The 144,179-nt window shown below is 41.7% G+C and overlaps 1 protein-coding gene and 1 long non-coding RNA gene across 14 annotated transcripts; one reads left to right on the top strand and one right to left on the bottom strand.

Annotated features, from left to right (window-relative positions):
• Nucleotides 1–56,553: 56,553 nt before the first annotated feature.
• Nucleotides 56,554–74,128, top strand: LOC112546100 (uncharacterized). The gene is made up of 2 exons (XR_003089731.3): nucleotides 56,554–56,679; nucleotides 73,995–74,128. It is a non-coding gene; the product is annotated as an uncharacterized LOC112546100 (long non-coding RNA).
• An 8,264-nt stretch (nucleotides 74,129–82,392) lies between these two features.
• On the bottom strand, nucleotides 82,393–134,206 carry POSTN (periostin). Of its 13 annotated transcripts, none has more exons than XM_006124927.5 (25): nucleotides 134,028–134,206; nucleotides 132,501–132,599; nucleotides 124,081–124,145; nucleotides 122,818–122,975; nucleotides 121,943–122,107; nucleotides 120,699–120,845; nucleotides 116,713–116,854; nucleotides 111,371–111,583; nucleotides 110,988–111,122; nucleotides 110,332–110,480; nucleotides 109,592–109,728; nucleotides 107,017–107,147; nucleotides 102,978–103,108; nucleotides 102,687–102,789; nucleotides 101,446–101,513; nucleotides 99,719–99,764; nucleotides 97,964–98,014; nucleotides 96,082–96,126; nucleotides 93,378–93,434; nucleotides 91,866–91,955; nucleotides 90,912–90,992; nucleotides 90,208–90,288; nucleotides 87,951–88,037; nucleotides 84,541–84,582; nucleotides 82,393–83,634 (listed from the first exon to the last, which is right to left on the bottom strand). In XM_006124927.5, exons 1-25 carry the CDS (start codon nucleotides 134,147–134,149, stop codon nucleotides 83,597–83,599), a joined length of 2,583 nt encoding a protein of 860 aa, XP_006124989.3. In that variant the 5' UTR covers nucleotides 134,150–134,206; the 3' UTR covers nucleotides 82,393–83,596. The 13 variants fall into 13 exon arrangements, with proteins under 13 accessions (XP_006124989.3, XP_006124988.3, XP_075775243.2 ...); XM_006124926.5 differs by having other exon boundaries at nucleotides 96,082–96,129; nucleotides 134,028–134,205; XM_075919128.2 differs by lacking the exon at nucleotides 91,866–91,955 and having other exon boundaries at nucleotides 96,082–96,129.
• Nucleotides 134,207–144,179: the final 9,973 nt, after the last annotated feature.

Genomic DNA, 144,179 nt, shown 5'->3' with positions numbered 1-144,179 from the left:
ATAAGCTGATGCTTTTCAGCTAACCATTTACATGGTGACACGTTTACACCCCTAGCTCAGACAGTACAAGAGTAAGAGCTAGGCAAAACAAAACTTCTGAATACAGTCTCCCTTGACTGGTTTCTCCCCTGTTGTGTGTCTCCGGACTTGGGTTAAGGGAGACCAGTTCCCTGCTGCTTCCATTCTTTCTGCTGAGCCTTCCCATCCTGACAATGATGTGGCTCCTCTTGATTAAAGAGCATATCATTTTTAGAAACAGTGACAATGTTTAGAAACGTTCCCTTTGGTTTACATAAGGACATAAGCATGGCCATACTGGGTCAGACCAAAGGTCCATCCAGCCCAGTATCCTGCCTGCTGACAGTGGCCAATACCAGTTGTCCCAGAGGGAGTCAACACAACAGGTAATCCTCACGTGATACCTCCCCTGTCATCCATTTCCAGACAAACCGAGGCTAGGGACACCATTCCTACCCATCCTGGCTAATAGCCACTGATGGACCTAACCTCCATGAATCTATCTAGCTCTTTTTTGAACCCTGTTGAAGTCCTAGTCTTCACCACAACTTCTGACAAGGAGTTCCAGAGGTTGACTGCGTGCTGAGTGAAGAGAAACTTCCTTTTGTTTGTTTTAAACCTGCTACCGATTATGTTTCTATGAAATATTTTTTTGGTCCTGTCCTTCTGCTGGGATTGTCCATTCTGTGGCCCTGTATGGGCTTGCCAGCAAAGAGTTATTAGAAGTCAAGATATCTGCCTGTAACTCCAAGGTAGAATTATTTAATGTTGATGACTTATTGACAGCCATGGTTCACTTTCCAGGCATAGTCTGTTTTCTGCTCAAAAAATGAAAGTTAAATCTATGCTGAAGGATATAAGTAAAATCTAGAAAACAGAAGAATTCATATTTGGACACAGACATGTTCTCCAAACTGTCACATTGCATGATCTTTGTGCTGCATTAAAATACTGCTTTTTAGTATTTATTTATGAGTATTCAGAATGTTTCATACTATACTAATCAACTGAAGTATGTACCAATACAAAAGCTATTAACAACATGTTGTAGGATCTACACTGGCGGGTTCTTGCGCAAAAACATCTTGCGCAAGAACATGTCCACACTGCCATGTGCTTTTGCACAAGAGTGTCCTTGGCAGTATGGACGCTCTCTTGCGCAAGAAAGTTGTGATGGCCATTTTAGCCATGGGGCTTTCTTGAGCAAGAAACCCCTGCCACGCATCCCTCTTGCACAAGAGCTCTTGCACAAGAGAGATTACAGTTGTTAGAAAAGAGCGTAGCTCTTGCGCAAGAAGCCCCCTCTCACCACGTTTTACTGTAAATCTTCTTGCGCAAGAGCAGGCAGGCAGTGTGGACACTGCAGAAGAACGGCAGTCTTGCACAAGTACCCGCCAGTGTAGACAACCTGTGTGTTTTGTACTGCTGGAGATACTTACAAGAAAAAGATGAAACCCCAACCAAGACAAAGTACAGCTCTCCAAGCTTGACTGGCTGCATGGTGTTGTGGGGGAGTCTGGGGGGAAGGTGGGCAACTTCTCAACTCAGAGTTAGGGAAGGGATCTGGGGGATGGGGCAGAGCAGAGGTGGGAAAAGTTGGAGTAGGAGGGTCTGGAGGGTGGAGTGGAGGCTGGTCCTCAGGGCAAAAGGGGGGCCAGGATAAGGTGTCTGCAAGCAAACCCAAAAGTCAGCACCTATGTTTTCAGTTAATATTAGGAACAATACTGATCCTAGTGCTGCATAAACAGTTTCTTCTCTGAGAATCAACACTCCCCCCCCCAAAAAAATTATCTGTTTTAGATTATGTAACTGAAAAATTAATGCTAATGATGTAGCTGAAAGTTCATGGATATTTATACAAATAGTTTATTCCCATCAGGACCTGTGGTTTAATTGCAAGAGTTCATAACATAATTTATTAGAATATTTTGCATTTTAAAGCTTTCCCTTTGTTGCCAAAGGCTGTTGAATAGTTCCCAGTGTAATCTCAGTGATCCATTCAGAGCAGCAAATATGGTGCAGGCATAAAATGACACACAGCTGGGAGATGTTGATATATTTAGGGTTGTCTTAGAAAAGCTCTAATCATGATAAGCAGGCATGCATGTGTAGGGTTGAGGAAATGATGCCCTGCCTCTCACTACTATAGTTGGTGCAGAGTTGCTTTGTGATTGTTACTGCTAGGAAGAAAAGATAACTTGCTAGCCCTGTATTTGCAGTTTTGAATGAGAAGCTGAACTTTACTATTGAGCTAGTTGGACATTTTCCAGTAAATGATTTTCTGTTTGAAAATGCTGATGCACTGAAAAAGAAATGTTTGCGGAAACAAGTTGATGTCAATGGGTTTCCATGAAGGACAAAACTGAAACACAAAGATTTTAATGATGCTGAAATATTCTGATTAAAAAGTGTCAAAATGGAAACATTCTTTTTTTTTTGCTTTGAAACAACTTCTTGTTTTGGAATTTATTATTACGTATTATAATTTTTGAATGCCAAAATAGGAATGAAACGTTCTGATTAACCTGAAATCATAATCATAATATTTTGTTTTAGTAGGAAAAAAGTATGAGAAATTTGATAATTTTTAAAAACTTGTGGAATGTCACACAAAATGAAAAATCCACTATGAATCTCCTTATTTAACCTCTTGATTTCAGCATAAAGGAGTCTTGCCTATGCCTGGTTGGTTGTTAGTTCCCTAACACTGTCAGCTGTTGAATCACATAAGTACTCTCTTCTGGGCAATACCACCCTAGTTTTTGCCTTGCAGGTTAACAGTAGGTGCACCCAGTTCCTGAGTGCTTTTCGATCATTTCTGAGGGATACCCACCTGCCAACACTGGATACTCACAGAAATCCCAAATCCTTTGTCCCCAAAGGAGCAAAGTGCTCTGAGGAGATTGGGGTCAGCTGGGGACTGCCCAGCTGATCCTGGGCTCTGCGCCGCAGCAGAACCTGGGGTCAGTTGGGGGCTCCCAGCTTATCCTGGGCTTCCCGCAGCAGCAGAGGCAGCGTTTTAAAGGGGCAGCCATAGAGCCCAGGGTCAGGTGGGGATTCCCAGCTGATCCCTGGGCTCCCCATGGCAGCAGAACCCAGAGTCAGTTGGGCACTCCAGCTGATCTCAGGCTCCTAATGTGCTGCCCCTTGGAGGCGTTGGACAGCATTTCCAAGGGGCCATGCAACATGGAGCCCAGGATCAGCTGGGCACTGCAGCTCATCGTGGGCTCTGTGTTGTGCTGCTGCTTTGATGCGCCACCGTAGCACTTCAGAGACTCCAGCTGACTCCAGGCTCCGCCTTGCGCTGCCCCTTGGAAAAGCTGCCCCGGTGCTTCAAAGGGGCAGTGCTGCATGGAGCCCAGGGTCAGCTGGGGACTCTGGCTGATCCCAGGCTCCATGCAGTGCTGCCCTGTTGAAACACCATGGTGGTGTTTCAAAGGGGAAGTGCACGCGATTAATCACGATTAAATTTTTTAATCGCTTGACAACCCTAGTTCCTAAATGGCTGAGTAACCAGTGCTAACTAATCCAAATGTGAAACAAGTGCAAATTAATTTAGGATTCCCTGATACATGTTACTTAATTCTTTTTCACCCATTTTGGTACTGGAAGTGAAAGTAAAACATTTGTCTTTAGAACAAACAAAAAAGAGGTTTCTGTAGTCTGCAATTCCATCCAGACTAACAATGCCTCTGTCATACTCTACTTCTGAATTGGTTGTTTTTTAATCTTTGCCAAATATATGCCATCTCAGATGTCAGAAAGCACAGTAATTCTACACTTCCTTCACATACATAGACATATATGTCCAGACACTGTTTATATAGTGTTTGTTCTCAGGGAAATAACCAGTAAGTAGAAAAGACCAGATGGGACATTATAACACCACCAGCATTTTTGTGGTTTCTTCGTAAGTGCCAACCACCTTCAAAATAAAAAATGGTAATGCTGCCACATGGGTGACCTGGACTCCATCTTTTCATTCCATGCTAACATGTTTAGTCTTCAGGGGTTCGGAACTTTTTGCATCACTCATGAGTGAACCATTGGCATAAGTTTATGCATTTCTATTGGGCCAGCATAATGCCTCAGCATATGGAAAATGTTTAGCAGTAGCTCTATTACCTCTGTAGAAAAGGCATTTCTCAGGCTCCAGTCACCTGCTTTTCTAAGCACATAGCATGTGCTTTCCTAAGTGCTGTTCCACTAGTAGTAAATGATAGGTAAGGGAAACAGGGCCCTACTACACCCGCTTATCTGTCCAAACATCCCCCTTTGAGATATCTATCAGCCCCACTTCTACTTTGCATTCAGAGAGCTGCCTCATGCACAATGGCATTAGGGAGAGCTCTGTACCCGTTCACTCTTTCAGCACACACAAATAGTTATAGTCATCATCAACCTTCAGCCATTTTAGAAAGATGCACCCTATTTAGCGTGAGTATGCACAATGCTTTCTTGCATTCAAGCAACCATCATGCTAAAACCCAAAGAGCACGATTTGGAAAGGAAAATGTTTTGATTAGATATGGGGTGGTCTTCAGAGCATGTTTATAAAGCTGAGACATATTTCAACATCACAAAGCCAGCTGAGAAAATCTGACACAATATCCCTGCCACTTACTGGCAGAGCCAGGGAAGTAGTAATGAGTCTGTTGTGGCTAACTGATAGCTCATCTGTCTAGTAAAAGATCAAGATGGATAACTGCTTATGTGATTGAGTTAAAAATCTGCTGATTTGGAATTTTTGGATGCTACGTTAAGTATAGTTGATATCACAACATTTACAGTCAAAACATGTGAAGGACTACAGCTATTTCCTGGATCATAAACACATAAACAAATAAAATGATCTATGGTAGACATGTGCATGAAATTCCTACTCAAAGCCTAATGACTAGCATTTGTTTTTTCAGTGTTCCAAACTGCTAGAGTCAAATCTTGCAGCAGTCGTTTCTTACTGTGGCAAAATTTCCGCTCAGGTGTATTGGTTTTCAAAGCATTGCTGCAATCAGAAAAATGTCTTCAAAATAATGTTGCCATTTCCTGAAGGCTTGTCTTCGCTGCCACGGCGATCAATGCCGCAATGGTCAATTTTATGGTGTTCAATTTAGTATGTTTAGTAAAGACCCACTAAATTAAATGTTGATGGTACCCCCGGTGACTTAAGTACTTCTAGCAGTCACAAGAAGTAAGGGCAAGAAGTAAGTGTTTCTCCTGCTGTGGGGCTGCCAAAGAAAATCAACATAAGGTATTCTGACTCAAGCTATGTAATTGTCATAGCTGGAATTGGGTATCTTACATTGATTTTCTCTGCTAGTGTAACCCTGGTCCTAGTAGATTCTGGTAGTGTAACCGCCACCAGGTGGATTTGAACCTGGCACTTCTGGAGCTTAGTATAGGAGCCTTTACACTCTGAGCTAAAAACCAGCTGCTTCTCAGCCCATGCTATAAACATCTCTTGTTCATAGCTGTTGCTGTGGTCTCTGTCCAGAAAAAATGAGGAAGAACGGCTCTTGCACAAAAAGGGGGTTTTGTGCAAAAAGGAGCTGTCTCCACAGCGCTTTTTTTTGCAAAAACCTCTTGTGCAAAAGAGATCCGAAGAAGAAATGCGATTGCAACATAAACAAATGAGCACTCCATTTTGCATTTCCTCTTGTGGAAAAGCCTTGCAGTATAGACATAGGGTAGGCGTGTGGGTTACAGTAGGTTCTGGCAATATTTTAAAATGTTATCTATAGCCAAAGGATACACACTCTAGACCTCTGTGGTTGACCTTTTAGCAGAAACATCATCATCGATGCAAAGCGCATCAGGGCATTCCATGACAGCAGAAGCCAACAATCCAGACAGAGCTGATCTTGCTGAGATAAAGATAGCATTATGGTCTATTTGGAGATCCACAACTGAAACATTGTTAAAATATATTTTTAAATGGATTCTTTCCATGGTATTAATGTACATACTTTTAAAATATAGGGCTTTCTGGTGAAGTTAGTACCGGTAGGGCAGTAAGGAAGAATTAACATTAATCATATTAATAATGAAACCTGAATTAAACCATCAAATCATTCATTCAGTGATGAGGCAGAAATAAGGGTTGATCTCTCATAACCTCTTAGTGTACCTGGAGCCAAATCCTCAATCTCCCACCCAAATCTGCAGGCAAATAAAGCCTAGCTGAAGGACAGTGTTCCATTTCTATTGTACAGGGAACTCTAGAAGTGAACTGCCAGTACCAAAGGACTCTGTATTTCTTCCGAGGCTATGAAGCAAAATTTCTCCATGTAACAGCCCAGAGGAAGAAATGGTAGGAGGGGTAATGGGACACAAGTGAGTATGGATAGAGTAGAGCTGGATGGATGCTGACTATAAATATAGCAGCTTCTAGGTGAAGGGTCCCCTCTTCTTTGCAAATAAATATGCATTCACTTTTTTTGATTGTATCACTTTGGTATATATGGTCGTGACAATTTTCTTCCACAAAGTAATCTGAGGAAGTGGGTCTGGCCCATGGAAGCTCATCACCTAATAAACCATCTTGTTAGTCTTTAAAGTGCTACATAGTCCTGTCTTTTGTCCTCAGCAAATAGTATCACTGGGGGGCAAGAAGGCCAGGTGGAAAGCATAAATGTGAACAATGTTGAACAAGCGGCTTCCCGGAACGACTTGTAGGTGCTGACAATATGTCAGACAAATGTCATTAAAGAATCTACAGGCTGATGATAGCCCCTCTGTCTGAATATTTGTATGCCTTCCCAGAAGGGAGATTAATCTCATCTCTGTTTGCATTCTTTGGTTTTTGCTCTTCTATGCACAATTTGTTTGGATGCTTTTAAGAATGGCCTGGGAAACTATGTGTTTCATTATGGTGTCATAGAAAACTTGGGTTTCAAAAAGGTGTCCTAGCCCAACAAATCCCTCCTGCATTTGACCTAGCCCTATGAAATACAGTTTCAAGGGGATATGGGCAGAGGGTTCCATGTGTGGGTGATAAGCTGCAGTGGTTCTTAAGAAACCAACAGAAAGAAACCAACAGAACACCACTGGCCATCACCTACAGTCCCCAGCGAAAACCTCTCCAACGCATCATTAGTGATCTACAACCCATCCTGGACAATGATCCCTCACTTTCACAGGCCTTGGGAGGTAGGATGGTCCTTGCCCATAGACAACCCGCCAACCTGAAGCATATTCTCACCAGCAACTACACACCGCACCATAATAACTTGAACTCAGGAACCAATTCTTGAAACAAACCTCGGTGCCAACTCTGCCCACATATATACACCAGCAACACCATCACAGGACCTAACCAGATCAGCCATACTGTCACTGGTACATTCTCCTGCACATCTATCAATGTAATATATGCCATCATGTGCCACCAATGTCCCTCTGCTGTATACATCGGCCAAACTGGACAGTCCCTACGTAAAAGAATCAATGGACACAAATCAGATATTAGGAATGGCAACATACAAAAACCTGTAGGGGAACACTTCAGTCTCCCTGGACACACAATTGCAGATCTAAAGGTAGCCATCCTGCAGCAAAAAAACTTCAGGACCAGACTTCAAAGAGAAACTGCTGAGCTACGGTTCATCTTCATCTCTGGACTGAAGTGGAGATGAACGTAGGAGATAGCTGTGTAGAGAGACTCTGGGTTAAGCTAAAAGGGGTAAAAAACGAAGGTGATATCATGCTAGGAGTCTACTACAGGCCACCTAGCCAGGTGGAAGAGGTGGATGAGGCCTTTTTTAAACAATTAACAAAACTATCCAAAGCCCAAGATTTGGTGGTGATGGGAGACTTCAACTATCCAGACATATGTTGGGAAACTAACACAGCGAGGCACAGGCTATCCAATAAGTTTCTGGACTGCATTGGAGACAACTTTCTGTTTCAGAAGGTTGAAAAAGCTACCAGAGGAGAAGCTGTTCTGGATTTGGTTTTAACAAATAGGGAGGAACTAGTTGAGAACTTGAAAGTGGAAGACAGTATAGGGGACAGTCATCACGAAATAATAGAGTTCATGATCTTAAGGAAAGGTAGAAGGGAGACCAGCACAATTGAGGTTATGGATTTCAGGAAGGCAGATTTTGATAAGCTCAGAGAACTTGTAGGTAAGGTCCCATGGGAAGCAAGACTGAAGGGAAAAACAACTGAGGAGAGTTGGAAGTATTTCAAAGGGACGTTGTTAAGGGCCCAAAAGCAAACAATTCCACTGTGTAGGAAAGATAGAAAATATGGCAAAAGACCAGCTTGGCTTAACAAGGAGATCTTGCACGATCTCAAAATAAAAAAGGAGTCCTATAAAAAATGGAAACTAGGACAAATAACAAAGGATGAATATAGGTAAGCAACACGGGAATGCAGGGGCAAGATTAGAAAGGCAAAGGCACAAAATGAGATCAAACTAGCTACAGGCATAAAGGGAAACAAGAAGACCTTTTATAAATACATTAAAAGCAAGAGGAAGACCAAGGACAGGGTAGGCCCACTGCTTAGCGAGGAGGGAGAAGCAGTAACAGGGAACTTGGAAATGGCAGAGATGCTCAATGACTTCTTTGTTTCGGTCTTCACCGAGAAGTCTGGAGGTGTGCCTAACGTAGTGAATACAAGCAGAGAGAGGGTAAGTTTAGAAGATAGGATACACAAAGAACAAGTTAAAAATCACTTAGGAAAGTTAGATGTCAGCAAGTCACCAGGTCCTGATGAAATGCATCCCAGGATACTCAAGGAGCTGATAGAGGAGGTATCTGAGCCTTTAGCTATGATCTTTGAAAAATCATGGCAGACAGGGGAGATTCCAGAAGACTGGAAAAGGGCAAATATTGTGCCCATCTATAAAAAGGGGAATAAGAACAACCCAGGAAATTATAGACCGGTCAGTTTAACGTCTGTCCCAGGGAAGATAATGGAGCAGGTAATTAAGGAAATCGTATGCAAACACTTGGAAAGTAATAAAGTGATAGGGAATAGCCAGCATGGGTTTGTGAAGAACAAGTCATGCCAAACTAATCTGATAGCTTTCTTTGATAAGATAACGAGCCTTGTGGATAAGGGAGAAGCGGTGGATGTCATATACCTAGACTTTAGTAAGGCATTTGATACGGTCTCGCATGATATTCTTATTGATAAACTAGGCAAATATAACTTAGATAGAGCCACGATAAGGTGGGTGCATAATTGGCTGGATAACCGTAGTCAGAGAGTTGTTGTTAACGGTTCTAAATCCTGCTGGAAAGGGATAACAAGTGGAGTTCCTCAAGGGTCTGTTTTGGGACCCGTACTATTCAATATCTTCATCAATGATGTAGATATTGGGATAGAGAGTACTCTTATTAAGTTTGCAGATGATACCAAACTGGGTGGGGTTGCGACTTCTTTGGAGGATAGGGACATAATTCAAAATGATCTTAGCAAGTTAGAGAAGTGGTCAGAGGTAAACAGGATGAGGTTTAATAAAGAGAAATGCAAAGTGCTCCACTTAGGAAGGAACAATCAGTTCCATACATACAAGATGGGAAGCGACTGTCTAGGAAGGAGCATGGCGGAAAGGGATCTAGGGGTCATAGTGGACCACAAGTTGAATATGAGCCAACAGTGTGATGCTGTTGCAAAAAAAGCAAATATGATTCTAGGTTGTATCAACAGGTGTGTTGTAAGCAAAACTCGTGAAGTCATTCTGCCGCTCTACTCTGCACTAGTTAGGCCTCAGCTGGAGTACTGTGTCCAGTTCTGGGCGCCACATTTCAAGAAAGATGTGGAGAAATTGGAAAGGGTACAGAGAAGAGCGACAAGAATGATTAAAGGTCTAGAGAACATGACCTATGAAGCCAGGCTTCATGAACTGGGCTTGTTTAGTTTGGAAAAAAGAAGATTAAGGGGGGACATGATAGCGGTTTTCAAATATCTAAAAGGGTGTCACAAGGAGGAAGGAGAAAATTTGTTCCTCTTGGTTTCTGAGGACAGGACAAGGAGTAATGGGCTTAAAGTGCAGCAGGGGAGGTTTAGATTGGACATTAGGAAAAAATTCCTAACTGTCAGGGTGGTCAAATATTGGAATAAATTGCCAAGGGAGGTGGTGGAATCTCCGTCTCTGGAGATATTTAAGAACAGGTTAGATAGACATCTGTCAGGGATGGTGTAGACGGAGCTTGATCCTGCCTTGAGGGCGGGGGGCCGGACTCGATGACCTCTCGAGGTCCCTTCCAGTCCTATTATTCTATGATTCTATGATTCAAGTTTGACACAATGAACTCTGGATTAAACAAAGACAGTGAATGGCTTGCTAACTACAAAAGCACCTTCTGCTCTATTGGAATTTACACCTCCAGATCAGCTACTAGAAGTGGGTCTCATCCTCCTTGATTGGATCCACCTCATCATCTCCAGCCTGAACTTGAAAGTGGAAGACAGTATGGAGGACAGTGATCATGAAATAATAGAGTTCATGATTTTAAGGAAAGATAGAAGGGAGACCAGCACAATTGAGGTAATGGATTTCAGGACGGCAGATTTTGATAAGCTCAGAGAACTTGTAGGTAAGGTCCCATGGGAAGCAAGACTGAAGGGAAAAACAACTGAGGAGAGTTGGAAGTATTTCAAAGGGACGTTGTTAAGGGCCCAAAAGCAAACAATTCCGCTGTGTAGGAAAGATAGAAAATATGGCAAAAGACCAGCTTGGCTTAACAAGGAGATCTTGCACGATCTCAAAATAAAAAAGGAGTCCTATAAAAAATGGAAACTAGGACAAATAACAAAGGATGAATATAGGTAAGCAACACGGGAATGCAGGGGCAAGATTAGAAAGGCAAAGGCACAAAATGAGATCAAACTAGCTACAGGCATAAAGGGAAACAAGAAGACCTTTTATAAATACATTAGAAGCAAGAGGAAGACCAAGGACAGGGTAGGCCCACTGCTAAGTGAGGAGGTAGAAGCAGTAACAGGAAACTTGGAAATGGCGGAGATGCTCAATGACTTCTTTGTTTCGGTCTTCACCGAGAAGTCTGGAGGTGTGCCTAACGTAGTGAATACAAGCAGAGAGAGGGTAAGTTTAGAAGATAGGATACACAAAGAACAAGTTAAAAATCACTTAGGAAAGTTAGATGTCAGCAAGTCACCAGGTCCTGATGAAATGCATCCCAGGATACTCAAGGAGCTGATAGAGGAGGTATCTGAGCCTTTAGTTATGATCTTTGAAAAATCATGGAAGACAGGGGAGATACCAGAAGACTGGAAAAGGGCAAATATTGTGCCCATCTATAAAAAGGGGAATAAGAACAACCCAGGAAACTACAGACCGGTCAGTTTAACGTCTGTCCCAGGGAAGATAATGGAGCAGGTAATTAAGGAAATCATATGCAAACACTTGGAAGGTAATAAAGTGATAGGGAATAGCCAGCATGGGTTTCTGAAGAACAAGTCATGCCAAACTAATCTGATAGCTTTCTTTGATAGGATAACGAGCCTTGTGGATAAGGGAGAAGTGGTGGATGTCATATACCTAGACTTTAGTAAGGCATTTGATTCGGTCTCGCATGATATTCTTATTGATAAACTAGGCAAATATAACTTAGATAGAGCCACGATAAGCTGGGTGCATAATTGGCTGGATAACCGTAGTCAGAGAGTTGTTGTTAACGGTGCTAAATCCTGCTGGAAAGGGATAGCAAATGGAGTTCCGCAAGGGTCTGTTTTGGGACCCATACTGTTCAATATCTTCATCAATGATGTAGATATTGGGATAGAGAGTACGCTTATTAAGTTTGCAGTTGATACCAAACTGGGTGGGGTTGCAACTTCTTTGGCGGATAGGGACATAATTCAAAATGATCTTAGCAAGTTAGAAAAATGGTCAGAGGTAAACAAGATGAAGTTTAATAAAGAGAAATGCAAAGTGCTCCACTTAGGAAGGAACAATCAGTTCCATACATACAAGATGGGAAGCGACTGTCTAGGAAGGAGCATGGCGGAAAGGGATCTAGGGGTCATAGTGGACCACAAGTTGAATATGAGTCAACAGTGTGATGCTGTTGCAAAAAAAGCAAATATGATTCTAGGTTGTATCAACAGGTGTGTTGTAAGCAAAACTCGTGAAGTCATTCTGCCGCTCTACTCTGCACTAGTTAGGCCTCAGCTGGAGTACTGTGTCCAGTTCTGGGCACCACATTTCAAGAAAGATGTGGAAAAATTGGAAAGGGTACAGAGAAGAGTGACAAGAATGATTAAAGGTTTAGAGAACATGACCTATGAAGCCAGGCTTCATGAACTGGGCTTGTTTAGTTTGGAAAAAAGAAGATTAAGGGGGGACATGATAGCGGTTTTCAAATATCTAAAAGGGTGTCACAAGGAGGAAGGAGAAAATTTGTTCCTCTTGGTTTCTGAGGACAGGACAAGGAGTAATGGGCTTAAAGTGCAGCAGGGGAGGTTTAGATTGGACATTAGGAAAAAATTCCTAACTGTCAGGGTGGTCAAATATTGGAATAAATTGCCAAGGGAGGTGGTGGAATCTCCGTCTCTGGAGATATTTAAGAACAGGTTAGATAGACATCTGTCAGGGATGGTGTAGACGGAGCTTGGTCCTGCCTTGAGGGCGGGGGGCTGGACTTGATGACCTCTCGAGGTCCCTTCCAGTCCTATGATTCTATGATTCTATGATCCTGGCCTGCATATTTATACCTGCCTCTGGATATTTCCACTACATGCATCTGACGAAGTGGGTCTTTGCCCACGAAAGCTTATGCTCCTACACTGCAGTTAGTCTATAAGGTGCCACAGGACTCCTCGCCGCTTTTGCAGATTCAGACTAACACGGCTACCCCTCTGATACTTGACACCTACTGTAATAGAAACCATTGCCCCTTGTTCTGCCATCCGTCACTGGTGCGAACAGTCTCTTCCATCCTTTTGGAACCTCCCTTCATGAAGTTGAAGGCTGCTATAAAATCCCCCCTCACTCTTCTCTTCTGCAGACTAAATAATCCCAAATCCCTCAGTCTCTCCTCATAGGTCATGTGCTGCAGTCCCCTAATCATTTTGGTTGCTCTTCTCTGGACCCTCTCCAATGCGTCCACAGCCTTTCTGTAGTGTAGGGCCCTGAACTGGATGCAATACTCCAGATATGGCCTCATCAGTGCCAAATAAAGGGGTATAATCACTTCCTTAGATCTCCTGGCAATGCTGCTCCTAATGCAAGCTAATATACTATTAGCCTTCTTGGCTACAAAGGCACACTATTGACTCATATCCAGCTTCTCATCCACTGTAATCCCCAGGTCCTTTTCTGCTGAACTGCTACTTAGCCAGTTGGTCCCCCACCTGAACAGTGTTTAGGATTGTTTCATCTCAAGTGCAGAGTCCTGCACTTGTCCTTGTTGAACCTCACCAGATTTCTTTCAGCCTAATCCTCCAATTTGTCTAGGTCTCTCTAGGCCCTATTCCCTACCCTCCAATGTATCTCCCTCTCCCCCTATTTAACATTCTGAACATTTAAGCAAATTAGTTCCCCGGAAGCCAAAGGAACTGGTCATATGCCAAAAGTTGAGTTTCTCTTTGCTGTGCTTAATGAATGAATGTTCACTCATCAGGATGAGTTCTTTCTGTTGTTATGGGTATTTCACATCGCTTCACCTTTCTTTCTCCAGCATCCCATCAGTAAAGTGGGGTAATGATACTTATCTTCATTTGTAAAGTGCTTTGAGGCTATGGTGGTTCTTGGGATACCATGTTATCCTTCTGCATCAAGTATAAAGGATGTTGTATGGATTTTGATTTCAAAGACTTAGAGTTAAAGGAGTTGATAAACTCTTTTCACTGTCCAACATTAAACAGTGCTATGTAGGTTCAGAGTTATTTTGAACAGAGGCCTTTCTGTGGTGGATATAGTATTCCAGATGTGGCCTCACCAGTGCCAAATAAAGGGGAATAATAACTTCCCTAGATCTGCTGGCACTATTCCTACTAATGCACCCCAATATGCCATTAGCCTTCTTGGCAATAAGGGCACACTGTGTACTCATATCCAGCTTCTTATCTACTATAATTTCCAGATCCTTTGATGCAGAACTACCACTTAGTCAGTCACTTCCTAGTTTTAGCATTTAATTCAGTTCCTTTAAATTAACAGTTTATTGATAAAACACAAGAAAAAATAAGAAACCAGAACAAGCATGTATACTGGAAGAAGTGGGCGAATGATTGTGCAAAACAAACACAGTCAAAACCTTTAGAGCTTTTCTCCTTTTGGAGGCAAAATATCTGTATACGTAATTTCAGAATAATCTTTATCAAAAACAGTAACATTTACTATGTCTTGGTGAGTTCTCCTGTTTTAATGACCAGGGAAACATAAGGTGAAAGAAAAGCAAGAGAGACAAGATAAGTAACGTAAGACTTTTGTTAATGTTTTTGCACCACCTCTTGGAGCTCCCTGATTTGCACTTATTAGTATATCTCATTAGAGGGGTAATAATGACAGGTATAGGCCCCTGCCTCCTCTCTACCTCACTGTATCCCACCTGGGATGCTATATAACTGGAAGGGTATGTTTATACTGCAGGGAAAAGTCGAATTAAGCTACACAACTTCAGCTACGTCAATAGCTTAATTTGGCTTTTGGTGCTGTCTACACAGCAAGAAGTTGAAGGAAGAACACTCTCCCTTTGACTTTCTTTACTCCATGTGCAATTAGGGTTATAGAAGTTGGAGTAAGAAGTCCACCATCTTGAAATTATTTCAAAATAATGGCTTGCTGTGTAAACAGACAGTGTTATTTCAAAATAACACTGTAGTGTAGACATACTCTAAGAAAGCAGGAATGGAGCAATCCCTCTTTCACTCAGTACAAGGACAAGAATTCTCTCAGGCGCCCTTCCCCTTCACTATGTACTCATATAAGGGTCAGTCAGAATCTAGCCCTTAAGGGAGTAAGTAGATCCCACAAGGCTTTCCACCCATCCTTGTTTGCTCATGTTGGCTGGTTAATCTGGCAGACCTGCTCTCTGCACATAGTGCATGTTTGTGATAAATATCTTCATATCACTACAGAACAGACTTTGATATAGCACCTCCCTGAGGATAGTTTGGGGAACTGTATCTTTAAATATAAATAATAACAAAAACAGCTGTAACTTTGTTACAATTTTGAGTGAATGAAATAGCTGATGTCTCCTGTAACACCACTCATGCAGCTTCAGGAGGTAGCTGAGTTAGTCTGCACAGGTGAACTGAAAAAACAACAAATAACATGGTAGCACTTTATAGACTAACAAAACATGTGGATGGTATCATGAGCTTTCGTGGGCACAGCCCACTTCATCAGATGACCTGAGTGTTGGATTTCTAGGACCAAAATAAATAGGGAAGATGGGGGAGGGGAGAGGTGGAAGAAGGGAAAATTGGGAGGGGGGGCAATAAAAGGCAGTGGGTAAAAAATATATCAAGGGAAAGCCGAGTCTATAAGCACCTAAACACTAGGTAGTCAAAGGGGGGCAGATAAGAGCCATTAATTAGCAAACAACAAAGAGTCAGGAAACATTTAAAGACTGATGAAACATTTAGATGGCATCATGAGATTCTTCAAAGACAAAGAACCATTGTCGCCCTCATTGTCTGATAGGTAGGTAATGACCTAACCATCCAGTATCTTTGTTTAATCCAGAGGTGTAAGAATTGAATTTGGGAATGAGCTGAAGCTCCAGTCCTTCCCCGTGTATTTGGCTTCTGTAATTGGTTTGTAACAAAACAGCCACCTGAAGATCTGTTAATGTATGCCCAAGGAGATTAAAGTGTGCTCCCACAGGTTTTTGTATATTCCCTTTTCGGATATCTGATTTATGTACATTAATTCTTTCACGTAGGGACTGTCCAATCTGTCCAATATACATTGCAGTAGGACATTGCTGGCATTTGATGGCATAGATTAAATTACTGGATGTTCAATTGACTGAGCCTCTGATTTGCTATTTACAACCCACTTATGCAAAACTTCTAAGTGGACTGTAAATAGCTATCTTAAATTGTTTTGGAAAACTTTGGATTTGTGTTGTGTAGCATCTGTTAACATGGCGCAAGTCCCTTTATTTTCCAGTAAGAAGAATGATAGTAGAACATTTATTATGCTCTTATCATGGACTGTTTGGGGGAGGTCCTGTTTTGCCATTGCATAATTCCATGATGATGGGATGGTGCTTCATCGATACCTAAAAGCATTGAGTTTCATCTTCATCTTATGACTGACCATATAGAGGCTATGTATCTTCAGGGGACAGTGCAATATGGGAGCAGAGAGACAGGCCCGAAGCAGGAAATTCTCTGAAGTGACTGCCAGTGTCCTCGGAGGAGGGGCAATGGGAACCTGCTGAGAGATGTGGTGAGACAGAGGCAGCTAAAGACAAACAGGGGACGGTCAGGAGATAAGAGGTGCCTGCAACTGTATATTTGGGACTTTTCAGAAGGCTGAAGGCAGAAGAGCAACAAATGTGCTGGCTGGTATCTCTGAGCCAGGGCCAGAGCGCTGAAGACCAGAAAGCAGCAGAGGGAGTTGTCTGCTGGCTCTCTGATGGAGAGCTAAAGAAGATAAAGTGCACTATTGGATGTTCCTCCAGTAACTCTGCTCCCAGCAGAAAGGCTGGGTGTGTGTGGAGAGAGAGGGTCCTGTTGGGAAGATCAGGGTTGCGCTCCAGCAGGGAGGGCTGGGATGGCTTTCCTGCTCAAGGAATAGAGTGGGACTGATAGGCTGTGTCTACACTGGCATGAATTTCCGGAAATGTTTAAAACAGAATAGTTTTTGTTATAAGTATTTCCGGAAAAAGATCGTCTACATTGGCAGGCTGCTTTTCCGGAAAAGCCCTTTTTCCGGAAAAGCATCTGTGGCCAATGTAGACGCGCTTTTCCGGAAAAGAGCCCCGATCGTCATTTTCGCGATCTAGCTGTGGGAAAGATAATTGCATTAAGAAGCTCTGAATCATGTGCTGTGATGGATGATCCCATTCTGCAGCACTATTGTGCTTGGACATAAGGTTACCTTAAGCTGCCTAGCACCATAGCCTCACAGTTGCTTAATGAGCCCCGCCCAGCTAGGGGTTCAAGACTCGTGCATGGAGCTGCCTAGCTGGGAGAGGGGCACTTTTCCCTCAGCTACAGCAGCAGCTCCCCACTGAGGATGGAGCAGCGAGTCTCTGCCAGAACCCTTCCATTAAAAAAAATCCTTCTACACTTATCTCTGGTAACACCGTGCACAGTAAAACTCCTTCAGAACTACTGACCCCCACACTACGGAAGTCTGAGGAAGTGTATGTGATTACTTACATACCAAGGAGTTACTTAACATGAGGAAGGTGATGGATTAAGCTTGCTAGGACACAATCTGCTAAGGAGTATGTCCTTTAATTCTATTGTCGAGGTGGCTCCTCCAACAGTGGGAATTTTTAAATCAAGTTTGGACATGTTTTGGAAAGATCTGCTCTGACCCAGAGAGGAATTAATGAATTCAGGAGCTCTGCTGGCCTGTGTTAGACAGGAGAAAAGGCTCTGTTATCATTGCAGTCCCGTTTAATCTATGAATACATGAAGGTTAGGGTTGCCAACTCTGACTGAAGCTATTCCGGCAGATTGTTTTTCCCCAGCATGGCATAACGCCATTTTCTTAAACTATCCTAGGACAATCTCCAGGATGGCTTTCAATAGTCATCTGGAGATGGATGCTAATTCTGAAAGATTCCAGGACAATCCTGGAGGGTTGAAAACCCTAATGAAGGTATATGACTTACTATAGTGAGCCCAAGTCCAAAGGCTTTGTAGGGATAACATATTAATGTATTGAAAATGATTCCTCCAAATGGAAGTGACTCCCCATAATTTGTTCCCCACAACTTAAAGTGTTTAGATTTATTATTAATTCTTCTTATTATTATTATTATTTGTTAAGATTGTTAAATGTTTAGATTTATTATTATTATTGCCCCTTTAGAATATAATGTATTAGGTCATGTAACTTAGAACTGTTAAGAATATAATCCTATGTAGTCAGAAACAGCCCCCCCTCTGCCCCAGGGCATGCTCAAGCTTGTGCAAGGGGGCTGCTTGAAATTGACATTGCAGAGATACATTGTAACAATGCATTGTCAAGGCACTAACTCTGCTATGGGAGCCAAGCCCTGTAATTGACAAAGGGCATTGTTACATAATTGACGCCTGTTCTCTTTAAAACATTGTAACTTGACTTAGCATTCAGAGAATGTTTTAAGCAATACCACCCAGAAACGTTTGTAACTACAACTTTTATTATTATACAAAATACTGTATGAATGTATGAGAGAGTGCTTGGACGATGAATGAATGGTTCTGAGAGGTGCCAGCCTGAGAATACAGCAACAAAGGGCTGAAGAAGGCATCAGGTGCCAGTGCAACCAAAAGGTGTCAAGAGGAGAAAACCAAGTACTGGAGGTTCACCCGATGAAATCACTGACGAGCACCTGGCAGCCACCCTGGAGACATCAGCATGATGCAGCAATTTCCATAGACTGGCATAGGAAAAAATTCCTATAAGAACTGGACTAAAAAACTATGGAATCAGAGTCCAAGGTTCTGCTGCCAGCCTACCAGGAGCTTCAGATGCGCATCTGATCAGGACTTCGCTCCCCACTACCATCACTTGTGTACAGAATACCTGGCCAGTATTCTGTCACAAGCAACTTCCAGGCTGGTAACTATAACAAATACACAGAACCTGAATGAATGGATGAATGAATGTTTATATGTATAAGGGTTAAGTAGTTAAACAACCTTGTTTGCTTCTATCTTTTCTTTATTTTTTTTATTATTATCTTTACAATAAATGTGGCTTTTTGCCTTATCCCCCTCATAAGATCCTGCTTGCTTCTATTTAGTACAACAGCTTCAGCTCTGGGTAGAAGGCCTAAGAGGGTGTGTCTACGCACCCTTACCTTGAAATAAGCTACACAATTTGGGCTATGCAAATTGCGTAGCTTATTTCAATGTTATTTCAAAATATTTGTCTATACAGTGCCAAATTTTGAAATAAGGTGCTATTCCGAAACATCCCTTCTCCCTAGTGCAATGAGGTTTATAGGGATGTTAGAATAGTGAGCCTGTTATATTTCGATATAGTGGGCTTGCCCTTAACGCATGGAATAGCTTTTTGGGATACCTCTGAAATAAGTCCACTATTTAGACATAGCCAGGGTACAGGCACCCTTGGGCTGAAACCACTAGGCTTTGGCTTTGCCCCCTTCACCCTAGCCTGGGGCAGTGGGGTTTTTCTCCCCCACACACTCACACAAGGAGGTGGGGCTTGGACAGGCTCAGGGTTTGGTCCCCTCCTCCTGGGGTCCTGTAGTAATTAATGTTGTCAGACAGGGGTAGCAGTGCAATGGAGTTTGAGATCCCCTGATCTAGTTGTATCATGCTCAATATGGAGTAATAGACCAAGTGATGTTGAGGTCCCTTCCGGTCCCATATATTGATCCAAAACTTTCCTCTTTACATGTATATGTGAAAAACAAAGGGGGGAGAAGAGAAGGAGGAGGAGGGAAAATATGAATAGAAAAGATGAAAGTATGGTAATTAGAAAGTAGCAATTTGAACTTTGCAATTTGAATTTGAGATTTGCATGTTCTAATATGGTGTAAAACTGCCGTACCCTGGTCATCAGTGGGAGGGATTGAACCCACGACCTTAGGAGCTAAAGTCATGTGCCTCAACCACATGATCGAAAAGCCAACAAGTAAGATAAAGGAGAATGAGGGTAATAAAAGCTCATTAATGGGATAAAGCTTATCGTATCTAGTGAATATGGAAAGATTAGCAAAGTTGACTATACATGATGAAAAGTTTTTACCTTTTTGTACAAGGTCTATTTCTCTTACTGTATTTGTTAAATGTATATTCTTACATGCTTTTGAAGAGTAACATTAGTTCGAACCAAGGGGTTTGGTTTGAACTAACGCGTCCAGGAGCGCACTTCCTGGTTCGAATCAGCTGTTGAGCAGAGTAACACGCCGGCGAGATCATGCTAATGAAGTGCGGGATATTTAAATCCTTGCTTCATTAGCAATTTCGGTCAGCTATATTTGCATCCCTAGCTCGAACTAGGGGGCAAGTGTAGACGTACCCTAAGTCATTAGCATTAGCTAGTTAGCATAAGGCTGACACCCATGAACTTTGAACAGATAAATGGCCCAGTGGAAAATCCCAAGTATTTGGGAGTTGAAAATAGAGTGTTTAAGGGGAATTTCTGACCATAGGAACAACTGACCACAGTGTGTCCAAAAGTTCAACCATAGCAGAGTCATAGCTATTAATTGATGAACATATCAGATACATGAGCTACAGCCGTAGATACCTCACCAAAAGAGGGCCATGGTCCTGCCTTGGGCAAGGGGCTGGACTTGATGACCTCCTGAGGTCTCTTCCAGCTCTATGATTCTATGAGTCTAACAAACTGGTGTATATGATAATAAGTTGAAATAACTGATATACTAACCCATAGAAGAAGGGCCCTCTAATGTTAGTAAGGATATACAAATAGGAGAAAGGTAATATACTGCCAGTGAATATGCATCAAACATACTGGCACCAGGATATCTTATTATAAAAGTTGCAGCCCAGCCTGGAGCCAGTAGGAGGAGATGTAGTCCTTGGGAGGTGCCAGAATCCCTTTCAATTAGGAACAAGGGATCTTCCGGAAAAGGGCTTATTTTCCGCAAGATCCCGTCTAGACTGGCGCTTTTCTCCGGCAAAACCCCGATCCGGAAAAAAGCGGCAGCCATGTTCATGAAAATGCCGCGGGGGATATTTAAATCCCCCGCAGCATTTGCAATTCCGACTGGTCTCATTAGCATCCCTTTTCCGGAAAGGGGTGCCAATGTAGACACAGCGAAGCAGTTTATTTTCTGACAGCTATCAGCTGTGCCCTTTAACTAAAAGAACAACATGATAGGAAAAGCAACATTTTCAAGTAAGAATAAGGGATCTTCCGGAAAAGGACTTATTTTCCGCAAGATCCCGTCTAGACTGGTGCTTTTCTCCGGCAAAACCCCGAGCCGGAAAAAAGTGGCAGCCATGTTCATGCAAATGCTGTGGGGGATATTTAAACCCCCCACGGCATTTGCAATTCCGACTGGTCTCATTAGCATCCCTTTTCCAGAAAGGGGTGCCAATGTAGACACAGCCAAGCAGTTTATTTCCTGACAGCTATCAGCTGTGCCCTTTATCTAAAAGAACAACATGATAGGAAAAGCAACATTTCTTACATCCGCCGGGAACCCCATTTCAGCTTCAGATGAAGTGGGAGACTATCTCAGCTTCCGAGGCACCGGTACCCAAAGCCCATTGGTGTGGTCCAAATTGCTGTGCTCTGGTGCAGCTTTAAATACTGTGTCTCTACCTTGTTTCTGGCAGTTTGGAAATTTCTGGGGGTTACTCATTGCTTGGTACAGTATGCCTCAGCTGTACTGCTTGTCCTTTGACTTTGTTTGTAAAATCAGTACATTTAGGTAAACAAGATTATGTTCCTGCCCTTATCTACAATTTGTTCTTGCTACAATAGCGTATGTTTCTAGAGGCTTGCTTATGGCTCATCAGTAGTAAGGAAAAGGGGTGGGGGAATGGGAAAGGGGGGAGAATTTAGGCCTTGCCACCCCTATACTTCACACTTAGAGGCTACGTCTACACTGGCCCCTTTTCCGAAAGGGGCATGCTAATTTTACAGGTTGTAATAGGGCAATCCGCGGGGGATTTAAATATCCCCCGCGGCATTTAAATAAAAATGTCCGCCGCTTTTTTCTGGCTTTTAGAAAAGCCAGAAAAGAGCGTCTACACTGGCCCCGATCCTCCGGAAAAAAGCCCTTTTCCGGAGGATCTCTTATTCCTACTTCAAAGAAATCCTCCGGAAAAGGGCTTTTTTTCCGGAGGATCGGGGCCAGTGTAAACGCTCTTTTCCGGCTTTTCTAAAAGCCGGAAAAAAAGCGGCGGACATTTTTATTTAAATGCCGCGGGGGATATTTAAATCCCCCGCGGATTTTCCTATTACGACCTGTAAAATTAGCATGCCCCTTTTGGAAAAGGGGACAGTGTAGACGTAGCCAGAGAGTTCTTCTGCAATTGACCCCTACAACACTGTATGGCCATGTCTACACTGCAGCTTCTTATGCAAGAAGCCTTTTGCACAAGAGAGCATTCAGACTGCATGGACGCTCTCTCGCAAGAAAGCTCTGATTGCCATTAACAGAATGGCTACCAGGGCACCTGTGCTTGTTTCAATAGGCTGTTTTTGTGCCAAAAAAAAACCCTCTACTGCCTGTCCACTCACGCCTTTTTGCTCAGGAGCTCTTGTGCAAAAAGGAGTTAATCCTCGTAGAAAGAGGAATACCTATACCGCAAAAACTCCTCTGTTCTGCCAATTCACTGTAAATGTTCTTGTGCAAAAACACATTTGAGGTGTGGATGCTCCATGAGTTTTTGCGCAAAAACTCTGCAGTGTAAACATAGCCTATGGCTTCTTCTTGCTGCTGCTCTAATGTCTTATAGTGTTTTAGCTCAATCACATTTCCTCTCCTAAATGATCTGCTCTCTATGCCATATTTTGATCTCACTCATATTGGTTTCACACCAGTGTAACTTCTTGACTCTGTGAAACTACACCTGACTTATACTAGTTTAAAGGAGAGGAGAATTATTTTACAAACAGTTAAACTAATAGATGGCAAATATGACAGCATCAAGTAACTTATGGGGAGCTTCTTTATTTCACTTAGCCTTGTTATTATTGTGTTTTTTTCTTCAAGAACATCTGGTTTTATTTAACTATGGTAAACCAGTAATTTCAAGTGAAGGAAATACCTTCATAATGGAACACAGTTACACATTCCCCAGCATGGAGCAGACTAATGCTGACTGCATCCTAGCACTGTAGTGAAGTCTTTGTTCAGTTAACGTGCTTCCGCGAGTGGAGACTATAGGATTTCCAGTATCCACTCGTGGAAGCAAGTTAACAGAACAAAGACTTCTCTAGAGTGCTAGGACGCAGCCAGCATTAGCAGCATTATGCACCGCTCTGGGCATAACCAAAATGCAGATAAGAATTAAGAAATAATTACTATGGGGTGTACAAAGACAGTAATGGAGATGGAAGGGTAGCACTATTTATCAAGCTGCAGACGATAACTAAGAAAAGGTCAAACTTCAAAGTGCATGGAGTGAATGTTAGAATTGCCACAAGCTGTTCACCCTAACAACAAAAGAGGGCAAACTACTTGGCTACGTCTAGACTGGCATGATTTTGCGGAAATAGTTTTAACGGAAAAGTTTTTCCGTTAAAAGTATTTCCGCAAAAGAGCGTCTAGATTGGCACGGATGCTTTTGCACAAAAAGTGCTTTTGTGCAAAAGCATCCATGCCCAATCTAGATGCGCTTTTGCGCAAGAAAGTTCCGATGGCTATTTTAGCCATCTGGCTTTCTTGCACAAAAAAATAAGGTGCCTGTCTACACTGGCCCTCCTGCGCAAATATTCTTGTGCAAGAGGGCTTATCTCTGAGTGGGAGCGTCAAAGTATTTGCGCAAGAAGCACTGAATTCTTACATTAGAACATCAGTGCACTTGCGCAAATTCTCGCAGCCAGTGTAGACAGGCGGCAAGTTTTTGCGCAAAAGCAACTGCTTTTGCACAAAATCTTGCCAGTCTAGATGCATCCCTTATGTTTAGCTTCTCTGATCTTCCCCTACTACTATCCTTCCTGTCATAGCTGGCATGTCACCCATCTCTGCTTCTAATTTCTCATTGGTTTCAGCAGCCTCTGGTTTTTGCCTTCATTCTCACCTCTCTTGGCAACAGACACGGTCTCTATGAGCTGAGCAGCACAAATGAGGAGTTCTAGGAAGTGTTCCAGCCCTTTGAGATACTATGCTTCCTCAGCTCTTCTTTCCTTTCTCTGGGGCAGTGAAGCTCTGTACCGCCCAACAGAACAGGCTATGGATAGATATCACAATCAAGTCCTATATGAACTTGTTTTGTTTTGCTACAAGCAGAACTGGCAGTTACCTTACACCCGTGTTTTCCATTGCATATAACCATTCTAAACTTTAACTGTTGCAGGTGAAATTTTCCATACTGGTGTTTGTCTGAAGTTGAATGATAATTATTTATTATTACTCTGTTTCAGCTAAAACGCTTCAGCTGATTCAGAGTGAAGTTAAGGGAAAAGGCACCACAAACCTTCACTGCAGCATTTCCTAGTGTGAGTGCTTGACTCTGCAATCTCAATCTTTTAATTCAGTTTTTCTATGGTAGCTATAGCTATACATCCACTATTTTTAAAAGTAAAAATCCTCATGTATTCTGATTTGATCTTCTTTATAGAGTAGAGAGAGTCTTCTGCATATAACATATTTGAAGTCCAGACTCCTGGCTTTCCAGCTCTCTACAAACATTCAATATGACCTTAAATAGGGTGCTGAGAGCCTGTCACTTCGGGGAAAACTGGATTGGGACCTGTATTTCTGTCTGTTTTATGTTCAGTTTTCCCATCTCACAGGTGTATTGTAAATTGAATATATGAAAAGCACTTCAAGTTCCACAGATACAAGGTGCTACAGAAGTGTATGGTATATCTCTACATAAGATATGACACCTTTATCAATCTTGCCTTTATAGGTTGAACCTCTCTAGTCCGGCACCCTCAGGAGCTGACCAATTCCAAACCAGAGAATTTTCCAGACCATGCAGCATTACCAGCCATTTGTCTGCTTAGTGGGCTGTTAGAGGACATTTAGGGGCAAATTAGAGCTAAATAACAGCACAGAACACTGAGAGCTAGGACTGGTGGCTGTAAACAAACTTTATGAGACTGCGAGAAACTTGGCCACACCCATGAAAAGAGGACTAAAATCATTCCAGATCATGGAGTTTTTCGGACCAGGGAATTCTGAACTAGAGAGGTTCAGCTTGTAATATTATTGTTCCGCTTTCCATATGCTCAGTAGTAATAAAGAAAAAAAACACACACTACAAATAAATATACATTGTTTTTATAGCAATTGGTGGGAGGGAGAATTCCTTTGAAATGTTTTGAGTCTCTGCCACACATGTTTTGCAATACAATAAGCAACTAGAGTTGTCAAGGAAAACAACATTTCTGTTTAACAAAATAATTAATGTTTCAGTTTTTCTGTCAATGTGGAACAAAACTCAAATTTCTCTTTGTTTTTGTGTGGGGGGAAGAAGAGGGAGTAGCAGTCACCATGCCAGATGAACCAGTACTCTAGCGAGTTGGGCACTCCTGTGGGAGGCTCCGGTTCAATTCCTGCCCACCACTAGATACAACAGGGAAATCCTGACAACGTTAGGAAATGTGAAATATTGAAGACATTTATTTGATAGTCAGTCAATATTGGACACTAGAAAAGTCACAGAGCTGGATGGGGAATTTTCCTTAGATTGGTTTCTCATCAGAAAATGCTGATTTGTTGAAACTGAATTTTTTCTTTTGCAGAAATTTTCTGGTTTAAACCAACTTCTGGTGAAACACAGGGTTCTAACAGAAACATGTCTGGCTCCCCTGCCATCTTACCTGTCAGGCTACTGGAGAGCCGGGTTTTCCAGGATCCATGTCTCTATGGCAACCAAGCTGGAACCCTTGGTTCCAGCAGGGATTCTCAGGGTATGTCTATACTGCAGCATTTTCCAGGAAAAATGGCTATTTTTCCAGAAAAAAACTATACTTTCATCCACACTGCTATTGCATTCTTTCAACGGAGTCAAAAGAATGGAGGGGTTTTTCCGATGGCAGTAAACCTCTTTCTACGAGGAAGAAGCCTTTTTCCAAAAGAGCTCTTTTGGGAAAAGGGGTGTGTGGACAGGGAAGAGGGTGTTTTTTCGAAAGAAGAAGCCTCCAGGAAATAACAGAGATGCCCTGGAGTCCACTCCGTCCAAAGTAATCAGAACTTTGTACTTCCTGTCTCCTGCCAGCTCTTAAAGCTGCAGGCACCCAGGACAAGATTTGTGGCAGGAAGCTGGCCCTGGGAACTTCACCTGACTGCGCAGCTCTCCCTGCCACACAAATTCTGAGCTAGGGCTCAGCCCAAAGCCCCCTGTCAGTCACAGAGAGCACCACCAAGGCTCCCAGGACCCAGCCAGGGGCACAGAAAGATGAGTGCCCTCCTGGTCCAGGCAGAGATCCTGTCCCTCTTCTAACTGTGGGGGGAGGTGGAGACCCTGCAAGATCTCTGCTCCTGAAGAAATGTGGACATATATGGCCAGGTGGCCAAGGCTCTGGCTGAGAGTGGATACTCACCTCCCTCCCCACAACATCGGAACAGGTCCAGAGCAAGGTAAAGGAGCTCTACCAGGGCTATGCCAGGGCCAGGAGGCACCTGAACCTCACCTTCAGGCACCCGAAGATGCATTCCACCTAGGTGTGGGCCCAGATGAGGTAGGCATTGAATTGGTCCCTGCTGGGGTCCAGGTTGCCAGTGTACAGTTTCATCAGCCATGACATGAGGGGGTAGGCCACACCCCCCAGGATGTACAGTGGCATCTGCACATCCCCAACCCCAACATCACTCCGGGGGAAGAATGTGCCAGCCTCCAGCTTCTGGTAGAGGCTGAAGTTTCTCAATATGCAGGCATCATGCACCCTGCCCAACCACCCGATGAAAATGTCCGTAAACTGTCCAGGGTGATCAACCAGGGCTTGCAGCACCATTGAGAAATAGCCCTTGCGGTTGATGTCTTGGGTGGCTCAGTGATGTGGTGTGAGGGTTGGGATGTGGGTTCCATCAATTGCCCCCCTGCAGTTGGGGAACCCTGGGGTGGATGACCGTGCGCAGCAGGATGGAGTTGATGGCCCTCACCATCTGCAGAAGGAGACAAAGAAACACACAAAACAGAGAATGACAGAGAGTGCCTGAGCCCTTGGGAGGTGCCCGCTTCTCCCCCTCCCCCCACACCAAACACCCCAGGAGCCATCCCTATGAGGCTGCCCTGCCAGCAGCAGGGCTGTGTGAGGGCGAGACAGCACAATCCCTCGGGGATGAGGCTTCCCCTCCACTCCATCCCACCCCTACACCCTCCCACTCTAGGGTTCCCCTTTCCAGGACTCTTCCTCCCTCCCCCAACACCTCCCCCCCAGTAGGGACTGCAGCCCGAGAGTGCCTTACCTCCAAGAGGAGGGCACCGATGATGAACTTCCCCACGCTGAACTGGTTGCCTACCAATCGGTAGCCATCTGGGGTGGTGAGCTTCCAGATGGTGATGGCAACCCACTTCTCTGGGAGTGGGTGGGATGCAGGTGGGTGTCCTATCATTGAAGGGCAGGGGCAAGTCAGGCATACAGCTCCCTAAAGGGAGCCTTCTGCATGCAGAAGTTTTGGAGCCACTGTTGGTCATCCCACCACTCCATGACCAGCCAGTCCCACCAGTCAGAACTGGTGTCCAGTCTCCAAAAGCGTCTCTCCACAGTGGGGTGCAGTTGCAAGGGCCTTGTTTCCGCACACAGGAAGAGGGTGTCCATGATGAGCATGGTGTCGAGCTCGTGCAGGGCCATGAAAGCAGCTGGCACAAGAGTTGCAGAAACTGCAGCGAGGCAGTGTGGGGCCATCACATACCCAGGGGCAGCTCCAGCTCTATGGCAAGAAGTATGCTGTGGTGTCCAAAAGCTGGGCAACCAGAGCACGCACTGCTAAAACTTTGCTGTCCCTCGAAGAGGTAGGAAGCATGCAGCTGAAGCAGAGAAACGGCTGTCCTGCGTGATCCCTTTAAGCACGTGTCTCAGCTAACCTTAGGCAACAGCACTCAGAAGCAACTGCTGACCTAATGCCCTGTCTGAACTCGTTCCGGGTGGCCTTATATGTGAGATATCATCCAATAAATGTGGATGCTGTCTTTTGAAAAAGCAGATCACTGTTTTGCTGCACTTTTGCTGTGTAGACGCTCTCTTTCAAAATAAGTTTTTCTGGAAGATCTCTTCTGGAAAAGATTCTTCCGAAAGAAGCTTGCAGTCTGGCCGTAGCCTCAGGGGTTAGGTGTCCAGCTCTCAGGGGTGAGGCATCCAGGTCTTCTGCAGATGTGGGGGGCCCCAGTTTGAGATGGGCTCCCCATTAGTTGGTGGTCATGGCACTCCCCGGACTGCTCTGGTGCCCTGGGAGCAATCCAGGGCACTACAGAAGATGGCTTCTCTGTTTTATTTTGGAAAAACCAAATGGAACCATTTTCATTTTCTGAAAAGAAAATTTTTCAGCACTTCCTTTCCATGGGAAATCTTGGAATTTCAAATGTTTGTTCCTATTTGGATTGAGAACAGGTCAGAATTTCCGTGAATGGAGTTGCTAAGTTTAGACCAAGTTTATACCAAGCCTATTAGTAGTCTGTGTACACTCATTCCAATATATTGTGGTATGTATCACTACATAGTTATATTGAGTGAATGAAGAACTAGTAGAAGTTTTCATATACATCATTTTAGTGTTAATATTAACCCCCTGTTCTCTATTCCCTTCAACAGCTTTGAAAGATTGTCGATATTTTTATTTTTATCCTGGACTGGGAAAAAACAGGTTCTTTTGAAATAGATACTGGTTGTTTCAATTCTGATTATTGTCCCTTGCTATCTTTAAACTTATTTCTCAGCTTTCTACTCTGTTTTCACACTTCCCAAACAAAAACATAAATGTAAAAACCAATTGCTCAGAAACTTAAATATAAGTTACCTGCTGCTTGGAATCCAATTGTCTGAGTGTTCCAGACAGCTAAGCATTTACTAATTTACATGTCAAAATATACCCTTCTCCCTTTCATCTAGCAATCAGTTAAGTGCTAGTTGAAAACTATTTTTCCCAAATGTGTATAGATAATGTAGCTTGATTGCATTGCTTTGCAAAACTTAATATCTAGAGAGGCCAGTTGCTCTCTAATCTCAAATCTATACACATCTTTCTAAGAATAACCTTGAAGCCAACTGTTCCCAAATCTATACACTTATCTCCAAGGATAACCTTGAGTTTTGCAAATCAGCGCTTGTACAATTTTTTTTAAACATGATCTGATCATGTGCAGCTTTCTGAGATGCATTTCTTATAAACCTTTGTGATAATGCCCCACAAATAATTTGAAAAAGTTATTTTTCTGTACTGCAGAGGATAGGACGTACTCTTCAATTTACCCTACTAAATATATACAATGTGTGTTTGTGTTAAGTTTGGTTACCCTTTAAATCTAGGAATGTATGTTTGGCAAAGCTGCGAAAAGCAGCAATATCCATCAAAAGTTCTCAGAACAGCCCTTCTGTCTTGGTTAAAGCAGTTGTCTACTGCTGACAAAGCAATTTTTGGAGGTACAATGTACACTGAAAGTCCCCCTCTCCCCCATAATTAGACCTAAATAAATAGGAAAGAGTTCCAAGAGGTTTTTTGGTTGCCACTTTGTGTGAGTTTTCCCTTAAGGGCGTATTATAATTAAGTCCAGTGATTTTTTTTCTCAAGAAACAAATTAGCAAAAGAAACAGATCCAAAGGTTTGGTCTTTATTTTTAAATCCATAAGAACTTAAATCAATAACAAGAACTTCATAGCCAAATGATTTATCTTTCTTATCACCTTAGTTAGGAATAAGTGTTTTTCATGCTCTGTTTTGTGCTTTGTGCTTTATTCATTTAGGTTTAAACCTTATCATGTCATATCCCACAATTTCTGTTTTTTTAAAAACTGGTTACAACTTTGCACTTGTAAATTCAGTGCTTATACTGCGTTGCAGACTACCATGCTGAGGGTTCAACGTTTATTTACTCATTTGCCTTATAGGGCTTATAATTCCATGTTTAAGAAAGAACAAAAAGAAAGTTAAATCTTTGCCTTTGTATCCTATTAGCCTTTTACCTATCTCCCCTCCCCCCCCAGAACAGATGATAGCCATATGCTGTTGTGTGTAATAGACCATGTGGGATAAGGAAGAATTTAGCAAGATAATCAAAAGTGGCTGAAAAGCTCCTATGCTAGAAAAAAAAAACGGAATGCGGTGTATGATTGGGGTTTTGGCCTTTCTTGTTCCAAACCCCAAAACACAGAATGGTGAAACATTCCCATTGCTTGAGTAGAGGTTTGAGGAACTAGTTGAAGCAATCTTGGGCTATGTCTAGACTGCAAGCCTCTTTTGAAAGAGAGCGTCTAGACTGCACGCGGAACTTTCGAAAAAGCAAGCCGCTTTTTCGAAAGAAAGCAGCAAGTGAGTCTGGATGCTCTCTTTCTAAAAAGCCCTGTTTGCTTTCAAGAACGCCTTTTTTCGAAAGAGCACTTTCGAAAAAAGGCATTCTTCCTCGTGAAATGAGGTTTACTGCCGTTGAAAGAAAAGCCGCGTTCTTTCGATTTAATTTCGAAAGAACGCAGCTGCAGTCTAGACACAGGTGAAGCTTTTTCGAAAAAAGGCTACTTTGAAAAAAACCCTGAGTCTGGACACAGCCTTCGATCCATTAGCAACTATCTTTGAGAGCTCATGAAGAATGGAAGAGGTCTCAGAAGGCTGGAGAAGGGTGAAAATGGTTCCTATATGTAAAAAAGTGAGCAAAGAGGACACAAAGAATTACAGACCAGTTTAATTTTGATATGCAAACAGATTCTTAAACAACTTCTTAAACAATCAATTGATAAGTTCCTAGGCTGTGTCTAGACTGGCAAGTTTTTCCGCAAAATCATCTGATTTTGCTGAAAAACTTGCCAGCTGTCTACACTGGCCGTTTGAATTTCCGCAAGAACACTGACGATCTCATGTAAGATCATCAGTGTTTTTGTGGAAATACTGTGCTGCTCCCGTTCGGGCAAAAGCCCTCTTGCACAAATCATTTGCGCAAGAGGGCCAGTGTAAACAGCACAGAACTGTTTTCCACAAAAAAGCCCCGATCGCAAAAATGGCGATCGGGGCTTTTTTGCGAAAAACTGCGTCTAGATTGGCCACGGACGCTTTTCTGCAAAAAGTGCTTTTGCAGAAAAGCATCCTGCCAATCTAGACGTGCTTTTCCGAAAATGCTTTTAACGAAAATGCTTTTAATCATGCCAGTGTAGATGTAGCCCTAGAGAAGAATGGGGTTATAAGTACAGTAATAGCCAATATGGACTTGTCAAGAATAAATCATGCCTAACCAACCTGATTTCCTTCTTTGACAGGCTTGGTGAATGAAATAAACAGTAGATGTAATATATCTTGGTGGGCGTTTTAGTCAGTTTTTTGACCCCATGATGTTCTCATAAGCTGTCTTGGGAAATATGGTCTATATGAAATTACTAAAAGGTAGGTGAACAACTGGTTGAAAGGCTGTACTCAAACAATTTTCAATGGCTTGTTATCAAACATGAGAGACATATTTATGGGATCTCACAGAAGTGAGTCTTGAATCAGGCATTAGTTAATATTTTCATTTTGGCTTGCATAATGGAATGATATATGCTTATAAAATGTGCAGAAGATGCCAAGGTGAGTGGGATTGCAAGCACTTTATAGGAGAGGATTGGAATGACCTTGACAAATTGAAGAATTGTTCTAATTTCAAGAATATGAAATTTAATAAAGAAAAGTGCAAAACACCATATTTAGGGAGCAAACAAAAATAAAATGCATAACTGGTCAGGTTGTAGTACTACTGAAAAGATCTGGTGATTGTAATGGATCACAAATTGAATGAGTCAATAAGGTGCAGCTGCAAAAAAAAGGCTAGTATTCTAGAGTATGTTAACAGGAATGACGTATGCAAGACATATGGGGGAATTGTCATGTTTTATTCAGCAGTGGTGAGATGTGGACAAATGGGAGAGAGTCCAGAGGAAAGCAACAAAAATGATACATTTAGAAAATGTGACCTATGAGGAAAGCTGCTTTTTTAAAAAACTGTATGTGTTTCGTCTTGAGAAAAGATAAGTGAGGGGGATCTGATACGTCTCCTGATGGTAGGGCAACAAGTAGTGAGCTTAATCTGCAACAAAGAAGCTTTAGGAGAGATATTAGCAAAATCTTTCTAATGCTAAGGGCAGTTAAGCTCTGGAATAGGCTTCCAAGGAAAGTAGTGGAATCCCCATCACTGGCATTTTAAAGCTGAACATAGGATGTCCTGAATTTACTTGGCCCTGCCACTGAATAGACTTGAAGGTTTATTAGGGTCCCTTCCAAACTTGCATATCAATGCTTTTCAATGGGCTTTGAATCAGACCCTAAAGATTTGATACTGTAGCTGCTGAAGATAATGACAGAGTTCTCAATGACTTCAGTGATGCAGGATCTGGTCCTACATGGGCATAGATGAAGGTATTTTGAAGCCATTTGTGGTGGGATACAGAATGGAGACTTTGGCAATAAGCTGCCATGTTTAGATATCTAGATTCAATAATTAACTCTTATTAGATTTCCTAACCTGTAAAGATGTCAGAAACAGGTCAGGTATTTTTGCTGACATAGTAGTTAAGGAACAATCTTAACCAGCCCCTTGTAGAAAGAAGGGATTTTGGTTTGTGAAAATGCTAAGAGTATAAGAAATCATCCTTGTACATTAAGGGTGTGTCTAGACTACAGAGTTTTGTTGACAAAAGCGGTCTTTTGTTGACAAAACTATACCTGCGTCTACACAGCCGCTGAGTTCTGTCGACATAACATCATAACGTTGACAGAACTCAGCAGTTTTGTTGATGGCTGTAAACCTCTTTCTACGAGGAATAACGCTTTTTGTAGACAGAGTTCTGTAGACAGAAGGCGTTATTGTATCTACACTGTTCTTTGCATCTACACTGTCATGTTGACAAAGCAGCTTGCTTTGTCGACAGAACTGGATGTAGTCTAGACACTCTTTGTTAACAGAAGCTTTGTTGACAGTATCTGTTGACAAAACTTCTGTCGACAAAAGCCTGTAGTCTAGATGTACCCTTAGTGTGCAGTGTTTTGTGTTTTGTTTTGGCATCTCATAAATTACTGTTTGTAGCCTGGTTGCCAGAAGCTGGGAATTGGCACCATGGGAGGATCACTTGATGATTACCTATTCTTTTCACTCCCTCTGGCTATGTCTACACTCACAGCTTCTTGCACCAGAAATATGCAAATGAGGCTAAGAGTGGCATATCGCAGAGCCTCTTTTGCATACCTAATGAGCCGCCATTTTTGAAGAAGAGGTTCTTGCACCAGAAGGAGCTGTCTACACTGCTCCTTCTTGCGCAAGAAAACCCCTCTTGCATAATGCTGTTATTCCTGAAAATAATTGGCATAACAGCATTGCACAAGAGGGGGCAGTGTAGACAGCTCCTTCTGATGAAAGAGTCTCTTCTTCAAAAATGGTGGCTTATTAAGTATGCAAATGAGGCTCGGCGATATTCCATGCTTAGCCTCATTTGCATATTTCTAGCTCAAGAAGCTGCGAGTGTAGACATAGCCTCTGGGACCCATGGCATTGTCCACTATTGGAAGACAGGATACTGGGCTAGATGGACCTATGGTCTGAGATAGTATGGCCATTCTTATGCTCTTATTGTACTGTAAACTGGTTTATAATGCTATCTATTTTGTTGGGTTGTATTGATGCAAAATTCTAAAGGATATGCAAAAAGATATACATGCATGACAGTTATAGTTAAGCTTTGTAGAATTTTTTAATGGATTTTTTAAGCATTGTTTCATTCCTATTGATATTAAGTTTTCGTTGGTTTTTGGGGGGGGGGAGGTCAGACAATAATTATTCAATGACATTGCTGTGATTCAAGAAAGCTATATAAACATTAACTAATTGTGTGCATTCCATGTTGAAAACCCTTTAATAAAAATATAAGGCTATGTCTACATTATGAAACTATTTTGAAATAACTAAATTTGACATAATGACTCTCGATTTTACAAAATGACGAAGCTTCAAAATTAGTCTGAGGCAGGCTCTGTTAATGTGGATGTGCTGCCTCGACTTAAAGACCCAGTAATTAGTTTGAATTACTCTGGGGAGTAGTAGTTTAGAAATAGTGGCACCGGAATGTCCACATTAACGGTATTTCAAAATAACTATTTAGAAATTAGCATTCTTCCTTGAGGAAAGCAGAAGTACAGATTTTTAAATAAGTGGCCCCTTATTTTGAAATAATGAGCTTGGGAATGTGGTTGTTCCACTTATAAATTCAACCTATAGTGGGTTATTTCTAAATAAATCTCTAGTGTAGATCAGGGCTTAGTTCACATGCAGCATTTGCATATCTGTAAATTTCAGTTGTCATGAACACCTTTTCATCACTTTGTGTGATATTTACCAATCAAAACTGTGCAAGCCTAGTTATAATGCACAATATAGGATATATATGCAAAGAGTCTGGTAATTGCTACACTGAAGCCAGCATAATAAGACAGTTATTCTCCCAGTTTTACAATGGAATTGAAGCCCAGTAATTGCTAGTGAACAGCTGTTAGGAAACTGAAGTATTTCTAAGCTAACTTAAGTTCTGTTTTTTTAAATTAACAATGTAGTAGTCATTTTCTTTTCATCTGACTTTTTTGGCAATGGGCTGGCCACATCATAATTTCGCTCCCTCCCCCTCCAAAAAGCTGTAGGTCACAGAGAGTGTTAGTAGCTCAGGTCACCTTCAGAAGACAGTCAATGTGTGTGTGGAGATAGGTTGTATTTATTTATATTTATGTCACAGAAAACAGCACCTAATCTGGTCTTTGAGTGTCCTTAAGAGTTTAAAATAACCTAAAACCAGCAACTGCCACAGACAACCAAGTACGCTATCATAGCTAATCTACAGCAATGCCTCGGTAGATGGTGTCTTCATCCAATTGCCTAGTGTAAAGAATGCAAGAAAAAGCACTCATTCAGCATATATCAGCTTGAACTATATGACCAAATTGAAAGCCATTCTCATTGCGCTACAAGAAATAAAAAGTGGACATAGAGATGAATGTTTGACTTGCAGATGGCTACCCTCACTGCCTTTTGTAGAAACTAGAATGCCATGTTAAGCTTTTTAGACATGGCATCTTGTATCAAGCAGTTACAAAGCAACCTGTAAAAGTCACTAAATGATACTTCGTAATAGAGATGTAGCCATGTTAGTCTGGTCTTGCTGAAACAAAAGACAGGACTATGCAGCACTTTAAAGACTAACAAGATGGTTTATTAGGTGATGAGCTTTTGTGGGCCAGACCCACTTCCTCAGATCAGATCAGATACTTGAACTTAATGGATGATTATTGTAGGATATGAGGAAAGAAACAAAATCTCAACAGGCTGGTGCACAGGGAACAGAATCAGCCTCACTGTGTAGGAGCTGGCTTTAGTAAAGTTATGCTGATTTCCATCAGTTGACAATCTGACCATAATTTGTAGTACAGTAAACTGTTCTAAAAATCAGGGCAGGATCATATGCACATAGATTAGAGTTGCTAAATGAGAAGTGTCCTGCGGCTGTAGTTTTGTAGTATAGCAATGGATGGATAAAAACCAGAGAGGGAGAAGAGTTATTTAAGTTACACACCAAGAACATAAGAACAATTGGTATAAACTGGCCATCAACAAGTTTAGGCTTGAAATTAGATGAACATTTCTAATGATCAGAGGAGTGAAATTCTGGAACAGCTTTCTGAAGGGAGCAGTGAGGGTTCAGGTTGGGCATTAGGAAAAGCTATGATTCTTACATGTCTTTGGTGGTTGAAGTACTGAAGACCCCGCCTCCAGCAGAAGAGAGTCCTGCCTGTGTCTACCAGGCTGTCAACTGACTAATATCACCAGCCTTTCAACCACTCAACCATTTACCTTTGGACTATGCCAATCCTGTCTTTGCTTGGCACATTAACAATAGGAGCTCTCTGCTTAGAATCCATTTGTATATTTCTTCTGTGATATCCAGCCTCTCTCACTGGCTACTCACACAAATCCCCAATCCTTTGCCCCAAAAAAGCAGACTGTCTATTTTACTTTAAACCACCAGTCATGTAAAATTCATAGCATTTGTGAGCCTTTATAGGCCAAATTAGATTGTATTAATAAGGAATTGTGAGAACAAGGAAGAAAGGAGTGATGGAGCCATGTGTGTGTGTGTGGGGGGGGGGGAGGACTCACAGATTTGCTGGGTCCCTGGGCAAGGTGAGTGGGAAGCTTGGTTCCATGCTTCTGGAAGTAGTGGGGCCTTGGGTGGATGCACCACTAGGAGCATGCCATACTGCTCACCCCCTGGCACCCCTGAGAGCTGCCTGGAGCATGCCATGTGGTGCTTCAGTGGCAATTTAAAGGTCCTGGAGCCTTGGAGAGGTGGCAGGAAAAGAGGGAGTGTGGGCAAGGCCTCTGGTAGGGGACAGGGCATTGGGGAGAGTAGAGCACCCCCAGAAGAGAGGGTGGAGCACCCCTTGGCAAAAATACAAGTCAGCACCTCTGCTGCTGCACATTATGGAGTCAGGATTTCAGGAGCTCAACTCTGACACAAAGCTATAATAACTGCAAATCAAAGATTTGGAAGAAGGACTCAACTGGTGGCTCTACTGGCTGGTACAGGCTGTGGAGGTGGTCTTTATTCCATGACCTACCCTATGTCTAGACTATGAGGTTTTTCCGGGATACCTCTACCTTAGACTCCTCTTTTCTAACCTGAAAAGTCTAAGTCTTTTTAATCTCTCTTCATATAGGACCCATTCCAAATCCCTGGTAATTTTTGTTGCCCTTTTCTGAATCTTTTCCAATGCCAATATATCTTTTCTGAGGTGAGGGAATCACATCTGTACATAGTATTCAAGATGTGGGTGTATCACAATTTTATAGAGAGGCAATAAGATATTCTCTGTCTTTTTCTCTAACTCTTTCTAAATGATTCCTAACATTCTATTTGCTTTTTTGACTGCTGCTGCACACTGAGTGGATGTTTTCAGAGAACTGTCCACAATGACTCCAAGATCTCTGTCTTGAGTAGTGATAGAAATGTAGCCGTGTTAGTCTGGTGTAATACAGGACTATGTAATACAAAATACAGGACTATGTAGCACTTTAAAGACTAACAAGATGGTTTATTAGATGATGAGCTTTCGTGGGCCAGACCCACTTCCTCAGATCAAATAGTGGAAGAAAATAGTCACAACCATATATACCAAAGGATACAGTTAAAAAAAATGAACACATATGAAAAGGACAAATCACATTTCAGAACAGAAGGGGGATGCGGGGGGGGGGGGGGGGGAAGGAAGGTAAATGCCTGTGAGTTAATAATATTAGAGGTGGGGAAGAGGAGATGTCTTTGAGTTAATGATATTAGAGGTGATAATTGGGGAAGCTATCTTTGTAATGGGTAAGGTAGTTGGGGTCTTTGTTCAGCCCCCTGCGGAGAGTGTTGAATTTTAGCATGAATGCCAGTTCAGAGGATTCCCTTTCAAGTGCAGATTTGAAAGTCTTCTGAAGTAGGATGCATGTGATTAGGTCATTGAGACAGTGTCCTTTCTGGTTGAAATGGCAGTTGTAGCTAAATTAGTCCTCATTATATTGTTTGTATAATTGGGATTATTTTTCCAATATGCATTACTTTACATTTATCAACATTAAATTTCATTTGCCATTTTGTTGCCCAATCACTTAGTTTGGTGGGATCTTCTTGAAGCTCTTCACAGTCTGCTTTGGTCTTAATTATCTTGAGCAGTTTGGTATCATCTGCAAATTTTGCCACCTCACTACTTATCTCTTTCTTCAGATCATTTATAAATAGGCTAAATAGGATGGGTCCTAGGATAGACCCTTTGGGGGACCCCACTAGTTACTTCTCTCCACTCGGAAAACTTATAATCTATTCCTACCCTTTGTTTCCTGTCTTTTAACCAGTTATTAATTCATGAAAGGACCTTCCCTCTTATCCCATGACAACTTACTTTACTTAAAAGCCTTTGGTGAGGGACCTTGTCAAAGGCCTTCTGTAAATCTAAGTATACAATATCCACTGGATCCTCCCACATGTTTGTTGACCCCCTCAAAGAACTCTAGTAGATTAGTAAGTCATGATTTCCCTCTACAGAAACCATGTTGACTTTCCCTCAACAAATTATCTTTATCTGTGTGTCTGACAATTTCATTCTTTACTATAGTTTCAACTAATTTGACCGGTACTGACATTAGACTTACTGGTCTGTAATTACCAGGATCACTTTTAAAACCCTTTTTTAAATATTGGCATCACTTTAGCTATCTTCCAGTCGTTAGGTACAGAAATGTCCCTTTCTAGCAGTGACTTGAATTGAGCCCATAAGTTTTTGAAATATTCAGGCAAGATTTTTGTTTCACTTCTGGATTTCTGTGTTTGCCCAAACAGGAAGTGCCATGTACTATGAGAGAGACTTTATTTGGAGTTTTCCTCAGCTATAGTCAGTAGCAAAAGTGCCCAAAATCCTGTGGATAATCTTATCTGGTAAAATTTTCAGCCCATTTACGTACACTCAAAACATTTGGATACATATAACTAGAGATTTAGCCAAATGTTACGAATGTTGGGCCTTGTAGAGATAGAAGCAAGTGGTGCCTGGGAGTGTTTCTTTTCACAATGGTATAAAGTTGCTATTTCTAACCCTACAGGATCATAATAGAGAAAAAAGATGATTTTCATATATACAAAACGGTGACTGCAGGTCCAAATCTTTGCTGTCATGCTGCTTAGCAAATTATCTCTTGTAGAGGAAATCTCACATTTATGTGGAGAAGAATGAAACATTTTTCAGGCTGACTGGAAAAAACAAAAATTGGCAGTAGTTTGAAGATCCTCAAAAGTGGAGTATTAAAATAAGTCCCAGGGGTTGTGGATTAAAGTCTGATCTAAAGCCCATAGAAATCAGCAGGAATTTTTCAATGGGCTTTGAATTAGGCCCATAGTAGCAATCTGTATTATGATCAGTGGAATTGGGAGTCAGAGAGCTCATGTAGTCTGTAGGGACGGGCAATGGCAGGATACCAGAAAAATAAGGTTGTGGGAGTCAGGCTAGAAGCAACTCAACAATATGGTCAGAGCAGTGAATAGGGTTAAATCAAGTTCCACTTCAACTTTTTCTGCATTTATTCTCACTCTTTGTAAATGAAACCCACAATACTCCATTTGCAGTAATGGGTGTCAGGATTGAGACTGAAATGGAAGGCATGATCAGGGACAAATACTTTAAGGGTACAATTCCCATAGCAGTAAGGGAATTTGTTAGATTGATGCAACTATAAATAACAAAAGGAACCAACCAGCTGAAATAATGGATGCAAAAGCATTTTCATATATAATTCCTATTATGTTGAATTTCTAATTAACATAACAGCACAAGAACAGCTCTATTCAGCACAGAGCATTCAATACAGTATCCTGTCTTCTGACAATGATCAATTCCAGATGCATCAGAGGAAATAAACAGAACAGAGGGTATGTCTACACTAGCCCCCTAGATCGATCTAGGGAGGCTAATGAGGGCAACCGGAATTGCAAAACAAGCCCAGGATTTAAATATCCCATGCTTGATTTGCATGTTTCCGGCCAGTCACCATTTTTAGAAATTGATTAGCTCGAAGTAACTGCCCGCGTCTACATGTGGCAGTGAAACAGGATTCCGATTTAAAGCCCTAACTCAAATTAGCTGGTATTCCTCCTGCAATGAGGTTTACCAGCTAATTTGAATTAGGGGCTTTAAATCGGAATCCCGTTTCACTGCTGCATATAAGCGTGGGCAGTTACTTCGGGCTAGTCAATTTCTAAAATGGTAACCAGCCGGGAACATGCAAATCAAGCGTGGGATATTTAAATTCTGGGCTTGATTTGCAATTCCGGTTGCCCTCATTAGCCTCCCTAGATGGATCTAAGGGGCTAGTGTAGATGTACCCCAGGTGATCACCAAGTGATCCACCCAGTTGCCCATTCCCATCTTAAACAAACAGAAGCTAGAGACATTATCTTGGCCCATTCTGGCTAATAATAATTGGTGGACCTATCTTCCATGAAATGTTCTTGTTCTTTTTTAATACTGTTATAATCTTGGCCTTCACAACCACCCTTGGCTAAGAGTTCCACACACTGACTGTGTGTTGTGTGAAGAAATGTTTCCTTTTGTTTTTAAACTTGCTGCCCATTAATTTCATTTGGTGATCCCTAGTTCTTGTGTTATGAGGAGTAAGTACACTTCCTTGTTTACATTCTCTGTTCACATCATGATTTTATAGGCCTCTATCATATTCTTTCTTAGTTGCCTTTTTTTCAAAACTGAAATATCCCAATTTGATTAATCTCTCCTCAGACGGAAGATGTTTCATACACCTGAACATTTTTTTGTTTCCTTTTTTTCTGAACCTTCTTCATTTCCAATATATCTTTTTAGAGATGGAGTGACCACTTTTATATGCAGTATTAAATATGTGAGTGCACCATGGATTTATATAGAGGCAATAAGATGGTTTTTTTCTTATTCTCTATCCCTTTCTTAATGAATCCCAACATTCTGTTAGTTTTATTGATTGCCTTTGCATGCCAGAGAACTATTCACAATTATTCCAATGTCTTTCTTTTGAGTGGTAACAGCTAATTTATACCTCATCGTTTTATATGGACAGTTGGTATTATGTTTTCCAATATGCATTACTTTGCATTTATTAGCATTGAATTTCACATGCCATTTTGTTGCCCAGTCGCAAAGTTTTGTGAGCCATGAAGACTGATGGAAAGAGTTAATTTAGTTTTTCTACAATGACCTTATCATCCTTGAATGCTTCTTTAGCACCTCAAACGTTCACTGGCCTCACTGATGATACATCTACCCTGTGGCGCTGTTTCAAGATACTTCTGATAACTTGAAATATCATTTTCTGCATCTTGGCAGCATGCCCATTATTTCAAAATGTAATCAAAATAATGGCCGCGCTATTCTGACATCCCGGTAAACCTCATTCCACGAGGATTAAGGGACTTGTCAGAATAGAGGTCTATTTCAAAATTTGGCACTGTCTATCTCAAAATAAGCTTGAAATAATGTACACAATTTGCATAGCTCAAATTGCATAGTTTACTTCAAGCTAGTGCCACAGTGTAGACACATCCTGATAGTTTATCAGGCATCCTGCTTTTGATGTACAGTACTTAAAATATTTTTGCTATTATTTTTTGAGTCTTTGGATAGCTGTTTTTCACATTCTTTTTGGCCTTCCTATTTAAATTTCACTTCACTTGCCAGAGTTTATTCTGCTTGCTATTTTCCTTACCACTTTTTAACTTCCACTGTTTAAAGGTTGACTTTTTGCCTCTTGCTGCTTCTTTTACTTTGTTGTTTAGACATGGTTTCCCATAATTTGTTGTTGTTGTTGTTGTTCTCTTGAGTATCTATTAAGATAGCTTTAAAAAGTGTAAACAAAAGTGGTAGAAACTATTTTGCTTGCTAACACTATTGTAAACAGAGAATTCTACAAAATTAATCCAGTATTCACAGAGGGCCAAGTAAACTTGTGCTTTATTATTTTGAAAGCCCATTTTTAGGTCATCACAAAATCACTGTATCTTAAAAAATAACCCCACAAGTTAATTAGAATGTTCTTTTGGGTACCAAAAAAACTGAAAGGTGACCTGAGGAGACAAAGAACATAAGAACATATGAGAGCTTTTTCGAAAGTGCTGTGTGCCCTTACATCTCACTGAAACTGATAGATGCTTGAGTGCCCATTACAATGCACAACTGGGTTTTGTGGCATGGCATTTATCTACTGCAAGAAACTCTCCTGCCTTTTGGAAAACCTCTTTTGATGGGGAATTGGGAGAATTTTTTAATAGAACAAGATCTTCCTGAAATCCTGTAAGTCAACTGCTGTTGTCATGTGGCGGGAGTTTAGGAAAAATGTACCTCCCTCAGATGAGGAATTTTGCTGGACCAAGGGCCCCCTCCAGCCACCAGCCACCCCCAGCTCTGGCCCGGCCTGCTGGCCTCCCATGGCTTCCTACCTGCTGCAGGCTCTGCTGTCCTGCCAACCTCCCCAGGCAGCTGCATGCCATGGCTCTCGGCTCCCCCAAGCAGCCGCATGACAGGACTCTCACCCCCTCCTCCCTGCAGCTGTGTGTCAGGACTCTTCCCCGCCTTCCGCCCTGCCCCCCAGCAGCTACGCACCACCACTCTGGGCCCCACTTTGGACAGCTGCGTCCTGCCACTCCAGACCCCACCAGGCCACTCCGCGGCTCCCAGCAACACTGAGCCATTGCTGCCACTGCTGTGGCTCCCAGCCCTGCCAGGCAGCCAGACGCCGGGTCTCATAGCCCTACTGGGCAGCCCTGCTGCCATACGCTGGATGTTCCTGACTGCAACTTGCTGTGGGCAGTCTGCTGCCCTGCAGGCTCTACAGGGCTCCCTACTGCTGGCCCTCCACCGGGACTCTGTGGTCCTACAACATCCGTGCTGGACCATGGATGTTGCTGATCCACAGAGTTCCAGTTTAGGGAGTTTCAACCTGTAGTAGACATATCTTGATTGACGGAATACATTCTACATTTGTACTAGATTGTCTGAGAAGTTTGTCAAACTAGAAAATTGGCAAGTTAGTGATTGAATAGTTTGAAACTTGAAACCCTTTTCTGTTTTGTTTTGTTTTTAATTTCTGCATGTTTATAATGTTATAATATTGGTAGATAATTACTTTGTGATTAGTTGTGGAGCTTAAACTAAATTTTTGTATGATTTCAGACCATATTCAAATTTCATTTCCTGCATAAACTCTACAGAAAACAATGTTGCTTTTGTGTGCTAACTGAGGGCAGACTATGTCCTTTTGTGTGACACTGTTGCAAAAAGAGCAAATGTCATTCTGGTATATGTTAGCACAAGTCTTGTAAGCAAGACACAAAAAGTAATTCTGCTCTATTCTGCTTTGGTTAGGCCTCAACTAGGGTACTATGTGTGCCCCTGGGTGCTACATTTCAGGAAAGAAGTGTGGCAAAACTGGAGAAAGTCTAGAGAGGGCAACAAAAATGTGTAAAGGGCTAGAAAATGTGAGCTATGAGGGAAGACTGAAAACATTTGATTTGTTTAATCTAGAGAAGAAAAGAGTGAGAGGGGACATGACAATTTTCAAGTACATAAAGTTACAAGGAACAGGGAGAATAATTATTCTTAATATCTGAAGATAGGACAAGAAGCAATTGGCTTAAATTGCAGCATAGGTGGTTTATGTTGCACATTAGGAAATACTTCCTGTCACAGTGGTTATGCACTGAAATAAATTGCCTATGAAGGTTGTGGAATCACCATCATTGGAGATTTTTAAGATCAGGTTAGACAAATACCTATCAGGGTTGGTCTAATAATACGTTATACAAAATAGCATGCGTATATTTGCATGAATATGCAAATATGCAAATAAAATGTTACTGGTTTGCCAAAAGCCCTGGCCCCCAGAGCTGGTGCAAACAGCTGGATTCAGGCCCCTTAGAGCCCCTCCACCAGACTCTTCCCGTGCTAGCCTCCTGTTTTGGGCCATGTGGCCCTGCGGCCCCAGCAGCAGCCACTCTGCAACGTGACCCCGGCTCCGTCCCTGTCCCCCATGTGGTCTTGCCTTTGGGAACAGCTGGGGTTGTGGCTTGCTACTAAAAATAGCACTGTGGCCCTGGCTTCAGTCAGGTGTGCTGCCCTATGTGCCGGTACTGGAGACACAGTTGCAATGCTGTTTTTAGCACTATGGTCTGACCCCAGAAGCTGTGGCCCTAGCTGCTCCCAGGGGCAGAGCTGGGGCTGGAGCCAAGAGTGGAGCCAGGGCCACGGTGCTAATTTTAGTACTGCAGCCCATGCTCCATCTCTGTCATCTGACACACGGGCCCAGCTGTTCCTGGGGTGGGGCAGCTCTGCTGAAGGTGTGCGTGGGGGAACCCCGCTTTCCAGAGCCCCCACGGCCTGGCAGCCAGCAGTTCGCGACCTGGCAGCAGGCTGCAGGCTGGCAGTTGGGAACTGCTGCATTAGATGACCTCTCAAAATACCTTCCAGGTCCATGATTATTTGCTGATCTGGTGACTCTCAATTTGTGGAGGAGAAATTCATCGGGTCAGTTCAATAATTTAGAAAAATATGATGTAGCTTCTCTTGTAATGTCTAAATTATTCCATGGTTTTGGAGACTTTGCAAGTCTGAAAAAAATCATTAATTTGAAAAAATTGTTGTTCTTTGATGTGCTGTACTACAAGACAATGGAATTCTAAAGAAGTTCTAGTTTCCATAGGAAACAACTAAGGAAATGAAAGATCATATTTTTGAGTTAAATACATGTTTACATTGGATATTATCAGCCTTATTCAGGCTAACAGCTGGATGCATCTTTAAGAGTTAGAGACCTCATCAGTGTTTTTTGAGGGGAAGGATGTAGCTCTGATTAATTCTGTCTTTTAATCTCTTAGCCAAAGTCAGAAGAGATGTAAATGGAGATAAGTTCCTTATGCATAAATCAGTGCAATTTACTTTGTGTTCCAAGAAGTGCAAATAGGTCAAATGTGTTTAGTATACGAGGAAATTAGAAGAGGCAGAAGTTGAAGGATACTCTGGTATTTTCTATAACCTATTACATTTTTATTTTTGCCTGGCATATAGAAAGACAAAGTGGGCAAGGTAATATTTTTATGTAAGGAAACTGTTGGCTCCTTACAAAAACTCAGTGGGTTTTTTTGGTTGGCTAGCTCACAGGACCAAAAGAGAGAGGATGGGCCAATGGGAAATGGGGACCCTGAGACTGATAGTCCCATGGGAAATGGGGAGAGGCCAATGCTCCAGGTTACCTTGACTGACAGGCTAATAAACAAGTCAGGAGGTCAGGGAGTATTTTCCTCTGGGTGAGCTGGAATTGCCTGGAACAGAATGAGGCCGAGCAGAAGCCTGAGCTGATCTGGGGAGCAAGGCCATGCTGGCCAGAGAGAACCAGGGAAGCAGTTCAAGGAGCAGATCCATGCTGGGAGCAGGACCACTGCAGCAAAAAGCCAGAAAAGCAGCCCAGGAGGCAGGTCAGTGCGGGGCAGAGCTGTGGAAGCAGCTAAGAGAGCAGACTTGTGCTGGGTGGAGGACTGCAGTAACCAGAGCCAGAAGGGTGAGAAAAAGCCCTGGGGGCTGGAGACAGAGAAGCATTGGTGCTAAAGCAGAATGGAATTGGCCCTGGCCTGGAGTAGTCTGGAGCCCAGTATGGTGAGTAGCTGAAGAACATGTGGGGGGACCCTGGGCACGAGGCCCAGCACCTGGAGACATCCGTAGCTGAAAGGTCTTTTTGTCAGGAAGAACAGCATTTGCTCAAGAGGGGGGTTTTGCGCAAAAGCCTCTTGTGCAAAAACGGAACCTCGTTAATTATGCAAATGAGGCACGACAATATGCCACGCTTCGCCTCATTTGTATATTTTTTTTGCACAAGAGGGGGCAGTGTAGACATAGCCTTTCTGTCTGGGGGAGGGAAATAAATATTTTTCCAACCTCATAAATTGAAGTAATATTTTTGAGAAAATATTAATTTATAGAACCCAGACCAAAAAGCCTTCATTTTGACATGATTCTCAGCTCAAACATTAATATTTATACCACAGTTTTACATTTCCAGTTATTCCTGGGTTTTTCTGATTACTCCAAGCCCAACAGTCCCAGTTGTTCCTGTTACATAGTGCAGCTCCTTGGATGATACTATCTCTTTCCCAGCAGGGATACCATAGATCTCAGAAATAACCACAGTCCTATATAGTGTTTGGCAGTTTGGATATTGTTTCCCCAAATGTATTGACATGAAGGCGATGCAAAGAAGGACAGAAAATAGGAAAAGGCCAGCTTGGCTTAACAAGAAGATCTTGCATGATCTCAAAATAAAAAAGGAGTCATATAAAAAATGGAAACTAGGACAAATAACAAAGGATGAATATAGGCAAGCAACACGGGAATGCAGGGGCAAGATTAGAAAGGCAAAGGCACAAAATTAGATCAAACTAGCTACAGGCATAAAGGGAAACAAGAAGACCTTTTATAAATACAGTAGAAGCAAGAGGAAGACCAAGGACAGGGTAGGCCCACTGCTCACTGAGGAGGGAGAAGCAGTAACAGGAAACTTGGAAATGGCAGAGATGCTCAATGACTTCTTTGTTTCGGTCTTCACCGAGAAGTCTGGAGGTGTGCCTAACGTAGTGAATGCAAGCAGAGCGAGGGTAAGTTTAGAAGATAGGATACACAAAGAACAAGTTAAAAATCACTTAGGAAAGTTAGATGTCAGCAAGTCACCAGGTCCTGATGAAATGCATCCCAGGATACTTAAGGAGCTGATAGAGGAGGTATCTGAGCCTTTAGCTATGATCTTTGAAAAATCATGGCAGACGGGAGATTCCAGAAGACTGGAAAAGGGCAAATATTGTGCCCATCTATAAAAAGGGGAATAAGAACAACCCAGGAAACTACAGACCAGTCAGTTTAATGTCTGTCCCAGGGAAGATAATGGAGCAGGTAATTAAGGAAATCATATGCAAACACTTGGCAGGTAATAAAGTGATAGGGAATAGCCATCATGGGTTTGTGAAGAACAAGTCATGCCAAACTAATCTGATAGCTTTCTTTGATAGGATAACGAGCCTTGTGGATAAGGGAGAAGCGGTGGATGTCATATACCTAGACTTTAGTAAGGCATTTGATACGGTCTCGCATGATATTCTTATTGATAAACGAGGCAAATATAACTTAGATAGGGCCACAATAAGGTGGGTGCATAATTGGCTGGATAACCGTAGTCAGAGAGTTGTTGTTAACGGTGCTAAATCCTGCTGGAAAGGGATAAGAAGTGGAGTTCCTCAAGGGTCTGTTTTGGGACCCGTACTGTTCAATATCTTCATCAATGATGTAGATATTGGGATAGAGAGTACGCTTATTAAGTTTGCAGATGATACCAAACTGGGTGGGGTTGCAACTTCTTTGGAGGATAGGGACATAATTCAAAATTACCTTAGCAAGTTAGAGAAATGGTCAGAAGTAAACAGGATGAGGTTTAATAAAGAGAAATGCAAAGTGCTCCACTTAGGAAGGAACAATCAGTTCCATACATACTAGATGGGAAGCGACTGTCTAGGAAGGAGCATGGCGGAAAGGGATCTAGGGGTCCTAGTGGATCACAAGTTGAATATGAGTCAACAGTGTGATGCTGTTGCAAAAAAAGCAAATATGATTCTAGGTTGTATCAATAGGTGTGTTGTAAGCAAAACTCGTGAAGTCATTCTGCCGCTCTACTCTGCACTAGTTAGGCCTCAGCTGGAGTACTGTGTCCAGTTCTGGGCGCCACATTTCAAGAAAGATGTGGAGAAATTGGAAAGGGTACAGAGAAGAGCGACAAGAATGATTAAAGGTTTAGAGAACATGACCTATGAAGCCAGGCTTCATGAACTGGGCTTGTTTAGTTTGGAAAAAAGAAGATTAAGGGGGGACATGATAGCGGTTTTCAAATATCTAAAAGGGTGTCACAAGGAGGAAGGAGAAAATTTGTTCCTCTTGGTTTCTGAGGACAGGACAAGGAGTAATGGGCTTAAAGTGCAGCAGGGGAGGTTTAGATTGGACATTAGGAAAAAATTCCTAACTGTCAGGGTGGTCAAATATTGGAATAAATTGCCAAGGGAGGTGGTGGAATCTCCCTCTCTGGAGATATTTAAGAACAGGTTAGATAGACATCTGTCAGGGATGGTGTAGATGGAGCTTGGTCCTGCCTTGAGGGCGGGGGGCTGGACTCGATGACCTCTTGAGGTCCCTTCCAGTCCCATTATTCTATGATTCTATGATTCTATGAAAGATAAAATGGTGCTCAATATTCTGATAAGAACCACCAGTTTAGCAATCACAATAAATACATTCGATTGATAGGCTTAAATGTGAGAAGAGGATGGAGGGTCTGATTTCTCCTCTTCCCTGATGTACTGAGGGAAAATCAGGTGATGTTCTTCTAAAGATAATGAAGTAACAATAGAATAATGTTAGCATACCTGACAAGAGAATCAGGCTTAATGAGTCTATGTTCAAGTCATTTCCATTTCTGTGGTGGAACTGATGGTTCAGAGAAAAATGCTGGTGGGAAGAGGAAAGTATTTTGAAGTGTTTTGATGGTATAGACTCCTTTGATTGAAAGTTCACACCCACGATTGCTTGATGGGCTAGGAGCACTCTTGGGGCATATCTACACAGCAACGTTATTTCGAAATAACAGAGTGCACATCTACACAGCAAATAATTTCTAAATAACAGGCTTCTTACTCCAACTCATGGAAACCGTCATTTCAGGAGGAGTAAGGGAAGTCGAAAGAAGAGTGTTCTTCCTTCTACTTCCTACAGCGTAGACAGCTCCGAAAGCTGAGTTAAGGTACTTTGACTTCAACCATGCAATCAACATAGCTGAAGTTGCGTATCTGAATTTAACTTTAGCTGGCAATGTTGACATACCCTTGGTATCCTTGCTGACAGTGAGTTCTCAGTATTGCAATGGCCTTGAATAGTTCTCTCCACCATCTCTGGGTGGCTAGGATACTCTGTCCCATCCTGGCAGATGAAGGTCTGGCTCAGCTACTCATGTTTTCAGTGCCTCTTAACTGGATTACAGCAAGGCACCATACTTGGGCATGAAACCTTCAGCATTGTGGAAACTCCAACTAGTATATAATGCGGCGATTCATCTCTTTGCAGCACAGGCTTCTGTGTGATCACATCCTTTATAGCTGCCTTCTTTTCTCTGAAACAAAAAACAGGACAATGTATCACTTTAAAGACTAACAAGATGGTTTAATAGGTGATGAGCTTTCGTGGGCCAGACCCACTTCCTCAGATCAAATAGTGGAAGAAAATGGTCACAACCATATATACCAAAGGATACAATTAAAAAAAATGAACACATATGAAAAGGACAAATCACATTGCAGAACAGAAGGGGAATGGGGGGGGGAGGGAAGGGAGGGAGGTAAATGTCTGTGAGCTAATGATATTAGAGGTGATAATTGGGGAAGCTGTCTTTGTAATGGGTAAGATAAATAGCGTTTTTATTCAAATTTGCGTGTAAAGTGGCCCACGAAAGCTCATCACCTATTAAACCATTTTGTTAGTCTTTAAAGTGCTACACAGTCCTGTTTTTTGTTTCAGCTGCACCAGACTAACACGGCTACATTTCTACCACTATTCTTTTCTCTGGGCTGTCTTTCCTTAGAATTTTGAATCAAGTTCAAAGTCTTGGTGTTTATCTTCATCCAGAATCTGCTCTCTCTGTAGCCTTTGATATAGTTTGTGCTTCATTAACCCTATGTTTAATTAATTACATGCCTGTCTGCCTGGTGGCTTTTGACTACACCTTTGGGCACATGGAAGGCAAAGAGAACTTCGGGTATGTCTACACTACAAAGTTAGTTCGAACTAACGGACGTTAGTTCAAACTAACTTTAATAGGCGCTACACTAGCACTCCGCTAGTTCGAATTTGAATCGAACTAGCGGAGCGCTTAGTTCGAACTAGGTAAACCTCATTTTACGAGGATTAAGCCTAGTTCGAACTAGCTAGTTCGAATTAAGGGGTGTGTAGCCCCTTAATTCGAACTAATGGGAGGCTAGCCCTCCCCAGGTTTCCCTGGTGGCCACTCTGGCCAACACCAGGGAAACTCTATGCCCCCCTCACGGCCCTGGACCCCTTAAAGGGGCACGGGCTGGCTACGGTGCCCGTGCCAGGTGCAAGCCTGCCAGCACCCAGCCAGCAGACCCTGAACCTGGCACGGCACAGAGCCACCCACCCGATGTCCCCCAGCCCACCCCCTCTTCCCGGGACCAGGCTGGCGGCTCCCGGGAGCTTGCCCTGGACCGCAAGAGGTGGGCACCTTCCTGGGCTAGTGCGGACATCGTGGACCTTGTCCACGATCTCCGCACTAGGCACAGGAAAGTGGCCGTCTAGGGTAGGAGAGCTGCCAGCCTGGCCACCCAGGAGCAGGTGTGCATGAAAATCAAGGGGGTCCACTGAGACCCCCGACCCTGAGCCCTGAGCTTACAATGGCCGTACTGGGTCAGACCAAAGGTCCATCTAGCCCAGTAGCCTGTCTGCCGACAGCGGCCAACACTAGGGACCCTGGAGGGGATGGACCGAAGACAGTGACCAAGCCATTTGTCTCGTGCCATCCCTCTCCAGCCTTCCACAAACTTTGGGCAGGGACACCACTCCTACCCCCTGGCTAAGACTACTCCATGGACCCAACCTCCATGACTTGATCTCACTTCCCTTTCAACTCTGTTCTAGTTGTAGCCTTCACAGCCTCCTGCAGCAAGGAGTTCCACAGCTTAACTATTTGCTTTCTCAAGAACAACTTTCTCTTACTAGTTTGAAGCCTGCTACCCATTCCTTTCCTTTGGTGTCCTCTAGTCCTTCTTTATGGGAACTCAGGAAGAACTTTTCTGAATGCACCCTCTCCACCCAACCCCTGCTTTTAGAGACCTCTATCCTGTCCCCCCTCTGTCTCCTCTTTTCTAAGCTGAACAGTCCCAGTCTCTGTAGCCTTTCTTCATCTGGGACCTGTTCCCAACCCCTGATCATGTTAGTTGCCCTCCCCTCTCCCAGCCTTTCTCTTCCCCTCTCCCACCTCCTTTTCCCAGTCTCCCCCAGTTTTGTTCAATAAAGACAGAGTCAATGTTGGAAGAAACGTTATCTTTATTTTGTACATCAATAAGAAGGGGGGCTAGGGAAGGGTAAGTGGAAGGAGGTGAGGGAGGAATGGGGTACGAGCCCCCGATGGGGAGGACTGGGCTGGCTCTGCGGGCTTCTGGGGGTGGAAGCTCTCCTGCAGCCCCCCGATTGCCCCGTCTCCCCAGATGGCAGCCTGCGGCAAGTGCAGCCGGGCTGATGGCTGAGTGGTGTGATGTGCCCAGTGTGGGTACTCCGGGCAATCCAAGCCAGGACTGCTTTGCAAGCGGGGCACCCCTGAGAACTGTCTGTCCGGGGTGGGGGTCGGGACCCTTTAAGCGCAGCCCTCGGCTAGCCTGAGACAGCATCTCCACGCTCTAAGTCCTCCTCTGATGCCCTGCCGGCACTGCTTCCGACCATCCTTAAGCCCTGTTCAGAGTCCACTCAATGTGGACTTGCTAGTTCGAATTAGCAAAACGCTAATTCGAACTAGTTTTTAGTTCTAGACGCGTTAGTTCGAATTAGCTTAGTTCGAATTAACTAATTCGAACTAAGTTAGTTCGAACTAACTTTGTAGTGTAGACGTACCCTTCTTTATTGTCTGCAGTGCCAACCAGAATATGAGTGAGAAGGTCTTAGTCTACTTATAGATGTTGGAAAAAATGATACCGGGACCTGTGGTAATGTGAACAGTGAATCCTAAGTGAATGTACCATACCCTTACTGGCCCTAATTTTAAGGAGTTTTAATGAACTGATTTTAATCAAAATTCTGGCTAACTGTGGAAGAAGAGAGTCTTCCAAGTTACCACCCAGCTAATGAAAGGAATCAGGGGAGGAAGGCAGGCAGAGGGCCAAAGGAGTTTGTTGAGTCAAATCACCCAAGCCAGCTGGCACTGCACCAACGCAAACATGCAAGGTACTGATAATGAGCACTGAAGAAGAATTTACACAATAAGCCTTAGCTCTGACAAGTTAGAGGCACCAGAGAGTAATGTCAACTCTTCGAAGACTTCAGAGCACAAAGCACCACATTCTGAGGTTATCAAGATGACAGCATTCAAAACCACTGTCCCATGAGAGTGAAAGCATTTCTTCTTCAGCTATTGGTGTAGCCAGGAAGAGTACAATGTAGTGAATATCAATTAAAAAAGCATCTCACCTTAGTGTACCAGAAGTTGAGGATCAGTTGTGGGGCAGAATCAGGAAACTAGAAAGGGGCTTAAAAAGGGAGCAATTCAGGTTCCTAGAGCCTAGATGCTCCTGCCAAAAAGTTCACCACACTGAAATCCCACATTGATAGGGCCTTGGGCAGAGGTCACTGTAAAGACTGATGGAACAGAGTATAAAAGCCATACTTGACACCAGCTCCCAAGTGATAATTGTGATGCTGTAACTAATAGCTAGCTCCAGCTAGACCAATAGGGTGTGTATGCCAAATAAATACTAAAAGGCGATAGTGTGATAAAGCCATTTCATTATTTAGAATAGAAAAAGGGGGAAGGGTATCACATTACATTTACATTGCATATGCCCCAGTAATTATTTTTGCTCGAAATTAATGCAAGTTAGTGGAGTGTTAAATGAAGACATTGCCAACTACTAAAGTACACTTCCGATAATACTGCACCTTTAGGACCCAGGGGGTGCCAGATTATCAAATATGCCAGACTATTTGAAGGGGGGGGCTATGAGGGGTCTGGGGTAGAGTGGGGGGTGCTACAGGACAAACCCGGGCAGCACCCCAGCTGCTCTGCCCCAGGCTTCCCCGATTCAGCCGCTGCTGAAATTGACCAGTGAGATCACCTCAGCTGCTCTGCCCCTGGGTTCCCAGAGTCAGCTGCTGGTCAGTTTCAGCAGCAGCTGAATCAAGGAAGCCGGGGGCAGAGCAGCTCCAATTGTCCAGCACTTCTGGGTTCCAGATGGTGCCGGATCATCAGGAGTGCTGGACCATTGGATGCCAGACCACTGGAGTTTTACTGTATATATTTGTGAGAGTTTGTTTCTGTCTTTCCATTTGTCTGGATGTTTGCAAAAACTCCTCCTAAATGGTAAGAGCTAGGACCACCAAATTTCACATGCAGCTTCCTCTTATTGTAATTTAAAGCAAGGTGATGGTTTGGTTGTGCCAAGAAAATGGGATGTGCCTAGAATGAGATTGCATCTCATAAAACCATACAGAAAAGAGACAGAATCCCCAGACAAATGGAAGGGGGTGCCCATCAGGGACTGTCCAACCTCCTTTGCACAGGGGACAGATGAACCTGAAACTGTCTCAGTCAGGGTTAGGGAGGGTGTCTGTATGTAATCAACAAAGCAAGAGTCATGTTATCAACTATAAGAAGAAACCCTGGAAGTGATTCTACATCTTTGATCTATCTGGATGCTATTGGGGACATTCCAGATACAAGACACTTATGGTGCGTCTACACTGCAGGGCTTAACTCAAAATAAGCTATGCAAATTGAGCTACATCAATTGTGTATTTTATTTTGAAATAGCTTATTTTGAAATAGAGTACTCTTCCTCTGACTTCCCTTATTCCTCATATCATGAGGGTTACAGGAGTTGGAGGAATAAGTCCTTCAGCTTGGCAGTATTTTGACACTATTTCGAAATAATTGCCTGCTGTGTAGACCTGGACTAAGTTATTTTGGAATAGCTCTAGTTATTTTGAAATAGTGTTGTAGTTAGACTCACATTAAATGTATTTTAGCTGCTTTAACCTCTCAATAACTCTCATTTCTTTTTTGTATGCTAATAAATCTTTAGTTAGTTTACTAGAGGAAATTGGCTTTAGCATTGTCTTTGGTGAGATTAAATGTATCCATTGACCTGGGGTTGGACTGGCTCCATTGGGGTTGGGAGGAACCTAATGTGTAGTGAATTTTGGTTTTAATAAACTTTCATCATAAATTGTCTGGGTGACGAAGAAGAGCTGGAGATCATAAGGGGACTCTCTGTAGCTTCATGGCAAGACTAATTTCTTAGTCCAGGAGTACTCATTTGCTGCTAGCTTGGTGAAATATAACAGTAGTATATATCACTAGTTTGAGATGTCTGTACAGTTTTCTGGCTGACCTGTGAATGGCACCCTCAGCTAGAAGTCATAACCAGAGGCAGATATAGGGTAGGGCGAGCGGGGCGGCCGCCCCGGACCCCACACTTCAAGAAGCCCCGTGCATGCGCCATGGCGCCACCGCGCATGTGCCATGGCAAAGGGGGCCCCCATGAAATTGGGCTGCCCTGGGCCTCGCAAAATGGTCATCTGCCCCTGGTCATACCAGTTACTAAGATAAACCTTTCAGTCTTTCTACCAAAAGATACTTAAGCACTGCAATACAACCATTGACTGAACATGATGTACTCAGTGGTAGTAAGAAAGAATATTCCTCTGAAGGATATGTCATAGTGGGCCTGGAATTTCCCAAGAAACTTGTGGAAGGTTAGAGTCATAGAGTTTAAGGCCAGAAGAGATAATTAAATTATATAGTTTGGCCTTCTATGTAACATTGATTTCATCCAGATTGCCCCTATGTATTGAAACCAATAACCTGTGCTTGACTAAAGCACATCTTCTGAAAAGGCATCTGGTTTTGATGTGAGGACATTAAGAGCTGAAGAATGTGATGCTTCATTTGGTAGTTCATTCCAAAGATTAATCACTTTCACTATTTTAAAAAAAGTGTTTAATTTCTACCACTGACTTATGTTAACAAGTGCCAAGTTAGGTCCTGTAGAGCAAGGATGGGGCTAGCTATTTTAGCTAGCTACAAGTTCAGTACTCAATATCTGTTTGGGAGAAGCAGCAATACAGATGCTGATACATTGTCCCAGCCTTCCAAAGTGCCAGACTATTACACTTTCTGAAATGGACTACGAGCTATGTGTAGTACACGTTGCCTAGGGTAACTGTTCCAAAACAATCTTCAAGGAGCTGTCACAGAATCTTTGGCCCTGCAGCAGTAAAGTGTTCCATTAGCCACACGGAACTATGTTATGCTTGGATCCACCTTCATTGCCTAGTTTCATTTCTGCTGAACTGACTGGCAAGAAGCCCAGGTGCAGTACAATAACATCCGTGACACTCTGATAGCTGGATGTCACCCCTTCTTTTCTAACAGTGATTATTCCATTTACCCCAGGGGCTAAATTATTATTGAGAAAATGGAGCAAACTTAACATGATTAATGGATTGCTGCACTGAATAATAGCAGACCATGTATAGAATCAGCAAAAACAACAAGTACTGCCAAGCACAGGCAGTGACTTTTGTTTTGGCCAATGGGTGCTCTTCCCCTCTCCCCTCCTCCTATCGGAACTGCAGGGACACATCCTTTCACTATCCTATTTCACCAGGGTAGTGAATAAGCCAGAAAAGTTCCCCACAATAATTTAATCCAACACAGTCATCTCCAAAAACAAGCAAAGTTTTCTTTTCATTGCCTATTCCAGAAACTCCTCCAAGATATCATCTTGATCAATATTTTGATGAGGGAAAGCTACCAAATTACTGATATCCCTCAAACTGTCTATCAATGTAGATAATATATGGAGATATACCTATCTCATAGAGCTGGAAGGGACCTTGAGAGGTCATCAAGTCCAGTCTCCCACCCTCATGAGAGGACTAGGTACCATCCCTGACAGATTTGTCCCAGATGGCTCCCCTAAAGGATTGAGCTCATAATCCCGGGTTTAGCAGGCCAATGCTCAATACACAGAGCTACCCCTCCCCCCAAGCCACACAATATGAAGATACCTGGTTGTAATTTTAGGAAGCAGTGTTGACTGAAAATCTGTATCCTCTAGGGCTCCCTAAAATAAAAAATACCAAGTCAGATTATACTGTGGCTACAAAAATATTAAGGACATGCCCTGCAATTATTTACAGACACACATATGTTTTAATAGTAACCCTTATTCCTCCTTTATTTACCCACTTGAGGCCAAATTCTGATCTTTACTCACAGTGAGTAGTAGCTTTACTTCACAAATATTCCTAGTGAAACAAGGGAGGTATTCATGAGGTAAGGTACTACTGTCTGAGTAATGGGCCCCATATCTAGTTCTGCCTTAGAATGCAAACAAGGACAACATCTGACAAATTTAGGCTGCCTCTAAACTACAAAGAAAAGTCAGAAAAAGATACGCAAATTGAGAACCACAATTTGCATATCTTTTTCTGCTTTTATTCCTAAAGAGGCTTTTCCGACATTTGGCCCGTCTACCTGGGGCCAAATGTCGGAGAAAACCCTATTTCGGAACATCCTTTCTTCCTCGTAAAATGAGGTTTACAGGGATGCTGAAAAAATGCATCTGCTTTTCCAATTTTTTTTTCAGAAAAGCAGACATGTTCCTTGGATGCAACATCCCGGAAAAGCTCTATAGTCTAAACGTACCCTTAGAGCCCTGTTCTGAAACCATAAATCATCCTAAGTAACTATATGAGTAACACTGCCTGTAATCAAATTTCTGGTGTAGATACTACTTGCTATCAGTGAGAATTGTAAAAAGTAGTCCTAAAGACATGTATGTTCATGATTAGACTTATGTCCAAGTGATCTCACTAAATTTAATTAGATTACTTTTGAGTAAATTTAAACACACACTTACGTGACAACAGGACTTAAGCCTTAACTTGTGAACTCTTCAAGACAGCCCTTATGTCTGTTTAATGTTAGTAAAAAGCCATGTAAAACTGTGGCACAGTGTAAACCATTAATAAAAAATGATAAAGGAAAACACGACCATTTAGACTGATTTTATTCAGTTTTATACAAACATTTTACCAAAATGAAAGAGTAAAATTATAGGTAATATATTTAATATTTATTTGCCTACAATATAAGCCAATCAATGTTACCAGAGCTGGACAGACACTGTCTTTTCCCAGTAGAAATATCACATTTTAAGTGTCAAATATTCTTGTACACCTCTTCGGGCTGGGCTTCCTTGATGGACTACATTTCCCAGGATGAATCACTTCTTGGTGAAGGGAGTGCTTACTTCTGAGTCCAGTCCATAAAGAAGAATAAGGATGTGAGGTAATCAGAGTACAACTTCCATGCGGCATTTCAGCAGCATATAAAAATGTATATAATTTGGGTTTCTGCTCAAATTTTACAGACAAAACTTTTTTTAGGAATTAGAGTTTATTGACGCAAATGAAATTTTCCTCAGCAGATATTTGTCTCAAATTTTTGTTTTATGAAAACTACCAGGGCTTGACAAACGGCGGCAAAATCTACTTGCCAGCCCCGCACTGCACATATGCAAGACCCGCATTGCGCATGCGCGTGCCGCCGGTGAATGGGGCAACTGACTGAATTCTATTCACCACAAGCAAATAGATTCACTGATTTGTTGAGCCCTGAAAACTACCATTTACTACTTTTTGAAGTTTTCATGGAAAATTTTTGACCAGCCCTCATTTTTACATCCACTATACCTACACTCCACGATTACTGTGAATGTTAATTTTCATTCTTGATCTTTCCACCTGTGAGATTTACTACTCCCTGCATTCCTTTGACCATGGAAACTGCTCTGGGGTCTGTCTGCCTTGCACATCTCTCTGAAACAGAGGGCAATTCAGTAAAAGAAAAAATTGTAAGGGGGCAGCGGAGAACAGAACTTGAAGTGTTTCAAGCTTCACAACTGCTTAATTTTTCTTCAGTGCCAGAGAATGGACTGGATGACCTCTCAAGGTCCCTATCAGTCCTGCATTTCTATGAAATTTGTCCAAAAGCCACATGTAGCTTCTGAAATACATCACTGCCTTAAGGGTTTATTTTCACTCTGTTTCTTTATGTGATCTAGTCAAAGTTTGCCCATTAGAAACAAAGCATTGGAAGTCTATACTGTAAATTAATTTGTAATTCAAAGTAATTTGACCTCATTTCACCTTAAAATTTTGTTTAAATAACATACTCTGCATAAAATAGTGTGTGGTTTTCTAGAATGATTCAGCATTATCTTGAGGGTCTGAAGGAATGTTCTGTTTTGTGGCTAATTTAATGAGACACAACATGATGCATTGCAAAGTCTAACAGAAGCCAGGGAAATTTTAAGAGCTGTATTCTCAGAACAGATAAGATAAGGCAATGTAAATGAGAGTGGTAAAAGATAAAATCCATAGTGGAGGCTGGAGAATATTTTAACTCTAAAAAATAGATGACATACCCAACACAGTAGTCCTGTACTGCAAAGCAATTGCTTTATTGTCAGCCAGGAAATGAACTCAGTCAGGAATCAGGAGCGTAGTTAAGAATACAGCAATGACAAAGCTTTCTGATTTGCATAAAGTAACCATCTTAGTCTGCTGTTCAGTGCTCTTCTATGTTGCAATAAAGCAGCGGTTCTCAAACTACACTGCATTGTGACCTGTTTCTGACAGAAAAATTATGGCATGACCCCAGGAGCAGGGACTGAAGCCTGAGCCCACCTGAGCCCTGCTGCCACAAGTGGGGCAATTGCAAATCCTGGTGGGGCCAAAATTGAGGCTCAAGCACTTCTGCCCTGGAGGGGGGCTTTAACTTGAGTGGGCCCTGTCACCCCGGGCTCAAGCACTTGGGTTTTGGCTTTGGCCCAAGGCAGTGGTGCTTGGGCTTTGGCTTTGATCCCAGGCCACAGAAAGTCTAATGCCAGCCTTGGTAACCCCACTAAAATAGGTTTGTGACTCACTTGGGATCCTGACTCACAGTTTGAGAACCATTTTGCAAGAGGATCCTTTCTCCTGATCTGATTAGTTCTGTTGCTGAATTCTTTCAGGGGATCAACAAGCATGAGGACAAGGGAGATCCAGTGGATATAGTGTACTTAGATTTCCAGAAAGCCTTTGACAAGGTTCCTCACCAAAAGCTTTGAAGTGGTTTTCAAGTATCTAAATGGGTGTCACTGGAGGAGGGGGGGGACTGTTCTTCTTGGCCTCTGAGGATAGAACAAGAAGCAATGGGCTTAATTGCAGCACGGGAGGTTTAGGTCGGACATTAGGAAAAACTTACTAATTGTCAGGGTGGTTAAACACTGGAATAAATTGCCTAGGGAGGTTGTGGAATCTCCATCACTGAAGATATTTAAGAGCAGATTAGACAGACATCTATCAGGGATAGAGATGCTTGGCCTTCCCATGAGGGCAGGTGACTAGACTTGATGATCTCTTTAGGTCCCTTCCAGTCCTAGTGTTCTGTGATTCTATGATTCTATGAAAATATGTTGACATGGGATAAGAGGGAAGGTACTCTCATGCATTGATAACTGGCTTAAAGATGAGGAGAAGGGTAGAAATAAATAGTCAGTTTTCAGAATGGAGAGAGGTAACTAGGGCGTGGTCTAGATTACATCCGAAGGTCAAAGTAAGATATGCAACTCCAGCTACGTAAATTATGTAGCTGGAGTTGACATATCTTACATCATGCCATGCACACAGTGGGAGGGTGATGTGAGCAAATGCTTCCATTGGCTTCCCTTACTCCCCCTGAAGAGCAGGAGTACTCACACCAATGGGGGCGCCCTCTGAGTTTGATTTACTGGAAGATCAACCATGGCAGCATCAAAACTTCTGCATAGGATAGATGTGCCCAAGTAGGGTCCTGTAGGGGTCCATATTCTGGAGCCAATCCTATTCAACATATGAATATCCGGAGAGAGGAGTAAACAGTGTGGTGGCAAAATTTATAGATGATACCAAACTGTTCAATATAGTAAGGTCCCAAGCAGATTGTCAAGCACTTCAGCCCACTTCTGTGCCCATGAAAGCTCATGATACCATCTACATGTTTTGTTAGTCTTTAAAGTGCTTCCAGACCATTTGTTGTTTTTACTAATCTAGCTGTTACCACTCAAGAGAGAGAGAGGAAGTGTTCAGTATGCAGGTTGCCCCAGGAAGAGAAGACAACCCCTGCCCTCTCTCACTGCAGCACTTGCCCAAGTTGGATTTTAGCTGTCCCAGTCCCCATCTATGGCCCCTTGCTATCGGCTGTGGTCAATATACAGTATAACTGTCCCAGCTAGCATAACCCTCCCTTTCCATTTATGAGAAACAGTTGTATACCAGGCACATCCCATTGTCCTGGCAGAACCAAACCATTATCTTGCTTTAAGTTATCATAAGAGGAAGCTGCATATCAAATTTGGTCATGCTACCTTTTACCATTTAGGAGTAATTCTTGAATAAACAGGCAGGCAGGTAGACAGACAAACTCCCTCAAATATATAGAAGATGTACATTAAAAATAAAGTTCAAATAATGTTTTCCTTTTCAGACATAAAATTCCTTTGTTTACGGAAGACATTGTTAGAAACAAAAGGGAAAAAATGGGTAAGAAACAAGCACGTGTTGATAGAGAAGAAAGGCATGCCAGTGTAAAACATTGCACAAACTAGTTGCTGCTTGAGGAATTGGGGAGAAAAAAATCACTGTTGTTAGTTTTCCATAATATTGTTTAGCAGTGTCAAATACATCTTATTGCTAGAGTTTTCACAAATAAAACTATCATGAAATAAATGTTCATAAGAAACATCTGAACACTTTCCCTATGTCTAGATTTCACTGATCTATCAGAAAAAGGTATGCAAATTGTGCTCTGCAATTTGCATACCTTTTTCCGATAAGTTTTTCAGAAGAGGCTTTTCGGAAATTTGGCCAGTCTACACTGGGCCAAATTTCGGAAAAGTCTCCTCTTTTGGAAGAGCCCTTCTTCCTCATAGGAGAAAGAAGACAGGACATCTGAAAGAGCACGTCTGCTCTTCCACAAAAAATAGCAGATGAGCAGATGTGTTCCCTGGACGCGGTGGAGTTTTTCCAGGATACCTCTGGTATCCCAGAAAACCCCCATAGTGTAGACATAGCCTTTTGTAAGAAAGATATAAGCAGAAACTGATTCAAATAGTAAATATGACTGTTGTTTTGGCATCACTCTGACATATATAAAGTCTGAATAGACCTGGGAGTATTTCAGTATGGCCATGGCTACACCAGGAAACTATTTTGAAATTATTAAATTCAGCTTAATAACTCCAGATTTAACAAATTCAAACTAGCATGTCCAGTGTGCGGGGAGGCAGGCTTCGTTCACGTGGATGCGCTATCTCGGACTTAGAGCCCCAGGAAGCACCGGGAGTAATTATTTCGAATTACTTTGGGGAGTACTTATTTCAAAATAACAGCACTGGAGCATCCACGCTACCATTATTTTGCAATAACTATTTCAGAATTAGTGTTGCTCCTGATGAAAAGCAGTACAGATTTTGAATTCTGCAGCTCATTATTTCAAAATAATGGGCTTGGTAGAGTGGACGCTCCATACTGAGAGACATTATACTGTAGGTGGTATAAAGGTAAAGTTCAATGGATTGTAGAAGCTGACCAAGGGCAAGGTTTGGGCATTTGAATAACCCAGGGGGAAAAGTATAACAATGAGGCTGAATGTCATAGGGTGACACTTTTATTTTGGCTAAACTTAAAGCCACCACAGATTGAATCTTGCTAGTCTAGCAATCTCTGGTCTGGCAACATCCATGGTTCAGCATGATTTTAGTTAGCTGCATATCCATTTATCATGGGCGTGGCCAAATTTCCTGGGGTTCCATAAAATTTTATAGCCACCAGTCCTGACTCTCAGTGTCCTATGCTGTTACTTAGCTCTATTTTTCCCCTAACTGTCTTGCAAGAGCCCAATAAGCAGGGAAAGTGTTGATAATGCTGCTAGACAATATTGACCTCTCAGGGTCCAGCAAATTCTCTGGTTCGGCAACAGTCAAGTCCTAAGGGTGCTAGACTACAGAGGTTCAACCTGTACAGTGAGAGAGGCACACTCCCCCAGAATTTCAAGTGAAACTCAAGCCTGAGAAAATTGCAATCTGGTGCAATGAAGCGAGCGCATAATGCAAATATTACTCCTTTGACAATCTCAGCATCTGGCATTGCAAAACAAATATTTATTTTTCTCTCCCCTATGTATATATCTGTGTCATGTAGGGGGCAACTCAGGTCACTGTGGGGGGAAGTAATCTTAAGTGTCTTAAATGCTCTACTGCTACTACGAAAGCTTGATCAATGACAGCAGGAGACTGGAATGCATGAGCGCCTGGGTATTAAGCAGCTCTGACTTGATTCCAAAAGCCTCTGTGTTATACCCCAGCTACATTCTGTTATTCATCAACTGTGAGAAGCTGACCCCAAGGTGCTCTCCCACCCAGTACCAGATTTTCCCAAAGTCATGTGCTCTGTAATTTTGGGTCCTCTTTTAGACCTCTAAAAGGAAAAACAATTTGTTTGATCCTCTACAGAGAAAAAAAGAAGTTTCACTTTATCTGGAGTAAACAGCTACTTCTGTTCATTCACAATGCTGAGATGGTTTAGATGATAAGTAAATTAAGTTTAAAACAAAAGTAGACAGGACTTTAAGAGAGTTGAAGTGTGAAGAGGAGAGTTAGAAATGGTTGTAAGCAAATCAAAGGAAAACCACAATATGGCTGACAACCTCCCATCTTTTGGTCAGGTTCTCTCCCCAAAGGCAAATTGCTTGATTCCTTTGGGGACAGAACCTGATCTTTTGGGTTCTTTGTTCCTCTTTTTTAGAGTCTGGTCAGCCTTTGAAATTGATTCTTCTGACAATTAGCCACCAACTTAAAGTTCTCTCAAGCAGTGAGAATGGAGACATGGAATCTGGTGATGAAGGAATTCCTATGCAAGTTTCTTCCCCCACTAGTGTTTGCTAAGATGCAATTTACTGCCTCTGCTGTGATCTCAGTGGTTATCTCTTCCCATTGTTAGTGTAATGGTTTGGTCTACTTTCTATACAAATGCATCCCTGTTTATCTTAAGGTACATTGGAAGTACCATCAAGGTGGCACAATCACATTCCATAGTCTAAAGCGGGATAACCTCATTTTTGCCTGGCAGACACACTTTAAGAGTATAATTTCCAAAATATTTGTAATTTTGCATTTGTCCTCCATTCATGCAGCACCCAATAATTTTAATGATCAGTATGTTATTAGTTTTCTACTAATATCTTACATGACACTGTCCAGATACAGGTTATGACATTAGTGAGTTTGTATACATAGGACTGGTTAGGCCAGTTGAAACTCATGAGCAGATACCCGTGAATCTCTGGTTCTCTTGCATTAGGATGGTGTTAGAATCACAGCCTTAACTTCAACTTTCACTGTTTAATTGTTGTTTTTTTCCTTCCCTCAAGTAGAGTTTCATTATTTTCATCAACGTATGAATAGCATTTTCTCCTTCACAGACACATTTTAGACATAAGCGAGTGTCTTTAAATCCTCTCTTTTTCCCCAATAATATTTAGATTTCTTTCATGCTACTACCCTACTGTATATATGGTGTCACTAGAGAACATGTTTCATACATGTGGGTGTGACAGGGCATCTGCCTCGCACTGGCCCTTTAAGGGTCAAATCCCAGCCCAGAAGAGGGCTGGAGCAGTGAAGCTATGGAATCCACAGCTGTGGCAGGTATTAGCCAATTAAGGTCCAACTGAGGGCAAAATAAATAAAGGCTCCTGGATGGGAGGAGAGAGACTCATTCTTGCTCCACTTGTGGAGCAGGAGGGACCTAGTTGCCAGGGAAGATGGAGGCTTCCTGACTTAGAGCAGGGCTGGGGAAAGGCAGGAAGAGCTGGGGAAGCTCTGGCCAGGCAAGCTCCCAGGCTGCAGGGCCTGAAGCAAAATTTGAGGGTACTAGGGCTGCAAAGAGGCAGTCAGGGTAGGCAAAGGCAGCAGGCCCATAACCCCTTGCCAATGATGAGTGGCCATCTCAGACTGCGGTTTGCCCGTGTGGCAGGGGCTAGATGAAGATTGGCAGTGGGTCGCTGAGGCAAGGTGGGCATAAGAGTTCCCAGAGGAACCCAGAGTGCAGGAGCCCTGCAGCAGGGCAGTACCCAGAGGGAAGGATGTTACAGTCTGGGGGGGATGTGGATCCTAACAAACAATGGTTGAGAGTAAAAGGCAACAGCTGGTGTGACACCAGCTGAAAGGGGGCCCTCCAGGGCTGAAATCTAATTCCCTGAGTGTCCTGCAGGAGGTGCCCCTGGTGGTGTGTCTCGCCATGTTACAGTAGGCCATAATTTATCCTTTCATTTCAATAAGTGTACAAGTAAAACCTCTCTCAGCTTCTATTCCTAAAGTGTGCAAATGAGTGAAGCAAAGATTCCTCCTCTATGTGTGTGTAAAGTGGACAGCATGGGTAGAGTCTCCTTCTGCTGGGGCTGGCTTTGTTGAAATGACGAATGGCTTTTAATGACTCTGAATGAAATAGTTCTGCTTAGAACCTCTGTTTACTCTTAGTTTACTAACCCTGCACATCTTATTCTCTGGGTACCCCTAATGCAAGTCTCTTCAGATTCTGAACACTGTTTCAGACATTTCCATTCCTGCTAGTTTAAACTGAGGTAAGCCTAAGTGTGCTGGAAGCAAAATCTAAACACTGAAGATAGATTCTGACACTGGATACCTTAAAAAATACTAATGAAAATAGCTGGCTAGTGAGCACTATGTTCCTCGTCGTCTTCCTTTTTTGGGTGAAGTTGAAACACTGAGGCTCGGTGAGACTACATAACCTCCCAATTTAGAAACACGAAATGCCTTCTGGATAAGTCAAGTGTTTTCCATGTTTGCTGAAGAGAAGGCTGAAATTTCTTTAAGGACCAGCACACTCACACAGGTTTCAGACTGCAGCAACCTTATCGACAAGGGGTTTCTTTCTGGCCTGCTTGGCTCTGGGGCTGTAGTCAGAAAGTAGCTGCTCAGTGTGATTACATTAGCACCTGCATTTAGGGCAGAAGTAGCCAGAAAGTGAGGGTGAATGGAAGCCATCTTTGCCTTCCTATTTCTAATCTTTTTCACTTTAAAAGAACCATTCTCATTTAGGATGACCATGGTGACACATTTACTGGTTGAATAAATAGCTCGTGCGCTTACTGCCCCTCCTGCTGCAGTTCATAGAATCATAGAACACTAAAACTGGAAGGAACTTCAAGAGGTCATTGGTTCCAGTCCCCTGCCCTCATAGCAGGACCCAGCACCGTCTAGATCATCCCTGCTCTTAAATATCTCCAGGGATGGAGATTCCACAACCTCCCTAGGCAATTTATTCCAGTGTTTAACCACCCTCTCAGTTAGGAAGTTTTTTCCTGGTGTCCAACCTAAACCTCCCTTGATGCCCATTGCTTCTTGCTCTATCAGCAGAGGTTAATGATTTTTTACCCTCCTTCATGTAACACCCTTTTAGGAAAGCTGCTATCAAGTTCTCTAAACAAATTTGTAACATGCATTGAATTTAATCAGAACTGTAGCAAAAATAATGGCGAAGATAATCCCCATCACCTTGTGACTTGTCTCTCTAGGGATGCGTCTACATTGCACCATTATTTCGAGATAACTAGCGATATTTTGAAATAACTATGTAAGCATCTATTCAGCCGTTTAATTATTTCAAAATAATTTAGAAATAATGAACAGATTATTCCGAAATCTGTAAACCTCATTTTATGAGGAATAACGCCTATTCTGAAATAGCTATTTCGAAATAAGGTGTATGTAGATGCTCCACTGCTGCTATTTTGAAGTAGGCCCTCACCAGAGCCATTCTAAGTTATTCCTCCCAGTGCCTTCTGAGGCTCTAAATGAAGATAACTTATCTATATTAGGGAAGCCTGCCTCAAACTAATTTTGAGGCTTCCCTGCAGTATAGACATGCTATTTTGAAATAAGCTATTTCAGAATAACTATTCCAGAGTAGCTTATTTCAAAATAGGTGTGTAGTGTAGATGTACCCTTGGTGTGTCCAGACTGCAATAAAAAGCCTTGGCACCAAGTCTCAGAGCCTGGGTTGAGTGAGTCAGGTTCAAGGAGCTATAAAATAGCTGTGTAGATGTTAGGGGTTGACCTGGAGCCCTGGCTATGAAAACCAATGAGGGGCATGGCTCTCAGAGCTTGGGCTCCAGCCAGAGCCTGAATATCTATACAGCATTTTATACCCCTGCAGCTTGAGATCCAAAGGCTGGCATCAACTGGCCTGTGCTGCAGGTCTTAAAGTGTATGTGTGCCCTCTGAGCATGGGCCTCAGGAGTCAGGCCTCCTGCCTTTACCTCTCCTGGGGTAGAACCATGTGCTTCTCTGATACTTAGGCTCTGGGCCAAAGTGCAGAGAGGCCCATCTGTGTTCGGCACCTGCAGTTCTTCCCTTCGGGCATCTGTGGCTAATAGTGGTGCATGTGGAGAGGAGGCAGCCCTCTCAAACTAAAATATTGTTTGAATGAAATTGTAGGAATACAGCATGATTGAAAAGAAAAAGGGATTTTAAATTTGCAAACGGTCCGTATGCATGTCAGCCGTAGGGCTACCATATATGAACTTTCACAAAAGAGGACTCTTCTGAGGACCTACAGACTGCATCTCACTGCCTGCAAAGGGATGCAAATAAAGCACTTTGAAAGTGCAAATGAACCCGGGATTTAAATATCCCGAGCTTCATTTGCATACTCATGTTCCGACGCTGTGCCGATCACACGCCATTTCGAAAGTGAAAGTGATATGGAGCCGCGGTTCTGCCAACAGCAGGGAGCTTTTTCGACAGACCCTATACTCTTTAAAAAACCAAATCTCTGCTGTCTACACTGACCCTTTTGCGCAAAAGTCTTTCGGAAAAAGACTTTTGCCTGAACGGGAGCAGCATAGTATTTCCGGAAAAGCACTGATAATTTTACAGTAGATCGTCAGTGCTTTTCTGGAAATTCAAGCAGCCAGTGTAGACAGCTAGCAAGTTTTTCCTGAAAAGCGGCTGATTTTCCAGAAAAACTTGCCAGTCTAGACACAGCCTGCAAGTATACTCAGGGCTAGGGTCCTTAGTTTGAGTTCTGCCCCTACTGTTCCCCGAAATACAGGAATATCTGGTATTCTGGGAAAGTTTGAGTGGCACCTTGCAAGTCTACTCAGAACTAGGTCCTTAGTTCGAGTTAACATTTGACTGCTGTGTGTAGCCGCGGGCAGTTAGTTCGGTCTAGGGGGATTTAAAAATGGCACCTGGATGGGAAAATGCAAATAAAGCCCAGGATATTTAAATCCTGGGCTTCACTTGCAATTTTGGTCACCCTCATTAGCCTCCCTAGTTCGAACTAGGAGGCTAGTGTTGACATACCCTAAGAGACCCAATGCCTCTAATTAGAGATTGTTGGTTTTTCTTTCCCACTGTGGAAAATGTCAACGATTGAGGGATGACTAGAGAGGAAATAATTTGTCAAAGAATTCCATGGAAAATTTCAACTTTTTGGTGGAAAAATGTAAGTTCTTATTGGACAGCAATATCTTTGCACTAGAAGGAAGTGATCTTTGTTAAGGCTTCTATTTATATTACATTAATGTCTAATAATCAGAGGCCAAGAGGACATCTGCAGCTGCAGAAAACCTCCAGTGCAGACCTGTCCTGTTTCAAATGCCTATCTGAGATATACTAGGGAACACTAATAATTTTGAAAAGCACCACTCTTAGTAATGTATCTTCATATGTTTTCCAGTTACATATGCTTTAGTACCAGAGGCTGATTTTCAGATAGTGCCAGACTTAATACTTATGAAGATTCATTACCATTTCAGTGATAGCTCAGCCATGGCCTCACCTAAGATTACAAATCAAAGTGAGCTAAACAAGTACTATAGAAAAGAAAACAATGTGTCTGTAATGATCAAGTGTTGCAAGTGAGGAATATTGAACTCTTCACCTCCTTCTCTAATACCATGTCTGTAAAATTTTAACTCAGATTCAAGTTCTAATCTAATGAGGCTTGCTTTTTGTTTAGGAGAAGAGTAAAACAAGTATTGAAGACTGGGCAGAGAGGAAACAAAATACTCTTATTTTAAAAATAGATTTAAAATGTATCCCAGAGAAGCTGAAAAACAAACTCTACACATGAAGTCCCAGCTTCATTAAAGCCAATGGCAAATCTCCTATTGACTGCACTGGGACCAAGATTTCATCCAATATTTATGGTCATTGAGGGTATGTCTATACTGCATTCCTTTCTCGAAGGAGAAATGCAATGTAGACATACCCTCCTTACTGTCTACCAGTGAACATACTAAGACTGGAGACCTAATGACATTTTTATTTCTCCTCTATCACAGTACACTATTTAGTGACCAATCTCTAGGAGGGTGACCAGATGTCCCATTTTTAAATGGACACTCCCATATTTTAGACCTCTTGAAGATGTCCTGACTTTTTCTTAAAAATGGGCAAATTGTCCCAGAATTTCTGGCTCCTCCCATCAGTATTGGTGGGTCCTGCTGCTAGCTGACAAGCTCCTTCCTTCCTCCACTGCCTGTGGCTGAACTTGCACCCTAGGAATTCCAAAGACCTTCTCGCACATGCCAAAGCTCCGCACAGCACTGGTAAGAGGGAGCCACTCTGTACCTCAGCTAAGCTCTGGAGTGGGGAGATAGAGAGGGAATGTGATTTCCAGCCTATTCATGCCACAACCCTGCAGGATCCATAGCAGCCCCACCCTCCCTGGGCTCTTCACCTATCCTCCCACCCCCTTGTCCTGAATCCTGCTCCCAAGGAGCAGGGGTCTGTTCCATCCCTTAGGAACTCTTCCATTCTGACCCACCTCTCTGGCCCAGTTTGCTGAAGACTTTCATAGAATCATAGAATCCTAGGACTGGAAGGGACCTCGAGAGGTCATCGAGTCTAGTCTCCCGCTCCCCTCGTGGCAGGACCCAGTACTGTCTAGACCATCCCTGATAGATATTTATCTAACCTGCTCTTAAATATCTCCAGAGATGGGGATTCCACAACCTCCCTGAGCAATTTATTCCAGTGTTTGACTACCTTGACAGTTAGGAACTTTTTCCTAATGTCCAACCAAAACCTCCTTTGCTGCAGTTTAAGTCCATTGCTTCTTGTTCTATCCTCAGAGGCCAGGAACAACAAGTTTTCTCCCTCCTCCTTATGACACCCTTTTAGATATCTGAAAACTGCTATCATGTCCCCCCTCAGTCTTCTCTTTTCTAAACTAAACAAACCCAGTTCCTTCTGCCTTCCCTCATAGGTCATATTCTCCAGACCTTTAATCATTCTTGTTGCTCTTCTCTGGACCCTCTCCACATCTTTCTTGAAATACCTAACCAGCGCAGAGTAGAGCGGAAGAATGACTTCTCGTGTCTTGCTCACAACACTCCTATTAATGCATCCTAGAATCATGTTTGCTTTTTTTGCAACAGCATCACACTGTTGACTCATATTTAGTGTGTGGTCCACCATAACCTCTAGATCCCTTTCTGTCATACTCCTTCCTAGACAGTCGCTTCCCATTCTGTATCTATGAAACTTATTATTCCTTCCTAAGTGGAGCACTCTGCATTTGTCCTTATTAAACTTCATGCTGTTTACTTCAGACCCTTTCTCCAATTTGTCCAGATCATTTTGAATTATGACCCTGTCCGCTAAAGCAGTTGCAACCCCTCCCAGCTTGGTATCATCTGCAAACTTAATAAGCGTTCTCTCTGTGCCAATATCTAAATCGTTGATGAAGATATTGAAGAGTGCCGGTCCCAAAACAGACCCCTGCGGAACCCCACATGTTATACATTTCCAGCAGGATAGTGAACCTTTAATAACTACTCTCTGAAAAGGGTTATCCGGCCAGTTATGCACCCACCTTATAGGAGCCTCATCTAAGCTGTATTTGCCTAATTTATTGATAAGAATAGCATGCGAGACCGTATCAAACGCCTTACTAAAGTCTAGATATACCACATCCACTGCCTCTCCCCTAGCCACAAGACTCGTTATCCTATCAAAGAAAGCTATCATCCCTAAGGGTGCATTGGAGGTGTTAGTTGACTTTCAGCACTGTGTGAGCAGGAGGACACAAGCTGCTTCCAGCCACAGGAGGTGGGGGGAGGTCGAAGGAAGATCTCTGCAAAGATATGGGCCAGGTCACCCCTTCCCCTCCCGTACCTCCCAAGCAGCTGTAAGCAGCTCCCATCCCTTCTCTCCCGCACCATGCTGAACAGGTGCTTCTGGCCGTATTCTAGTGTGAACCTTAGCAGAAATCTGGGAAGATAGGGCATGTGACTACATGCCCCACCATGTGTTGCCTCAAGAAGATGCTGTGCCAGGTACCAGGAAAGGTGGGTCCATCTTGCAGGCCCAGCCAGGCATGGAGGACAGAAAGAGCTTTGTATGAAGGGTTTGTGTGTCACCTCCCTCTGTGAACTCTAAAGCCTTAAAGATAAGATGGTTAATAAAAGCTATTTCTTATTAACAGGGCCCTGTCAACTTAACATCAATTTAAACATTTTTCTGATTGATTGCTATTGAACTTGCTTGAATACAAATAATTTTGCCTGATGTCCTGGACTTAGCATACAGATGTATGGTTACCCTACCTATCTCACATAAGGGACTTAATTAATTAATATCTGTAAAATGCTTAGAGCTTCTTGGATGAAATGGACAGTTAAAAGTTAGTGTTACGATTATAAATGCATTAAAATTGGGGCAACTATATTACTATAATATTATTATAGAAGTAAAAACCTCAGAACAGTTGAATAAAAGAGCCAATGCACATGTTGCCATCCTGCCGAATTGTTAGTCTTTGAATGGTAATTTTACAGCCCAGAGATTTTTTTAAAAATAGAGTTTATTGTGCCAATCTGGTCAGTAGCCACAAAGGAGTAAATAACTACTTTACATCCTGCTCTGAACAAGTGTATAGCTGCACCATAGCATAAGTAGGACAAGAGGGATAGATGAAAAAAATTTTATTTTACTAGCTCTGTGTTGTAATCCTTTTTGTTCATTTTGGGCAGAAGGTGGATGGAAGCAGTTTGCTAATATTAAATCTGGGTGCTTGTTTACATGGCCCCACAGTCTCACACTATGGGGACATGGATTGCTGAATGCACTAGTGCGATGTACAGAGAATGCTGCTGAACAATGAATGAACAAAAAAGGTATATAGTTTGTATTATGTAGTCCTGATTAAAGAGGCCTGTGTCAATATGTGTGGTTCACATCCATAGTGGGTGAATTACAGTGCAGCACACTAGTGCACAGTGTGATTCACACCACCATATTCTGAACTGTAGAGCCATGTGCACATAGTGTTAGTCACCTGTTAGCGTGGTTTCTTAACAGCAGGTCTAAGACCTCAATGATGGATTAAAATTCTTCCTCCAATCCTCCTCCATGCTCCCCACACCTCCACATAGTGAAATCTTGCTGGTCTGGATCAAGAAGGGTAGAATTTGGGAGAATGAAACATACAGCTCTTGCGCAAGCCCCAAACTGACTGTAGTACAAGGGTTTACCAGCTGTCAAGGCTAATTCCCCACTCTGGCATGATGAATGCAGAAGTGGGGGCCTGTAAAAGTCCCCCAAAACCTTATGTTTCCAGGCTTTAGTATAAAACTTCCCCCCAAAATCCTAAAAACCTAGATTTTGGGGATAAAAATCTACTGCCACCATCAAGTGCTTTTGAACCCACAAACAGGAGTGGACACTTGAAACCAACCCAAGGGAACCCCAAGCTTTTTTCCACAAAGAGCTTGAAAAAGAAAAGAGAAAATACCAATTGCAGTCTGTGGTCACTGCCCTCTAGTCAGAGGTAGGCAGATATCCACAGACAGATTTTCCAGGACAATTTCATGAACCAATACCAGGTTAATAAAAAAAGAAAGACATTTTATTATCAAAACAACACTCCTGTTTGGGAACCCGGAAGTGCTCAGGGCAGCCGGACAATTGGAGCTGCTCTGTGCCCGGCTTCCTCGATTCAGCCGCTGCTGAAACTGACCAGCAGCTGAATCGGGGAAGCTGGGGGCAGAGCCGCTGGGGTGCTGCCGGGTTGGTCCCGTAGTGCTACCCCTCCGGGTTGCAGGACCAACCTGGCAGCACCCCAGCTGCTCTGTCCCAGGCATCCCCAAGAGCAGCTGGGGTGCTGCCAGGTTGGTCTTGCAGCGCCGAGGGGTGGCGCTACAGGACCAACCTGTCTGCACCCCAGCTGCTCTGCCGCAGGTGTCCCCGATTCAGCTGCTGCTGAAACTGACCAGCAGCGGCTGAATCGGGGACGCCTGGGGCAGAGCCGGACTATCGGAAGGGAGGGCTATGAGGGGTCTGGGGTGGCATCCCCTCCCACCCCATCCCAGACCTCTCATAGCCCCCCCTTCTGATATTCCAGCATATCTGATAATCCAGCACCCCCTGGGTCCTAAAGGTACTGGATTATCAGAAGTTTACTGTAGATGGAAAAAGTCACCAATTAATATACTCCTGGGGACTCCCATGGGCTCAGGACTGAGTTACAAAAGGGAGGAAAACCCATTTCTAACAGCACAGACATCAGATCCAAAGTCCCATAACAGAAAACAATAAAACCTAACGGATTTATCTAAACTTTACCCTACTTACACATTTTTAAGAGTCTTTTTCTTGAAGAGAGACATGTCTTCCATCTCTCTCAGTATCTAGAGAGCAAACTGGCCCAAGAGACAAAGAAGTAAAAACCCTAAACCTTTGTCTCAGTTTGAAATCCCTATCTGCATTTCTATTGGCTGACTGCTACCTGGCTAGACAGTTAACCTCTTAGTCCCCAGGCTGCTGGCCATCCCTCAAATCCATGACACCAGCATTTCCAGAATTAGGCAGGCTGGACTGTGTATTCAGCATAGCAAACTTGGCAGCTGCTCTTTTGAGCTTGTGTGAATCACATTTGCTATAGTTGGGCTATAATTTTAGAAATTTGGGGTTAAATATTCAAATGGAGGGATCAAGTGTATGTGCAATAAGTGTCCGTGAGAACATTCGGCTGTGGTTGTCAGCAGGATCTGCATGTGCAGATAAGTTAAAGGCACCTACAAGATGCTAACGTGGTTTGTGGAACTTGTTCCTGATTTTCAGTTAAATAGTATTAATCATGTGTGCAATCACTAATGCCCCTTTGTGAGTAGTTTATTTGGATTGATTGACTGCATGGAGCTTGGCCTGCCCCAACTAACTAATGAGCCTTAAAGCTGAGTGCACTAAGAATAGGATTAATGCTCTGGAAAAACAAATCATTTAGTACCTCCAGCAACTTTATACTACATAGCCTTAGCCTTTTCCCAGTGTCAATGACCGGAGAATGCATTTAAAAAAATAGTACTGGTGTTTCACTCAACGCCAGTGTATTTGTTTCTATCTGATGCCTTGTAAACCCAAGCTAAGGTAGTCACAGAGAATGTGTTACTACTCAAAAATAATTTTATTTCCAAAGCCTGTGTTTTTCCCGCTTTCCACTATAATACTGCTTACTTTTAAGCATGAGAAATGGATCTTGGTACTGAGGCCACAGAAACAAATACATGTACAATGTCGCATTGTTTTAAAAAAAGCCTCCTAGTCTAGTTCAGTCAGACACAAACTGAATCAAAGTTGATCATTGCTACCACAGTTATATGCCGCTAGTCTCCAAATATCCCTACATGCTGAAAACTCTGCAGAGGAGTGAGAACATTGCCCACGTATGATGATGAAGCTCAGAGGTGAGGATGCTTTGGGAGAACACAAGTAAGGATATCAAGAAACTGACAGGTTTCTCCACCCCAGTAATCCCAAAAAACATCTGGCCGGCATTTCCACCTATCCTGTTGAAAGTGCTACATGGATTTCTGTTTGCATATATGGAAGCTGCTCAGAAACTACTAGCCAACAAGGGAAAGCAAACTAGAGAGACCAGAGAGAGGAGGATGGAAATGCTTCAGTAGACTGGCCAAAAAATTAGTAGAGGTACAATAGGGAATAATCCAGCATTGGCAGGCATATTTACTATCATTTTGTAGGATTTTTCCATCTGCAACACCTCTGATTCTTTGATGCACAGTTCCAGAAATAATACTCTGACTATACGACTGTCTGTCTGCTTTCCACCCCTGTGCAGAGAGACAAATCAGCTCTTGGCATGCTATAGAATCTATTAAATTTCCTCCCTGAAGTTCCATCATTCCTGGATTTAAAATTACTGTGATACATATCACATTGTACAGAACAGAAAGAGATCTACCCAGGATAGTTAACAGTTTTCTAAGGGGTGAGCATACTGGGCTATTATTGGCTAATTAATGTTTTGAATCACTGTTACTGCAATAATTATCATTCCTTTAACACTACAGGGTAACGGCTTCAGTATAACTAGATAAGTGTTACCTATGGCTGGGAATTTCAAAGGCACTATAGGGCATTAGATATCCAACTCCTATTGGAATTCAATAGAATTTGGCTGCCTATCAGCTAAAGGAATGTTAATGTAAGAAAAATATAGGGTGAGTTTTGATTCTTTCCCTCCACCCAGATACTCTGGAGCTGAAGAAATATGCCGTTCATTTGCTGCTTCGGCGAGTCCACCAAAACAGAGGAAAGTACAGGGTTAAATGCAAGTGCTCCCTCACATTCAGGTGCTCACCTTAAATAAACTGATCAGATTGCTGACCTAGTTATTTATGCCAATTGCTGACCAAGAGGCTGCCAAGGAGTATCCTAGACTTAACCCATATTGATACGAACACACAGCCGTCCGCGGGGGGAGGAATCTCTCGCCCAGTAAAAAAATGTCTAGTACTTACAATTTAGTTATCTCTCTTGCAAGTGTAAATTAACTTGAAACTTGCTTGTAAGAACTGGCGCCACAAAACGGACCAGTAGAATTTGTCCTCTTAGATAAGAAAGAGGATACGGGCCCCCAGGTGTATAAAGATGGGTCCAGCAGCATATTTACTCTGAGTGTCAATCTGCCATCTATCTGCTGGTCGGGTTAGGTGTTTGATCTCCTGAGGTTCCAAGGGGATGCCCACCTCGTATTCGTCTTTCCTAGGAATTGAGAGACCGGCCCTAGCCTGACACGCTGGAGTCGAGAGGCACAGAAAGGGGTAAAAATTGTACCTGGATGTGGTCCTTTGTCTTAAGTGTACACATAAATTTAGAGCTCTTTAAAGATTAAGCTGTCACTTGGTACCATTATTTCTATTTTCTATCTTTATTTTCTTTGTAACTATTTTTTTTAAAATCTATATTTGCTAGCAGTTAAGAAATAGAGCAATAGCCATTGTAACCATATGCTTTTATAAGTCTTTTTAATAAACTTGTAATTGTTTAAGCTTTAACCTGACTCCTTCAGTTGCTGTAATAGAACCAAGCACAATTTAAAAAAACTTCAGCCGGTCATAAAGGGACAGGCATAGGAAGGGTTTGGGCGTTTGGATCTGTGTCACTCCCAGGTGACAGATCCGTTGGGGCACCTCTCAGTCTTTCCCAGGCTGCCCGCTGAGAAGAAATCTTGCATTCTAGCAGCTAAAATCTGAGGTGTAATAAGCTCTTCCTATAAAGGGGCATCTGTTGGCCTGTTGGCTACCCTCTGCGACGGGACCTAGCAGTAAAGACACGAACGTTAAACCTTTTCTCGGAAACACACACACACACACACACACACACACACACACTGCCCTGACCGTCGGCTGACAACCCCCCAGACTTCTCTCGAGTATCCATAAGCGTACCCGTACTACTGGTTGAGAAACACTGCTCTAGTAATTGGCATGAAGGACTGAGGGTCAAGTCTTTTGTCACTGGTTTTATATATCTCCATTTAAAAAGGTTGGTCCTAAGTCACTTCCAGGACCTCATGGTAAATCAGTAATGGAAAGAAAAAAATGAGGGCTGGTCAGGAATGTGTTTGTTTCAGAGAAACTTTAATTGAAAAGGTTTTTCAAGTCCACAATGTAATCTCCAGCTGGAAGGACAGATGGATGCATCCTCCCGCCTCACACACACACGCATACACTTCAATGGGACTATTCATGTGTTTAAAACTATATAGGATCAGATACCTAGAACAGAATTTGGCCTTCGGAATGAAAAGTGATTGGGCTGAATACTCAAAAGGAGTTAGGCTCTTAACTTCCATCTGGTAGTTACAAGCTGAAATAACTCCTTTTGGAGCATGCAGCTCTGGAGGATTTGCAACATATGGCAATGGTAAAATCATCAAACATCCACTACACATGAAAGAGAGATAGGGTTGAACTATGGGATAGCACTGGAATAGGACTTGGGGTTCTTAAGTTCTACTCCTAGTTTTGCCACTGGTTTGTTGGGTGATCTAGGTAAGTCACATCATCTCGCTGTTCCTCAATTTCCTCATCTGAAGGTAGGGATAAGAGCACCAGTCTCCTCTGTGAAGTGCTTTGAGAGCGCCTCAAAAAAATATCTAGTCATTATAGTTATTATTAAATCGAATTTTCATATAACTGAATATTTTCAAAATATTTTCCGTAAATAGAAATAGAAGACATTTTGTGACTGGTTTGTATGGTTAAATTTTTGTCTTTTCATCAAATCATGTATTAGATGATATATTTTGCAGAAGTTCACCAACTTTATGTCTAGTCATAGACATAATCTGGCAAATAATAGCGACATTTATTGCTAATTCAGGGATTCTCAAACTGGGGATTGCAACCTATCAGGGGATTGCGAGGTTATTTCATGGGGGTTGTGAACTTTCATACTCCACTCCAGAACTCCACTTAATTTATAAGGGTGTTTTAATATAAAAAATGGTGGTTTTGATTTATAAAGAGGAGGTGGTACACTCAGAGGCCTTCTGTGTAAAGGGAATTGTTCACCAATGCACATGTTTGAGAACCACTGGCATAATTCTTTTGTTAAGTATTTTTGATTATTTGTCCAGTACTAATTGTAAACAGCTTTGAAAAAATTACTTGCAGAATAATACACATAATACTAAACTTAATTGAATTACTATGTCTTACAAGATTTTTGTTTGTTGTCTTGTTTTATAAAACAGTAAGTTATTTTTTGAAAGGACTCTGTATCATGTCATCCTAAAAGCTGCAGTAATACTTTGGCATGCTGCTAATCTTACAAAAGTCTCTGTAATTCCCATTACACAAAGGGGATTGCAATGAAATGGAACGAAAATCCAAGGAATAATGCAAGCCATATTTCATTATAAACCGGAGGAATAAACTCTTTAAAATAATGTTATATCATAGAATGCTTTCAAACAATTGATGGAGAATAAATTATGGAAATTTTTTTGAGATGTTGTGTGGGTCTTTATAAAAAGCCAAGATGGAAAGTTCATATTCATAGATTTTAAAACCAGAATGTCTCACCAGATTATCCAGCATGGTTAGATCTACACTACAGGTATGTCTACACTGCAGAATTTTGTTGGAAAAATGGCCATTTTTTTTGTCAAAACCTGAGTTACGTCCACACTGCAATCATGTTCTTTTGAAAGTAAATCAAAAGAACAGAGGGGTTTTCCGGTGTTAGTAATCCTCTTTCTACAAGGAAGAAGCATTTTTCCAAAAGAGCTCTTGTGTAAAAAGGCTTGTGTGGATGGGGAGGAGGGTTTTTTTTCAAAAGAAGAGGCCTCCAGGAAATAATAGAGGTACCCTGGTGGACACTCCATCCATACTAATCATAGCTCCTCACAGCTCTTAAAGCTGTAGGCATCCCGAACAAACCTTGTGGCAGGAAGCTGACCTGAGAGCAGCATCTGGCCTGCACGGCTTTCCTTGCCACAGGCTTTGCCACCCATGGTGGAGCCACAAGCCTCCTTCAACCCACCTGACCCTTACAGGGAGCAGCCCCAGGGGTCCCAAAACCCACCCAGGGGGACCAAGAACCAGGCACCCTCCTGGTCCGCAGCAGAGATCCCGTCCCTCCTCGAGCTGTGGGGCAAGGCAGAGACATTGCAGGATCTCCACTCCAAGTGCTGCAATGCGGACATCTTCGAGAGCGTGGCCGAGTCCCTGGCAGAGTGCAGATACCCACCCCAGACCTTGGAACAGGTCCAGAGTAAGGTAAAGGAGCTCTGCCAGGTATACGTCAGGGCCAGAGAACGCAGCTTGTGCTCAGGGGCAGGACCCTACACCTGCCCCTATTACCAGGAGCTGCACCAGATCCTGAGGGGTGGGGAAATGTCTTCCCCACCCGTTGTGGTGGACTCCAGCCTCGAGACCCCCATCATCTCCCAGCCGGAGATCATGGAGGAGGAGGAAGACCAGGGGCAGGAGGAGGAGGAGACAGACACTGTCACCCTATCCCTGGAGCTGGTGCCTGTCAGCCAGGACATCTCCCAGGCCTCGTCTGACACTAGGGAGGGATTTTTAGGTGAGTGTTCTCAGTTTGCCACACACACAGGGTGGAGGAGGAGGGTGCACAGGGGGCAGGATGCGAGTGTCGCTCAGGCTGCTCAGGCTGGACATCATGCTGGAGTCCATGCATGTAGAACCACGTGCAGCATTAGTGTGCAGCACGCAGACTCAGCAGGCAGCCCCTGAGCACAGGTGGGATCCTGCTGACAGGCTCAGGGAAGTCCACGCACCTGTCCGGCCCCAGGGAGGAGCCTTCCCAGCACCTGCCACGGCTGGAAGCAGGCTAACCACAAGGGCACAGGCATGACCCCAGACACCCTGAGGAGGCATGCCTGCACATGCAAGGCACCACCCACTCCCGTGGGCAGCACTGCAAGCCACAGGTGTGTGTGCAGACCCCAGGGAGGGCCAGGCTGCTCCCAGCTCCTCTGCTGCCCATGGGATCCCATTGTGGCTGGACACTTCCCTTGCCTGTTTGTCCATGGGCTGGGGTGGGGGTGTGTGTGGAAGTGGGCAGCATGATCCCCTGGGCACGTTGGGGTCCCTGGGAAGCATGGCCTGGTGTGCAGGCCACACATGGCCTTGCTCCTGGGACATTCCCCTCTTCTGACCCAAGGACTGTTGGTTTCTGCTCACAGAGGAGGGCATGGCCTCAGGTACAGTGTGTGCATGGATGACTGACCGCATCTTCCTCTTTGTATTCTCTGCAGCCGGACTAGTCGGGACTGAGAAGCGAGCCATGCCCCCGGTGCCAGCTGCCACAGCCTCGGGGACCCAAAAGTGTAGCAGAGTCCAGGAAGACCTCATGCGCCAGCATGTCAATGTCCTGTGTGACATGCAGCAGACCCTGGCACAGAAGATCCATGAGGATGCTGAGTGGCGAAACCAGGCTTGGGACCAGCTCATGAAGTGGTGCGATAGCATGTGTGCCATCATGAGAGAAAGGATGGCGCCTCCTGCCTATCACCCTCCTCTCCCCCCGCCATGTCTAGTCCCTCTCTCCCTATCCACATGCAATGCCTCTGTTCCTTCCCCATGCCCCCTCCCCACATGATGCATATGCCCTCTCCCCCGACCGCCTGCCATTCCTGACCCCGCTCCAATTCCTCTCCACCCCCACCAATCCCCTTGTGGTCCCCAGACCCACTGAACCCCAACTCCAATGAGGTCGCACATCTAGTCACCCCACATGACAGTTCAAGCCCCCCCCCTCCAGGTTATGAACCTCCCTCCCCCTGCCCACCTTTTTAAAATGTAAGATAAATACAGACTTCATTTTGTTGGAAAACAAACAGGTGTTTTTAATGAGAGATCATGGAAAGGATAAAGGGAGGGGTTGTGCTGCTGTGTAAACATGCCCCCCATATAATGAGGTAATCTGTGAGGGCATGGGTGACTTGTGGTAACACTCAGGAGGTGCACCGCTCCTCTGTTCCTCCAAGAAAATTTTAATGCTAAATGAGGTACCCCCTCATATCACTTCTCTGTTCCTCTGGGTGTCCCTCCTTATAGCCCCTGCCCCTGCAGGCACCAGTCGCCTATGTGTAAGGGCGAAAAAAAAGGAGGGGTCACCAATGAGTCCTTTCTCTCAGACCATCAGTAACTTTGCCTCTATAGGAAGACTGTCAAAACAGTTCAGTGGGAATTTCCCAGCCATGAAACAGGTGTCATAATTGCATAGTCACAGGAGTCAATAGGCAATGATCTCCAACACATCAAGTGACTTATCCAAACTAATCCAAACACAGAAATGAGCAAATGAAAATGTAAGTGTTGAGATCAGTGTATGAAAGCGAAAGCATCAAGAAGTGTGTTTTAGAGAAGAATTTGAAAGAAATGGATAACTGGTACATGGGAATTGTGGGGGAGAGTAGGGGATATTCTGAACCTATAGGGTAGAGTGAAAGAAAGAAAACACAAAGCAGAAAATGTGTGAAGGAGAATCAACTTAGAACTGAAATAAAGTTTGGCACAGACCTGACAGATCATCACATACACCCTCCTACTAGGCTAGAATATATAGTGTGATTGCTGGCCCACTGAAGTCAGTAGGGAGATGTGTTGTCAGGGAAATAAAAATGTGAATACTGTAATTATGCTGATATAAAATTGGCATGGTTCCTGGGCAAGCTTCAATTTACATCCTTTTAGTCCCTCCAGAGTGCTCTGGCTACCTTTACCCTTCCTTAGCTATAACCATGGAGTACTAACCACACTTAGGCTACGTCTATATTATACTCTAAAACAGAAATAAGATATGCAATTTGTGCTACTCAAATTGCGTATCTTATTTTGATTTTATTTCAAAATAGAATATTTTGAAATTTGGTGCATCTACATGGCACCAAATTTTGAAATAAAGCACTATTTCAAGACATTCCTTATTCCTTGTGGAATGAGGTTTACTGGGATGCCGAAATAGCATGTCTGTTATTTTGAAAATTATTTCAAAATAGCGGACGCATTCCTTAGACATTGGGTAGCTATTTGACCCAGTTCACCTATGCTCCACTGCTGCTCATGCCACCATGGTTATGATATTACTTATATTCTCACTAGCTTACAGAAAGCTAGCACAAGTGTGTATACATGACCAGAAGAATCACAATCCTTAGCTTATAGGCTACGTCTACACTGCAGGCTTCTTTTGGAAGAAGTTTTTTTTTTGGAAGCGAGCTTCTGAAAAAACTTCTTCTGAAAGAGAGTATCCACACACAAAAGCGTATCAAAAAAGCAATCTGCTGTTTCGAAAGAAAGTGTCCAGACTAATTAGATGCTTTCTCACATAAAAGACCATCTGAAGCCCCTTCAGCCCACACGCAGCAGCATTATTTTGGAATAACTGACATTATTCCGCCATAACAAAGAGCACATATATACTGAAAGCCATTATTTCAAAATGATTGCGAGCTACAGGACTTCTTATGCCGACTCCTGTAACCTTCATTTCATGAGGAGTAAGGGAAGTCAATGGAAGAGTGTTCTTCTTTTGGCTTCCTGCTGTGAAGGCAGTGCCAGAAGCCAAATTAAGCTATTTCGACTTCAGCTACACAATTGACGTAGCTGAAGTTGTATACCTTAATTCAACTTTTGCCTTGCGGTGTAGACATGCCCTAAATCACATGGTACAGGTGAACGAATAGGTAAGGTAGGCAGAGTACACCTGGAAAAGATCTTGTTCTGAGCCTAACCGCTGGAGACAGTGAGGTCTTTGAAAGCAGTTTGTGTGTGTATGTGTATGTGTGTGTGTGCACATGCACATGCGCTTTTTGGGGGGAAGGAGGTAGGGAGACAGAGGTTGTACATGGATGTACTTTTTCACAAGCTTTATTAAGTATAAACTTACTGCCAGTCTCAAAATGTTTTGAGATTGAAAGTGTAAATGATCACCATTTATAATGCACCATTGTAATAAGTGAAAATGTCACAGGAGATGTAGAGGGTTATAGAAAATGTGAGTTTTAACAGGTAGCATTTTGGGTATAAGCATGTATGCATATGCAGATCAGTTTGATTTTTCTTAAGTTTGAAGTATTAAGGAGACAGAATCTTGCTCTGACTTCTGGAAAAACGCCATCAAAAGTATATATAGTTCAGTTGGATACACACATTCTCTACTCAACTAAGCATTCAAAATGAATGTGCACTTTGATTTTAATAAATGAGTTTCTTTAATATAATCCATACCCTATATGCCATTTTATTATCTGAAGTAAAATTAAATAAAGCTACATACCTTAATGAATAATGAAGGCATTTGCTTGAAAGCAGCCAAAGAAAAGTTACCATTTTAAGAGTTTGGTAAATTGGAGTGCAAGTCATTGAAACAGAAAGCGGGGGAAGCTGTGGTCTGGCTTTGCGCCTCCCTACCCTCTTGTGAAAAACTATCAGTCTCTCTTCATCAGCTTCCCTATCTGGAATTTTTTATAGGCTCCTGTCCAGGTCCCCTCTTTCTCTCACAGTAGTGGTCTCCAACTAAATGGTATATCAGGTGCTGACAACATAACCGTCAGTCATTACTCAATTGACAAAAGACAGCTATGGAGTATTTTAGGGCCTAATCCATAGCCCTGTGAATTCAGTGGGAGACTTTCCATTGACTTCAAGGGGCTATGCATTAGCCACTAAGGCCGTGTCTACACTATGCAGAAGATCGACACTGCTGTGATAGATCTTTCGGGATTAGTTTTAGTGGGTCTAGTGGCACTGGTACTCCTGCTCCTCACAAGGAGTCCAGGAAGCTGATGGGAGTGTTTGTTCCCATCAATCTCTCACTGTATGGACAGCGATTTAAGGTATGTCAACTCCAGCTACATAATTAATGAGGTTGGAGTTGTTTATTTTAAGTCAACCTTCCTCTCTAATGTAGACCAGGCCCTACTGACTTATGCTGCTAAAACTCTATACATAAAGTTTAGAATAAATTCCATATGATAACTTGGAAAAAGGAAAAAAATCTACTTGTATATGTGAATGCACGTATTTGTTTAAAAGTTACCCCAGGGATCTTCAGTATGTTTAGAATTTCTTATATCACAAAAGGTTTTGTTTACAAATAAAAAGATGCATAATTCAGCCAGTTTTTAATGAGTATTTGTTTCAAAACAGAAGAATAATAGCACATGTAATGACTCCACTTAAACCTGGGTTCCACAGAATTAAGGCACCTTGAAGAAATGTTTGTTCTTTCTTCTCAAATAATTCATTCCAACATTTGACATTAAAAATATTGCAAAAAGCATACAACTTAAACATTTTATGAGTACAAAACTAGAGTTATAAAAATGACATAATTTACAAACAAACCCACATTAATAACAAACATTAGCAAAGCATGTTTCGATATAAAAGCTTTCATACCAGCCCCAGATATTGTCATGCTTGTTTCCATGCAGAGGTAACGGTTTGCATGCATTTTATTTATCCCTTATGTTTTAACAATTCAAGGGCTCATACTTACTTAAAATATTATCCCATTATCTTAAATTTTGTGTTTGCTTTAGGATTCCTATCATAGGAATTATTTTTTATCAATAGATAAAAATGTAGCCAACATAATCCTACATCAAATTTTAGGAAACTCATTTGTGATATTTTTAGAACATCCTTTAACCATATTATCAGGAAATGTTTGAATATGTAATGCAGAACTAGATGCTATATTTACTACATGGTATACTTGCTAATTCAGAAAAGGTAATGTTGTTGGTGTCACAATGACATTAAAACCATGACAAAAGTTGAAATAAACATGCTTAGTATTACTGAACCAAAAGTGCTAGGTTTATAGAGCTCTCCCTAGATTACCCATCATCAAGTTACCTAAATTATATATTTCTAGAAAAGATCTAATTTCATTTATATTTCTAATTTATAAGAAAGAATAAAATTTACATTCTGAAGTGTTCCCTGCTCAGTTTGAGCCCAATCCTGTAAACACTTATTATCAGGCACAGGGTAAAATCCTGGCTCCACTGAAGTTAATGGAAGTTTTTCTATTGACTTCCCTGAGGCCAACATTTCACCCAAAATAGTGCTTACTACCAAGAAAGGTCTAATTTACTTTAATAGAATACTCACACTAGCAAACACTATGCCCAGTAGTGAATGTTTACACAATCAGACTCGTTATGTAGGCTCATGGTTCAGTTTATAATTGTTTAGCAAATGACACATTCCTTCTGATTTTATTCAAAAAACAACTTATTTCCCTCTCAAAGATCAGGCCATTCATTTTTAGTTCTATGGATTGTATCACACTGGAAAGCTCTTAAGGACGAACTAGCCTTGTCCTCCTACGTGGTGATCCTAATGACAAAACATAATAAGAGAAAGTTATTTGCAAATATAATGGATAGTCAATAGGTCAGTAAATTATTAAAAAAAATATTAATCTGTCCTAAATCTTGCCTTGCTCCTGCAAATAGTTCAATGGAAGTCAACAGTTCTGGCTTTGAAACTTTATGGGTGTCTACTCATTTGATAAAAGGTTACACTAAAACTCCAGATCCAAATACCCCAGATTTTGAGAATACTTGGAATCTAGACACTCTCAATACCATCTCTAGTTTTAACGAGCTAAATCCTGAGGCCCTTACACAGTTATTATTTATTCCCTATGCCAGACAAATTCTCATTGACTTCCTTTTGACAGGGCTACAGGACAAATACAATCCAACTATCTTCCAGTAATGCCCATCTGCTATTCCAGTGAAAGCTAAAATGATGTTACACAAAATCAGCTGAGGACATTATTTACAGATAATGGTTTTGTGTTTGCTGCCAATTCATGAGAAACAAAGTATCTAACTCAACTTTCAGATCTCACATTGAGTTTGAGTATTAGCAGTTAGGAAAGTAAAAAGTATCCTTTTACTTGTCAAGGCTGATATGGAATTTGTGAAACATAATAAAAATGGAACCCTGCAATGCCATTTTTACAAAGGCTGTATTCAGAGTGGAAGTACTGTTTAAAGCCTTTGTTTCAATAAATGAAATATGCAACCCAGTTTACACAGAGCACATAGTCTCCAGGAGCTGTTTTTCAGACATATTAGTGTTGTTAAAAATAACTTTACCAACCCTTGTAAAAGAACACAGTTAAAAAATGACTAACATGATTTTTATTAGAATGCATTTTATTCTCAGGAAAGGACTATTGTTTAAAAATATACTTAGAAAAAGAACTATATGAAAATATTTGCTTTCCTGTACCTGGTACTCTTTTGGGTGGTTGTCCTCTCCTCCCTGTTGCTTCTACAAAATAGAAATGTTGCTGTCAGGGATGATTTATAAATAAGTATTTGAATTAGAGCTCATTCAACAATGAACTTATTTGAAACCCATATCTTAAAAAAAGAAGTCAACACAGTTGAAATGCTGCAATAAGATTGGGATTATTGATGACCTGCAACAGAAAGGCTTGTACTAATAAAAAAAAATCTAATACAACATTTTCATTGTATTCGTTCTACAAATCACAACAAAAATTGTCCTTTAAAAACAGACATTGCCCTTAATGTAAGTTAGGATGGATTGTGTTGCTGACACAGACTTTCCCCCCGAGATGCTTGTTGGAAATTCCAAATAAACATGTACAGTATAGTGAGTATTGTGATCTCACAGCACCATCATATATACAGTCCAGACTCCAAGAATTCCCTTCTTCTGAGGTGAGAGGCTTACTGGAATGATGAAAGCAATATGTAGGAGAGGCATCCTTGATTAACAGACATGTCTATGTTTTCCAAAATACCCATTTGATTTGAGACTCTACAAGCGTTTGCTAAATGTTGTGGCCTACATCTTTAGATTAGTACAATGAAAACATAAATATGAGAAAATTCCACAAGAAAATGGAATTTTCAGCCTCCCAACGATGTTGACTCTGAGATCACATGCATGGAATGTCTATTCATGTCAATAGGAACATGTAAGGGACACCAAAATATTAAACTCAAGATCCATTCAAGTGGAGAATTTTCCCCTTAGACTCCATGAGACTAAGAGCTGTATTTACTAACAGGTGCAGTTAATTAGCTTTGTACTTTGTTTACCTTAATACTTTGTTTTTCCAAATCCTTTCACAGTGAACAGTAGGCTGCATATGTTTCGCACAGCTACATGCAGCCTTCATTTCTATTTTCACTGGATTACAAGCAAAGTTAAGTTTTCAAGTTCTACGCAGAGGAAGAGCGAGTGTTGACTCATAGACTCATAGACTTATAGACTTTAAGGTCAGAAGGGACCATTATGATCATCTAGTCTGACCCCCTGCACAGTGCAGGCCACAAAATCTCACCCACCCCTCCTAGAATAATCCTCTCACCTATATCTCAGATATTGAAGCCTTCAAATACTTTGAAGACCCCAAGATGCAGAGAATCCTCTAGCTGTGATCTATACCCCATGCTACAGAGGAAGGCGAAAAACCTCCAGGGCCTCTGCGAATCTACCCTGGAGGAAAATTCCTTCCCGACCCCAAATATGGCGATCAGCTAAACCCTGAGCATGTGGGCAAGACTCATCAGCCAGACACCCAGGGTATGTCTACACTACCCCGCTAGTTCGAACTAGGCAGACCACACTTGCAAATGAAGCCCGGGATTTGAATTTCCCAGGCTTCATTTGCATAAGCGGGGCGCCGCCATTTTTAAAACCCCGCTCGTTCGAACCCCATGCAGCGCGGCTACACAGGGCACGAACTAGGTAGTTCGAACTAGGCTTCCTAGTTCGAACTACCGTTACTCCTCATTCCACAAGGAGTAACTGTAGTTCGAACTAGGAAGCCTAGTTTGAACTACCTAGTTCATGCCCCGTGTAGCCGTGCTGCACGGGGTTCAAACGAGCGGGGTTTTAAAAATGGCAGCGCCCCGCTTATGCAAATGAAGCCCTGGAAATTCAAATCCCGGGCTTCATTTGCAAGTGCGGTATGCCTACATTACCCTCCTAGTTTGAACTAGGAGGGCAGTGTAGACATACCCCCTGAAAGTTCTCTATAGTAACTCCTATCATCCCTCCATTGACCTATTTCCCACTGATAATGAATGGTCAATTAATTACCAAGATCATGTTATCTCATCAAACCATCCCCTTCATAAACCCATCTAGTTTAATCTTGAAACCAGATAGATCTTTTGCCCCCACTACTTCCCTTGGAAGGCCGTTCCAGAATTTCACTCCCTACATCAATTGAAATTTTGGAAGATGTGGGTAAAAAATGGCAGATTGAGATACATGGTCTTAAAAGCAAGTCTCACCATGCTAACCAGGTCTCCTTTAAGGGACATTTTCTCCCAGTTTAGGTTGCCCACAAAACTATTAGGCTCATAGGTACTGGGCATCTCACTCACTGATGGAATACCAGACGGCTCTGCATTCCCTGTTCTGCTTATCACTGAATTTTTACACACAGTGCTTCACATCTTCTTGGTGTTTGATCAAACCCAGTGTTTATTGTGCACTATTATGTGGTATATGCCCCATAAGTATCTATACAGCCTTATCATGAGTCCTGTGTACACAAATACCTAGCATCTCATTTTGAACAATTAAAATGTGACTATTTGTGTAAAAAACAAACAAACAAACACATCCTCTGGTATATTGTAAATTTATCCTCTGAATTTCTTTCACATTTGTAAAATCCATTAAGTTAACCTAAGCTGAAAACATAGTTGAAACAAACAAACAAAAATTCTTGGCATTTCAGATGACATATGAGAAACTTCATTCACAGGATGCCATATTTGCTTCTATGTATGTGAACAGTTAAGAAATCTATAAACTTTAGCAACTGATTTTGAAGCATTTGAAATGCTAATTTAAAGAAGACACACAAAAATACCACAAGGAATCACTGCTTTGTTCTAATTCACAGTAGGTACTGTTAGATAAACAATTGCAAGTTAAACTAGAACTTCTAAATACAGCCTATGCATAATCCAGGAACAAATGTGGTCCCTAAAAAGGACAATGCATAGTCCAGAGATCCTCAACCATTTTCATATGGGACTCCCACTTTCATAGGGGACTGCCACATCCCCTGGCGTGAAATGGTTTCCATCATATATAGGGTTTACAGTTTGGATCAATGGCTCTCAAAACCCCCAATATACAGATTGTTCCAGAATCCCTGACTGGAACCTCCTTCCCATTTAACAATATGAGAAGGGAAGAATGGCCACGGCCAACTGACACCTGTGTATGTCTTTCCCACTCCTTCACAGGGATTTTGACATCATAGTTGAGAACCCCTGGCATAATGGATCAACGACTGAAACTGGAAACAAAGTTATTGAGAACTTACATGTTCTTGAAGTGCTGCTTACAGAAAAGACAGCTGATTTATTATTCTTGCCTAGATTGGCAGATAGACAGTTGTCCCTGTCTACTACACATGACAATGAATTTATTTAGGATGAGTCTCAAAGTACACGTTGAAATGATTCTCTGCAAGGTTAGCTTGAGATCAACTGCTTTAAAAAAACTGATAAAACTTTTCCTGCTAAACTGTAGTTTCAGAACTAAACAACATATGTGTACAAATGCTATAAAACCCCACCTGGTATGATCACTGCAGATAAAGATGGTCTCAGTGCTATCGCATTATTAGACAAACTAACCTTCCAGATGGAATTCCTTGATTTCTCTCTCGATAATCTGTGGTTCTGCCTCAATTACTTTAGTAACCTTGGTGTACTCAGTTCCAGCTATGATAAGCATTAAAAACAAATGAGTTAAATCTGGGATAGCAATTCTATTTGTGAAGGGTGCCTGGGATGGAAACATTTCATTTTGAGGGAGTAGTGGTGAGCAGGATGCCAGGAAATAAGCCTCATATAATTTTGCCAATTTTCTCAATCCCAACACATGGGAATCACCTTCTTCAGGGTGAACTAGGGCTCTGTTTTAGCAAGGACTGCCACGTGCAACAAACTCTGTTGGACTATGTATAATTTTATGACAGTCCATTAGAGAGTGTGCTTGCTTTATACAAAGGCAAGACATACATTTTCTGACTGGACTCAGGTTTGTTCAAGTGTTTGGGGAATTCTCTGTTATAAAACAGAAATGCTCTGAGGCAATCAGAGAGGGGCAGGGAGCAATCACCACCATTATTAAAGCAGCCATAATGCCGCATATATAGCTGCTCTTCGTGGCTAGAAGTACTATGTTGTGGTATAAAAGACTAGATTAAAACATGGAAAAGTGTAGCAAAGACTGAGGGAAAACAGAAAATCCACTCATCTGATCCATTACATAAAACAAAAGGCTTTTACTAACCACCCTACAATAGCAAAGAGAAGAAAAGAATTCAAGAGACTAGGTTGTATTACCCAATTAAGTACTAATACTTAATAAATCAGAATAGTATAAATCTGTAAAGTCATATATCTTTCTAGATTAATTGCATGTAATTACACATCTTGATAATTTAGGTCAACAACTTGATACTGATGAAAAGATCCAAGGTGTCAGAACACTTTAATTTACAACAGGGGATCTTTGCAGCCCCTGCAGGGCTAAATCCTGTACTTTTGACTTCTGCAGGATTTGCAGACAATGGAATTTATTCCAGTGCTTTTACGTTTCTTTGCTATGACTTTTGTAATTTTCTAACTTCATTTTAAAATAGTTCTTATTGAATTTAATGCAGGTAAAAGGTATAGGACGGGTAGCCTTGGAGGTTTTTCTTCTAGAATATACTATATTAAACAGCAATGAAAACTTTCCCATGCTGCCTTAATCCTGAGTTAAAGAAGCCTATGTGTAAAGATAATGCGGCCCTTCAGACTCCATGACCAATCCCCCTTGCTTGTCTGCTGAAACTTATCAATTAAGTTAAGGTAGCCCAATGTGTATTAGCCATCATGGTTTTACTTATTGAAGGAGCTACAGCTATATCTTGCAGCCTTTACTAAATCCTAACTTCAGCAGATCTCCAACGCCCAGATCTCCAAAGGTACTTGGGGTATCTATTTCCAGTGGGAAGCTGTAATGCCTAAATGCTTTCAAGGATCTGGGCCTAACTGAATTAGTCAGTAGGATTCATCCCAGGTTGTTTGTGACCCAGTTCACTTCCAAAACTTTCATTAGTTAAAAGATGACAAGAAGAAATGGATTCAGTTAATCTAAATCAGAGTCTTTACTGTATAGTTCAAGAAACAACCAAATATCCTTTTGAGTTTAGTAGTCAGGCTAATACTAAATTTCCCCAGTATACTTGAATTCTTTTTTACTTTCACCTTTGTTATTACAGGTAGTTGTTCTAATCTATACAATAAGCAGAAGACATTCCATAAAGAGTTTTCTACTTTTTTTCTACATCTATTGGTTATTTATTGCTAAAACTGTTAGAACTGAGAGACAGAGGAGGGAGAGAGAGAGAGATACTAATGGTAATGCTATACTTGAAAAGAATTACAGTTAATATTTTGACCCACATTACCTGTCAGTATTTAAACATGCCTTTGATTGTTAACTTGAGGGCAATGAATATTCATTTCTGGAGAACAGAAAAGTGTAATGAATTTGGCCTACTGTAACACTTTCCATTTCATTGGTGTTTCTCAAAGTTAACAATTTCTTGGAAATACGTTTGCAGCTAATGGAATAAATCTTCATTGCTCCCCTAGGTTTGAATTAGGTAACATTTTAAAGACTGAAAAACAAACAAGTTTCAATTTGTTCATGATCGGTGTGTATATGAAAACTGACTGTTCAAAATTTGCCATTTTATTACTTCTTTTTTTAGCAGATTTATATTTAAACTAGATCAGCTAGGTCAGTCTTTAAAATGTTAAGGGATCGCTTTGTCCGAGAGATGATTCAATCACCAGAACCTGTTATGCAGAGGTTAGTTGTCACACACTCACTAACCTCCCTGAAGGAGTCTTTTGATTTCTTCATCTTCAAGTAAATGACCATCACCTTCAATGAATTTGGTCACCTTGGTAACCTCTGAGAGGATACACGTTTATGGCATAAAGTTGATTTATATGACACATTCAGAATTCTAAATTACAGTACATTAATGAACATGCTGATTGACTACAAAATCCATTTAGAACAAAAAGTTCCATGCAAACATCTGGTTGTTATCATCATGACAGAAAAACAATACTTTAACCAGTTTCAGTATATTGCATACATATGCAGTTCCACTTAAAATGAATTGCTAATGAAGTACATATTGAGACAGATACCAATTATAGGTCATTTGTAGTATGCCTTTCACAGGTCCTTCTGGGACTTCTTTTCTTGTCTTGATGTGGAACTTGACATGTTGAAAAATAAAGGTCTCTACTGCATTTCAAGCACATGTTTATATACACCCAAACAAGCCCTCAACTACGAGGTTCAGATTTTAAGGAATACTACATCTTTATAATAGATCAAATCAAATCCTCAGATCTGAGTACTCCAAATTTTGGAGTGTTTAACCTCTAGCTCTGAACTTGTTGCTTGGATCCACCTTGTGTATATATTTTTATTAAAATTACAAAAAGCATAATTTTCAGTTATCTAATGCGTGGGTAGATCTCATGGAGCCTACATTTTTCTTTGGGAAGAAAAACACTAACCTTCTTCAAGCAATTTCTTCAATTTTTCCTCAGCATCTCCTCTACCACCTGCAGTAATTTGGGTGTATGTGATTTCAGGACCTGAAATGAAGTTTAAAAGATGCAGGACTGAAACAAAGACTACACTATTGCATTTTAAAATATTTTATCCTATGAAACATAAAGCAGAAGTATCATATTCAAAATTATAAATAAAACTGACCAACAGAATGAAATATTGAGATCTAGAATAAGCCTCCTCCTACCTCCAAGTAAAATAAGTTCCTAAAGCCTAAGTTTCACTTTCAAAATGAGAATTAGAAGCCTAATTTACAAAAGTGCTTTTGAAATGTACCTGTTATGCCTATAATGTTTATGTTAATTAATTATTTAGTATGTATTAATTTATTTAAATACCAGTGATGTGTTACTGGCTAATCTTAAAATTTTAAAATTTAATTTAGGAGATATCATTCCTTCCTCCCAAAAATTTTGATGTAGTTAATACACTCATAAAATTGCCCTTTCCATAGCAACAATGTAAATTTTTAAATCCTTTTTTCTTCAGAAATCTTATCTTGAAAATGAGCTTATTTTCACTGAGATACCAATATATTTTTTCTTTTTAACTAAAAAAATCCCACTAGCCAAATCAACATAACAAAACAAAAAACCCAACTCAATTAACCAAACAAAACCCCCCACCTTGGTATAAATTAGTGAAATGTTTGAAAAAAAAGACTCCTTTTTGAGATGTAAAAACACGTATTTGAAATATTGCACACACATCTATGCACACCTGTGTACAATCCACTTGTCCTTCCATGGGAGTAGTGGGAATGGCTTAAGAATTCTGGGTTGCATTGACCTTGCTATAGAGTATATCAGAAGAGCCAAAAAGGGGCTTGAGAGGTGTATACCACAGAACGGTAAACTTCAGGGAGTATGACTAGAAAAGTGCTTCACATAGTTTACCTTGAATAATTCTTTCTTCTGTCACTTCTTTTTCAGTCACCTCCACAGGCTGTCCATTAATTATTTTTCTGTATTTTTTAATAATAGGCTCTATAAAGATATTTTAAAAAGTAAAGTGATGAAGAATATATACTGAACATATAATAAGAGGAATGACCCAGGAGAGTTGGTGTCAGTGTTTGGATCTGGATTAGGACCTAGGCTTTCCTCGAGTCCAGGGATGGTCACAGCCAAAATTGTGTTAGAAATACTTCAAGGACCATGAAAGGAAATGCCAGTGAACATTTGGAAAGTGGAAGTGGATGAAAATTATCTTGAAATGATAGGAGTTCATGATTCTAAAAAATGTTAGGAGGGAAAAGAGCCACATAAAGATAATGGATTTCAAGAAAACAGACTTTAGCAAACTCAAGGAGATGGTAGATAAGATCCCATGGTGTCGAGTATCAGAGAGGTAGCCCGTGGGAAGCAAGTTAAAGAGGAAAACCAGTTTGAGAGAACTGGCAGTTTTTCAAAGACACTTTTAGAGAGGGCTTAAAAGTAAATTGTCCCACAGCATAGACAAGATGGGAAATATGGTAAGAGATCACCTTGGCTTAACCAGGGGATCTTAAATGATCTGAAACTCAAAAAGGAAAAAAAAGTCCTACAGAAAGTAGAAACCAGCTCTAAGGGCAAATCGAAAAAACAATACAAACATGTAAGGACAAAAGATCAAGGCACACAATGGGGTTAAACTAACAAGAGACAAAGGATAACATGAAAATATTCTACAAATACATTAGAAGCAAGAGGAAGACCCAGGGACAGGATAAGTCTGTTATTCAATGATGAGGGTGGGAGAAGATAATAACAGAAATGTGGATATGGCAGAAATGCTAAATGACCTTTTCATTTCAGTTTTCACCAAAAAAATTAGTGGTAGTTAGTTTCTATCATAATGAACACCAGTGCAAATGAGGTGGGAGATGAGGCTAAAGTAAGGAAAGAACAAGATAAAAATTACTTAGACAAGCTAAGGTTGACAGTTTTTTAGGTTGTCAGGGCCTGATGAAATACATTCAAGGAACCTACTGAGGAAATACCTGGCATGAATAGTCCAATTATTACTTAGTTCTGCCTTAAGTGCAAGGGATTGCCCTAGATGAGCTACTGAGGTTCCTTCCAGTCCCACACTTTTAAGATCCACTTCTATGTCAACACATGTTCACTTTCTGTCACATGGTTATCCACTGTACTTTAGAAGACAGAAAAATAACTATCAAACAAGGTGGCAACTCAGCATATAAAGTTCTGGAAACATAATGTCAGATACAGTTTGTCTGGGAAGAGTTAGACAAAATCTGTAACAAGTGGGAATGAAAGACTACTATATTTTCTGAATGAAATAAAAACAAATCCGATGACTCATAAAAAACCACGTCTCTTGACTGAACTAAAATCTGACTTGGAACTGTAAAACTTGTGTTAGTATCCTAGCTAATAAAGTTTAACCACTGAAAATTTATTCACCTCCTTGAATCACTTTCGTTATTGTCTCGCCTTCCCCGTCGATCAATTCTGTGAATTCTGAAAAATATTATTGAAAAAAGTAAACCAACGTGTTACAAATATGCATGGCCCTTTGCAGTACATGGAAACAACATAATTCACTATTTAAAGCAGATAAAGTAGAAAAGGCATTAACACCATCCACACAAAAATCCCTTAACACATAATATTCCATTCTGATTATGTATTGTTATAATAAAATTTAAAGCAGGGCTACTCAACTTTGGAAGCCCCAGGGACCACAAGGATACCCACAGCACATGCCGAGGGCCGCAACTTAAGCATGGTTGCATGTATATGCAAATGCATGCAAATATTTATGCAAGTATATGCAAATAGCTTCTTTCACACTGATGGGCATGAATACAAAGATTAAGGCAAGACTACACAACATGAAGGCCCCATTTAAGTTAGTTCTACTGATATTAATAAAATGCAATACTTTCCCAATTTCCACCCATATGACTGCACTTTTAATGAGCAATGCCAGTCCAGGAATTTAACTACTAAAACACATATCAACAGAAGACCATTATATTGACTACTTTTTTGTTTTGGCTTCACAGTTTTAACAAATCAAACAAAAACTGCCAATACAATATTTACTGAAATATAAATGCAATCAATGTGAAGTTAAAGGCAACGAGGGGAGAAGTGGCATGGCTAGAAAAGGAACCCAGGAATCCTGCTTCCCAGAATCCTTTCCTTTCCCCTGCCTACCCCACTAAGCACCAGCTCCCATGGTCCTCACAGAACTGAGACTAGAACCCCCAAATTTAACTAACAAACCCACTGCCCACCTAAAGGAAAGGAAAGAAGCCAGAAGTTTTAACACCCAGTTCCCTGCTCTAACCCAAAGCCCCTTCCCTCCCCCAGAACCAGGCAGCCCTCTAGCCCCCGTGCTCTAACCTAATGCCCCACCCCTCCCTCAGAGTCAGGCAACCTCAGCACGCCTGCTCTAACCCAATGCCCTTTCCCCCCCACTGACCCGGGGACATAAATCTAGTGAGGCGGAGGATAATGCCCTGGGTCTCACCAGAGCCAGGTGCTTTTCCCTCCAGGCACTAGGGCCTATGTGCAGAGTGGCTGTGAATAGTCTGGGCGTGTGGCTTTGAACGTTCCATTGAAGGTACGTGCCACTGCCCCCTCCCTGATCCCCTTTGCAGTGCAAAAAATCCGGGTCATTTTTTGCCTTTTAAAAAACCCGTCCGGATGGCAATTTAACACGTGAAAACAAGGACATGACCAGGAAAAACTGGATGTATGGGCACCCTACCCAAGCCCCAGCTCAGAACTTTCTCATTCCGGCCTTGCTGCCTGGCTGCAGCTCCTGCGCATGCAGCAAAGCTCTTGGTTCAGTGCAGCGCTGTGTGGTTCCGCTTGCAGGGAGGTGCTGCCACCATGGCTGATGTGGCAGGTGTGCTCTGCCGCCACCTCTTGCTGCCCTCCCACTGGCCAGCAGCTCCTGCACATGTAGCCTGGTTCAATGCGGTACCACGCGGCGCGGCTCACAGGGAGATGCTGTTGCTAGAGCCCACAGTGACACGGCAGGCAGGTGGCCCTGGGAGTGGCTCAAGGCACCGCAGGCCACATACAAATTGGCCGTAGGCTGCATGTGGCTCACGGGCCTCTTGTTGAGTAGCCCTGTTTTAAAGATTTGTCCTGTCAATGGCAAAATCATTTCACCACTGTTTGCTTCCCTGGATTTAAGCTGGGATATATCTCCTGTATAGCACTGTCCCCTCTCCTTGGAACTCTTCACATGCTCCTCCACCAAAGCCCTGCATGAAATGAGCTGCTGGGGAGGGTTTTGGGGGTTTTTTTGGTGGTGAGAGTTGGGCTGGAGCAAAGGAGGACTCCTGGCTCTCTTCGTGGCACTGTCACATGATAACCACTCAGGCACTCAGTTCTGTTTCAATTCATCTTACCTTCTTGTAGGATCTCTCTGCAGCTGCCATTGCACAGCTAATCATAGCATACCTCAAGTACAGACATACTGGAGGCCAGTGGAACAGTATACAGCGACTGGTGTGTTGATGTCTATTGTCTCAGGGGCTGAGGTGCCTGCGGAGCCTCACCCCTATCTATTTTAAACCCATTTTATACTGACTACAATAACTACACACAATTTAAGATAGTGAAGAACCACGACTCAAAGTCAGAGCTTGAGTGGCTGACTGAGATTCATCTCTATTTGCAATGCATGACTTAGTTTAAAATACAACGTAAGTGCAGTTTCTCTATAGAGTATCATGGTGTTCCCAGGGGAGAGAGATGTTTTTGAACCTCACTTCAGTGTCATCCTTAACCATATTAGCTCATACTTATTGTACAATTTATCTCTTTGTAAGAGACAGGTCCCCCCCCCCTTTTTTTGTAAAGTTGACCTTCCACAGAAGTTAATTCCACAAGAAGAATTTTTAAAATTATAATTATTATGCAGGTTTCACCCAACATTGTGTTTTCACACAGGTTTGCTTATTGTCAAGTGGTTAATACAATAAAGTCCAGATTTGCTGTAATCTCCTATATGTTTTCAATAGGAGGTGATGCACAGGGTCTTAGATTAGTTTTTAGCTTGTTAGCTAAATAACTAGTTATAAGCTTCTCAATCTAGGGCACACTGATGCATCACAAAACATATAGCTCTGTTAATAAATCCTACCTTTTCGAATTGTTGCACCACCACCTACTTTCATGGTTTTTCTACCTGCTTTTTTTGACAAACATACATAAATATTTTAGTGACCACATCAATAAAAAGGTGTGCTCAGTAGTTGCTGCTATAAATGCAGCGGCACTGTGGCATTTTAATTGAGGACATACTAAACAAATACATAATAACACAGTCTAATATAATTTAATCACACAACTGAGATACAATTATTCTTAAAATTATGTGGTGACTTTTAAACCCCACTACTTTTAATCTTTAATCAGCTTTGGTTTATATCAGACTAGTGCAATTGAAATATGTGGTACATAGCAGGTTGGTTAAAGCATTCCTTTTCTCTTTAGTTCAGAATGGGCAGCCCACTCGCACCCCTGAAGTGACTTTGGAAAAGTATTTATTTTTACATAAATCTTCCTCTTGCACAATCATCAGTCTATGCCTTCCTGCCATAGTTAGAAAAATTAACATTTTGGCTACTTTGGGAGATTTTTTTAAAGGCAGCTGCAGGCATTTTGTTTTTTGGAGAATGCTTCAGCTGCTGTTGGCAAGCCAGGAGAACCGAAACTGGCTTTACCAGAAGTGTGCCTGAATCATTAATGGTGAGATGGGCTGAGTCAGAATCCTGGCAAACAAAAAGCAAGCATTGGGGGGTGGCCAGAAGTAGAACTATGGCTTTGCCAGCCAGTTCATCCATCCAACTGGCTGGATGAATTGACTAGTCAATATTATTTCATCTTGCTTTAGTGAATAGTTTTGACCTGTGCATCAGACGGCACCAACTCACACATTTTCACATTGTCATTAACCATGGAACAAGCAAGATCATGACTTTCATGTTGGGAAGAAGCCCTCTCAACAACTACAACAAATAATAACTTCAAAAACATTTATTTAATCCCTTCTTTGCTGAGTTTAACTTGAGCAAATTCCCTTTGAAACATTCCAGTGGAACATAGGGGCATCTGGCATTGGCTACTGTTGAAAGACAAGATACTGGGCTAGATGAACTTTTGGTCTGACCCAGTGTGGTCATTCTTATGTTCTTCTAAGTGATGTGCTAGGTGCCTAAGGAAGCAGCTGAGCTGGGTTCTGCCTTGGGTACCAACTTCACATGCCAGCATTTAAATGACTGAAGATATTTTATTCTTGTGTAGAATTTATACAGAAGGAATGAAACTTTCAAGAGTGCTCAATGTTGTCTTTATTCTACTTCCATTGAACTGAATGGGAGAGCTACCTTGGAATTTATTGGCAGTAGAAGAATGTCAACACTAAATACGTTTGAAAATCCCACCCAGGATTTCTATCCAACTTCTTACGGTTCAACCATGACTTCCATGGCCTACAGCACAGGAAAGAAGACTATTCCTGAGAAATAGGGAAAGAAGAGTCCTCCTAAATGTCCATGCCAAATGGCTGGGACCCACATTATTATTAGAACTAGTTGGAAAATAGAAATCTATTTCTATGAAGAATGCTGATGTTTTCACTTTGAACTGTTTGGAATAAGTCCATTTTTGTTCGGTGTCCCATTTTTTAAAATGTTAAACAAAACACTACTAAAAACTTCATTTGATTTTTTTTCATTTACTGAAAACCCAATAAGGTTTTGGTATGTAAAACAACCTAAAATCATCAGGAAAAAAGGCACAATTTGAGCTTTTCTTTAAATTAAAATGCCAGCCATTTCCCATGACAAAAATTGCTTTAGAAAACAGGCCTTTTAAGAATAATCTTTTTGTTCAGAAAAGTTTAGGCACCTCTAGTAGTTATTTCTGCTTTTCAAGCAACATGCGGAAACCTGGACTTGTTCTGTTCCAAAATTTATCCAATTATATTAATATATTTAAAGTTGAAAAGGAGTCAGTTTTACCCTCTTTTCTGATGGTGGGCTGGACGTTGCCTTCAATCACTTTAATAGTGGCTGAAAGTACAGAGAGTGGAACATGACGCACAGTTACATAAAAGCATTCAAACAAAGTTGTTCCTTTCTTATCATCTCTTTATAATATGGCTCATTGGCTACGTCTAGACTCCAGAGTTAACGTGAAAAAAGATAAGCAATTTGCGTACTGCAAATTGCATATCTTTTTTCAATGTTCTTTCAAAAGAGACTTTTCCAAAATTTGGCGCAGCTACATAGCGCCAAATTTTGGAAAAACCAGCTCTTTCAACATATCCCTTATGCCTCGTAGAACGAGGTTTACAGGGATAGTGAAAGAGCGTATGTGCTTTTTCAAAAAAATTTTTTGGAAAAGCGGACATGTTTCTTGGAAATGGCATAGCTTTTCTGGGATACCTCCAGTATTGCGGAAAAGCGCTGCAGTCTAGACATAGCCTTTTAGACCTGGGGTGGCTATAAGGAATCAGGTACAATCAGTGTAAAGTACTGTATGCAAAAAAGGGTCTTTTTTAGACCTCCAGAGTAAGAACCTACTCATTTGTCATGATTAAGCCATGACATTTTACACAATATACACAGAAGGAAACTATTCAACCAAAAAATCAACTAAATATATTAATAGGGTTATTATTTATATAGCACCAATCGTGTTCTTGGCTAGAGGATTATAGTGTTCGACTACACCAGTATGTTATTTACCTTTGTTTGTATCTCCTGAAAATGTCAGCTCCATGGCAACAGAAGATACACTAAGGACAGTACAATTATCCTACAATTTTCTAACATTTTTTTTATTTGATTTTTTTTTCCAGGAGACAGCAAAGGTGGCAGGGAGAGAAAAAACAAACAGCATTGACTCATACAGTTCTGAGAACTGAATCTGAACTTTGGCCTATCTGTTCCAAAATCTCTAAAGCCCAGTGCAATGTTCTTCATTTTAGAGTCTTAGGCTCCAGTTCTGAAAAGGTGTAGATGTGTGCCAAAGTCTGATGTGCACAAGCTTTTGTGGCCTCAGTGCTTCAGGCTATGGCTGCATTAGTAGTGCAGCTGCTTAGGTCAATGTAAATTCTGTCATTCAGTGGGCTGGCTTTTTCACTTATTCATAAGTTATTCTGACATAAGTGTCCTTAGACTACAATACTGAGGTAACTCCAAGCCTAATTCTGATTCAAAAACTCAATTTAATCCCTAATGGAGTGTGCAAGGGAGTTGGAGAGTATGAACACTCCCCTTTATTACTCCCTGCCCCACAGGGGCCAGCCATCCTGATGGCTTCCTTCTAGCAGCTCCAAGAGCACAAGCCAACCCTGGGTAAATAGAAGAGGTAGGAGCAAGGGATTATCAAGTAGAACTTGTGTAAAAGTTATACTGTCTCCTGCTGCTTCTTGGTGACAATGTGGCTCTGTACTGCCCCCAACACAGGGCTATAATTCAAGTTAACAGAGAATACTTTTTCTCAGCATCCCAGCCTGAGGAATTTAAACTGCTTCCTTCAGCAATGCTTCCCCATCACAGATGTGAAATATGAAAATACCACATTGAGAAGCATGCTAAATGCAAACCTATGTCTTTGAATCCCCCTTGCCCCCATACAATATTAGAATGGCTGAATTGCATGGAGACGGTTTTCTTTTTAAATTGAAAAATTCCTTTCAGGCTGCACTGGCAACAGTTTTAAAAAGCAATATCACCAAATGTATCTGGAAATATTCCAAATGAACTTACTGAAAAATGTCAGGGGAATCTCTTTGAAGGTGCTCCCACGAACATACTATAATAAAGAACAAATCCAGCACACACATAAATAATTTTATAATAAAAACTCACTTTTTAATGCATTAAACATGACATGTACCAGATCCAAAGCCCACTGACAGCATGGCCAACATCCACATTGAATTTCCTTAGGCACTGGATCAGGCCCATGCCATGGTAGTATTGGAAACATAAGGGTGTGCAAATCTCTAGTCGCTGGCTGTACTGTCCACAACAGCAGTAATTGCTACACTCTGGAAAAATTACATAGCTTAATACACCCGTTGCCCATTTCTTGCATGCCTGTATGAAAGGCCAAACCTCTGAGCTCCCTTCTAGAGGTACCTCAACCATGTGTCCTGATTCATGCTGGTGTGTGAGGTAGCCTAGGCAATGGCAGCTTCTTTGCCACTCAAGATTTCTCCCAGTGAGGCAGAGGCAGATGAAGATTTATTAGGGCTCTGGGAACAAAGAACAACTGTGGCCCACACGTACAGGGACCATGGATGCCAGAACTGGGGGGGATGTGGGCCATGCCCCCTCTTTTAAAAATTGGAGACATGCCTGCCTACTTTGTAATGTGGGCATAGTGGCCTTGGGCAGGCACAGAGTAGTGGTGGTATGGGCGCTGTTTATGAGTGGGGGAGCAGGAATTGCCAACCCCAAACTGCAAGCCTGGGGCCAGAGGCAACAGGAGCAGAAGTGCCACACATGGATGCTCCTCAGACACAAAGCCCAGGCAGTAGGAAGGGCAGTCTGTAACCAGGAGCTGGAGGGGCCCGTCTGGGGCAGCCTGGCAGCAGAGCAACGGGAGCTTCACCACAGGACCCTCCCTGTCAGGCTCCTACTGACTTGTGATCTTTCTGGGGCTCCCTACCACCTGCCAACCAGGGCAGGACCTCCTCTTCCTGCAGAACATGTCTGCAGGCCTGGGGGGCAGAGAAGGGCAGCAGGTGACCAGACTGGAGCGCCCATCCCTGGGTCTCATGAGCAGTATCATGTCACAGGGTTGGGAACATGGCTGGGGGTGATCTCCCACATCCTTGTCCCAGCTCAACACAGGGAGAGAGTTCAGGACTCCCCAGAGCAGCACAGCTCCCTGAGAGATTCTTACCACATTCTGGCTCTGATTTCTGACTTGGCTAGGGGGTAGGGCTTTGGGCAAAAGAGGAGGAGCAGGAAGCAGGGCCCCAGGGGGAAGAGAAAGCACAGGGGGGTAGGGCCACACTTCCAGCACCGACACCCTTCCCACACTTCCACCCAGATTCCTGAAGGGCCCCCAACTTGGCAAGAGCCTCTAGGTCCCATGAGCCCCATGCATTAATCCATCACTGCAGAGAGGGGAATCCTCGAAGGTTTACATCTTATTTATGTTGCTGAAGAAATTAAACAGACTCATAGCAGGAATCTGAATCTAGTCCAGAGTGTATCCGTGACTTCAGTGTATTCAAATGTACTGTATCCAAAGAAACTTGGCAGGATATTTGCTTAATCTGGTATTTACGAGTTTCATTTGACAGTGAAAATAATGACTCATGTGATGACTCTGTGGAAACTGAATCCTCGTTCTTGGACAAACAGGGTTCTCTCAGATAAATTAAAGTGTTGTTCATTGAAGAAATACTGTGAAGGGAACACTTCTATTTCCATATATGTGGCTAAAAGTATAAATAATCAAATCTTTATTTAAAATGTACCTTAATCTGAACGTATTTAATCAGCTTATTCAGGATGTTGAGTAACTGATCACTTCCAACTGGTACATCTGGAAAAAGAAAAGCAAACCTTTTGGAAAAACGGAAACAGTTTAAAGACTCCACTGTTCTGAACTGAAGGGGCTTCTTGATTTGAGTGTCAACCTAAATGATACAATCTGAAGTCCCCTAATATTTTTCAACGAATAAAAATGTTATTTCGATTTAAATAATGGTAAAAGGAGTTTGCTAGTAGTAAGTCTAGTAACACTTTGAAGAAACAATATTCGTATATATCTGACATCAGTAATTCTAACTACTTCCTTTTCCCATTGTTCTTAGTGATCAGAAGGGATTATGATTGTCATGGAAATGGAATCCAAATCTCTTTCCTGTGGGGTACATAGCCTGTATCATCTTACATCTTATCGTAAGGCTGAGCAATGCTTAATTTGTGCCAGGGGTAAGGACAGACTTTGCTGGGTTAATGGGGAGCTAGCTCTGGGCCCCTAGAAGAGGCTGGCCTTCTGGAAGAAGGGGTGGGGCTGGATTCTAGCCCTTCAGCATTGCTGGGTATGCACCTCCAGGGCTCCAAGGGCCATGGGGTCCAGGTGTTGCCAAGGCAACAGCAGCAACTGGAAGCTCCAGGCCCTTTTAAATTGCCAGGCCCCAAGGAAGCTGCCCCTTTTGCCACCATGTCAGTGACTCTGGCCCCAGCACTTCTAGGCTTGGCAGTTCATAGCTCTGGCACTTCTGGGCTTGCTGTATCAGTTATGGATGTAATAAACTCCTTTGAGCCCTAGCACCTATATTCCCTCTAATCTTTTTGACCACTTACAGGACAACATTTTTGATGTGCACCAAAGCATGTGCACCTGTTCACCACCAATAGAAACAAAAAACCTAGCTGGCCAATTTTGAATCTCTCCTGATTGGCTGCACAAGTGCATAGTTTACAAGGAATACTGCCTGGCACCTAACTGCTTAAGCCAGGACACCTCTTTCATTACAAACTAAGCACAGAGGTGTTTCTCACAGTTAAGAAAGCTATCAGAGTACCAGGTAAGAGTAATCCAAGAACAGATTCTTATTTGCTTTTCAGTATTGTGTGACTTTAAAAGTAGTGTGTTTTTTAAGACAGAAAACATACAGAACACTGCTAACTCTTTACATATGTTTAGATATATCTGAGAAGAGGTAGATTGAGGTTTGGTATATATTCCCTGCAATAAGCCAATACTCACCAACTGGGTACAAGAGTTTATCTATAACATGAATTACACCATTGGTTGCCATGAGATCAGATTCTTTTGATTTCAGTTCATTCACCAGAAGTGTGTCATTTACCTAGCAAACAATGAGAAGAGAACTCTAGACACCAAACAAGATACTTAAAAAAAAAACCCTTAGCCTCAGTATGGCAGTTTGTTACTGTTCAGATACACGTCATTCTGCAATATGCACTATTTAATATATGGACCTGATATGCCAATTTCCTATGAGAGGGAGCATCATACATTTTTCTTACCACTTACCATTTTCAAGAACAGCTTGCTTCCTTGTACTGTTTTAAGAATGTTTGTCACACCAGGTTCAACACCATTTCCAATGTTAACTCCTTTTGTCAGGTGATAAAGAAGAATGGTTTTGAGAGCATTTTTGTCCCCTATAAAAATAACCATTAAAGGATAGTGCTTAGTTCATTTGCAGCATAACAAGGACTCATTGATGGATGCTTGAACAAGATCATTGCTTAGATAGTCACATGGCATATTCAAAAGCACACATCGTCCTTTCCCTAGGAAGAGGATGAGACACAGAATGAACCGTATGTGACAAGTGATAGTCACATTGCTTAATGAAAAGTCACTAAAAAATACAGTGATGAGCATGGAATTAGAACCTATAGAGAAGAACAGACATTGGTCAGCCATTACCTAACTTTGCTTCTACTCATTTGTTTCTAAAAATCCCAGCTAGGAATTCTGCAGTCCATAAATACTTATTTGACCTCCTCCTACTTAAATCCCATAAAACACCATCTACCAGACAACAATGTAATGGTCTGGCAGGCCCAATCTGGCTAGAATGAGATCATGCTGAAGAGTCTGCAGTACATTAAACCAATTCAGAAAGCTAAGCCATTTAAAAAATCCAATGGGATCCATGCTTCATATGAATTCTCTGAGTGAAAATAATGGGACAAGAGTGGAGAAGTAGCTGTTGGGTGAAAAGTTAAGTAGTGAACTAAAGAGAGAGGACTTACAATACAATACAATGGGCTTAGATGCTTGTATGCAGCATTGTTGTAACTATGCTGATGGCAGGATATTAGGGAGACAAGGTAAGTGAGGCAGTGGGGTTGAGGCAAGGTGTGTGTGTGGGGGGGGGCTGGCTCCACACCCCCGGAAGGGGTGGAGCTTTGGGTAGAGGGGGGTGGGGCCAAGGGCATTCAGCCCTTAGTGTTGTCTGAAGTGCTGTGCTGGGCCTTTCCCCCGGCAGTCAGAGCCCCGTGGAGTGGCACCCCCATGGCATTTCAAAGAGGCCCGAAGCTCCCGGCCACTGCCTTTGCTACTGCAACAGCAATGTCTGGGAGCCCCAGGGTTCTCTTATCAGCGTTGTTAATCCACCTCCCCGAGAGGCAGTAGCTGGTGTTACCTACCAGCCCTGTGCTCTTGAGGAGCCAGGGACAGACACTCGTGGAAAACCACTTTCCCCAGGCCTCTGCTAGAATCAAAGACAAAGCAAGGAAAAGGCCAGGGAAGACACACCTAAACTAATTAAGGAAACACCCCAGCCTCATTTGAATTGAAGATAGAACAGAGGGACATCTCATTAGCATACAGAATGGGGACCAGCTCTTCCAAAGCAGGAACCGCATTGAACTATGGGATACCGAAAGCAGAGAAGCACTGCCTGATGGGAAATCTCTGCTCCAGATGCTAATGAACCCAGGCCTGCTCACACCCAAATTAGTCATCATCAGACCAATTCTAGTAATGGATCCTATTGACATCCAAAATACTGAAATTGCCTAGTTGCATTGTGAGCTCCTTCAAGGAACATCACCCATAACCAGGTGTGATCAGTCTCTATTGTCTCGCCTCTGTTTACCCATAAACAAATCCAGTGTTCCCTTCCAACTATTGTCCTGTCCCTATAAAAACTCCTACCCTTGGCCAAGAAAAACTGTTCTGATGCCTGGGTTTAAACTGCATCAGTTCCATTGGGACTTCATCATCTCCTGTCTGATCATGCTGGGGGCTCTGCTCCTCTTGTCTCCTGCCCTCTGGACCCCCAGCTCCCATCACCATCTGGGAATCCTGATAAGTGCAAGCTCCACAGAGTGGTGATTTCTCTTCTCTCTCTCTCTCTTTCTCTATCTCTTCCTCCCCCACCCCACAAGCATAGCTTCCTGACTCTGCCCTATGTAAACTATTCTGTGGTTACCTAGCCCTAACATTTGTAATCAGTTACAATTTAGATTTAATATTGTAACTGTTTTATGTGTTTGGCTCCCTATATTCGCTATTCAGAAATAAATAACTTTCATTGTTAAGCTGGTTGCTTCTCTCTCTTTTTCTTTCTCTTCTGCTCACTCTTCCTCAAGGGGAGTTGTTTTGGCTTCCCCATTCACTCTGCAACAACGCTTCTTGTACCCAAGCTAAAGATCCCTGGAGTGCCCAAAATCCTATGGGGTTTGCTCATCATGTGGTTTACCAGTGAATGATTGTGGTGTGAGAGTGGGGATAATTTCATTTTTCTTTTTTATCTTTAAAGCAGATGTTATTTGAGCCAAATGGGTATCCTGAAATTGGAAACCCATCTCAAGTTAAGTGTATATGGCAGAAAATAAAATAAAGATAGGTAAAATGTAAGATAGATATCAAGTGGGAATTGATGAGCAAACAGCCAAAACAAATTGATAAAAGGAAACTTTTTTTATCCAATTCATCTGAGGAACTCACTGCCATTAAATAGCAGTGAGGTCAAAAGTTTGTAAGATTTTTAAAAGGATAAAGGCTTATTGATAATAAAAACATCTAAAATACCATAGGTAGGCTAAAAACAGATCAAAATTACTCATGTTTCAGTCATAAGCCAGCCACAAACTGATGGGAGTGAAGAAGAAACAATCCCTATCCAGACATAACGGTCCACTGTAGTTTCTTGTGGACATGTGTTAGCACACTCATACTGCATTCTATGACACATCTCGTATTGGCCATTTTTGTAGCTATAATACTGGACTAGACTAGAGGGTCCCATTGGCTGATTTGGCAATGCTTACATTCCAAGAAAATCATATGACAAATATTAATACAGTACAGTTAGGTACTTAAAACTCAGTTAGGTACTTAAAACATATAAAAATTAAACTGGGAACCACAAATCAGCTCCTTATGTGTGTGTATATTACAGTACTCTTGGTTCCACCCATTCCATTTCGTGAAAAAAACCTGTATGGTATCATATTATTTGAGAAACAGTATGTGACACCATGCAATTAACACTGAATTGTTTGCTTGTACAAAGGGAAGAGCTAAAGGGCTGTGGTCCAATGCCTCCTCCCTCCCCCAGAGCCAGGCACCCATCAGGGACTCCCAAACTAATGCTTCTCCCTCCCCCAGAGCCAGGAACTCCCAGTCCCCCCAACCTAATGCATGGGTCCCAGAGCTGCCATCGCCACCACACACTTCTTTCTCAAGTGCTGGGGCGGCATGAGTTGAATAGCCAGCTGTGCTCAAGCGCTTGATGCCTATGCAAAGCGGCCCGGCCAGGCTTCAGCACATACTGAGAGCTGTGCACAGAGCGGGTCGGCCGGCTGGGAGCAGTTGCTGTGGCACAGAGTGGCCAGCCGGCCATGATCTGCACTCAACCACGTGCTCCAAGCGGCCAGCGGGCATCACTTTATTATTTAATAAAATGTAGTGCCGGGCCGCAAAAAACTTTGATTGGGCCACATGCAGCCCTCCAGACACCTGTTTGACATGCCTGACCTAGGGTCTTTGCTGAATTTCAGTATGTAAAGTGAGTGGCCTTGACCAAAGAAGGAACAAAGTGATCACACCATTATGCCCTGCCACAACCCATCTGAGGGCAGGCATGTTTGAAGTGAACAGGGTATGTGTATCTCTTGCCTGTCTCAAAGGAAAGTGTTCGGGTTTATAAAGCTACTTTATATGCTGTGAGAGCCTTGTTTGAAAGTCATTATATACATGCAAAGTATTATAGTATAAGTAAACTAGCAACACTGTAGGAGGAATTAAGAAGAATCCAGTGAAGATGTGCTTTTCCAACAGCAGAGTGCTGTCAGAGATGGCTATGCTGGAGGCAGGCCAAAAGAAAGGAACAAAATTGAGGGTTGCTAATTTGTAAACTCTGATCCACTTGGAACACAGAGCTCCTTGCAGGGACAAGCCTTTAGGTTGAGATTAAGAGTATGAATCATCTAGGTTTCAGGCACATTAAACTTTTAGGGTGAAATTCTGATGCACTAAAGTCATTGGGATTTTTTACCATAGACTTCAGTGGGATTGTTAAATACATTTCTAATATTCTTGTGCTACTTACTTTTCAGTGTTTCCCTTTCTTCATCAGACAAACCTTTAAAGGCATCATTAGTTGGGACAAACAAAGTCCATTCTCCAGGTTCTGACAGAATAGCATCTAAATCAGCATCTTTCACCAGACTAAAGAAAATGCTAATCAGAAAAAAAAAGCGCACATTAAGTTATGGTCTGGTTCCCAAAGATGTGTTTATAGAGGGCATTCTGAAAAAACATCAACACACAGAAGTCTGTTTAATTAAGGCTAGTTCCTATCACTCCTAAGCATTTATGTAGTATCTTACTCTACAACTATTCCCATTGATTTCAAGGATGAGGGAAGTGAAAAGTCATTCAATATGTCAAGAGCAATAGGTAGATTGAAAAGGAAGGAGTAGAGGAAGAAGAGGCTGTTGATGATCAATTTGAGTGGAAAAGCAGAAATAAGATTGCACAGAATCCAGTGGGGAATCATAGACTCATAGAACATTAGAACTGGAAGGGACACTGAGAGATCGTCAAGTCTAGTCCCCTGCCCTTGTGGCAGGACCAAGCACCATCTAGTTTATCCCTGATAGATGTCTGTCTAATCTGCTCTTAAATACCTCCAGCGATGGAGATTCCACAACCTCCCTAGGCAACGTATTCTAGTGTTTAACCACCCTGGCAGTTAGGAAGTTTTTCCTCATGTCCAACCTAAACCTCCCTTGCTGCAAATTAAGTCCATTGCTTCTTATCCTATCACCAGAAGTCAAGAAGAACAATTTTTCTCCCTCCTCCTTGTGACACCTTTTTACATACTTGAAAGCAGCTTGAAAGTAGAGGAGAGGAAGGCAAGACAGCAAGAACAGACTGTATATTCATGGGGCAGGAGATAAAATGGAATAGGGAGATAATAGTAAGGTAAGTGAGGTCAAGGGAGTAATAAAATAGGATACTAGAGTACGCACTCAGGCTACCTTGTTTACAGGCAAGCTGTGTACAAGGATGAGGATTTTAGCAAATTTAAAGCTCTAAGTGGTTGCCACATTTATTCACAAGTAGTAGTCCTATTGCAAACACTCTAGACCAGTGGTCTCCAACCTTTTTACACCCAAGTTCACTTTCTAAATGTCAGGACAAGCCAAGATGTACCCCATCTCTTCCCCAAGGCCCCACCCCTTCCTTGAGGCCCCGCCTTCTCTATTCCCCTTCTCTCCATCGCTTCCTACCCCTTGCCTTTATACACTCTCAGGGTACGGCCACACTGCCGCTTTTTTTCGAGCCTTCTGTTGGAAAAGATTTTTCTGACATTTGGCTCATCTAGACTGGGCCAAATGTTGGAAAAAACTCTTCTTTTACAAGCCCCCTTATTCCTCATGGAACAAGGAATACAGGGGCTGCCAAAAGAGCATGTTTGCCTGAAAAACTCCTGAAGTCTAGCCTCACTGGTTTGAGACAGGAGGTGCATGCTCTGGAATGGGAATGAGGGATTTGGGTGTGGGAAAGGGTGAGAGGTGCAAGCTCTGGGAGGGAATTTGGATGCAGGAGTATGTGGAGAAGGGGATGCTGGTACAGGGAGGGGGCTGCAGGCGGGAGAGTGTTGGGCTCAGATGGAGCGTTGGGGTGCTGAGCAAGCCACAGGCTTGTGGATGTGAGGATGCAGGAGTTTGGGTTGGAGTGTGTGAGGGGTTCAGGGCAGGGAGGTTGGGAGTATGATGGGCTCAGGACACAGATTTGCAGTGTGTGAATGGTGCAAGAGTGTTGTGGCAGAAGACTGAGGATGTGGGGGTGCAGGAGTTTGAGGATGTAAGAGGCTCAGGACAGGGGATTCTAGAGTATGATAGGCTCAGATTTTGGGTCGGTGTGGGGGGTACAGGAGTATTATGATGCTGTGGCCAGATGAGAACTTGGCCCCAACTGGGAGCTTGTTGGCCAGGCTTCATTTTTAAATAAAATATTATGTCAAACACAAAACATTTCAGCATTGTCTTTATTTATGAGACGGGTGGGGAACCTGTTTTGAGTCAGGAGTCACTGACCCACAGAAAAGTCAGTTGGGGCCACACAAGTGAGATACAAAAACACAACCCCTCCAAAACCCTCAACACTCACTAATGTGGTCTGAATTGTGCTGGTGGGGGCAGGGGACAGGGTGCTGTGACAGGGGACAGGATACTGGGGCAGGGGACAGGATGCCAGTGGTTGCTGAGACAGAGGAGAGGGCGCTGGTGGGTGCTGAGGCAGGGTGCTGAGCACTAGAGGGTGCTGGTGGGTGCTGAGGTAGGGAACAAGGTGCTGGGGCTGGGTGCCAATAGGTGCCAGGGCAGCAGACAGGGTGCCAGTGGCTGCTGCGAGAGGGAACAGGGTACTTGTGGGAGTCTGGGTGGGGGGAGGGGATGGGGACTGGTACCTGGGGATCCTGCAGCTCTGTGCCAAGGCAATGGAAGAATTCTTTCATTGACCTAACTACAACTTCTTACAGAGGTGTGTTGAATGCAGTAACAGAAGAACCCATCACTGTAATATGTTTAGTATGCGCTGTGCCTCTGTAGCATTCCTTGTGTAGACATACCCGTAGATAGAGAGAGATTTCTATGTGGTGAAAACCTTTTGCTTACCTAAAGCGCTTATCATTCTTTAATAATTCACGCAGTGACTTTTCAGCTGGTTTGATGATCTGTCTGAAAATGTGAATAACACCATTTCTTCCCTCTTTGCTTCCTCTCACCATGCATGAATTTTCAACACATACAGCCTGATTAGGGAGGGAAAAAACAAAATAAACCAGCCAAGGTTAGAGCAAATAGCATCCAGGCCACAAACAAGGCTATGTTAGTGAAGCATATTTTTTTTTGGAATCAGCCTGAAATTTGAATTCCTCTGTAACATCTATAATTTTAAAAATAGAATTTATCCAGATGCCCATTGGAAAGTTATTTATTTTTCCTTTCTAAATAAAAAAATGCAAAAGGAAGCAAATTTTCTGGTAAATAAATATGTAAATAGTTTAAAACTTGATCACTGGTGACACTTGAAAAAAAGTTAGCTCTTCTGAAACTAGAAGTTTATATTATTAATCTCAAGCCAAATCCTAATGCCTTCTTCTAGTTTTCCAGTTATTCATCTATTTCAGTCAACTTTTAATTTAATTTAATTTAATTATACTTCAGAATCAAAGATCTTTCTCACATGTACAGTGGTGTGGTAAATGTTGATAATTTTGACTTGCAATGTTGAGCAGTCTTAGAACACTAATATTATTGTCTTCTCCAGCAAGATCCGGCCTTCTCCAGCTTCAGGGGTTGGATAGATGTTATTTGTCACTGCCCCCAGGATTTGGAAATCGTCATTCACTTACTGTGCGATATACAAAGATTCTGAGAACTTTTCCTCCCAAGGTCTCCACTTTTTGTCCATTGTAGAGCTCACCAAGGCCAATTTTCGTTTTCAAAATGTGGTTTTGCAAGATGATTTTAAGGCGGCGTTGGTCCATCCTCAAAATGTCATCTACCAAATCATGTTGACAATAACATAAATTATTCCCTCATTCAGGTAAGATTCACTGCACACACTATGATTTACTTTTTCGTTTTTGCAATATTTATATTTTAGATCAATCATTTTAGACTTATAAAACTGAGGAAACTATTCACAGAAATTAAATTGGCTAACTTCTTTTTAGGATTATAAATTATCTGTAAACAGACTTCTAGTTCTTTAATAGACGTTTGGCAGATGATTTACATGTAGGCATGTTTTAACCTCTAGATTACTTGTGAAATGAAGTAGATTTCACAAGTAATCTAGATTATTTGTTGCAACTATTGCACTGAGTAATTACCATTTGTAATCCACCCTGTGTTGTGATATGTAAGGCACATGATGCTGTTTCTTATCTTTGAATGTATGACTGGCTGAAAAGTTTGTTTTAGAAAACCATGATGGCAGAAAATGTGTCTGTAATATATTGACACTATGTAAGAAATCGGAACTATTCAACTCCCAGGAACCTACCAGAGAAAGCACCATTCAGAGGAATCAGCAGAGTGTACCTTCCCTCTGGCCTTAGAGAAGAAGCCAATCCTAGCTGTGCCATAAGGTCCGTGAAGGTGGTCTGCTGTTCACCTGCAAGCTCAATAACTTGCTTGGCTGCAATTCGACAGGGAAAAGATAATTAATTTTAGTCCGTTAATTAGTTTTCTTGCTTCAGCAATCTCCCTTCCTATAAATTACAATTTAATACAGGAGGTTTTAGAGGGCCTGGATAAGGAACAGAAGAGGTAAGCACACAGATTCACTCATAAATAGGCTTGTATAGATTTATTATGTGGAAAATGTTTTATAGTTAACATTCCTTATCTTTATGATAAATACACAAAACATTGTCAGTCACTCACCAGAGTTAGGAATCAGCACACTGTCAATGAGGTGGATAACACCATTGGTTGTCACAATGTCTTTGCGTTTTACCATCTTGACTCCATTTATGGTTAGGCTTTCACCATCACAACCTACTTCAACTGTATTCCCTTCCAAAGTCTCGTAGACTGCTCCACCCATGATGGCTTCAGAGCATTGGAGACTGTTCAAAATATGGAACTTCACGAGAGCTAAGGAGAAAAGAGGAGACAGGTCCATGTATAGCCACCTGATTTTAACAGGATTACTTAAGACAACTGAATGCATTGAGTGAATATTGTTACAAAATAAAGGTAAATAACTACCTTTATTTCTCATTATTCCCATTCCAATTTTGACAAACACAAAATATACTACTCTTTTAATGGCTATACAGATAATTGTTTCTAGTAACTGTGAAAAGGATTGTTTGAACAAGAACTCATAGTGTATACTGCCATGGCACATTGTGATTAAGACTTCTATTTTTAAATGATTTCCATGATAATGTTACATGCACTTTAGTCTGTTAACTAGACCTGTATAAACCAGAGGATCTAGTTTAATGGCCATAGGTAATATTAGGTTGCCCGTAAAACTCAACATACTACTTTCTTTATTGGGTGTTCAGAACCAACCCTCAACTTTTATGACTATTGTTCATTGTTTGTTTCTAATAGATCCCATGGGGTGTTTTTTTTTCTTAAATTGGAGAAAAGGCACCTCCAAGAAATATCCTCCTGCTAGTGAGAGGATTTTCTAGATAGTGGCCTTACTCCTTCAGATATATGAATGTCAGTCACTAAACATCTGCAACTAGTCTGTGGAAAGGCTAGTTGTAGACACGGATGTTTACTCTTCCCTGTAAAATGAAGGGAGTGTGAAATGTGGTTACTTGCTGGTAGCGGGGAGACTTGTGAAGCTGAGGACAACGTGGGTGGTCTGAACATTATGAAGAAATTTAAAGAAAGTGTTGCAGGACTGTCTGCTGGTTTGAATTCTTTACTTTTCGCAGATACAGAAAACACTGTATGTCCTATTCTGTTCAGGGTAAGCCTGCTGCCGTCAGTGTGCAGTGAAGGACGGAATTCAGCCCATAAGTATTTAGCCCCAGCAGAGGTTTCTCTTCTTCTTTTGTTGTCAAATGTGCAAGAAGTGGGGCTAATTTTTAAGTCATGTTTTACTTTTTTATAATGCATGAAGAAGTTCTATGGGACTGCATGAAGTTCTCCTTTTTTGTTAATTTTTTTATATTACAACTATCAGTGCAGAGTCTCTCCCCTCCAGTATTTGCCACTTTATGCCACTCAGATAATGCAAATCACCTGATCTGGCCTAAATCAGAATTCATTATTTAATGTGACACAGAGTGTTCCCAATCCAATGCCCCACTCTCTTCAGATTGCATACATTCTGTTGGGGTTATAACTGGAGCTGTGCCATTTTTCAGCTGACATATAGCCCCCTAGGGACCACAGCTAATTAGCACAAAATAGAGCAATTCTTAGGCTACTCTAGACTATGTGAGGTTCAGTACCTGAATACGTTTGTTCATGTCCACTCCATGTGCATTGGCAATCATAAAAGCTAACAAAATATTGAGAATCAATAATAAAGGGATAATTCAGAAAATGTCATAATGTGTTCATGGTAAATCCATGCTACCCCCACATCTTCAATACTGTATGCAGATGTGGTTACCTCATCCCAGAAAAGATATTCTGGAACTGAAAAGGTTCAGAAAAGGATAACAAAAATAATTAGGGGGAAGGAACACCTTCCATAGAAGGAGACATAAATAAGGCTGGAACTTTTCAATTTGGAAAAGAGATGTGATGGAGGTCTATAAAACCATGTCTGGGATGGAAAAAATAAATAAGGAAGTATTATTTACTCCTCAGAACGTAAGAACTGGGGTCATCAAATGAAATTAATAAACAGCAAGCTTAAAACAAGCCAAAGGAAGTATGCACAGCCAACCTGTGGAACTCTTTGTCAAAGGGTGTTGTAAAGTCCAAGACTATAAGGCTGTGTCTAAACTGGCAAGTTTTTCTGCAAAATCAGCTGCCTTTGCGGAAAAACTTGCCAGCTGTCTACACTGGCCGCTTGAATTTCCGCAAGAACACTGACTTCCTACTGTCTGAAATCAGTGCTTCTTGCGGAAATACTATGCTGCTCCCATTTGGGCAAAAGTCCTTTTGCGCAAAGCTTTTACGCAAAAGGGCCAGTGTAGACAGCTCAGATTTGTTTTGCACAAAAAAGCCCCGATCTCGAAAATGGTGATCGGGGCTTTTTTGCGGAAAAGTGCGTCTAGATTGGCATGGACACTTTTCCGCAAAAAGTGCTTTTGCGGAAAAACGTCCGTGCCAATCTAGACGCTCTTTTCTGCAAATGCCTTTAACGGAAAAGTTTTCCGTTAAAAGCATTTGCGGAAAATCGTGCCAGTCTAGACATAGCCACTTGGGTGTCTCTAGACTATACCTCTCTGTTCACAGAGAGATGTACATTAGGCACGTCGAAATTGCTAATGAAGCAGGGATTTAAATATCCCATGCTTTATTAGCATAAACATGGCCACCACTTTTTTTGACACAGTGCTTTTTCGAAAAAAAACCAAACAAACCCGGCAGTCTAGACACGGATCTGTCAAAAATAAACCCTTTTGACAGATGCTGTAACCCTCATTTTTTGAGGAATACAGGATCTGTCGAAAAAGGGTGTATTTTTGACAGATCTACTTCTAGACTGCCATTTTTTTTGAAAAAGCTCCATGTCGAAAAAAGCAGCGGCCATGTTTATGCTAATGAAGCACGGGGTATTTAAATCCCTGCTTCATTAGCAATTTCGACATGCTTGATTTGCATCCCCCGGTTGACAGAGGGATGCAGTCTAGATGTAGCTTAAGAGGGTTCAAAACACAACTAGATACAGTAAAACTCCAGTGGTCCAGCATCCAATGGTCTGGCACTCCTGATGGTCTGGCACCATCTGGAACCTGGAAGTGCTGGACAATTGGAGCTGATCTGCCCCCGGCTTCTCCGATTCAGCCGCTGCTGAAACTGACCAGTGGCTGACTCCCGGAACCCAGGGGCAGAGCAGCTGGAGTGCTCTGCCCCGAGCTTCCCGGAGTCAGCCGCTGGTCAGTTTCAGCAGCGGCTGACTTGGGGAAGTCTGGGGCAGAGCAGCTGGGGTGCTGCCAGGTTGGTCCCGCAGAGCCGAGGGGCGGATCCTCCCCACTCCACCCCAGACCCGTCATAGCCCCACCACTTTCCAATAGTCCAGCATATTTGATAATCTGGCACCCCCTGGGTCCTAAAGGTGCTGGATTATTGGAAGTTTACTGTATATTAATGAAGGAAAAGTCCATCAATGGCTGTTAGCTAGGATGGACATGAACTGTGGGTCTAGCTTCTGTTTGGTAGAAGTTGGGAACAGGCAGGAGGAGATGAATAAATTGATGAGTACCTGTTCTGTTCATTCCCTCTAGGGCATCTGGCATTGGCCACTGTTGGAAAACAGGATCCGGGACTAGATGGACCTTTGGTCTGACCCAGTATGACCATTTTTATACTCTTATGTTCAGAGAATTAGGTGACTGTTGCAGTCCGTAGACTGCCTACCCTATCCTCATCAGGTTCAGTTTTCTTTCTTTTTGCTGAAGGACTTCTTGGAGGATTGGATAACTAAATTAACTTACTACTTTAATATCTAATATCTGACAAACTATTGGGAGAAAAACTGTGGTTTTGTAAGATTCTTTCCCTCCCGCACTTCCCATCTTCATTAAATTGTTAGGCAACATCTCAGACTCCTATTCTTCCAAGGAATGCTCCAGCAAAAAAGAAATCAAAACTTGATATATCTAAATTCCCCTCCCTCCTTTTTTTTTCTTTAAGTTTTGGAAGAAAACTTTGGAACTGGTTTTGCTCATTGTAAAGGGGCATTCAAAGGCATGGAAAGTACCCTGTGCTGTTCACCTTTAAAACAACTTAAATATGTAGCATAGTTCATGCAGAAATTGCAGTCTCAGTGTTTATGACATAGTTTCCATAGATGGCTTTCAGACATCCTGCTTATAATGCTTATTCTGACTCCCTTGCTTTTTTAAAATTTAAAGCACAACAGAAATTCTTGACTCCTACAGTATGTAGCAATTGCCCTTTCTTAATGAGAAAGACATATGTTAGCTGTAACTTACAACTATAATTATTCTAATGGGATTTCCTTTTCCTTTCTCTGGAAAATAAATTGTATGAGGTATTTAACCAATGTTGATTGCTTTTAGATGCATAGCCTTGCATTGACATCTTGGTTGTCAAAGTACTCTTATCCCCAAGTAATGGACCACTGCTGTTATATGTGTTAGAATATGCTGTAATAGCTATTCAGTCTACTTAAGTACTGGTATTCACTCGTTGTCAACATTTTTTAAAGGATTACAATTCGATTGCCTTGAAATCATATTTGCATAGACAAACTAAAGATAGTATTCTTTCTCAACCTTCACTTAAACTCCACTGATGGGACAAGAAAATTGGCATCTACTTCATTACTAAAAATGCAATGGACAGTCATCATTAAATGATTCTTATTAATTAATAAATGGTGGGTCAGAGCCTCCACTGGTGTAAGTCAGGGGAACGATGCCAATTTACACCACCAGTGGTTCTGGCTCAAAAGGGGCCTACAGATATAGCTTCCATAAATTTCAATAACAATTTTGTCTGTGTGAAAATGGGAGTTTACAGTTTAAAGCATACAGGGGCAGAAATTTTAAAAGCATCTCTGTGCCATGGCTAGGCCTCCATCAAAGTTGGGAAGTGTACTTCTAGAGTTACTTCAGCACATTGGAACATTGTACTCATAAACAACGTGTTTGATCCATTTTAAATGGGAAAACAGTGTACATTTGTGTGGGGTTTTCTGTGATTATCATTTTTAACAGATATGCACAGAATTTCACAGAATAAATTGTCTGTATTTTTAATAGTAGAATCCAGTAGGCTGAATTATGGTTGAAGTCCCATTGCACGTGGTAAAGATATTAGATATCTCACCCTTGAAGAGAGTCCATGATAGACTTTGGCCTATAGAATATATATACTCTTACTATGAAGGAGCTATAACTGAAATGGCATTTGAATCAAAAGCCCAGATCGAGATGTCCCAGAATATAAAACTGAGGTCTATTTCTATTAAATAAATATAAGGAGTTAAATTTTCCTGCTCACTCTTTTGGGATAATTGTATGGTATTAGAATCTCTGTGTTTCTAACTCCAGATTTGATTATATTTGAAATATATTTGCCTTTTCCCCCTATATATAAAATCACTGACATACCTTCAGAGGCCACCTTATCGCCCATGATCCTTTCCAAGACTCCCCGTGGAAGTTTTTCAAAAGCTTCATTAGTGGGAGCAAAGAGTGTGTAATGGCCTGGCTTTCCAAGTGTGTCCAGTACATCAGATGTAATGGCAGCAGCCTAGAAAAGAAATGTATGGCTTACTGAGAGAACTGTTCAGATACATTGACCTTCAGGGTACAGAAAAACAAAACCCTTAATTTTGAAATCCCAGAGGGTCAAATACTGCACTTGAATGCTCACAACCATCTCTCATTGAAAACGGGATGTTGTTGCACATGAATCTGTAGGCAGACTTTGGTACAAGTTTAATGTGCAATCATATATTATGATTTAGCACTTTGGGGTTTGTATAGAGCTACTTTAATGGTATGTTGTAATAAAATATAATATTCAGAAAAAAGCCTGTTTATATAAGCAAAATTACAGAACCAAAATGTAGAAAAATAAATGCCTGCAGGGAAACATCTTGGATCAATCGTCGGAGTTTCTTTGATAATCGGCAGATACTACAAGCTAAATTCGAATATAATTTATAATGATTCAAATGTAGTATAACTCTATCAACTTCAGATGAAATAGATTGGATTTACCCCAGTACAAACCATATCAGAATGTAGTCCATTAAATGCATTCATTACCTAAAAACACTCAATGGTAAATTTAAACAACGTTGATTAAGTGAAATTCTATACACAAACCTTTAGGTTAAATAAATACAAAGAATCCTGACATTTTTCATTTTATTGAAAAACATATCCACATAGGATTTGCTATAGTAGATAAAACCAATGGTTTAGCTAATTCTCTTTTTTACCTTTGGAATAGTATCTAAGGGTATGTCTACACTGCCACCCAAGTTCGAACTAGGGTGGCTAATGTAGGCATTTGAAGTTGCAAATGAAGCCCAGGATTTAAATATCTTGGGCTTCATTTGTATCTTGCCGGGCACTGACATTTTAAAATCCTCCTTAGTGCAGATTCCGTGCCCATGGCTACACACGGCATGGAGTAGGTAGTTCGAATTAGGCTCTCTAATTCAAACTACTGGTACACCTCGTTCCACAAGTTATTCTAGATTTGATTTTGAAAAATAGGGAGGAACTGGTTGACAATTTCAAAATAGAAGGCTGCTTGGATAAAAGTGATCATGTAATGATAGAATTCATGATTCTAAGGAATGGTATGAGGGAGAACAGCAAAATAAAAACAATGGATTCCAAGAAGGCAGACTTTAGCAAACTCAGGGCCTACGTCTACACTGGCATGATTTTCTGGAAATGCTTTTAACGGAAAAGTTTTCCATTAAAAGCATTTTCGGAAAAGCGCGTCTAGATTGGCAGGACGCTTTTCCGGAAAAGCACTTTTTCTGGAAAAGCGTCCGTGGCCAATCTAGACGCACTTTTCCGCAAAAAAGACCCGATCGTCATTTTCGTGATCGGGGCTTTTTTGCAGAAAACACTACTGTGCTGTCTACACTGGCTCTTTTCCAGAACTGTTTTCCAGAAAAAGACTTTTGCCTGAACGGGAGCAGCATAGTTTTTCTGTAAAAGCACTGATGATTTTACATGAGATCATCAGTGCTTTTCCGGAAATTCAAGCGGCCAGTGTAGACAGCTGGCAAGTTTTTCCAGAAAAGCGGCTGATTTTCTGGAATAACTTGCCAGTGTAGACTCAGCCAGGGAGTTTGTAGGTGATATCTCATGGGGTATGTATACACTAAACCCCTAGTTCGAACTAGGGAGGCTAATGTAGGCAATCGAAGTTGCAAATCAAGACCAGGATTTAAATATCCCACGCTTGATTTGCATCTTCCCAGCTGGTTGCCATTTTTGAAATTTACAAGATCGGACTAATTGCCTGCGTCTACACACGGCAAGGACCAGGTAGTTCAAATTAAAGCCCTAGTTCGAACTACCTGTTATTCCTCCTGGGGAATAACTGCCTGAGGAGATATCTGAGCTATTAGTGATCATTTAGACATTCCAAAAGACAGGGTATGAACAAATAGGCTGTGTCTAGACTACATGCCTCTGTCGTCAGAGGCATGTAGATTAGACACATAGGCAAAGGTAAATGAAGCCGCGATTTAAATGATCGCAGCTTCATTTACATTTACATGGCTGCCGCGCTGAGCCGACAAACAGCTGTTTAGCTGTTTGTCCACTCAGCGCGCTAGTCTGGACGCTCTCCTGCCGACATCAAAGCCCTTTGTCGGCAGCCCCGTTATTCCTTGTGGGATGAGGTTTACCGGGGCTGCCGACAAAGGGCTTTGATGTCGGCAGGGGAGCGTCCAGACTAGTGCGCTGAGCCGACAAACAGCTGATCAGCTGTTTGTCGGCTCAGCGCGGCAGCCATGTAAATGTAAATGAAGTCACGATCATTTAAATCACGGCTTCATTTACCTTTGCCAAAACAACAAATCTACATGGCTCCGTCAACGGAGCCATGTAGTTTAGACGAACCCATACAGTGCCCATCTATAAAAAGGGAAATAAGAACAACCCAGAGATTTGTTAGATTAAGTTCTGCACTTGGAAAATAATGTATCAAATATTTAAGCAATCGATTTGCAAACGTCTAAAAAATAATAAGGTAGTAAGTAACAGCATGGATTTGTCAAGAACAAATCATATCAAACCAACCTGGTAGCTTTCTTTGACAGGGCAACAAGCCTTGTGAATAGGGGAGAAGTGATAGATGTGGCATAGCTTGACTTTAGTAAGGCTATCTCACGTGACCTTCCAATAACCAAACTAGGAAAATGCAACCTAGATGGAGCTACTTTGAGGTGGGTGCATAACTGGTTGGAACACTATTCGAAGTATTTATCAGTGGTTCACAGTCATGCTGGAAGGGCATAAAAAGTAAGGCTCTTTGGGGATCAATTCTGGGTCTGGTTGTATTTGATGTCTTTATCAATGATTTAGATAATGACATAGAGAGTACAAAATGTGAGGATGATAGCAACCTGGGAGGGGTTGCAAGTGCTTTGGAGGATAGGATTAAAATGGAAAATGATCTGGACAAACTGGAGAAATGATTTAAATAGGATGAAATTCTTTATGGACAAATGCGAAGTACTCCACTTAGGGCTGCACATGTACAAAATGGGAAATGACAGCACAGGAAGGAGTATTGTGGAAAGGGATTTCGGGGTTTTAGTGGACCACAATCTAAACATGAATCTACTGTGTAACTCTGTTGCAAAACATCATTGTGGGATGCATTAGTAGAAGAGAGTGGTAAGTAAGACATGAAGAGTCATTCTTTTGCTCTATTCCATAGTGATTAGGTCTCAACTGGAGTACAATGTTCAGCTCTGGGTGCCACATTTCAGGAAAGACATGGACAAATTGTGTGTGTGCCAGAGGAAAGAAAAGATGAGGAGAATCAGAGGAAATGAAATGAGGGAGAGTCCTTCAGTTCTACAGGAAAGCAAAGCAGAGGCTTGGAAAGTTTCCAAAGCTGCCTGATGACTCAGCCCAAGAAGGGCAAGAAAAAATTCTTCCTAGCTCTCTGATCCACTTTCTGAAATCAGCTAGATCAGTTAAGCTTCTGTGAGTATATCTCTCTGCTATTTCTATTACTTTCAATTATTTTCCCCATGTTGGAGCCAATTCTGGGCCAGATTCTGCAATCTGAACTCACATTGAGTGCCACCCCCCAATCTTTGAACAGCCCCAGACTCAAGGAGTAAGGATTACTCACTGTGAATAAGGGTGCTGGAATTTGTCTACTGATGCTAATTACATGACTGTCACAAAAGCAGAATTAGGCACTTATGTAAATATATATATAGCTCTTCTACCTTGTATCATTTGTTGGATTAGTCCTTCATTTAGTTAATTGTAGTCCCTTAACAATGTGTTAATAATCTTTTCTTATATCCCAGAAAACAGAAAAAGAAAGGACAATGATAAGGCCAAAAAAGCTTGTTAGCATTTTATTTTCCCCCACTCACTCTAAAAGACGAAACATCATCCTCAGCTTCAAGGAAGTCTTGAATGGTGGTTCCAGCAGGGGTCAGAACACGATCAATGACATGGACGACACCGTTTGTAGCAATCTGGTTGCCATGGATGATTCTGGCACAGTTAACAGTAACAACCTATGTTTAAAAATTGCACAGTAGAATATTAAACTATCATCCTGTCTCAGATTTAAGGAGAACATCCACCTAGCCATTAGAGCCAACTTTGTGGGTGATCTGGGACTCAAGCACTTACTGAAAAAATTAGGGAGTGTGCAGCACCTGCAGGGACAGATTACTCTTTTGTGGACCCCAGTGTCAGGATCCAGTTTGACCTCCTCCCCTGAAAACCCCACCTACTGCTCCTCTCCAAGGCTCTGCCCCTGCTTGACCCCTTTTGCCCCTATTACACCTTAAGGCCCCATCCCTGCTTAGCCTCTTCCCATGAGCCTCTGGCCATCCTTTGCCCTGGAACCCACCCCTAATTGGCCTCTTCCCACCACTTGCACGGGAAAGAGGGGGTAGAGGGGAGCATCAATCAATAAAAACAAAAGTCATGCTCTGTGTACCTAGCAATCTTTCACCAATAGATCAATTTATGCAGCTCATCTTAATTTCCAACCATATTACAATTGTGTAGTGTTCTTTATTCCTGAATGGTTTAAATGGTTCTTGTTTGTGGCTTACATTGATTTAAGTGCCAACCTAACATGCAGTTTCCGTGAATGTAAGAGAATCAGTACTAATGGCTTCATTTGAGAATGCAGATTCATTCCACAGATATCCCATGCAGGAAAATATTATAAGAATTTCTTCTATGACTAAATGTTTCTGTCACATGTTGCATTAGAAATAAAAAAATCTATCTAACATTAATTTAGTAATATATAAAAAGTATGTAATAAATCTAACTTCCGATATTTAGAATGATAGTATCTGTCCTCTCCTCTTTAGAGGAAAGTTAATACGGTGTTTTTACTATTTTCTTAAAATAAATAATAGTTACCTAATACTTTCTTAGCAATTAGGCTTCAGAGTATGAAAGAACCCTTTTATGGAAAATCATATTCATCATTCCTAACACTGGTAAGATACGATGGATAACTGACATGAGAACTGAAAATCTCATGACTTTCTCAGTTCTTCGTTAGATAAATTAAGAACAAATCCAAAGAGATAATGAAAGGGACAGCCATGAAATATGGTAGAAAAGAAGCTTATGGAAATAAACTTACCCCATTCGGATAATGATTAATAAACAGTTGCTGATCATTGTACATGCTTACAAGCATAAGGCCATTCTTAAGATCCTTTGTCAACATGCGCTTGTTTATCATATGGTTGTGGAGGGCATTGTACAGTTCAATATTTACATTGTCAATCAAATTACTATGAATTTCCTGAGGAAGAAAATTTAGTTAGCTATTTCCTGGACAATTTCTAAAACAACTAGTTATGCAGATTTCTTTGCCACAAAGTATGCTTTCAGCATATTTTTGAATGTTTATGTCATTTGACTAAGTAAATTGTTTTATTTACATAACTTATTGGTATGCAGCTGGCTTGAGGACTCTCTAGTCCAATTAAGTATCAAAGACAGCAGGCCTTATTACCTTATTCAAGATTTTTTTGGTTTAGTACTAGGTTTGATTAGCATTGTGATCTAAGGAAAGTACCCTACATCACCCACAAAAATTACTGTCACCCTCCCTTATTGAAATTGCTTCAGAATTCATAACTGCTCCCAAAGCTATGCTGATGAGACTAATAATGATAGTTGTATTTATAAAACACTCAACCACAAAAGTAATCCGGGTGCTGATCCACAGTCATAAAAATAATTTCTCATGGACAGTATTCAAACAGATATCCTTTGCCACTGTCATTTATTCTAGAACTTTTTTAAAAAAAGTAAAATACCTGTGCTTCTTAAACATAGCTTAGTATAGAATAATATAGGCATTGAATTTACATATTTATTTCTTATATATAAAAAACATTGTTTTTTCTAATGTAGTTTAACAGAGACATTGTAGATACAAAACAAGATCCCATGTCATTACAATATAAGTGTGAGTATATATGAATATATATATATAAATATAGTTACTCTGTCCAACAGTTCCCATGCTTCATTGCTCGGTGCAAAGAATGTGTATGATCCCCCTCCTTCAATTTCTTCTCTCAGCTTTGACATGTCAGAATACCGTTGGGTGGAAGTTGCTCCCACAATGCCCAAGGTACCATAAACATGGTCAATAGGAGCAACTAAAATACACAAGACAAGAATTCTGTAAATTAATTGACATATCAGTCTCTCCAAATCATACCTATTACCATTGTTTTAACTGTGGAGAATCAGCTTGATAAAACCCTTATAACTAATCATTGCTTTTCCAATGCCATAATTTGAGTTCAAATTAAGAAAAATTTGCAATATAGAGCCCAGAACAAATAACTCAACAAATACCCAGAGGGGAGGAATACTCCACCTTAAGTTGGGGAGAGGTCAAAGTCTCAAACTTGTGTTTAGAAAAAAATCAAAATGGCATTCTGATTTGATTTTTTCTAAATGAAACTGATGAGTCTCCTGGAGTCCCAGCTACCAATTGGTAGGCTACTGACAAACATGGAAACCCTGACAATTTAAATTAGGGCTCCCAGAGTTGCCAGGATACTGGCAGCCCATGAGACAGGTGAGCTGACAGAAAACTGGATAGGTTTCCCTTGAAAAATCTGCTTGGTTTCTATGGGAACATTTGACAACATTAAAAATTTCCTGAGAAATCTTTTGAATTTGACATTGGCATTTTCCCATGAAACAATGTTCCACTGGAAAATATATGGCCAGCCAAATCTACTGAATAGTCGTTGGTACCTCTTATGCATGCCTGATAGCCATCCCTTCTCCTGACTCAAGAGCCATCTCATCTCCAGTCCCTGCTTCTGCCTTATCGCTCACTGTACTCAGTGCTTCTTGGTCCACTGTAAGCAACCACATAATGGACACAGAAGACATGCACAAGACATGCAAGCCTCCTGGACAATTCCTCCTTACACAGTGGGACTGTAGTACTTCTGCTGGAAGGCAGCTTCATATTTTAAGGGTTGAGGTGTAAATTTTTTACAAATGGCCTCTAATTTTGATGTATTCGACATTGGACATCTAAATGCCAAGACCTTGGAGATGATTCTGAGTGATGCTGTCCACACTCATGGACACCAAATGAGGTTATAGGGGCTGGGTCAGCACCTCTGGGAACCAAGCCCTACCTGTTTCAGATGAGGCACCCAAAATTACAGGACAATTTTAGAAGTGTTCTGTGTTAGAATGAGTCCCATATATTAAGATTGTGTGCATCTATGACTGTACCTGCTGGGCAGCCTCTCATTCCATCCATCTTCATGTATCCAGGGCAGCATTCATATAGGACTGTTCTGCAGGGTAGAGATAAAAGCTGCATTATTTGAAGTACAAACCAAAATGATAACAAATACAATAATTCTTTTTAACAAAATATGTACTTCTATTCAGTTTCCACGGCTAGAGTTACCTAGTCATATTATTTTTTTAACATTCAGCAACCTATTTTCTATTGGTTTCAAATCAGGTATTATTAACTGGCTCCACTGTACTGTGTTCAGTAGTTACATAGCATTTTAAATACACAACACTTCCACAGTTGTGAAGGTTGGCAAGGATATTAGAATGGATGTGGGAGGATAAGTGGAGCTAGTGAAGGGACTTGTAAAGGGGAATGATGAGACTGAAATAGCAGGTGAAGAAAATGAATCTGACGGTGACATTTTGGCTAAGAAAGGACGGACTGAGGAAAACCATATAGAAGATTATAAGAAGGATCAAAAGAACCAAGGGTTGAGAATGGAGGGGAGGGGCTGGGTTATCGAGCCATGGACAAGTTTTTGGAAGTGGGGATGTAGAGAAAAAAGTGCCTACTTTACCAGTTTAAACATGAAGGGTAAATTGATGGTAATTAGAGTAATGAAGGAAAATAAGATCACCCAGTGATAGTAGAAAGGAATGAAGGTGGCAGGTTAGGAATAGTGCTAAGAGGAAGTGGGAAGAAGTGGAGCCACTGAGTTTGATGTTGAAATAGAAATGCGAGAGGTGGAAAGGAGACCCCTTCATGAACAGAGCTGTAAAGCCAAGACAGGCGGTAATGAGTACAGATTGACTGGTTATATTGAGAGAAGAGGAAAAATCAAGGAAGATGGAGAAGATAAGAGAAAGGTCATTGGTAACATTGGTGAGAACAATCTCATTAGTTAGAGTGAGGATGAAAGCCAGATTGGAGCAAATCATGGACAGAGATAATAGAGAGGAAGTGAAGGTGGCAGGTGTAACGGTATGTCTACACTACAGAATTTTGTCAGAAAAACAGCCATTTTTCTGACAAAATTTGAGGAACGTCCACACTGCAATTGCATTCTTCTGTAAGAAAATCGAAAGAACAGAGGGGATTTTCCGGCATTGGTAATCCTCATTCTATGAGGAAGAAGCCTATTTTGCGAAAGAGCTCTTTCACAAAAAGGTATGTATGGACGGGGAAGAGGGAGTTATTTCGGAAGAAGAGGAAAGAGGAAAAAGCACATATGCCCTTGTGGTCATTCCGTCCATAGCAATCAGAGCTTACATGTGAGAGAGCATCCATTCAGTCTGGACGCTCTCTTTTGAAAAAGCAGATTGCTTTTTCGATACACTTTTGCAGCACAGATGCTCTCTTTGGCTACGTCTACACTGGCCCCTTTTCCGGAAGGGGCATGTAAATTTCACCAGTCGTCGTAGGGAAATCCGCGGGGGATTTAAATATCCCCCGCGGCATTTAAATAAAAATGTCCGCCGCTTTTTTCCGGCTTTAAAAAAAGCCGGAAAAGAGCGTCTACACTGGCCCCGATCCTCCGGAAAAAGTGCCCTTTTCCGGAGGGTCTTATTCCTACTTCAAGTACTTATTCCTGTGCTTCAAGTAGGAATAAGACCCTCCGGAAAAGGGCACTTTTTCCGGAGGATCGGGGCCAGTGTAGACGCTCTTTTCCGGCTTTTTTAAAAGCCGGAAAAAAGCGGCGGACATTTTTATTTAAATGCCGCGGGGGATATTTAAATCCCCCGCGGATTTCCCTACGACGACTGGTGAAATTTACATGCCCCTTCCGGAAAAGGGGCCAGTGTAGACGTAGCCTTTTGGAAGAAGTTTTTCCGGAAGATCTCTTCCAAAAAAAGCTTCTTTCAAAAGAAGCCTGCAGTTTAGATGTAGCCTAAGAGAAGAGGGAGAGGAGGATGGAGATGAGCTAAAAATGGGATAGAGCTTGTTGCATAGTTGTTCAGGGAAATTACCCCACCTTTGAATTTAGAAACTGTATTTTGGTTGAGATTTAGCAGGTTGGTGCTAAATGTAGTGTTTCATTCAGCATTATGAATTATTTTTTATTGAACCTTATTGATTTGAAGGGGGCAACAAATTTAAAGTAGACATCTATAACCAAATTCAGCCCCATTGTAAATAGGCATACCACTACTGAAGTCAATGGAGTTACGGCAAGGATAAATGTGTTTGCTAGGGAATAAAAGAACCTGAGGAAATTATATGGACTTACTGAAACAGAAAAGTAACATAAATCTTTAAGCTCTTTCTTCTGTGGTTATGGCTTTTCAAAGTAATTACCACACACTAAATTACTGTAAAACATACAATAAAAACTTTACATGATGTTTTTTAATGCATGAGGCTGATCTGGGATTAAGTCATACTCCCTTCAGGCAGTGCTGAAGTTCCAATAGTAACTCATTGAGGACTGTGGAATCCAAACCTACAAACATATCAAGGGATCTCAGTTCTGAAGCTGGAAGCTCCCTAGAGGAAGCTGTGGGTTTTTGTAGGTTTTTTTTGGACTGACATAGAGCTAACATAATATTAGCAAGAAATACATTAAACTAAAAGGCTTGCTCAAATTACTTGAAAGTTGGAATTTTCAGAACTCCACGATAAAAATCTACTTGAAGACACTTGAAAATGAAAGCAGACAAAAATAAAAACATTACAAACCATGAGTTTAAAATGGGAGTCTGAGCTACTTAATTTATTGCAAAGTGACAGCTGATAAAGAACAAAGAGCTTTTTTGTTATATTTTGCTCTACCATGTTAGATTTGTTTGTGCTATGAATGCAGGTTGTTTGACTCCCTATTTTCTCTTTTAAATCTGATTTTAAAATGACTCCACTTATTTTTCAGATGGTTAAACTTTATATGAGATAATTCTAACGGAGCTTTATAGAAGTTCTGGGCAACTCTATGTAATATACTTCTCTCTGCATGATGACAATTCATTTCATATCCATCCCCCTCACAGGCAAGATTGAGAACTGTACATTGTAGGTTACATACTGCAACAGGTAGATGAACATGCAAACCTAGCACGGATAAGACTGGATTGAGTTTGGAGAAGGGTTGTGCCTTCCCCAGATTACTCAGCAAATGGCAATAGTGAAAACTGCTCCCTCATAATGGGTGCAACCATTGTTCTGCTGCCTCTCTCCCTGTGCATCCAAAGATACACTTTTGGAGTGGTGCCTGGCTCTTTCACAAGGCACACACACAAGCATGGGGAGAGGGGTTCTTACACATTCATCCAGGCTCCATGCTCATCCATGTTAGAGTCAGGCACAATTTGGCTCCTGAGGAATCTCTACCACAAACCAGCACGGCAGCTGCCATGCAGGGAATTTCATTCTTGTAAGAAAACAGACTTCCTTCAGATTGAAAATATCCTGTGTGGTTTTTACATCTCACTTAGCTTTTGATAACAGAAGAAGGGCTAAGCACTTATCGGACATTGCATGTGTACTCTTAAAAAAATGCAGTATGACATGAGTACAATTTATGAGGCAGAAAATTGGCCAAAAAGCACAAAGAACAAAGAAAATCCTTTCCTGGCCCAAAGCCACAATGTTTGTAACATACAGCATGCTTCCTCTGAGGGTTGCTAGAAATTTAAGTCTGCAACCAGAAAGCTGATGTAAGATGTTTCTCAAGTATGGGTAGGTGTAATGGAGTAAGTGCTGTCAATAGACCCAATGCTGAAGTAACTGGAACATGCAGCTTCTGTTGAAATCAGTGTAAGCCATGGTTACTCAGCACCTTTCAAGTTGAGTGGCAATTTAGAAGAGGGAAAAAATAGCCCCTCCCCCCACCTCCCTATAGGGAAATACTGTATAAAACCCAAAGCAAAGTCATCTTTACACTAATGTCACACTCCCAAAACTTTCAGCAACGTAATTTGGAAATTTAGCACACGATGTTATGTTGCTGAAGAGAAGTGGCTCTTCAGATAATGACATAATACTGTTTTCTTAAGAAAAGAAAAGCAGCTTTATGCCACTCCCACCTCAGTCCAGGGTTAAAGAGTGATCTCATGAAAAAGGCACATGGCAGGGTATCTTCTATGAAGGGTGGAGCAGCCTGTTGAGGTGGTGGGTGGCTCACATAGCTTAGAGTGGCCTTGAGGCTTGTTTGCAAATTATCTGTCTTGGTAGCAGACATAATAAATTATTAAAACTACAAATCTCTTTATAAGCCAATAGGTCCCTATTTCTAAAGAGCCTCAGGTCAGTAGTTCTGCTATGGAATTAGTAAATACCATCATAAATAGGAAATGATTGCATGTGTGTCTTTTGGTGTCTTTTGTACATTTTCTAAATCAGCACATAAAATCTGAGGAAAGCTACCCAAGAATTATAAGCAAGAACATTGCTTTTAAAATGAGAAGGAAGCAAACTGATCTATTTAGGAATAACTCTCTTTCTGTCTTCAGAGTTGTTCAGAATCTTCTGTTAATTACATTACTTTGGAAACCATCTAAGTTATACCAGATGTTCCATTGTTACTGCACAAAAAATACCAGCAATCTTATCATTTAATCCAAATCCAATCCAAAATTTTGCTTCACATCTACTCTTTCTAGTATTTGAACATGCCAAAAAGTGCCAAAGCAGAGTTCAGAATATATGTTCTTTGTGTAACTTCACTGCCACTGAATCACAACTACACTCAAAGAATCTTATTTTAAGTACTGTAAAATCTCTTTGTGACCTCCAAATATTACTTCTGTCAAATCATAACTCCAGCCATAAAAAATAACTCATGCTAGCAGTGTGGCTCAGCTGAATAATGATTCTTTATGTCATCTTAAAGCAGTCAGCAGTCTTTCACTTAGGGTATGTCTAGACTACCTGCCTCTGCCGACAGAGGCATGTAAAATAGGCTACCTGACATAGTCAATGAAGCAGAGATTTAAATATCCCCGGATTCATTAAAATAAAAATGGCCGCCGCGCTGTGCCGGCTCAGATGATCGTTGGCACAGCTCGCGAGTCAAGAAGCAGATCAGTCGACAGGAGAAGCCTTTGTCGACCACTCCTGTAAACCTCATTCCACGAGGCATAAGGGAGCGGTCAACAAAGGCTTCCCCTGTCGACCGATTCACATCTTGACTCCCGCACTGTGCCGACGATCAGCTGAGCCGGCACAGCGCGGCGGCCATTTTTATTTTAAAGAATCTGGGGATATTTAAATCCCAGCTTCATTGATTATGTCAGGTAGCCTATTTTACATGCCTCTGTCGGCAGAGGCATGTAGTCTAGATATACCATTAGGGTATATCTACACAGCAAAATTATTTCGAAATAACAACCATTATTTCTAAATAACTTTACTAGCATCTACACAGCCAAACTGCTATTTTGAAATTAATTCGAAATAGCGGAGTGCTTATTTTGAATTTGCTAAACCTCATTCCATGAGGAATAACACCACATTTGAAATAGCTATTTCGAAATAAGTGCTGTGTAGACACTGACATTGAAATAGGGGGCCTCCAGCCTTCCCAGGGTGCCCTGGTGGCCACTCCAACCTCAACCAAGAATACTCCTCTCCCTCCCCCATCCCTGGAGCCCTTAAAGGGGTTGACTCTAGCCACAGTGCCTGTGCCAGCTCCAAGCCTACCAGCCCAGAGCCAGCAGTCACTGCCCCTGACCCAGTGGCCCCAAAACATGAGCCAGCAAGCCACTGGCAGCCAGCACTCCACCGCTCCCCAGAAGCAGTCTGCCAGCTGCCAGGAGCCTGCCAGGGCACGGAGAAGGCGGGCACCTTCCTGGTCCAGGGTGGAGATCATGGACCTTATTCAGGTTTGGGGGGATGCCCCCAACATCCATGATCTCCACACTAGATGGAGGAACGCAGCCGTCTATGGCAGGATAGCTGCCAGCCTGGCCACCAAAGGCCACATGCGAACCCAGTAGCAGGTTTGCATGAAAATCAAGTTGGTCTGGCGAGACCCATCCCTGAACCTTGAGTTTTCCCTCCCTTTTCTTCCCCTTGCTTCCCCCTTCCAGCTCCCTCCTCCCAGGTTTCTCCTTCCCCTCTCCTGCCTCCTTTCCCCAGTCTCACCAGAGTTTCATTACCTCCCCACAAGTTGTGTTAAATAAAGAGCGTTTGTGTTCATGAAAATACATGTATTTTATTTGACATCAGGAAAAGGGGCTGGGGGAGGGATAAGTAGAAGGATGTGAGAGAGGAATGAGGCACAAGCTTCCAGTGGGGTAGACCAGGGAGGCTCTTCGTGCTCCTCATGGTGGAAGCTCTCCCGCAGGGCCTCCTGGATACTGACAGCCCCCCAATGGACCTCCTGGATGGCAGCCTGCAGAAAGTGCAGCCAGGCTTGCAGCAATGCATCCATGAAAAGCACCAGAGTGCCCAGGGGCAGCTCTGGCTCCATGTTGCAGAGTGCTGTGGTGTCCTGAGTGAGGGTAACCAGAAAATGCAGAGACAAAATGCTTTGCTGTCCCTCAGCAAGGTAGACAACCAAGCAGGGAAAGCTGAGAACCCGCTGTCCAGGGCGGGTCCCTTTTAAGCACAGGCCTCAGATAGCCTCGGGCAGCAGCCACACAAAGTAACTCCTGATCTGATGCCCTGCTGAACCTGTTTCCAGCAGACCTTAAATGTGATTCAGCATCCACTCAGTGTGGACGCACTATTTCAAAATAGCAAAACGCTATTTTGAAATGCATTTGTGTGTAGATGCGTTATTTCGAAATAAGGTATTTCGAAATAACTAATTCAAAATAAGATATTTCGAAATAACGCTGTAATGTAGACATACCCTTAGAGGCTATTGGCAAGACATGACACTACGTGAATGAAGCAGTAAGTCTGCAGAGGCAGCTACTGTTCCAAAATCAGCTTTGAAAATGTCCAAAGAAGTTCAATCTCTAAAGCATTTTCAGGAAGCATCTTTCTCTCTAATGTTTACTTTTGGAAGAAAATGCTGTGCCAAAGAAGACAGTAGTAAGGCAGGACTTATAAAAGTGGTGAATAAATATCTTGGAAATTTTACATCATGTTCTTTAAAGAAAATGGATCTCAGTATTGCATTGCACTGTCATCAGGAGGAGAATAGAAGACTGCAAGGGAGAAAGACCACAAAACAAACTAAATTTGGACGGATGATCAAATACAAGTTCTATAGCACCAATCTGAGTGCTGGAGATTAAACTTTATCCACACAGAATTCCCCAATTTTATGCATAAGTGAGTTGATCAAATTGCATAAAGGGGAGATAGAACCTAACTTAGCTTCAGTAATAAAACACCTTGCAAAATCATCAGTCTAACTCAAAATGGAAAGGTTAGAATGTTATATGCTAAATTATATTGTAGAGAAGACTTCAAAGGTTCAAAGAGGTATCTGTGCCTATTTTGGTGAGAATGTCTCTGTATTCTTGGTTAAAATGTTAATTATCTATGATTTGGAGTAAATACAAAGTTTGTAACAACAGAAACAGAGACTCCTCAGTGCCTAAATCACATTAGAAAATGGAACTTAAGAACCTAAGTCATATGGGAACTTTTGAAAATTTTACATTGGACCTGCCTGACTAAGTTGAGTAGTCAAATTACATATTTAACGATTTTGCCATAACTGCTGAATACATTATCCGGCCAATAGTATCGGTAGTTCAAGGGATAAAGAGAAAATGGAATGTTGTAAAACTACTAAATGCATAGTTTAATGGCTTATTGGTGGCAGAATGTTATGTGTTTTATGTTTTATGTATGTTTTATGTTATGTGTTTTATGTTATGTTGTGGGGTTTTTTTTTGAGTGCTAAGGTGAGCATACCCCAAAGATAAATGGTTAGAAGTAGAGATTTAATGACTCAGATGTTATTGACCAAAGTGAATTTTGTTATCACCATCATGGGATAATGGAAGCAATTGATTTCATCTTGAAGTTATGAGGTCACAATTACAATAAATATAAAGAAAAAACCCTGTAAGGTACTAAAAAAGATACCAAAACACTTAGCTTTAGTAAACAACAGACAAAATAACTTCCCAATATCCTAAGGCATAATCAAGTTTTATTCCTTTTACATAGATAAAGGTGTGGTCTGAGAACAGTACTGGAGCCACAAAATACTGAATTCTGTCCCCAGCTTGGACAATTGCTCCTTTTGTGAAACCAGACAAGTCATTTTAGCCCTTTGTCTCAGTTCAACCATCTTTAAATGTGTGTCCTGAGATTAACCAGTGTTTGGAAAGCTCTTGGAATGTAAGTGCTTTGTACTCTAATATCATTTTCCAAAGTGTCATCGCTAGCAATGGGAGCTTTGTATTTGAAGCAAGTATGTAAAATGCCCCTAAGGAAGAAGAGTTCTGTAATAATGTTATACTATTTCCATAATACAGTATTGCATTGTCAGGAAACAAATTGCACTTACGCTTTCTTCCCACAGATCGTTCCCTGATACCAGTTTCTGCAGGTGCTGAAATATTTCTTTTGGGTGCCCATAACTTTCTGAAGAGCACAGACATTTGGACTGGAAGGGGAAAACAAACACCGTCAAGTCTTTGTACATATTTGGGGGAAAAAAGTCTGATTAAAAATAGTTTCAAATACAGTATTCAACAGACAAGACCCATAAATGAACATCTGGTCCTGATTTCCAGAGCAGGTGTGATTTCAGTCAGCCACCATCTAAGCTCCTCACACCACCCTGCCGAATTCCTTGGAAAGACCATACTCCCTAGAAGCAAGAGGTGATTCCCCCTCTGTGACAGCTCAGCCCAGTATTGCTTGTGAACAAACACGGCCAGCTGTGCCTAATCAAGCTTTATTATGCACTGCATTTTTTCCTTTAGTGAATTACAGTCCTCTAAGGACTGAGTGGTGACTCTCACTGAGCTCTGTTCATCAAAATTAGTCCCCTGCACAGCTGTGTGGCTGTATGTCATCAGGGGTGGGGGGAGAGAGGGCAGAAAGCTGACTTTTTCTTTTTCCAATAGGGAACCCCACTGCAGTAATTCAATCAGTAATTCAATCAGCAATATTTGGATTGCCACTGTTTGGAATGCCAAGAGCACCTAAATAAACAGTCTAGTAATTACACACGACCAAAGGGTAAATTGCCATATACAAAAAAGTCAGACAGTTCAAACAAAGAATACTCTGTAACATTGTTGTCTGCAAAAAGAGACATTTCCTTAAAACCAAATTTCCATTTCATCACTAATTTATATGTTGCAGTAATTTATCTGTTGAGGTGTTAGAACATAACATTTTTCAATAGAAACACTCTATTCTACAAAGCCCAGTTCATCTTGTAAGCTGGACGGGAAAAGCCCTTTCAATTATTATAAAAACAACCCCACAGAGGTAAGCTATCTTTTACTAATATATCTTAAAGCAGATATGTTTACATTCTTTCATGTTTATTTTGGGAAAATTTGTTAAAATAAATAGCTTCTATTCACAGAATTGCAGTGTCTTGCTGAGAAACAATATTATAAAGCTTAAGTGGGAAATGAGCTTTTGAAAACAGCTCTAAATGTGCATTTACATATTTCCAGAGAATTGGGTAGAGTTCGTACTTCACACTAGGAGGAAAAAAAGAAAGAAAGTACACCAATGCTGGTAAATTATTTGATGGTCCAGGTTATACATGTCTGATCACACATTATATCTGTTGTAAACTATAACTGCCTTCCATGATACTGAAACACATGTATTTTACTGATATCCAGATGTAATTTTTAGCTTTCAAACAGTTCATAAATTGTAACATTATTTAACCGTATTTTGTATGGTTTTTGTATAAAAATATTTTGGAAATTAGTAAGAAAATCAGTAAGAACTTGCAATGCACAAATCTCATTTTAATATTATGCCTGATCTTTAGCTAAGTATGGGGGAGAGAACTTTAAACCACTCCTTTTAGGGTATTACAAAAGAGAAAACATGCACTTACCCCTGTTCACGTGCCCTGATTCGACTATGGGACAAAATCTTGTCATAATGAGCAGAAGAGTCTGCTGGATAAAAAGCAGACAAGAAAAAAATGGAGAAGATGGATAAAAAAAGGATCTTCATCCTTAATCCCCTGTTCCTCCTGCCTAGTCTAATGAGAGAACTGGCAAAAAGTTTTGGAGAGCTCATAGTTTATATACATGCTACAGGGTTGTGGGAGGGAACGTTGTATTAACTTGAGACTTTGTACCTCCCTTCCAGGAATAACAGCTTCAGACTGCCAGCTGAATTATTACCATTCATCGAACATACAAAGTATGTGTCATCTCCCTCTCCTACCATTATGGTTAATTTTCTTTTATCTGTATATTTTAGAAATGTGCATCTGTTTGTCCATCTGTCTGTGAGTCCATTTGTTCAAGAACTCCTCCTAAATGGCAAGAGCTAAGGCCAACAAATTTGGTATAGAGCTTCCGCTTATCATAACTTACAGCAAGGTCAGGGCTTGGTTGTCCCAGGAAAATGAGATCTGCCAAGGAAGGAGAGGGGCTGATCAGAGGTACAGTGATACCGCATAGTGACCACGGAGGGCAATGGGCATGGAAGAAAGCTGTACTGTACAGTGACCACTGGGGGCAGCTGCACCGTCAAGAGAGTGGTCAGCTGAGGCTGGGATTGCCATCTTGATGCCATCAGACCAGATAAGTGGCTCCCTTCCCCAAATTCTTCTCCCCCCGTCGTTGGCCACAACACTAGAATGGCCAGGGGGAGGTGGAGAAGCCTCTGCTAGATGACAGCTTCCCCCCCTCCCCCAAGGAATGACAACCCACCCCCCAGCCTTGCTGGGCCACCAGTGTATGTATTCCGTGGCCAGCCTATGTGGACCTCCTCCTCCCCAGAGACCAGCCTGGGGAGCACTGATGGGGCTGGCCTGTGAGCCCCCACCCCATGCACCTCCAAGACTGGGATATGGGAGTGCTAGTATAACCCATGCACCTACTGTGGTTCACTGTCCCATGCAGTGGAACCTAGACCCCACCACCCTACTGTCAGGGCACCCTTTACCCTCCTGCCCCAGGCCCAACCTGTTTTTGCCTACCCAACCCAGGACTAGAACCCATGACCCTATGCTTCCCAGACAAGCACCCTGTCCCCTAGGCCACACGGGAACCACCCCCAGCAAATAAGACCAAGAGATCTCTACAGCATGGGCTGGGAGCTTTTAGCTCACAGGGTAGAGGCTCCTATACTAAGCTCCAGAGGTTGCAGGTTCAATCAAATCTGCCTGGTGGTGGTTACACCAGCAGGACTGGCCCATACACCCTCTCCCTCCCACTCCTGGCCAAGGTTGGGAAAAGTTGGAGGATGGGGAGCACAGGGTGGGGGGTCTGCAGTCCCAGCCACTCTGCGCTGCCCATGGGGAGAAGCCAGCAGCCACCTCTACCCTAAGCCTTCTTCCCTCCACCTGTGGTCCCCCTCAGTTAAAAGAATTTTAGACCCTGATTTATGATGTTATAGTTAGAATGCAGAAGCATCCAGCTGGGATCCGAGTTGCATTGTGTTAACTGAAGTACAAACACAGGGGGAGGTACTGTCTCCACGGTGCATTTACACTGCACCCATAGCTCAAAATAAGCTATGCAATTTGAGCTACACAAATTGCATAGATTATTTTGAGTCCATTTTGAAATAGCTTATTTCGAGATTTGGCGTTGTCTACAAGCACTTATTGCAAAATAAATCGCTATTCCGAAACATCCCTTACTCTTCGTGGAATGAGGTTTACAGGGACATCGGAATAGCGAGCCCATTATATATTCTGAAATAGCGCTGTAGGGTAAACGTAGCAAAACAGAGCTATACCTTGCTTTGTATTGTGTTTTATGTGTTTACTACTGTAACCTCAGTTCAGTCATCTTATTAGTAAAATTAGTTAATGTTACTATCAATATTTGTCAATAATACTAAAGTGAGATGAGGTGTGATCCAAAAAAGTAATATTTAATACAACTACTAATTAATAAGTAGTAATATAATTTAATGATCACTTAACTAGTGAATTAATTTAATGCTGATAATAAATCTTAGCATGTACATTTGTCATTTATAGATTCAGGACATTGTACAGTCATTATTTAAGGCCTGGTCTATACTTAAAACGTAGGTGCTCATGGTATGAAATATCCATGCCGACCTTCCCGCCAGTGCAGGTACAGTGATGTCAGTAGAAGAAGGCTTCCATCAACCTAGCTTCTGATGCTCAGGGAAGTGGACTTCCTACTGTTACAAAAATATGCCCTTTGCATTGCGTTAGTCTGCATCTGCACTAAGGGGTTACAATACCAGAGTTATGGCACGGTATATCTGGTGCTGTAGCATCCAAAGTATAAATATGGCCTTAGTAGTCCTTATAAGCTTTGTATGAGGCAGGTGGAGCAGGCCACACCAATCTATTAGGATATTTTTAGAGTGCTAACAAAGCATGTGGACAAGCAGAAAACATGGATTCAGCTGAAATAGTGTATTGAGACTTTCAGAAAGCTTTTGACGTGATCCCTCACCAAAGGTTTTTAAGCAAAGTAGGCACTTATGGGATAAGAAGGAATGTCCGTTCGTGGATCAGAAAGAGGTTAAAAGACAGGAAACAAAGGTATGACTAAATGGTCAGTTTTCACTGTGGAGAGACATAAATAGTTGGATGATGCAGAGGTCTGTACTAGAGATGTTAAGAAGCAGCTATTTAACTAATTAAGTAGTCAATAGAATTTTTATTGACTACTCAATTAGTCAATAGGCAGACAGCTCAGCCCCAGCTCGTGCTGGATTCAGGATCAAACCCTGCTGCGGTTCTGCAATTTAAAACACATTAGGAGACCGGGGGAAGGAGAGCAGGCTTCCTGGCTCCTACTGCCTTTTAAATTGTACAGCCATAACAAGGTTTGGTCCTGGGCATGGCGCAAGCCAGGACTGAGCTGGGCTGCCTGCCCAGCCGGCAGCAATCCTGTCTGCAGGGGGTCCCTGCAGCAGCAGCCCCTACCTCCCCTACTGCCTCTCATAGAAGCAGAAGTGAGGGGCGGAGAGAAGCAGCACTGTAGAGACAGTGTTGGGGGGAACCGACTTTTAAGATGGCTCCGCCCAGCACCAGCTCCTGCTCCCTCCTACCTTGATGCCTTGATACAGAGACAGCAAGGGGTAGGGGAATGCGAGTATTCGACTCACCCACTCCTTTACATCCCTAGTCAGTAAGGGGCCAACTTCTGTTCACCATATTCATAAATAATCTGGAAAAATAGTTAACACTGAGGTAGCGAAGATTCCAAATGATGCAAAGCTACTTAAGATAGTCCAAATGTAAAAACGTGAGTCACAAAGGGACCTCTCGAACTGGGTGACTGGGCAACAAAATGACAGACAAAGTGAGTTGATAAATGTCAAGTAATGCACAATGGAAAATAGAATGCCAACTACATATACGAACAGCTAAATTAGCTGTTGCCACTCATCATGGCTATCTCCCTGAAAACATCTGCTCAATGTGCCATGGCACTCAAAAACTTCTCTGAATGTTAAGAACAGTTAGGAAAGGGATAGATAATAAAACAAAAGAACATCATAATGATACTGTATGAATCTATGGCACACACACTCCTCTAATAGTGTGTGCAGTTATGGTTGCCACATCAAAAAAAATATATAATTGCACAACATTAAAATAATGGCATCAAAAATGATTAGTGGTTTGAAACTGTTTCTGTATTAGCAGAGATTATAAAGAATGGGACTATTCAATTTAGAAAACAGATGACTGGGGTGAGGGGCAAATAACAAAGGTCTGTAAAATGATGAATGATATGGAGAAATTGAAGGGAGATGTTTTATTTACTCCTTCACATAACACAGGAGCTCGGGGGTCACCCATTGAAATTACTGAACAGCAGTTTTAAGAATTAGATAAATCAATGAACATTAATAGGTCTATCAATGGTTGGTAGCTAAGATGATTACAGACATATTGCCATGCCCTGGGTGTCCCAGAAGCTGGGATTCAATGACAGGAGATGTGTCACCCAATAATTGCCCTGCTTTATTCATTCCCTCTGAAACATTTGGCACCGGCCATTTGTTAGAAGACAGGATATTGGGCTAGATGCACCATTTGTCTTACCCAGTATGGGTGTTCTTACGTTCTTAAGTGTCAAACTTATTTGATAGATGAAGAAACTGAGGAAGAAAGGTGAAGTGACATGACTGAGGACACACTGTCAATCAATGTCAAGGGACTGGACTGGAATTCAGAAGTTTTTAACCCCTCAGATCAGTGCAAATTTCCCACAGAGATGTTTTCAGAATATTTTAAATGAATAGATGAATACAGTTTTAATTTATAATCCATCACTTATGAAAATGGGTAAAGACCTACCATATTGCAGTTAAATTAGAATAAAATAAATGGTAATTATTGCATTTTGAAATTAAACAAACAGGGTGTGCGTGTAAGAGAGAGAGAGATGCAGGAAAATATAGCACTTATGAAAAATGCTGGATTGACACTTGTGGGACTAAAGCCTTCTGATTCACTACAGAACAGGTTCAGCAAGGGCAGAGATGGTGGTATTTTCCCCATGCAAGAGTACAAGGAGGGACCATATCTAAAAAAGAAGAAGGTAGTTTGGGATTACAATAATACATTGAAACAATATAGAACTTTATGTCTTCAGAGTTCCAGATTCTGGATTGTTTCATGCAGGTAGATAAAGTGCAGGGAGAAAATGTAGAGAGCTCTTCTCTACTGCAGATATAATCCCAATGTTTGTCCTACCTGCAAGAGTCATAGTATCATTAGGATCCCTACAAAGGAGAAGAGGGAAGGCCATGAACTCATCTCTTCCATACCAGCTGGTGGTCCAGGGACAGTGATGAGGCAAGTATATGGTACAACTCTACAAGAAAAAGCTTGGGAACTACTCATTGGTATGCTCTCTCTAGTGCCCTGGAAGCCTTCTGTCACCCTCTAGTCTCTGTGAATTGTATAACTCTGGGTACAGTCACTGTTGCAAGACCCCTCCACTGGAATCCAGAATTATGACTGTGCCTACCAGAATGACTGTGTATAAAACCTTAATTCATTAGCCTTTGTAGGCAAGTAATATTATTGTTCTAGATCAGTGGTTCTCAACTTGGGCCATATGGCTCCTCAGGGGGCCACGCCTTACTTCTAGGGGGCCACATGGAAAGAAATGGAACATTAGGGGGCCACAGTAAGTTTCTGAGGGGGCCACCCAAACTTAACTGCCAGGTGTATGATGAATGAAGGGGGCCATGAGCAAAAAAAGGTTGAGAAACACTGGTCTAGATAATATTTAATCTTGCTTCAGTGTAAGGGACTGGACTACATGGCATAACAAGGCCCATTCCAGTGCTACAATTCTATGATTTTATGGATAGGCAAGCTGTGAGCTACCAAGTTTGAGTGACGTGTCCAAGATTGTAAGGTGACTATGCAATGGAGCCAGAATTAGAAGTTCCTGGCTCTTCTATGCCCGCTGTGCCTTGGCTTTCTAGATTTCCAAAAAGCTTGCCAATTAGTGCCACATGTGATGTTAATTTAGCACAGAACAGCCATGAAGTGCCACTGCCTTTTGTTCATTATTGAATGTGGATTTGCACTTTAAATTTGGTTTTTGACCTGTTATGCATTGCCTGTTCCACAGTGAGCTGTACTTTTAAACTGGGGTAGGTATCCTGATCACCCTATTAAGGTCAACAGACTTAACCAGTTCAAGAAAACTAAGGACTTCAGGCACATCTAGTTCCATACCTGTAGCAAGCTTGTCAGAGTTGCTCTTTGCTTCCCCTCCCATTTGGCAGCATGGCCCAGTTTAAAAATAATGTTCTTCTTGTTCCCTCTCCTTTGCTTATGCTGTGACCATTTCAGTGGGGCACACTGAGCTTGAGGTAAAAGTCAATGCTCCTCCAAGCAACACTGAGTTCCATGCACTTAGAGGAACTTTCTGTCGGTTTGGAGGAGGAGCATGCTGGATAGGGCAACTAATTTCAGGCTCTTCCTCTCCTCTGGCAAGACATATTCTCCTCTCTTACCCCCAAATGCCCATAGAACTCCTGCTGAATGGACTTTGTATGGATGGTTTTCTGCTGGTTCACAGGGAAAGTACTGGGCCTTGACACTCAGCTGAAATCCCTTTCTAACATGTATTGGGTTTTTTTGCAATCCCCACTGATGCTAATGGGAGCTTCACGGATGTGCCAGTGGGAGTGTAGACCCCACCCATATTAAACATTAAATCACAGCAATCCTAAAGCCTTTTTTACTTTCCATTCATGTGTAAAAGTATGAAATAACTCTCATTTCCATTTCAAATGCATCCAAAGAAAATTGAAAATGAATATTGCATGCCTCACTTTCAGTATATAGCTGCTTTCATGTCGGAGAGGTTTCCTAGAGGTGGTAAGAGAGCCCCGCAAATGTCTGTGAAAAATATAAATATGAACTTTGTCAGATTAATCAGTCCCATTTAGTAGAAAGTCATTCTTAATGTGTAGCATCCCTGTTTATTTATGGATAAGTGTTATAGCAAAAATAAAGCAACACAGATAAATAGTTCTGAGAGAAAAACTTTCAGTCCTGTAAAAATCTGAATAATGCAGGTAACCGTGTATTCATCTCTTCATGGGAGTAGTGTGGAATACTGATTTTCATATTTCATGTGTCTGTATGACTCTCCTCAAACACTGTTCAAGAAAGCTGTTGACATGGTGACAGACACCAATTTTGCCATGCCCAATAGTGGTCCATGCAATCCTGGAAAGATTTATACACACACTTAACTGTAAGCACATGACTAATCCTATGGCAAGGCAGCTGGGGTTTTGTTTGTTTGGTTTATATAGTCACTCTTTCCTGACAAAGCTTGCCTCAGAGAATATAAAGAGAATGGTTAGGAACATGGCAGAATTGAGTCTTTGCAGGACTGAGGCCTTTGAGAGCCAAATGAAACATGAATGAAAGGAAGAAATATCTTTGACCCCAACTCCTAATATGCCTGGAGAATTCATAAGCTATTATCCTAATATTGCCTGTATTAAGTATTGTCAGGGAGGTGTAACTACACAAACAAATACACGGGGGCTGTGTCTACACTGGGCCACTTATTCCGGAAAATCAGCCGCTTTTCGGGAATAAGCTGCGAGCTGTCTACACTGGCCCTTGAATTTCCGGAAAAGCAACGACGCTCTACTGTACAAAATCAGCCGCTATTCCGGAAAAGCTACGCTGCTCCCGCTCGGGCATAAGTCCTTATTCCGGAACACTGTTCCGGAAAAGGGCCAGTGTAGACAGCCCAGTAGTCTTTTCCGGAAAAAAGCCCCGATCGTGAAAATGACGATCGGGGCTCTTTTCCGAAAAAGCGCGTCTACATTGGCCACAGATGCTTTTCCGGAAAAAGGGTTTTTTTTTTGCCAATGTAGATGCTCTTTTTCCGAAAATACTTATAACGAAAACTATTCTGTTTTAAGCATTTCCGGAAATTCATGCCAGTGTAGACACAGCCGTGGTCACCAAAGGTGTGTCTACATTGTGGTTAAGAACTAGTTCATGTCATCAGAATCAGGCTCACAGGGCTAAAGTTTTATAATTGCTGTATACAAATTTGGGATCGGACTGAAGCCTGAGTTCTAGGCTCTCCCTACTCACAGGGTTCTAGACTCTGGACTCTAGCCTGAGCCTGAATGTCTGCACCTCAGATAAACAGCCCCTTAGCCTAGTCCTGTGAGCCTGCGTCAGCTGACATGGGTCAGCCAAAGGTATTTAACTGCAGTGTAGATATACCTCAGAGTTGTTAGGGATTCACCATTACTGGTAATTTTAAAGTCAAGATGCGATGTTTGTCTAAGAGAGATGCTAGTTCAAATATAAATTAATTAAAGGAATTCTGTGAACTGTGTTACACAGGAGGCCAAACAAGATGATCTTAAGGGTCCCTTCTAGCCTTATTATCTATGATTCTATGGCTAACAAAATCTTGTGAAACCTAAAAATAGTAATTTTATAACTGCTTAAACAAACTGACAGAAATTATGCAGGCTTGCCAGTTAGCAAACATACATTAAATGAGCATAAATTGCAATAAATCTAGGAAAGAAATGAGAAAATGGGCTTCGTGAATCAAATTCCAGATAAATAATTGTGCCCTTTAAGATTGTTAGAAATATATGATTAAAATAACCCACTCATACTCTCAATCCCATATACACACTGATTGTTTTATGTTTATTTGAGAATAAGATGAAGGGCACACCAAAGTAGTCAGGGAAAACTATTCTATGTTCATTTTCTAATTTGCAAACCAAATTGCTAAGCTTATTCACCTGTAATTATTGCATTATATTTAGTTTAACCTGTTCTTTGATATTTTAGGAAAGTTATTGCTGGATCCTGAAAATCTAATTAAAAATAAGATAAAAGTACATTAAAAATAACAAGGGATGTAATTTCTTTTTTTAAAGTGATGATTGCAAAGATTACATACTATCTGCACCAAGATAAATGTATCAGAACAAATATGTTCTTTTCCAAAATGTAGATATTAGTTTCTGTCTGTAAAGTCATTTGAACAGTGTCATGATAAACATTTGAATGCCTCTGTAGTAAGTTTCACTAGTGTTACTTGTATTTCTCTAGAGACCTCTAGTGGAGAAAACCCAGTAAGATTAATTTTTCCCAAAATACTTTGAATGTTCATGTTAAATAATTTGTTACATGAATAAAAAGATTTTAACAGCAAACTATTAGTTTAATTATTTCTTCAAAGGTTTAATTTTATTCCCTCACCCAAAAATCCTTGAATTCAAATATTTAAGAATTTGGATAAGTGAATACTTAGGGTATGATCTCCTGGTTCTCATCAAAGCCAGGAAGCACTTCAGGTAGGCCTCGTCTACACTATGTCGGTGATTGACATTGCAGCTATCTATCCAACAGCCTCCAATTTATTGCATTTGCTTAGGCATGATAAATTGATATCTGAGTGTGATCCCATCAATGCTGGCACTCCATGAAGATTAGAAAAGTAGCAAGAGTTGGCAGAAAAGCAGCCCCCATTGATTTTACCACACACAAGATACCACAGTGAGTACGTCAACTTCATCTACTCTATTCGCTCTGCTGAAGTAGATCAACGGCACTCAATTGGAGTATTGTGTCCAGTTCTGGGCACCACATTTCAGGAAAGACGTGGAGAAATTGGAGAAGGTCCAGAGAAGAGCAAAAAAAATGATTAAAGGTCTAGAAAACATGACCTGTGATGAAAGATTGAAAGAACTGGGCTTGCTTAGTTTGGAAGCGAACTTTCTGAGAGGGGAAATGTAGCAGTTTTTAAGTACCTAAATGGGTGTCACAAGGAGTAGGGGGGGAAATTGTTCTTTTTGACCTCTGATGATAGGATAAGAAGCAATGGGCTTACATTGTGGCAAAGGAGGTTTAGGATAGACATCAGGAAAAACTTCTTAACTGTCAGGGTAGTTAAACACTGGAATAAGTTGCCTAGGGAGGTTGCAGAATCTCCATCATTGGAGCTATTTAAGAGCTGGTTAGACAGACATTTCTCAGGGATGCTCTAGGTGGTGCTTGGCCCTGCCATGAGGGCAGGGGACTGGACTTGATGACCTCTCGAGGTCCCTTCCAGTTCTAGTTTTCTATGATTCTATGATTAGTGCAGACAAGGCCATAGACTGAGAAGCAGACAGGAACAAGAAGAAGCGGTGTCAGGAGTCTCAGTTGATGCATGAGCCTCAGGGAGAAAGCTTGCAAAGTATAAGCCTGCAGACATAGATGGACCTTTGCAGAAGAATAACATGTAAGCAAGAGACTTCGGTCAGGCCCTAACAGAAGAGCAAGGATTTGGGGCTTGAGATTATAGCATATGTAGACATAGCCGACCTATCTTTAATATAGCTCAGTGGTTCTCAACCTGCAGTCTGTGGACCTCTTGTGGCCCAATCAACACACACCCGCAGCCCCTGTGGAATTATCAAGATCATGCAGGTAGTATTAGATGAAGCCCATATATCACATGGTGGGCCACATATGCAGTCCACAATGGTAAATCGGTTGAGAACCTCAGAACTTCTGGTACCA

The sequence above is a fragment of the Pelodiscus sinensis genome, chromosome 1, assembly GCF_052426305.1.
Source record: "Pelodiscus sinensis isolate ZL-2025 chromosome 1, ASM5242630v1, whole genome shotgun sequence".
Classification (NCBI taxonomy): Eukaryota; Metazoa; Chordata; order Testudines; family Trionychidae; genus Pelodiscus; species Pelodiscus sinensis.
Note: the sequence above shows the minus strand (reverse complement) of the source record. Positions and strands in the feature narration are given on the sequence as shown.

Bases quoted from the DNA above. Each gene is read 5' to 3' on its own strand.
- POSTN (XM_006124926.5), bottom strand. From the start codon at position 134,149: ATGAAGATCCTTTTTTTATCCATCTTCTCCATTTTTTTCTTGTCTGCT. The intron at 110,481-110,987 runs GTAGGTTCCTGG...ATGATTTGGTAG, and splicing joins TCTGAATGGTGCTTTCTCTG to ATGACATTTTGAGGATGGAC. The intron at 98,015-99,718 runs GTAAGTTCATTT...CTGTACTTTCAG, and splicing joins GATTCCCCTGACATTTTTCA to CCACTATTAAAGTGATTGAA.